General features: G+C 45.9%; 2 long non-coding RNA genes across 2 annotated transcripts; one reads left to right on the top strand and one right to left on the bottom strand.

Annotated features, from left to right (window-relative positions):
• Positions 1-16,791: 16,791 nt before the first annotated feature.
• LOC135980756 (uncharacterized) lies at positions 16,792-24,310 on the bottom strand. The gene is made up of 3 exons (XR_010597656.1): positions 23,237-24,310; positions 18,161-18,809; positions 16,792-17,794 (listed from the first exon to the last, which is right to left on the bottom strand). It is a non-coding gene; the product is annotated as an uncharacterized LOC135980756 (long non-coding RNA).
• Positions 24,311-38,525: 14,215 nt separating this feature from the next.
• LOC135980755 (uncharacterized) lies at positions 38,526-53,798 on the top strand. The gene is made up of 3 exons (XR_010597655.1): positions 38,526-40,282; positions 51,208-51,856; positions 52,223-53,798. It is a non-coding gene; the product is annotated as an uncharacterized LOC135980755 (long non-coding RNA).
• The last annotated feature ends 68,098 nt before the right edge of the window (positions 53,799-121,896 follow it).

Below are 121,896 nucleotides of genomic sequence, written 5' to 3'. Positions count from 1 at the left end.
TTTAATCACAATTAATTACACTGTTAAACAATAGAATACCAATTTACATTTATTAAATATTTTTTGATGTTTTTCTACATTTTCAAATATATCGATTTCAATTACAACACAATACAAAGTGTACAGTGCTCATTTTATATGATTTTTATTACAAATATTTGCACTGTAAAAATTATAAAAGAAATAGTATTTTTCAATTCACCTCATACAAATACTGTATGCAATCTCTTTATCATGAAAGTGCAACTTACAAATGTAGGGGTTTTTTTGTTACATAACTGCACTCAAAACCAAAACAATGTAAAACATTAGAGCCTACAAATCCACTCAATCTACTTTTTGTTCAGCCAATCACTAAGAGAAACAAGTTTGTTTACATTTATGGGAGATACTGCTGCCTTCTTTTTGTTTACAATATCACCTGAAAGTGAGAACAGGCATTCGCATGGTACTTTTGTAACTGGCGTCGCAAGGTATTTATGTGCCAAATATGCTAAATATTCGTATGCCCTTTCATGCTTCAGCCACCATTCCAGAGGACATGCATCCATGCTGATGATGCTCATTAAAAAAATAATGCAATTAATTGCAATTAATTTTTTTAACCTCTTGACAGACTTAATATTTACCTAAGGGGGGAGGTAGAGAAATGATGACAATCTACAAATATTTTAAGGAGGAAGAGGAAAGTGAGTATAACTGGTACTTTACAGAAATAAAATTGCCTGTCACCGAAAGTGCAGGGATGTTGTACATTATTGATTCATAATTTCATTTTTCTAGTATGCATTTCCCTTTAGGCTGGTTGATTGTAGGTGTCCTTTACAGTATCTGAAACCCTTAACTGATAACCATAATTATCAATTGGAGTGAAGTGTCTTGCATAATCAATGAGTCAAATTTGCCCTTATGCAGAGAGCTAGCATAAGGCCTCTGCATCATTTAAGTCCTAAAAGCAGGGCTTAAATGGTGTGTAGTCCTTGTGTTGGCTTCTGCATAGTGGTGAATTTCATCCTATATAATTACCTATTGTTGCACAGACACCTTAATGGCCTAGCTGCCAGAGTGTGTCAGTGTTTCCATTGAATAATATCTTGGAATTAAGTACCCATTCCTTATAAGCTACTAAGTACAGGGGGGAAAAATCAAAATGTCAATCAATTTTGACTTTTCCATTAAAAATGTCCAAAAGGTTACCAATTCTTACTATATTTCCCTAGTTCAGGAGCTCTTCTGAAATACACTCTGGAAAGTTAGTAAACTGATGGGGGGGGAGAGGGAGGGAGGAGAGAGACAATTTGAAAATTAACATTTTGGTATAGGTTACCAGAAGGTCATTTAAGTGATTTTTCAGATATTATATTAAGTTATTCCATGAGGCAGTTATGTATGCGGTCTCTAACCTAGAAAAATTAATGAATTTTAGCCACGAAAATCATCCAAGTCCAGTGAGTGCCAACATTTATAGCCACATACAACCAAAAGGTGAAATCCTGTCAGCTAACTTCCCTATAACTGTACCACTATCCTCAAAGATTCCCTGCGCATCCCCCCTTCCCCCCCGAAGTTTACTGCCTAATGTGGGATCAGGGCTCTCACATGCTTCAGGGCATACTTTGAGCTGTGTTTGACCACTTGGGGCTGGGAATTCTTTTTTCCTTCACTGTCAATGGCCCATGAGCCAGTGATTATTTTTGGTTTTGCCATTTTTGTCACATCTAGCAAATGTGCCTAGCAGTTAGCTCAAAGGGTGTTCTAATGTATATTGATTTGATGTTTATACTATTAAAGGCTCTACTCAGGAGTCAAGTAATTGTCTCAACTTTGCAGGCGTCCTTAGTGGTAACTGGGCACAGTGTGTCTGTCTCTCAAACTCAAATACCTGTACATGGCTGAGAATAAATGGTGCACAGGATGGAGTGGTAAGATGGTGTGAAGAGCCTTTTGCATCAGGTGCAGATTGGAGGCACCACTTTTTTTTTTTAAAGGGTCTGGTTGGTGGAGTATATTTATGACCTGGGTAGAGTCTGTGTCTGTTCTTCAGGCCCGCAAAGACTACATTTTATATCGGTAACTCCACTGGACTAGTCCAACTGCTGAGTAATGGGTTGTTTTGTTTTGTTTTCTCATATTAATTCAATAATAAATGATGCTACCAACCACTGAACCTATAGGTAGTAACTTCCCTTGGGAGCCTTTAAATGGCCAAAACAATATTTATGTGTGCTAAGTGTACAAAACATTCATAAGAACAGCCATACTGGGTCAGACGAGTGGTCCATCTTGCCCTGTTTCAGACATTAGCTAGTGTTTGATGCTTCAAAGGGAATGAACATGACAGGGAAATTTTGAGTGATCCGTCCCCTGACATCCAGTCCCAGCTTCTGGCAATTGGAGATTTAGTGACACCCAGAGCACGGAGCTGCATTTCTGATAAATCTTGGCTAATAGCCAGTGATGAACCTGTCTTCAGTCAACTTATCTAATTCTGTTTTGAACCCAGTTATACTTTTGGCCTTCACAACATTCCCTGGAAACAAAGCTCCACAGGTTGATTGTGTGGTGTGGCTTTTTTAAAAACTTGCCGCCTATTAATTTAATCAGGTAACCCCAAGTTCTTGTGTTACGTGAAGGCATAAATAACACTTCCCTATTCACTTTCTCAATGCCATTCATAATTTTTTTAGACCTCTCTCATATCCTCCCTTAGTCATCTCTTTTCTAAACTAGACATTCCCAATCTTTTTAAATCTCTCCTTGTGTTGAAGCTGTTTGATACCCCTAATCATGTGTGTAGCCCTTCTCTGCATCTTTTGCAATTTGGATATATCTATTTTGAGATGGGGCTACTAGAACTGTAATCTGTATTCAAGGTGTGGGCATATCATAGATTTACATAGTAGCATTATGATATTTTCTGTTTTATAATCTATCCCTTTCCTAATGATTCCTAACATTCTGTTAGCTTTTTTGACTGCCACAGCACAGTGACTGGATGTTTTCAGAGAACTCTCCAAGATAACATCAACATCTTTTTTGAGTGGTAATAGCTAATTTAGAGCCCATCATTTTGTACGTTTGGTTGGGGTTATTTTTTCCAATGTGTATTACTTTCTTCATGCAGACATATTCTCTCAGTAACTTTGAGATACAAATTTAATTTTTTGGAGTTATCTGCTCCATGATGAAGTGTTGCATTATGGACCAATAATGCAAAGCTCACTTGAACCCCACTATAAGCCTAATGGATAGGGGGAAAGTAATAGACTCGATATATCTGGAGTACATTAAGGCTTTTGACACTGTCCAATCTGACATTCTCATAAGTAAACTAGAGAAATATAGTGTAGAGGAATTAATATAAAACTGGTTGAAAGACTATACTCAAAAAGTAGTTATCAATGGTTCACTGTCAAACTGGGAGGATGTATCAAGTGGGGTCTGTCCTGGGTCCAGTAGTATTCAATTTCCTTGATGACTTGGATGGTGGAATGGAGAGTATACTTATTTAATTTGTGAATGATACCAAGCTGGGTGGGGTGCTGACATTTTAGAGGAGAGGATTAGAATTCAAAACAATCTTGGAACATTTGAGAATTCATCTGAAATCAAAATGAAATTCAATAATATGCTAAGTGCTACACTATGGAAAGAAAAATCAAATGCACAAATATAAAATGAGGAATAACTGTCTAGGGAGTCATACTGCAGAACAGGATTTGGGGCTTGTAGTGGATCACAGATTGAATGTCTCCACTGTGTGAAGCTATCTTGGAAAAAAAGCAAATGTCATTCTGGGATGCATTAACAGGCGTGTCATATGTAAGATGCAGGAGGTAATTGTTCCACGTTGCTCAACACTGGAAAAGCTTCAGCTGGAGTGTTGTGTCCAGTTTTGAGCACCACACTTTTTAAAAGATGTGAACAAATTGAAGGGAATCAAGAGAAGAGCAACAAAAGTAAAAGGTGAAGAAAACATGACCCATGAAGAAAAGTTGAAAGAATTGGGCACATGTAGTCAAGAGAAGACTGATGGGGGACAGTACCAACGGTCTTCAAATATGTAAAAGATTGTTACAAAAAGGATGGTGATCAACTGTTTTTCATGTCTAACAAAAGGTAGATCAAAATTGGCATGGCTTGCAGCAAGGGAGATTTAGGTTGGATATTAGAAAAATTTTCTAACTGTAAAGATACAGTGAAACAGATCATCTGAGGAGGTTGTGGAATCCCTGTCATTAGAGGTTTTAAAGAGCAGGTTAGACAAACACCTGTCAGGGATGGTCTAGGTCAGGGGTAGGCAACCTATGGCACGCGTGTCGAAGGCATCACGCAAGCTGATTTTCAGTGGCACTCAAACTGCCCGGGTCCTGGCTACCAGTCTGGGGGACTCTGCATGTTAATTTAATTTTAAATGAAGCTTCTTAAACATTTTAAAAAACGTATTTACTTAACATACAACAATAGTTTAGTTATATATTATAGACTTATAGAAAGAGACCATCTAAAAAGGTTAAAATGTATTACTGGCACGCAAAACCTTAAATTAGAGTGAATAAATGAAGACTCTGCACACCACTTCTGAAAGGCTGCCGACCCCAGGTCTAGGTATATTTGGTCCTGCCTCAGCATGGGGGAATGGACTAGGTGTTCTCTTAAGGTCCCTTCCAGACCTACATTTCTATTTTTTCACTCTACATTGCTTTCATTTCTGTCCTTTCAACCACTCGCCCCCCTCCATTGTATTTAAACAGAGATCCCAAAGTATGCTCCATATGAAGAGACAGTAACCATCCCAGAGATAGTGTTAACAATTCCAACAATTAAATGCATTGAATATATTGACTATTTTTAACTTTAGTTATTTGATACAAATACAAATAACTAGAAGTTTCACAAAAAACTTTCAAGTCATTTTCTTTCAAGTGTCACTACAAATATTTACTACAAATAAAAGCCCATGCCTATAGTCCATATGTTTTTCATCCATTAATCTAAAATCTGCAGTACTGACAGACCTCATTAATGAAGTCCGATAATAACTGAGTAGAATCATTGGCTATGTCATAGGTGACACTTAAAGTGTATTTCCATAAGTGACACTTAATGTGTATGTGATGATGTTGTCCAGGTGAGATAGTGTAAAATCAAATGATACTTAGAGCTATTAGATGGTGAAAATGGTTGCCTTCCCACTTCCCTCAAGATTTTAAAAATATGCTTTTTTTCTTATTGGAAAAAGAAAAGGTCATGAGAAATAAGGCTGTAACATGGGACAATGATCTCAGCTGTGGTATTTTTTAAACTGGATCATTTTTTATTAGCATTATTGTACCTAGTACAGAAAGTTACTCTTTGTCTGAAAAGAATTTCCTCTGTAAACTGTTTCAAGTGTGTCTGATCACAGCTCTTAGTAATTTCAGAAAATATGGTCCAAGCAGTAGGTGGTGCTGCTGTTTGTCTAGTCCCAATTTGTAGAGCAGTACTGTAATTACACACAACATCAGATAACACAAGTACCTTTCTCCATACTATTCAGCCTCCACTTTAATGATTCCATTAGTTACCATCAAAGAGCTCCTTCTTTTTATAACTGGCAGAAATGCAAATGTTGTTGAAATTAAAATACTACATATGGTAAGTGAATTAATTCAGGAAAAAAAGGAGACAGGCAACAATTATTAATTCATAAATGCAGACCAGACCTTTGTCATCTGGTACAAACTTTGTTTTAAAAATTTTCCTGGCACTCTTGCACTCTTTTATACAAAATGTAACAATCTGTTGTGAAATTTGCAACAGCTGGAATGGGGGGGTACATTTTTTCTTAAAATTGAAGCTGAAGAGCTAACCAACAACTACTGAGGATGATTGTCAGACAAAATGAGCAGATGTGTTCTCCCCTTCATTGCAGCCTTTCTCCCCCCTCCCCCCAAAGCCCTACTTTTAGCAGTAAAGTAATATGTATTGTTTGATTCTAAAATTATATCATCTGTAAACAGAAAAGACTCAGGAGATCAGTGCTGTCACCAGACCAGCTTTTTAAAATCACCCCAATTCAAGCTGTGACACCTGAAGTCCAGAGCAATATGCTAAATTGGTTCTGCTGTCAAGTGTTGAGTCTCTTATTACTTGAAATTCCTATTGGGGATGGTGGAAAAGGCAGAAAAAAAATCTGTTGTTACAACGTGGTTTGTTGGCAGTGTACATCTGAGGTGGAGATGCCAGCATCTATGAGCTCTATGAGGTAGTACAGTAGATATGGCTAGGATTAATGCAATCAGTCCACTGAGTTTAGATGATACTTTGTGACAGATGTGAATTAGAATTTCTAGGTTATGAAATTGCGAAATAATGCAGCCAACTAAACTAAACCAGGGGTGGGCAAACTTTTTGGGCCGAGGGCCACATCTGGATGGGGAAATTGTATGCAGGGCCAGGGCAGGGGGTTGGGGTGCAGGAGGGAGTGTGGGGTGTGGGAGAGGGTGTGTTGTGCAGGAAGGTGCTCAGGGCAAGGGATTGGGGCAGCGGAGGGGTGCGGGGTTGAGAGGGCTCAGGGAAGGGGGTTGGGGTGCAGGTGGGTTGCAGAGTGCAGGAGCAGGCTCAGGGCAGGAGTGCAGGAGGGGTGAGGACTGCAGGAGGGTGGTCAAGGCAGGCGTGCAGGAGGGGTGTGGGGTGTGGCAGGGGGCTCAGGGCAGGGGGTTGGGGTGCAAAGGGTTGCAGGGTGCAGCAGGGAGCTCAGGGTAGGGGGTTGGGATGCAGGAGTGGTGCGAGGTATGGCAGGGGGCTCAGGGCAAGGAGTTGGGGTGCAGGCAGGGTGCGAGGTGCAGTCAGGGGACTTAGGGCAGGGAATTGGGGGGTGGGGGGCAGGAGGGGTTCAGGCTCTGGCCCAGCGCCACTTACCTAAAGCGGCTCCGGGGTAGCAGCGGCATGCACTGGGGCCAGGGCAGGCTCCCTGCATGCCTGCCCTGGCCCGGGCCCCGCACCGCTCCAGGAAGCGCTGCAGCCCCTGGGGGAGGGCAGGGGGGCAGAGGGCTCCACGTGCGCTGCCCTTGCTGCGCCTCCAGGTACCTCCCCCGAAGCTCCCATTGGCTGCAATTCCCCGTTCCCAGCCAATGGGAGCTGTGGGGGACGGTGCCTGGAGGCAAGGGCAATGTATGGAGCCCTCTGCCCTCCCACCTGGGGGCCACAGGGACGTGGTGTGGGCCGCTTCTGAGAGAGGCGCGGGGCCCACGGTGCCATGGGGAGCAATCCCATGGGCGGGATCCAAAGCCCTCTGGGGCTGGATCTGGCCTGCGGGCCATAGTTTGCCCACCCCTGAACTAGGGTTACCATACGTCCGGATTTCCCCGGACATGTCCGGCTTTTTGGTCCCCAAATCCCCGTCCGGGGGGAATTGCCAAAAAGCCGGACATGTCCGGGGAAATAGGGAGGCTAGGATCTCCGAATCTGTGTGTGTTGGTCGCCCGCTGTGACATCATCTCGGTGCGACACTCGCTCCTGCCCAGGGCATGCTGGGGGCTGTAGTCCGGCCGGGCCTCACGCTCCAGGGAGAGCCAGGAGAGGGGAGCGGCCGAGAACTACAACTCCCAGCGGCCCCTGCGACGCGACCAACCTGCCCCGTGAGGCAGCAAGCCGTCGGAGGAGGGGGGGCGCGAGCCCCTGTCCTTTGGGTTGGGGGTGTCTCTGGGCACCGCTTGGCAGCCATCGCAGGGCTTGGGGGCGCCCTCCGGGGGTTGTGGACGCCAGCGCGTTGCGGGGAGCCGGCACTGTCCGGATTTGGATCCCCCTGGGGCTGGAGCTGCGCCCCCGGCCCCGGGCACCAGTCACGTAGGGTTACCGATACGTCCGGTTTTTCCGCAATCAAACCCCCGTCCGGGGGGAATTGCCAAAAAGCCGAACATGTCCGGGAAAAATACCGGACGGGCACTTCCTCTCCCTCTGCTCTGCTCCTCCCCTGACTCAGACTTCGGCTCTGTTTAAGAGCCAAGCGCCCGAGCCAGCGCTACTGGCTTCGGGCAGCACCCGTGTCTCCGGACCCCGAGCCACAGGCCGGGCACTTCCCTTCCCGGGCTCCAGCTGCTCTGCTCCGGCGGCGCAGGGTCTGGAGGCAAGGGGGCTGCCCGAAGCCGGTAGCGCTGGCTCGGGCAGCTTGGCTCTTAAACAGAGCCAAAGAGTCAGGGGAGGAGCAGAGCAGCTGGAGCCCAGGAGGGAAAGTGCCCGGCCGGGGACGCAGGGTCCGGAGGCAAGGGGGCTGCCCGAAGCCCGTAGCGCTGGCTCGGGCAGCTTGGCTCTTAAACAGAGACAAAGAGTCAGGGGAGGAGCAGAGCAGCTGGAGCCCAGGAGGGAAAGTGCCCGGCCGGGGACGCAGGGTCCGGAGGCATAGGGGCTGCCCAAAGCCCGAGCGCTACCGGCTTCACGGGTTTGCCGGGCAGCCTCCAGAGCCTGCGCCCCCGGCTGGGCTCTTCCCCTCCCGGGCTCCAGCTGTGCTGGGGAAGCGCTGGCCGGGGGCGCAGGGTCTGGCGGCTGCCCGGCAAACCGTGAAGCTGGTAGTGCTTGGGCAGCCTTTTTCGTGTGGCTGGGAGGGAGGAGGGGGAGTTAGGGCGGGGACTTTGGGGGAATGGGCGGAGTAGGGGTGGACTTGGGGCGGGGCCAGGGCCCGTGGAGTGTCCTCTTTTTTTTATTTTTTTAAATATGGTAACCCTAGGAGAAAGGAACCATGGAACAGCAACGTAACGTCACAGTCCCATTCCCCACCTGTCCTGTGGGGTCTTCTGGCCTTTAGAGCTACTGGTCAGGGCCACCCCCAGTCTGCAGGGGGCCACCGGGTCTGCTGGCCTCCTCGCAGCCTCTGCTGAGGCTACAGGAGAGAGGCCTCTTCAGTTTGCAGAAAGAAAGAAATCTCTGAGGTGAGCACACAGCAGATGTCTGTTTTCCCAGGGCCAGATGCTGCCACCTTGTCACTGGAAGGGCCCGTGTGACCTCTGACCACAGATGAGGGAGGACGCCCAGCTTGGCTAGACAGATTCCTTCGTGCCATGGCTGGGGACAGAAGCCTGCAGCCAAAGCTCACACTGCAGGAAACAACCCGCAGAGGCCTTTCATCTCCCCAGGGTCAGACGTCACCACTAGGAGAATGTGAGCGCCGGAGCACTGGGGGAGCTGGCCTGAGATGGCATCCCAGGGCACAACCACCTGTGTCAAGTCCATTCTGATTCCACGCTCAGCAAAGATGCAGGGAGCTGTGCGGTCAGGAGAGGCGCTGGTCAGAATTTGCCAGTGGAACCGTTTTTCCATCAGAAATTGCCAGCTTGTCAAAATCCAAACGTTTCGTGGGAACACGTCGATTTGGACAAACCTTCAGACAGAAAGCAGGCAGGTTTAGCACGGAAAGCTGCTTAGCTCCCTGCCAGCTCGCCCGCCTGCCCACCTGCTTGACAGGCTGATGGGGGGCCGGGCTTCCAGGCTGCTGAGAGAAGCCCTGGCTCCCAAGATCCCAGGGTCCCCGAAACCCTCTCCTCGCGGGGGTAATGTTCTGGTTACTGCACAGCTCTAGGAGGAGGGGAGGTATCCGATGCCCCACAAGCCACCAATCCTCCCTGCCAAGGTCCCAGTAACTACGACAGCCTGTGAGAACATCCTAACCTTTAGGGCACTTTCCCTGCCAGGTGAAAGGGTGCGAGCTGGACACCTCCCTGCCACCAGAGTCCAGCACTGCCGAGAAAGCCAAGTGTGGACTAAACTAAGCCCCTGGTTAACCCTTTCCCAGAGGAATCCAGAAGCCACTGATAATTGCAGGCTACATGGTGACCTCTCTCTCAGGTCACTCCCCCATCCTGGAATAGGGGTCGGTGAGTCCTGGACGAACGCCGTTCAGCTGGGAACATGCTCCCCCTTCTCGTGCCGAGGACTGCGTGAGATGGGTGTAGTGGGCACTCCCGATAAAGGGGACAGTGTGACAGCTGCCTTTCAAATAGGCCCCAGGCATGGGGGGGCCACAGCACCCAATTCCTCTGTCCCCCCAACTTTCTTCACTGCTTTAACGTACAATCACAACCTGCTCCGCTGACACCTCTGACTCCTGAAAGTCCTAACGCTCCAGGGGAGCAGGCCATGCCCTGCCCTGCCCTGGCTGCCCCGGGTGTTACCTCGGAGGGAATCGTTCCAGATTCCAATGGGTGGCAGGTCCAGGGCAGAGCCTTATCTGGGGGGAGGCTGTACCAGACCCGCCCGACCCAGGCAGGCTCCCAGGTACTCTCTGACCGGGGCTGATAAGGCTCCTTAGCAGTTTCTTTCCAAACAAATTCCAGTTCAAGACACCTCAGAGCTCCACAGCAGGGCAACATCCCCAGAGCGCAGCAGGGCGGGGGTTAGGGGGAGCAGTCGGTAGCAGCCCCTCGTACGGCAGGAGCGAGAAGTGCCAGCCTCTCTGCACAGAGCAGCAGCGTTCAGCCTGGGCCAGACGTGCTGGGGTGATGGGTAAGAGCGGGCTCGGAGAGCCAGAGGGTCTGTGGGGCAGCGCTGGGCCCTTCTGCTCCGCACTAGGGCCGGGTGGGCGTGTTCAGCTGGGATTGGAACCCACCAGCACTTGTGGGTGCGAATGTGGGGCTGGAACGCAACGTGGGGCACTCCCACCTCGCCCGGGGGCGACTAGGGGGAAGGGCAGAGAGACACCTGGGCTGAGACCCCAGCTCCAGGGAGACAGTCACTCCTGCCCAGCTGGGTTAAATTGCCCAGCTGTGTGACAGCCCCCCCATCCCCGAGGGGTTCCCCCCCCCAACCCGGGTATGTCACAGCAGGGTAATGTGCGTATTGAACGGCAGGGGTTGCCAGAGACTGGCTGGGAGAGGCCTTTGGGGATGGAGGAAGCAGCACTAAGGTACATGCCAACCTCCCTACAGAGGAGGGGCCGTGCCCCGCAGGTGTGGGGCAAGGAACTGGGACACTGCGCGGTGGGTCATTGTCTGGCCCAGGCCCTTCCTAGCCGGAGGCCGAGGCCGAGGCATTTCCTTCAGGTCACCTTCCGCTGCAGCTTGGCCACGGGCCCCCATAGCCACTAGCCCAGCCAGGGATCCCAAGTGGGGATTGTCACGGCTGGCTCCTCCCTGCCGCCAGCAGCTCTTCACTGCCAGGGAATTCCTGAAATCCTGTGTGCCCTCCCCCACCCACCTCCTGGGGCTGTGAGTCCCCCCCCGGACAGCCCCCCCCCCGAGCTCTGAGTGCCCCTGGCCAGTCCCTCCCCTCAGCCCCCCCCCCCACTTCATGGGGCTCTGAGTGCCCTCAGCCTGTCCCCCTCCCAGACCCCGGGGCTGAGTGACCTTGGCCAACCCCCGTCCCTTCAGGAGGAACTCCCAGTACCCACCCAGCCGCCACACCTCAGGGTTCCCCTCCCTGCGGCTCTGTGGCCATACCCCCACCAGGGCCGGCTTTAGGCCAATTCAACCAATTCCCCTGAATCGGGCCCCGGGCCCAAGCCCCAGTACGGTGTACCGGCAAGAGCCGGTGCGCTGTACCAGGGTGGCCCGGCTTCCCCAGGGGGCAATTTAAAGGACCTAGGGCTCCCAGCAGGGGCCGGAGCCCCAGGCTCTTTAAATTGCTACCAGACCCCCACTGCTGGAGCCCTGGGGTAGGGCTGCGGGGCTCTGGGGGCTATTTAAAAAGTCCGGGGCTCCCGCTGCCTCTACCGCCCTGGTCCTTTAAATAGCCACTGGAGCCCCGCTGCTTCCCCAGGGCTCCCGCGGCTATTTAAAGGGCCGGGTCGGTAGAAGCAGGGGAGCCCTGGGCCCTTTAAATAGCCCCCAGAGCCCTGGGATAGCGGGGGACTCAGGGGCTATTTAAAGCTGCCTCTGCTGCACCCCGTCCCCGCACCAGCCCTGCACCCCCTGCCCTGCCCACAGCCAGCCCCGTCTCCAGCCAGCCCTGCACCCCCTGCCCACAGCCAGCCTCTGCCGCACCCCCTGCCCTGTCTCCAGGCAACCCCTGCCGCAACCCCCCTGCGGCCCTGCCCAAAGCCAGCCAGCCCCACACACCCCTGTTTCCAGCCAGCCCCGCACCCCTTGCCCTGCGCCTGCAGCCAGACCCTACCTCCAGTGAGCCCCTGCCCTGCCTCCAGCCAGCCCCATGTCCACTGGTGCCCTGCAGTTCCCAGGGCAGTGACCCTGCACACCTGCTTCAATGAGGAGGGCAGGGAGCAGCTGGGACCCACACATGTGCACACCACTAGCGTGACCAGACAGCAAGTGTGAAAAATCGGGACAGGTGGTGGGGGATAATAGGATCCTATAAGAAAAAGACCCAAAAATCGGGACTGTCCCTATAAAATCAGGACATCTGGTCAACCTAGCACACCCCCAGGGAGTGGCGGGGACCCACACATGTGAAACGGAGCTCATTAATAACTGATCAACAGCATATATGATGCAATGTACTTAATGTATAATTTTATTATTTATACAGTTATGGAAAGTAAATAATACATGGAAGAAATGAAAGGCTTTTTTTTACATTATTTTTTTTGTCATCCCTGCCGGGGCCCCGCCAAAAATGTTTGAATTGGGCCCCGCCCTTCCTAAAGCCGGCCCTGCTGGAGAGAACAGGAGGATTCAGTCAGCAGGGGCTGCCGATCCGTCCCATTCACCAGGGCTGCCATCCTGCGGCTTCAGCATTAGTGGCTGGGGTGACTTGGGGAAAGGTCTCAACCTCCCCACATCCCACTTCACTGCTGCCAGAATCCCTCTTTCCCCCCCCCCGCTACAGTCCCCTCCCTACCCAACCTGGGTGGGGCTGGAGAAGAGGGGTCTGAGAACTTGAGCTGTGGATTGGAGGTGGAACAGCTGTCAGGGGCACTGAGGGGGAGGTGGCAGGAGCTCCCCGTACAAGGAGGGGGGTTGCCAGTGGAGGTCACTAGGAAGGACAAGACTCCATCCTGGGGATCAGGAGGGGGAATCCATCCCTCAGAGGTGGGCAGGGGCTGGGTGGAAATGCTGCTGGTTCCAGGGGCCGTTAATCCCCCCTGATTCCTCCGAGGCGTCTGAGTCTCAGACAGGTTCTCGTTCCCTTGCAGCAGGAGGACGTCACGGCCAATGTGATGCGCCAGCTCCGTATCATGCGGCACTTGTGCCAGGTGCCCGAGGCACTGCAGGGCCTGTGCCTCTGCAGCCACCAGCAACTCCCGCTCCCTGCTGCAGGTACTGCTCTGGCTCTCTGTAAATGGGGAGCTAGTGGAAGGGGAAATGGAGCCCCCCGGCACTCACAGAAAGCTGATTATAGAATGAGCCCGAACTGAGAGGCACCATATCCGCCCCCGTAAAGAGCCAGACTTCAGTGGTGATACAGCCCAGCTGGGGTAGCAACAGGATTAAGAACGAGGTAGGAAGTTCAGAGCAGCAAGGAAAGCCTGGAGGGGAACTTGAGAAGAGAGGTTGGAAAAGTGCAGCAAAGAGAAAGGTGCAGACCTAGCTGTTGGGTCCAGGGCCCTGAGCTGCTATCAATGTCAGGGTGGGACTGGGTTCCCCTACCGGCCCCAGAGGAGGCGGCGTACACGCACCTGGAGAGGGTTCCCAAGCCCAGCAAGGGGGCTACAGGCAGAGCAAATGCCCCAGCGATGGCAGAAGGACTTCTGTCTGTGGAAAGACCTCTTTGGACTTTTAGTGTGAGGCAAGCTGGGCTCCAGAAGGGTGGACTAAAGGTGGTGACCTGGCCGGAGTTACCAGGCAGAGAAACTGCCGTGGTGCTGGAGCGACCATGGATGGGGGACGCTAGCCCAGCGAGAGGGCTGTGATGCCATGCCTGGCTGCCGGGGGGCACCTAACGATGAGTAGATTCATTTATGATTGGCATCGTTGGCAGGATTGAGTTCCCCCTGTGATCCGTGAGGGAAGTCTCTCCAGCGGAGCACACTCCCTCTCAAAGCAGGGGGACTGGACATGATTGGTTGTAATTGCCAGCTGTGGGAGGGAGTGTGCAGCAGTGGTTAGTTAAGGGGCCTGGAAATAAGGACTGCTGGGTCTATTGGAGAGTGTCACTAGGAGCAGTGCATAAGATGAGGTGTCCTATCATGTTTACTCAGATCAGATTAGGACATAATAGAATGGCTGAAATAGTTTATTTTATTTGTATTGTATTATTTTGCAATTGTTAAGATCAGCATCTACTTAGCTCAGACTGAAGCATCTTATCTAATTTTTGAGATCTAAGTGTCTCCTCTTTGAGTGCGACGAGACTATTTAACACATTGTGACAAAGAATTTTCATTGCCACTTGTTATGATTTCAAGAAACAAACTGGTTTAGTTTGAATAGGATTTTCGGTCAGAAACGGTTTCAATGAAATTTCCCCACCATCTCGATTCCTGGGCTCTATCTCTGCCTTTCGGGGGGGGGGGGGGGGGGTTGCTGTCTGTTAGAACTGGAGTCTGATTTGGATAGGGATCGAGACCTCTTCAATGTTTTTAATGAAGTAAATACTAATGGGAATTGTGTGATCATGGGAGATTTTAACTTCCCAGATATAGACTGGAGGACAAGTGCTAGTAATATAATAGGGCTCAGATTTTCCTAGATGTGATAGCTGATGGATTCCTTCACCAAGTAGTTGCTGAACCAACAAGAGGGGATGCCATTTTAGATTTGGTTTTGGTGAGTAGTGAGGATCTCTTAGAAGAAATGGTTGTAGGGGACAGCCTTCATTTGAGCGATCGTGAGCTAATTCAGTTTAAACTAAATGGAAGGGTAAACAAAAATAGATCTGTGACTAGGGTTTTTTTTTTCAAAAGGGCTAACTTTAAAAAATTAAGGAAATTAGTTAGGGAAGTGGATTGGACTGAAGGACTTGTGGAACAGATGGATCAGACTGAACAAGTTCCAAACCTCTCGGAGGCTCTTACCTTCTAAACAGGGACGTCAGTTTTCTAGTAAAATCAGGAAAAAGAAAGGAGAAAACTCAAAAGAGGTTCCTCCTGGCGCTCACGTACGTGACCCCTAATACTCTCTCAGTCCTCAAAGAGAGACCTCGAGAAGGAGACTTGCTGAAGGAAAGCTACAGGGGACTCAGAGGTTTCCCTGGTCCTGAGCCCCTGTCCTGCCTGGCTGATGTCAGCATCTCTCTGTGAGGTCACCACCTTTGACCAATAGGCGGAGGTCCTGCAAAAGGCCTTTGTGATGTCACTGTCACACCCACCCATCCCCTGCAGTGCTAATGTCCTGCCACAGGCCAGACCCTTTGGAGGTTTGAGCTACTCTCTGTGGATCACCCCACTCAATGAGTGTTCATTCTAGGAAGCAAGCCGGCTAGACAGTAAAACAGCAGAGGCTGCTCCCAATGCTACACTCGGTTTCTCAGAAATGAGTAGAATTTATGGGCAGAAGAGACAGTTAGAGCACCTAATCTGATCCCCTACATATCACAGGCCTTTCTGCACCATATGGGGCAGGCAGAGCTCTGCCTGGGCGCAGGGGGAATGGGATGGGGGTAGATCAAGGAAAGAGGGGAGGGGAATGGGTGTGAGGGAAAGAGCTCCTGTCCCAGATGAAGGAATTTGGGGGCAGAGGAAAGGACCCTGCTCCACAGAGAGGGGAGAGGGTTTCTGTGAGTGCCAGGGGGCTCCATTTCCCCTTCCACTAGCTCCCCATTTACAGAGAGCCAGAGCAGTACCTGCAGCAGAGAGCGGGAGTTGCTGGTGTCCTGGGAGGCACAGGCCCTGCAGCTCCTCGGGCACCTGGCGCAAGTGCCGCATGATACGGAGCTGGCGCATCACATTGGCCGTGACGTCCTCCTGCTGCAAGGGAATGAGAACCTGTCTGAGACTCAGACGCCTCCGAGGAATCAGGGGGGATTAACGGCCCCTGGAACCAGCAGCATTTCCACCCAGCCTCTGCCCACCTCTGAGGGATGGATTTCCCCTCCTGACCCCCAGGATGGAGTCTTGTTGTCCTTCCTAGTGACCTCCAGTGGCAACCCCCTTCCTTGTACGGGGAGCTCCTGCCACTTCCCCCTCAGTGCCCCTGACAGCTGTTCCACCTCCAATCCACAGCTCAAGTTCTCAGACCCCTCTCCTCCAGCCCCATGCAGGTTGGGTAGGGAGGGGACTGTAGCGGGGGGGGGGCAGGAGGGATTCTGGCAGCAGTGAAGTGGGATGTGGGGAGGTTGAGACCTTTCCCCAAGTCACCCCAGCCACTAATGCTGAAGCCGCAGGATGGCAGCCCTGGTGAATGGGACGGATCGGCAGCCCCTGCTGACTAGGGTTACCATACGTCCGTTTTTTCCCGGACATGTCCTGCTTTTCGGCAATCAAACCCCCGTCCGGGGGGAATTGCCGAAAAGCCAAACATGTCCGGGAAAATGCTGGCCGGGTACTTCCTCTCCCGCGGCTGCTCTGCTCCGCTCCTCCCCTCTCAGACTTTAAGAGCCGAGCTGCCCGAGCCAGCGCTACTTGCTTCGGGCAGCACCCCCCCTTCCTCCAGACCCCGAGCCGCCGGCCAGGCACTTCCCTTCCTGGGCTCCAGCTGAGCTGCTCCGCTCCTCCCCTCTCAGACTTTAAGAGCCGAGCTGCACGAGCCAGCGCTACCGGGTGGGCGCTTCCCCTCCCGTGCTCCAGCTGCGCTGGGGAAGTGCCGGCCGGGGGCGCAGGGTCTGGGGGCTGCACGGCAAACCGTGAAGCCAGTAGAGCTGTGGCAGCCCTCTCCCCATGGCTGGGAGTGGGAGGGAGGAGGGGGCGGAGTTAGGGCGGGGAAGGAGCGGAGTTGGGGCGGGGCTAGGGGTGGGAAAATGGGCGGGGCCACGGCCCGTGGAGGGTCCTCTTTTTTTATTTATTAGACATGGTAACCCTACTGCTGACTGAATCCTCCTGTTCTCTCCAGAACGGGTCCAGCCTTGCCAGCAGCAGGGCAAGCGTCCCCTGCCCATGTGCCTCAGCCCTGCCTGGTCAGACGCCATCACCCGTCAGTCCTTGGCCTCCCAGGCTGCCAGTGATGGGAGCAACTCTGGGTGGTGGCTCGGGTGACACAGACACCAGACCACTAGGAATTGGGTGCGGCCCTGTGGGACAGGAGAGTCTCGCAGAGGGCACTTGGGGGACTCTCCTGCCCTTCCCAAGAGCGATAGCACCCTGTCCTAAGAACATAAGTCTGGGATGAGGCAAAGCTTGTCATTAATTAGCCTGGCTAAAGAGCTGGCTGGAGCTGCTCCGGGGACAAGCTGGCTCGCTCCTGCTCATGGAGGTGAATTCATCTCCCTTCCCAGGAGCACCTGCTCTCCCTTTCATTCCCCACCAGGCTTCTTGTGCCAGGCCAGCGAATGGCCACAGGATGGGAATGAGGCCTGGGCCGCGCCCCAATCTCCTGAGTCTAATGCAGCTGCTCACCTTGTCCCCCATCAGCTGCTGGGTTTCCCCCAGGAGGGAGTAGGTGACAGGGAGAGAGAGACACACACACACATTTGTCCTTCTGGTTGCAGGGCTTGTGTCCTTCCAATCCCATTGGTGGCTGCACAGTGGGCAGAGTCCTCGCTGCGTGCCCGGCCCAACAGAATTGCAGGGCGTGGTGTGGAACACAGAAAGAGATAGAGAGACTCATCCTCCAGCCGGGGTCAATCTGAGAGAAATTGGCTGGGGTCCCAGTCTCACTCTTCTAGCGGGTGCCATTTCCCAGCTGGGTTCCTTACTCCTCTGGTGCAGCAGCAGCTGGTAGAGCCGGTAAACCCCCTCCCTGGCCTGCCGGCTGATGTCCTTGGCTGGGTCACTGACGGACAGAGCTAGCTGTGCCATGTGGTGACCCATCCTGGGGAATTCCGCTGAGTTCTAATGGATGGGAGAGGGAGAGGGGACTCCATCAGCATTTTCCTGTCAGCTCCCAGTCCCCCCCGGGCCAGGACTCTCCTTCCCCTCAGCCCCTCTGCAGGGCCCTCCATGAGGACTTGCTTCCCCAGCTGCTCCAGGATGACAGGGAGGCATGAACCTGGAGCACAGTCCCCTTAAAAGCCCAGAGTCACCACTTAACTAGGACAAGAAGAACTTGACTCAAGCCAGGCTCACTCTCTGCTCTGACTCTGCCTCCCCAAGAGGAACACTCCTAACCCACAGCCCCTGCAGCAGCAGATCCTACAGCCCGTCGGAGCCAGATCACCTACGCCTGGAGTCAGGAAGCTGGGGTCAGAGGTCACTTACGTCAAACTCAGGGAGGGTGATGGTGAATCTGAGCAGGGCAGTGCTGCTCTTAACGGCCCTGGCTCTCTCTCGCGGCACCGTGGACACGATCTAGTAGTTAATGTGCTGTGGGGAAAGGAGGCATTGCACTGACTGCCCTGACCAAGGATGCCCACTTGGGGCCCGGCTAGGAGGACAGACTGGAAAATGGATCTAAGAGTGAAGGTAAAATTGTCCCCACCTCTCTCATCGGGCTCACCTCCAAGATGTACTGGAGCCTGTCGGTGTCTGGGGACTCTGCCAGCAGGTTCCCCAGCATGGCATCCAGGAGGTCTGGCAAGACCCTAGGCAGATCCTGAAAGCAAGGGAGAGCCATGGGTCAGAGTTAGGGAAAGTGGGGCTACACCTGCCACAGGATGGGAAGTGGGGTCTCTGGGAAACACTGGTGAGACCCCCAAACACATATCCTGGCCTCTCTCATTCACATCCCACTGCAGGCAATTAGCAAGGACTCATGGCAGGATGACAGCTGGCTCTTCAATCCATGACTTTAGCATGATCTACCTGCACTTGGGTGGTGTCCTTCTCCATGCCCAGGGTGAAGACGGCGTGCAGGGCAGCTCGGAGGAGGTGGGTCTCCAGCTCTGGCTCCACGGCAGGTGTCATAGTGCTGGCAAGAGAGAGGAGCCGGTATTAGACTGTGCAGTGCGGGGATGGGACTGGCACCAACACGCAGGTGAAACTGCAGGGAAATAGGCACAGGCTGGCGAGAATGGAAACTGAGGCACCGAGCCAGGGAATGACAAGGCCAAGGTTTCTCAGACAGACAGTGGCAGGGCAGGAATAGCCCCTGTTCCCTGGACCCTGCTGCCCCTCCTGTATCTGATCCTGGGAGTGAGCCTCTCCCCAAAGCCGTTGCAATGTTACTGGAGTGAAAAGAACAGCCCAGCCAGGAGAGAGTGACCCTTCCCCGCACCTCTGCCAGAGGAGCCACCCTTGGGCGGTGACCTGGGAGTGGGAGGGGCAGTGACTCCCAGCCCTGCGCCTGAGTTTCCTATTGACCTGTGGGACTTTGGGTAAGTTGCTCCCCGCTCTAGGCTCTGTCCCCAGCAGTCAAATGGGGATTTCATACTTTCCCACTATTGGAAAGTGCTGGGAGAATCCCCCAGCAAAAGCTGCTCTGACAGTGCTAAGCAGCATCTGACCATTAGAGGTCGGAGCGCACTGCCCAGGAGAAGGAGTGTTTGGTTCTGGGCTGTTGGAGTACGGGCTTGCAACCATCTGTGCACACATATTATACTAATTGCATCTAGACCACATCTCCCTAGTTTGTTTGTGAGAATGTCCTTATTAACACCAAGATGGATCACATCTACTGTTTACTTCACTAGGCCCGTAACCCTGCCAAAGAAGGAGCTAGGATTGGTTTGGAATGATTTGTTCTTGACAAGTCCATGCTCACTAGTCCTAAGAACCAAATTGTCCTGTAGGTGCTGACAAACTGATTGTTTAATAAGGGGTTCCAGTATCTTTCCAGGTATGTTAATGGATGGGAAGACGTTCTTTTTCAGGGATCTCTGACGAGAACTGGGGCACAGCACTTAGTTTGTTGAGGCCATAAAATGGAGACAGGCACCTCTTCTCTTCTCCCAGCACCCCAGATACCTAAAAGGGTGGGACTCACATCCCTCAATGGGCTTAAAAAAGACAATGGTTACAATGTGGCCCCAACCATTTCTGGTTTCTGCAGACTAGATGTTTTAGCAAAGTTTAGAATTCCTTGGTGCTCAACACCGTGAAACTCCCCTTTCTCCTTCACAAAGGGCTTTAACGCCCCTTATCTCACCCAGGCTCTCGACTGCCCAAAGTTGGAGAATTGTCCCTGTTCCCACTGCAGAGCACCCCCCACGACACACACACAGAGTCCTCCTGGTGGTGGGAGGGGAACAGAGGAAAGGACAGAAGACTTAAGAGATGAAGAGAAAGGAGGAAGGGATGGAGGAAAAGGTAAAACAAAAAGAACAAACCCTAATGTCCCCAGTGATTCTAAGGGACAAAATCCCAGGTGAGGAATAAAATTCGACCACCTTAAGCTAGTGTTTTCCATGCTTAGAATTCAGCTGGCGCCAGATGCATCAGACTGAACAGGTTCCAAACCTCTCGGAGGCTCTTACCTTCTAAACAGGGACGTCTGTTTTCTAGTAAAATCAGGAAAAAGAAAAGAGAAAACTCAAAAGAGGTTCCTCCTGGCGCTCATGTACATGAACCTAAATACTCTCTCAGTCCTCAAAGAGAGACCTCGAGAAGGAGACTTGCTGAAGCAAAGCTACAGGGGACTCTGAGGTTTCCCTGGCCCTGCGCCCCTGTCCTGCCTGGCTGATGTCAGCATCTCTCTGTGAGATCACCACCTCCCCAGCACATTTTGACCAATAGGCGGAGGTCCTGCAAAAGGCCTTTGTGATGTCACTGCCACACCCACTCCTCCCCTGCAGTGTTAATGTCCTGCCACAGGGCAGACACTTTGGAGGTTTGAGCTACACAAAGAGGAGATACTTAGATCTCAAAAATTAGATAAGATGTTTCAGTCTGAGCTAAGTAGGTGCTGCTTTTAACAATTGCAACATAATAAAATACAAATAAAATAGACTATTTCAGCCATTCTATTATGTCCTAATCTGATCTGAGTAAACAGGATAGGACACCTCATCTTATGCACTGCTCCTAGTGACACTCTCCAATAGATCCCCATTCTCCACCTGCCGGGAGGTAAATAGGGCGGATTGTTATCCCTACTTGAAAGAGGGAGAAGCTGAGGCTGAGAAAGGAGAATTGACTTGTCTTAGGTCACACAGCCAGTCCGTGGCAGAGTTGGGAATAGGACCCAAGAGCCCTGATTTTCAAACTAACCATCGGATCTTGAATTTCAGACATTGAATGACCTGAATAAAGTGCTCTCAAGTGAGTTCCAGACCAGCAAGAGTTCATAGTAATTATTCAGCAAGTATTTTAGGAGAACTGGAATGTTAGAGAAAATAATGAACTGCAGAGACGCAGCAAAATTTGTCGAACATATGACTGGTTATGACTATTTACTTGGTCTTAAAAGAAAACAACAGGGACCTGAGTCTCCTCCCTGTCAATAACCCCCTGCTCAGCCAATCAGGGTAGAGACCGAGGGGCGGGAGGATGAGGGTTCTCACCAGAGAGCCCAAAGGATGGCCCAGGTCACCGCTGAGGATCACTGTCTGAGCACTATTTCAGCCCCACATTTTTCGGTGGACCTCCCACAATGGGAGTTGTAGAGCAACCCCCATGACACACACACACCCCTCCTGGTGGTGGGAGGGGAACAGGGAAAGGACAAAAGAAGTAAGAGATGAAAAGAAAGGAGGGAGGGATAGAGGAAAAGGTAAAAGAAAAAGGACAAACCTTAATGTCCCCAGAGATTCTAAGGGACAAAATCCCAGGTGGGGAATAAAATTTGGCCACCTTAAGCTAGTGTTTTCCATGCCTAAAATTCAGCTGGAGCCAGATGCAGCAGACTGAACAGGTTCCAAACCTCTCGGAGGCTCTTACCTTCTAAACAGGGACGTCAGATTTCTAATGAAATCAGGAAAAAGAAAGGAGAAAACTCAAAAGAGGTTCCTCCTGGTGCTCACATACACGAACCCAAATACTCTCTCAGACCTCAAAGAGAGATCTCGAGAGGAGACTTGCTGAAGCAAAGCCACAGGGGTCTCTGAGGTTTCCTTGGCCCTGCGCCCCTGTCCTGCCTGGCTGATGTCAGCATCCCTCTGTGAGGTCACCACCTCCCCTGCACCTTTGGCCAATAGGCCGAGGTCCTGCAAAAGGCCTTTGTGATGTCACTGCCACACCCACCCCTCCCCTGCAGTGTTAATGTCCTGCCACAGGGCAGACACTTTGGAGGTTTGAGCTACTCTCTGGGGATCACCCCGCTCAATGAGTGTTCATTCTAGGAAGCAAGCCGGCTAGACAGTAAAACATCACAAGCTGCTCCCAATGCTACACTCGGTTTCTCAGAAATGAGTAGACTTTATGGCCAGAAGAGACAGTTAGAGCATCTAATCTGACCCCCTGCATATCACAGGCCTCCTGTCTATCACAATAGCTACTTTTGGGGCAAACACATTCCGGAAAGGCATCTAGTCTTTATTAATGACATCAAGAGATGGAGAATCCACCACTTTCCTTGGTAGCTTCTTCCTGTGTTCAATCATCCTCGCTGTTGAATATTTGTGCCTTATTTGTCATAGGAATTTGTCTCTTTTCACCTTCCAGCCATTGGGTCTTGTTCTGCCTTTCTCTGCTAGACTAGAGAGCCCTTTAATCCCCAGTATTTTCTCTCCATTAAGGCACATCAACACTTCAATGAAGTCCCCTTCAATCTTCTTTTGATAAGCTAAACAGGTTGAGCTCTTTCAATAGCTCACTAGAAGGCATTTTTCTCCAGCCCTCAGAACATTTGGTGGCTCTTTGCTGCCCCAGCTCCAATTTCTAGGACCATCTTTTTCAAAGGAGGACACCAACACTGGAGGCAGTATTCCAATAGCAGTCTCACTGCTGCTGTGTCACCTCCCTATCCTACTCACGGCTCTGCTCCTTCGTCTAATGATGGCTTTAGCCCTGTTCACCACAGCATCACACTGGGAGCTCATGTTGAGTGGCTTCTCCACTCTGGCCCCTAAATCCTTTTCAGAGTCACTGCTTTCCTGGATACACGTCCCCATTCTGGAGGTGTGGCCGGCGTGCCTTGTTGCCACGCATAGGACCTTGCATTGGGCTCTGCTCAAACTTGTTTTCTTTGAATGGGTCCAGCTGGCCGAATGAGCCAGATCGCTCTGTATCACTGCCCTCTCCCCATCAGGAATTACCACTCTGCTTGTATTTTGTCACCCCCCAATCTTATCCGCAGTGATTGTATGTTTTCTCCCAATTCATTGATAACAATTATTTTAAAAAATTAGTCCTTGAGAGCTTCTTCAGACCCTTAGTACCCAGGACCTGCTCCCCACATCACAGTGAGAAATGCTGTCCAGCCCTGCTGGTACATAGGGGATAAGCACAGAACAAACGTACCTTTAGGAGCTGTGTTGTCCATAGGCTCTGAACAACATGTGGGGGTCAGCAGATTACAAACGCACGACAGACCTGTAGTGTAGACAGGTCCCAACTGTGTCTCGGTTTCCCACCATGTAAAATGGGGAGAACAAACAAAACCTTGATTAGCTCCATTTGATAGCTGGGGAAACCGAGGCACCCAGCGGTGCAGAGACTCGCTCATGGTCCCAAAGCCAGGAATAGAAAACAGTAGATCTGATAGCCAGGCCTGGGACCTAACCCTGGTTTTCCTGGCCTTGCTGCTCTAAGTTTAGTCACAGCCTCCATGTCTTTTCCCCCGTGTCCCTTAACCCCACGTCACTGCAGAAGAGAGATTTTCTGGTAGCCAGCTGGCTCTCCTGCATGTGGATGTCGTTCCAAAAGACATGCTCTGGCTCAGTCCCATGCTATGGTTGGCTGAAGGAACCACTTGGTCACATTCTAGGCCCTGAGTTATACAGGAGGGGCGACTAGATGCACATAATGGTCCTTTCTGACCTGAACCTCTATCAATCGCTACATTTTCTGCTGCTAGGAAGAGAACTCTGGACCTATTTTCTCTCATTCACTTTTAGTCGGAATAATTTCAATCCAGGCCAAAGGATTTCCTCTTCCATTGTGTCTTCAGCACCTTTGCGAGCAACCAGTTACTGTTACCCACAGGTTTCCAGTTTCAACCTGTCCCAGGGTGAGATGGCCAGGAAAGGGGTTGGAGCTCAACTGCACCTGGCCCAGGTGATGCAGCTCCCTAGGGTGAAGGGAATAAGTGTGGGGGTCACGTGACAAGACGCAGCCTGTGATTAGGACCCAGGCCTGCTGAGAGATAGAAGGGCAGCCTGTGCTCAGCCAGGAGAGAGACCCCAAGGGAAGCAGGCATGGGAGGGGCTTGGAGAGTCCTTTAAAGGTCAGGGACAAGCTGGGAAGGGGCCAGGTTGAGCACTAAGGACCAGGCCCTAGGAGGGAAAGACAGGGCAGTTTAGGAGATGGGGCAGATAGTCCAGTTGGTTTCGGCTCCCAGGACCAGACACCCAGAGGTGAAGGTGATTGTCGGGGCTTCTGTCCTTCTTCCCCAGTGTAGATTTGATAGTGGAGAAGACTGATGCCGTTAGGGGGAAGTGAGTTACCCCAAGGTCACCCAGTGAGTTTATATCACGAATGCATACTCGGAAGGATCCAATAGAAACATGGATTTTCCAGTCTCTTCTTTCTAGGAGTCCCCAGGGCTAAGGTAAAACCCCTGCTGCCCCTCCCCATTCTGCTCACCTCCAAGATGTGCTGGAGTTTGTCTGTGCTGGGGGGTGCTGTCAGCAGGATCGAGAGCTCGTCATCCATGTTCTCGGCGCAGGCCTTGCTCAGAGCCTGCCAGCGGAGGGAGACCAGGGGTCAGGAGCCTGCATTAGCACCCGTGTGCCATTGATCAGGAGCTGGCTGAGGTAAGTGCCGCCTGGCTGGAGCTCGCACCCAGAAACCCTGCCCCAGGTTGGAACCCCCTCCCACACCCAAATTCCCTCCCAGACCTCACACCCGGCACCCCAACCCCCTGCCCCAGGTCGGAATCCCCTCCTGTACCCTAATCCCTCCCAGACCCCACACCCCCACCCGTAGGGTTACCATACGTCCGGATTTTCCCGGACATGTCCGGCTTTTGGGGGCTCAAATCCCCGTCCGGGGGGAAATCCCCAAAAGCCGGGCATGTCCGGGAAAATCGGGAGGTCAGCCGGCCCGCGGGGAGCCGGTCAGCCGGGCCCGCAGGGAGCCGGGTCGGCCGGGCCCGCGGGGAGCCGGGCCGGCGGGGAGCCGGGTCGGCCGGGCCCGCGGGGAGCCGGGTCGGCCGGGCCCGCGGGGAGCCGGGCCGGCGGGGAGCCGGGTCCGCCAGGCCCGCGGGGAGCCGGGTCCGCCGGGCCCGCGGGGAGCCGGTCAGCTGGGCCGGCGGGGAGCCGGGCCGGCGGGGGGCCGGGAGCCGGGGGGGTGCGCCGGGCCGCCGGGGGCCGGCAGTGCTGGGCGGGCCGGGGGTGGTCGGCCGGGGCCGGCACCCCAGGGCCCGAGCTGACCCAGGCTGGAAACGCCGGGGGGCCAGCCTGGGCCGCGCCTCCTCCCCCCACACCCCCCCTTACCTGCTTCAGGCTTCCCGCGAATCAAATATTCGCAGGAAGCAGGGGAGGGGACGGAGACTTTGGGGAGGGGGCGGGGTTGGGCGGGGCTGGGGGCGGGGCTGGGGGCGGGGCCGTGGAGTGTCCTCCATTTGGAGGCACAAAATATGGTAACCCTAGTGTCATCTCATTGTCTGGGGTGCAATGAATGGGTTGTTAACTGATTGGAACTTGCTGAAACCAACTCATAGCACTAGAGAATTATAAAAAGATCATGGGAAATCCCCAATGACCAGAACATTTGAACCTAACAACAAAGACCAGTAAGAGGTGACAGAGAGGTCAGTTAACTGAGCAGCTAGCTGGCCATAGCCCACTCATCCCGGTGACAACTTGTTTTAAAGATCTGAGCTGTCAATCAGAACTCTGAAGTAATGGTTGATACTGGGCCAGTGTGAGTGAGGTAATTGCTTCACATTTATTTCTCTATGCTATCATAAGGTCTTCCAATGCTGTGTTCCAGCTGACTAATAATCCCTGCTCTCTTCTGAAAACATTGCCTGTTGTAACTGCAAATACTTGCTGAGGTGCACTGGTCCCTGAAGAGGGAAAAAGTCTCTGACTAGGCATCTATCTCAGTGGATGGCCTGGAAAAGCTCATCATGTGAAGCAGGAGTGCTGAAGCACAGGGGCTGTCACAGAGGCAGTGAGGCTGCTTCTACCCTGAAGGAAGAGTGGGATCCTACGGGGTCTGCCACACTTAAAGGGGCTCCTCCAAGAGACTGTTTAAAAGCTGGAGCGTAGCACAGATCCTGTGGCTCCAAGACAGAGCCCCACCTGGGTTCTGTTATGCCTTTAAAGGCATGCAGCTGTCCCCGCCAAATCATAGTCAAATTCAAATTTCTTGAGAGAAGAAAAACAAAAAGCAAAGGAACACATTTGAAATTTCTTCTGCTATAGATCTGATGGGCAGAATAGAGGTAAGGATATTATAAAAGTTAAAAACCGGTATAGTAGTCATTTTGTCTTATGTTTTAGAGTTCAGATTTTCAGTTTATAGATCTCTGTGAGCCTTTGCAATGTTATAGCTTTTCTCTTACCACTGTAGCCTCTCAGTCAGTAACTGGTCTCTCTCAGGTGCAGTCACAACATTACAGGGAGTACAAATCTGCTCCCCTCATGAGGCATGAGAAGCCAACAGTTTGTGGAGAGCAGGGAGTATCTTAATGTAAACACTTCTCCTAGTTAAATCTAGGGCATAAAGCAGAAGGAATATTGGAGGGATCATTGTCCAGTGACATTTGGTCTTGTGTGCTTATCACATCAAAGGAAGCCTCCATTTTAAAATGCCAGCAGATACCAGTGAGGGAGCAGTAGCAGCAACAGCTCTGACCAAAGGATATGGGGATTATCTATCGATATGCCCACCTACATATCAACTAATTTGGCTGTCACCATTATATGTACTGTCTGAAGGATGGTGCCTTAGGCAAATGTCTAGTCAGTCTCTCCCTTTGGCTTTCAAATGGCACTTTTTGACAGAGCAGAGCATGGAAGCTGGGGCTAAGTTATAAAATGTTCACTAAATATCTCCACAGGCACGTGACATATAGCTGTCCTACTCTGATTCATTCTAGTTTTGAAAAGAACAAAATAGCTCTCTAATGATCAGTTTTATTTTAATGATTTTTAAAATCTTGCCTTACTTTCACAAGCCTGGTGAGATTTCTTGCCATATATCCTACTACATTATTAGGTTTTTCTATTGGGGTTAGAGTCAACCTCTTGGTCAAAGGAGATAAAACTGAAATATATATTCTAATCATTACTGTATTCCATGCAAAAAGAAATAAATGAAAATAACTAATTCAATGGTAAGGATGAGAAATTAAATTCTAACAGTGCAATTCAGAAGTGACGTTCTCAGCCTCCAAATGCACTTTATATCATGTCATAGTCATATGCACAGTACACAGTTTAACGTATGGTAGTGTGCCATGTTTTATCACTACTGACTTTCTCATCTGACCGTAATTATTTAAAAAAAGTTACTCTTTGTTTTGTTAATTTTTGTGCTATTCATCTTCACCTAATTTGAAATAAAGCATTGTGCACTTGGAAAAAATACAATAAATGTGTATTTTGTACCGCATTTTACTAGCAGCTCTTCATTTATATAACCTTTAGGCTGTGTTGAACTTGTTCTTCAATAGATACTCTTGTTTCATTATGTTCAGTTGTTTGAAAAAATAAAGAAACTGTGATATGAAAATTACTAATAGGAACAAATGACTTGTGTGATGAAAGTAAGGACTATTTACCAGATGGAGACAGCTTTTAGCTTACGGGCACCTCTCAGCAAAAGTAGTTCAGTGTCCCCAATGATCTAAGTCACTAAATTTTTAGATCACTGAAAAAGAAAGACAGAATAATTCTACAGTGCATGCCACAAAAATGTTCAGTGTGAATACTCAACCCTTCTTAACCAGATATTTTCCAAAAATGAAGTATTGCTTAGATTTTATTGAGATTTGCGAAATACTAAGTTTCATGTTTCAGTCTACAGCTATTGTTAACTGTGTTGGGAAACTCTGTTCAGAACATCAGGGGAAATGATGTAATTTGTGTGAATACATACACACAATCTATTTGTTCAAACTTGAGGTCAATGGGACTACTCACACTCAAGTGTTTGCAGGATCTGGTCTTAAGTGTTTGGAAGGTGTAATTTTCATTTTGTTGCAGTTCATTAGTAGAATAATTTTGGCTTAAATTATTTTAGACAGTGGAGGCATAGAAAAGTTGATGAGGGATAAAAATGTAGCTTGGTAAGTAATAATAATTAGCACTTCCATCAAATTTTTCATCCATAAATCTTCACTTTTTACAGTGCTTGATAGGAATTAATGGCTTTTCAGGGAGGGGAACTGCAGCAAACAAAGGTATAGTCTTGACTTGACTTCTTAACTCATGCCTCAGTGGTCTGATTCAGACATGCAAGGTCTGGGACTGGGACTGTCTATCTGCAGAAGCATAAAAGAAATATACCCTCTCACTCTTTGCCCACCCGTGCAAGGCCAGCCACCAACTAGCCCTAAATTTTCATTTGATGTAAAAGCTTGCTTTATCTGGCTATCTATGGCTCAATCCAAGCTAGTCATCCAAGGGATGTTCCAGACCCATATAACAAGCTGAACAGGCATCTGGTTTCAAAGTAACGCTAGTTAAGAATATGTAACAAAATTACATTACAGAAAATTAAAATACATTACAATAAATTACAGTACTATACCTACCAAATGTGTAATCAGCATATTAATGTTTAGCTATCTGCATTAATTTGCAATTTAGGAACAGCACAAAGGCCTCTTCATCGCTTAAACTGAAAGAGAAACAATGTGGTACTGATTTCATAATGTCTCCAGCAAAAAATGCATAGTACTTCATGTTCTGGGAAGAGTCTTCTGGCTTCTCGCTTCAGACCCCTGGAAAATCACCAACAGTTTGTTAGAATTTTATCCAAAGGCATTTGTCTTTTCGGTGATTGATGTCTCTGAAAATAAACCCAGTACCTCAAAGCTGCTTCATACCTGACTTGATTAAATATAGAGAAGATGAAGGTTAGGCTGCTCAAAGAGGACAATTGACATAAATAGTATCCTGGTTCTAGAATTTGGACTTCAGGAGTGGGTTCATTCCTTATAAGGAGAAATGAATGGATAGCCAATTGCAGGAGATTCTTTCTTAGACTTTATTAATAATGTGTTCATACTTGCTTTTCAACTTAAATAAAACAGAGAAGGCTGAAAGCCACAGCAAAGCTCATAACACAGGTAACTCCGCTTTCAGAGTTTCAGCTAAACACAGTTCTTGGTTTCCAAGTCAAATGGCTTTTCTTCCTGCTCTGTGAGCCCTGTAAGCTAGAACTACGAATGGTGGAAGATGCAAGTCACTTCAGCCTGAGTGTCACACCAAAACCAGTTGCAGACTAAGAGTTAACTCTGAATTTCCTGACTTATGTCAGTTTGTTAACCTTTTTGTAAAGTAGTTTCTATAGTGATATAATGCTAAATGGTGGATACAGAATTTAAATCCATTCTGTTTTGCTTTCTAGTTCGCTTTTGGTCTTCAGAGCTGATGTGGTGAAATATTTTCCACTCTAATTCGCAGAAGTTTAGGCAGGCAAAGATCAATTGGACAGAACAGTCAAATATAGCCTGAGATAGAAATACACAAATGTGCAGACAAAGCCATTTATCCCCAGAGTGTTAAAGTACCACAATCCTGTCCAATGAGCCAAGTGAGACAAAATTGTTCCGTGCTCTGAACTTAGACTAAGGACTTGGATACAAAGTCATTAATAATTTATGGACCATTTTTTACATCACAAATTGAGCCTGCTTTCTTGATCTTGTGCAGCTTGTAACTAACAGGTGAGAATGATTTCCACTTGGATTAACCTGTATTGATTGCAAATCTTAAAGCTCAACTCTACTCAGTAGCAGCAGCAACAAAAATCTATTCCGTCAAGGTAATGCTCCATTTTATATAAAATACAAATGAGTATAAGCTCTGGATAATGAACATAGCTTTTTAAAGCACATGCCTTTATAATGTCCAGTTTAAAAACCAGATAATCTTTCCCTACACCTCAAGTAGCTAGAAAGAACACAAGGCCATGTTCAGAAGGAGTTTTTTTTTTTTTTGCATGATTAAAATGAGTGTCTAGTACCATGAAATATAGTTCCTGCAAATATGGTCACTTTTAGAGTATCATTATACTGGTGTGTTTCACTTGTGGTTTCCATAGTTAGCATTTTTTGGCATAAGTAATGGCTCGGGAATTAGGTTAGTATCAAATATGAAAAATGAGTGCTTTCCAGTAACTTAGAGGCAGCCAAATATCACAGCATTAAGCCTTATTCAGACAGCATGCACTTACAGCAAAATCCTGCCAAAACTAGTCATGCATCATTTCCAGCACTTAAAAATGTCTATAAATGGTAAATAATACTGGAAATATTGCAACATTTTCAAGTGTGTTTGCAAGAAGAGAAATATTTCTAGTCTGAATTTCCCCTGTGAGGCTGTACAGACTCCTGAACTGTGAAATTTGTTGCTCTTCCAATAATTCTGTGGTCTCCCCAAGGTTCTCCAGCACTGACAAGTGCTGTCACAGTTTGAGAGTAGGTTGTGGTGAGAAGTGAGGGCACAAACTTTCAGATTAGGACTTTCCAGGCTTATCATCAGAATCATGAATTGAGTCCTTGACCCAGCTGTTGCTCTCCTTATTTGCTGCTACATTTAGCTTGCACTCAGATGTTCTTGACCCCTTGTTTCTTCCCCAGTACAACATGCTATAAGGCATGTGTGTCTACCAGGAAAAAACACAAGTATCAAGAATGCCTGAGTGCAGGCTCCAGGGGACAGGCAGGAGCAAGGTACAATAAGATGAGTTTACAAATAACTGCTTTAAAAGTAGAAGAGAAGATCCAAAAGTTAAGTTGGGAGGATGTGGGAGAGAAGGACTTAGTCTTCTCTGTGGCAAATATCCACAGCCCATCAGAGAGCTGAGTAGGGCAGCAAGGTAGGAGGAAAAGGGAAGAATTCAGCAAGTAAGAAAACAGAAATAAATAGAAGGGATCAGATCTTCAGCTGGTGTAAAGTGTCTTAGCTCTATTGATTTGAATGGGGCGATGACAATGTATACCAGCTCAGGATCTGTCCGATAGCAGGAATAAATTCAAATAAAAAGTAAACATTTGGGGGCTTAGCCTAACATTCTGAAATTCACTATTTTCCAACTTTTAAACTGTAGAGCTTTATCAAGACAAAGAAAAATACTAATCTTTGCAGGTGTGTTAAAAGGCTTTCAAAGGGAAAAAGGGGGCAAAATATAGGCACAGTCCTGTATATATAGCCACGTGAACTGCCACATAATTATCCTTCTCTGTGCATCTGCTGCATAACTAATGTAGAAATTAAACTTTCACTAATATTTCATTTGGAAAGGACAGAATAAAAAGGAAGACGAGAGTGGTGTGCCTGAACATGAGCATATGCATTCTGAAATTATGATTTTAAGGATAGTATTTGAAATATAAAGTTAATTGAATGCACAGTGAGCCTACTACTTCAGGTCTTCTTTAGATTAATATATGCCTCAATTTCCTTACTCTCTCTGTCAGCAAGATTTGCAGTAGTCACCTGTTCTAAAAATCTGTCTGACAGCTTAAAATCTCAGCAAATGTAGATTTTATAGTTGTAGGATATCAAGTTAAGTGGAAAATAGTATCGTAGGGATTATTCCTCCTTCACCAAAGACTTGCTTTGTCAGTACAAAATCTCCTTCTCTTGGCAGATAATTTGTTATCAGAACAGTCCCACTCTTTTCACCTCTGCCTCTCATAGGGATTCAGGGCTCGTATGAGGCGTACCGCAAAAGCTGATAGAGCAGTCATGCTTCTTCAGGATTTTCCAGAAAGCTGCAGATTAGATTTTTTTCCCCAGTTTTTCAAACCCTCAGATTTGTTTTTAAACAAGCTTTTAGAAACTGCTGATATTTCAGAGACCTTCTTTTCTGCCATCTACTGCTTCACTTTTTCTCAGTCCTCTTAACTAAATAAAGATTCCTCCTACCTTTCTCTTAATGAGGATGAACTCCCTTGAATGTTACAATTCTTAGCTAATCATTACCAGTATTTCTCAGTACCAAGATTCCAGTTCGAAGAGGGAGGGTAGTCACAAGATTCTGAGCACAAATGTGGCTGGGAGGCCTCTGTAAAGCCCCTGAAACTTTCTCCTCTTAAACTTTTTAGTTCTGGCACTATCAAGTGTAATAACAAATACACTATACTTATACATGCACACCTATTACAGTATCTCCAACACATAGTTACTACAAATGCCTGGTCTACACGATGTGCTAATACGCACCAGTTGGGGTGTAAATTCTAGTATGCACCAGCATCTCTCTCACTAACAGGCCTGTGTGGACCTAGCAGGCCCTCCTGGTGGGCACTAAAAGTTCCCTAGGCCATTTGAAATGGAACTGATGTATGTATTTTCTATTAGTTTTGTGCTTTGGAAATTAAAGAGGAAGAAGGGTAAAAGGATGGCCAGGTGAGGAAGAAAAGAAAAGAAAATTATGGTGATTGCGCATGCAAATAGTGATTTGCAGGTTGCACCAGACTAGAAAGTTGTGAACAGTAAGTACAAGACTTTAAATATTTTTTTAGCAGCATAGCAATACAATGAAATTCATTTTGGTGAAAGTGGTGATGACTGGCTGAGGGGAAAAAGCAGAAGGAAGACCCCAAGAAGGAAATGGTCATGCAAACCATATAGAATCTTAGGGACCCATGGAAAGTGGAAAAATCCAAATATTAGGGATAATGTGGGTTGGAAAGCAAACTAGCGTAATTAACTGGAAATTCAGATTGGATATGTGTAAAGAAATATTGGAAGCCTCTCCACCCAAGGAGATGAATGACTTGTTGCTATTTGCCAACATGCTCCTCATAAGCCACATAAAAAGTCTGTTATTTATATTTTATGGAAGAAAAAAAAAGAAAAAAGATATGAAAAAGATTTTTTGGAGGAAATAAGGGGGAAAAGTGGGAAAGGGAAAATAGAATAGGGACAGGATAGTTTTGTGAGGGAAGACAGAGCAATAATGGGAAAAATCAGAGGTGTTTTGGGAAAGAAAAGGGGTGGAGTGATAGGTATTTTTTAACAATGTCTTGAATTATAAAATGGGGAGAAAGAAAGGGAGTGGGGAGAAGAAAATAGTACCATATATAGAAGAGGTGATAACCACAGAACGCCACTACCTGGAAGCAAACCTATTGCTTCAAATTCGTGATTTTCCTATGGCTCATTTAATAGTCTCTCCCTGGTGAATGGATGATCTGGGGTATTGCCCCATGACCAAACCTCCAAGTCTTTTCCCATCAAAAAATCAATGAAGAGGCCAATGGAGAAAAAAGTTTCCACTCAATCCTTTGCTGTGTACCAGCTTTATCCCTGGGCTCAGCAGTCTTCTCAGGCCCCTCTATGAGCTCTTGACAGTTCCTTTCCAGACTTGATCAGGAGTTACTATACCACCTCTCTTGGTGGTACTGTAAGGATGTAGTGTTGCCCTGATTCTCTGTCCATCCTAAATAACAGCCTGAAGTTCCCTAATAACTGAAGCAGCCATCCATTTCACTCTTCAGTCTTACTTCACTTGTCCCGTACTTTCTACATTGGGCCTGTTATCCTGAAAAATGGATTTTGTGGCACTGCTATAATAACCTGGCAGAACAAGGAACAATGGTCTCAAGTTGCAGTGGGGGAGGTCCAGGTTGGATATTAGGAAACACTATTTCACTAGGAGGGTGGTGAAGCACTGGAATGCGTTACCTAGGGAGGTGGTGGAGTCTCCTTCCTTGGAGGTTTTTAAGGCCCGGCTTGACAAACCCCTGATTGGGATGACTTAGTTGGGAATTGGTCCTGCTTTGAGCAGGGGGTTGGACTAGATGACCTCTTGAGGTCCCTTCCAACCCTGATATTCTATGATTCTATGAACCTGCCTATTGTCTCCTTACTCTGTTCTTTCTGAGGTAAAAGTTCCTGGGGTTTTTAAGGAAACACTAAAGGACACAGATATAACCTTCCAATAAAGTAATTGACATAGGCAGTATTCTCTCTAGAACAAAGTATCTTTTTATTTAAGTGACTAATAATCCCTACTACAATATGATTTAGAAATCTTAAACAAAGCAGAAAATCCCTGAGACACAAATCCCTTATTGCAAGTTAAAGAGCTTTCATACTACAATAGCATGTAGTTCAAATGATTCTAAGGGAACCAATTTGTTGCAAGTGGCCAGTTTGATGACAACAGATCTTAAATTTGCTTTTAGAGTTTACATAAGTAAAGTACAGTTAACACACACGCACACATATTCCAAGAATACACATATTAAATACTATGTTAAACAATGCTACACTAAAAATTATATCAAAAACGTCAAGCTTATTCTATAAATCAATTGTAAGCAACTTGCAGCTCATCAGGGTAATCTCATTGCAGGCCGTGAGACATTTTGCTGACGTTGACCATCCACAGGCACTGCCCCCCACAGCTCCCAGTGGTTGTGGTTCTCTGTTCCTGGCCAATGGGAGCTGTGGGAAGTGGCGCCTGCACGTCCCTGCGGCCCCTTTGCCTGCAGGCGCCGCTTCCCACAGCTCCCATTGGCCAGGAACAGAGAACCACAACCACTGGGAGCTGCGGGGGGCAGTGCCTGTGGATGGTCAACGTCAGCAAAATGTCTTACGGCCAGCAATCAGATTACCCTGATGAGCCTGCAGCCTAGGGATTTACCAAGCTGGAGCTCCCCAGCTCCTCTTGCCTTTCCCCAGCACTACTCTATCTCACGTGTCCTTCTCTCTCTATGGACAGAGAGAGAGAGTGCAACCCCGCTCCTCCCTGAGCCCGTATAACAGGGCCAAGTGTGGCCTGATTGGGGCGTGGCCCCAGCTGTGGCTGCTTCCCTAATCAGTCTAGCCTTTCTCGCAGGAGTCAGGTAACTGCCCCACTACAGACATGTTTTGCACATGCTCAGCATCAACCGTGATCTCAGAGCTATGATTGGCATCTCTGACCTTTAAAACAAGTTGTGTCTGGTCTGAGTGGGCTCTGACCATTTAGCTGCTCAGCTAACTGACCTTTCTGTTACTACTTACTGCATATGCTCAGTAGCTACCAATCTTGCACATGCTCACTGTTATTTACCTCAGAGCTGTGATTTTGCTGATCCTTTTCGCCAGGGCACCATTTTAGAAATCCTAGGATTTCACTGAACATGCTCAGGGTCCATCGCAGGGTGAAATGATTTTTCAGAATAGAGATCAGAAATACAAAGTAGAGACCTGAGAATTTTCTCTAGTAATAGCCATTTTAACCCTTCACCCTGGCCCCTTCAGTCAATGATCCAACAAGCCTGGACCAAATTTGTTTCCTTGGCTCCCACAGGGAGTCATGCTGGCTATTCAGGTGCCTCCCCAGCAAGCCACTTGTAGGCCTGGCTTGACATGGGTAACTGGACATGGGTGAGGCCTTTGGGGAGACAGGATTAGGGAGGAAAATGAATCAGCAGCCTGGAAACAGAATGTCTGTGCTAGCGAAGATAAGGGGGAACACCCAGGGAACCATTTATAATGGACAAAAGAAGAATGGATAAGATAGTTGGAAATGTAAAGATGAGGTAAAGAATAAGTTGTGCATAGACAGAGCATGCTGTACAGGAATTGGTTTCTACAAAGTAACCAAGCCAATTCCAAAAAGTGTAATGCAGTGTATAGTAAATGCAATATATGTGTAAATGTATCTTAAAAAAAAATTGTTATTTAACTTTGAATGTGTACTATGTCCTATACCCACACCCTACGCTTGAGTCTAATCAGTTCAGCATAGCCTTGCTGTATGCCAAATAAAGGAACCGAAGTAACAAGTCTGGTGACAAACTGAGTTCTTGGATAACTGCCAACATAGTGGGTGCCATGGCTCGGATCTGCTCATCTGAAGCAGCTAACATACATACCCACTCACGGTAAGAATTACATGCTAGCATTAAGGGAAATGGCATTGAAAGGATTTAATAATTTAAATACGAAGTTAGTACCATGCTGAAGAAGTGGGTTAAATCTAAAGGTGGACCCTATGGACTCCCCAGAGAACTATTAGCGGGAGCCTGGAACCGGATAAAAAGGAACACCAGAGGTGGCATTAAATAAATCCATTTTAAAAAATGCTTGGCAAAGCAAGGCAAAAATCTGTTAAATGCCACTAAAAAATAGGACCCATTTGGCAGCTATAAAAGAAAAAATTGTATCTAGGTTTTTGGGTTTTTTTTTTTTAACCTAAGGCAAAAAAAAAGCCCAAATCAAAGCAGCAGTTTTACAAGGATTATTTCTAGTGGCTAAAACCTTACAAACAAAATGTGCCAAAATTTTGTTTACAAATAAACACTAAAAGTATAAAAATCAAGTTTAAAAACAAACAAACAAAAACCACCTCTAAATAAAAAAAATCCTAAAAGGTAAAGAAAAAAAATGTTTGTTACTATTTGCAGAAATCCATAGTAAAAACCAGCCGTCCTTCAAGTACTGTATTTAGTAAATACCTCTTTGCAGGCAAAGTATACAAAGTTTATTTAAAGAAAAAAAAAGAGCTTAAACTTGCCAAAAGTCGACTAAAAATGTTATTCTAAACAATAAAATAGAAAAGTAACAGTCCCAAATTTAATAGCTTGTCATGTCTTTAAAATGTCTTATTAAACAATTATAAACTAAAATAAGTATTTTTTTCTTTTTTTAAAAAAAAGATGTGCAGTTAAAAGAAGCTTTTCCACAAATTAACACTGTAGAGCTCAGAGAGAATTAAATAGTCATGGGTAGCTAAAGTAATAAGGTGTTTTTTTTAAATGTCAGTGTTGAGGGAAAAAATGCTTGGTTTAATAACAAAAACCAATTATAGCAGTATAACTTGATGCAGTCATGCCTGCTAAGGAAAGGTCAGGTGGTGACAACTATCACCACAATGCTTCCTCTTCCCACCCCCACAAAAAAGACTTTATGGCCATTCTAAAAAAAAACAAAAACAAAAACACATTGGCCCTTCCCAATAAACGTGTCTGTAAATAATGGATTGTGCTGGCTGCAGCAAGTTAAACAAACAAACAAACAAACTCTAATTTAAATTGTTTATAAACAATTTAATTAAAATCACCAAAAGAAATAAGGATTTCTATATGACTTAATTGCTTCCAAATGTACTAGTACAAATGTAACTTAGGCACAAACAAATAAATAAATAAATTCTAGTGCTCAGTTAAAAATAAATAAATAAAACAGCTAAAACCATCTGTCAAAGTTAAGTGTAACTGTAAACTTACAAAAGTCTCAAGTAGCTAACCCTCCCACCCCAAGCAGAAATGGAATACAACAAAAAACTTTGCTATAATCCAGCAATTATTAAAGCCCAGGCCAAAAAAAAAAAAAAAATTGTAAAAAAACTTATTCAAAGCATAAATATAAAAATAAAAATTGCAGCTTAAAAATGTAGGCAACTTAGATGTGTCATCTGCTCATAACTTGCAATTTACAAAAAATCAGGAGTAAAACCATTTCAAAATTCAAAGGCTAAAATAAACCAAGCAAATTTAAAATATGTATTTAGTCTCTCATAATAAACTGCTTACAACATAGCAATGAACTGCTGTCCCTCCAGTTCCCCCCACCAGCTTCCCTTCAGCAGCTAGACCTCTATCATTAGGCATATAGCGCTGCTTCTCCTTATACAGTAGTTCTCCTTCATACTGACAGGCTGAACATATATTTTCCCCAGAAAGCCCTGGTTCTCAGTCACATGCCCTGGGAGGAAAATCAGGCACAAGGAAGACAGAGCCCAAACTCTCTTAAAAGGGTCAGCTCACCCTGTCACAAAGGGAATTGAGGCTAAGAATTGGGGTTCAGGGTTAGGCCTTAGGGTTGCTCCAGAGCTCAGAAATTTCTTTCCAAATGAACCAACAGTTTAGTTCAGGGTAGGGTTACCATATTTTGTGCCTCCAAATGGAGGACACTCCACGGCCCCGCCCCCAGCCCCGCCCCCAGCCCCGCCCAACCCCGCCCCCTCCCCAAAGTCTCCGTCCCCTCCCCTGCTTCCCGCGAATATTTGATTCGCAGGAAGCCTGAAGCAGGTAAGGGGGGGTGTGGGGGGAGGAGGCGCGGCCCAGGCTGGCCCCCCGGCGTTTCCAGCCTGGGTCAGCTCGGGCCCTGGGGTGCCGGCCCCGGCCGACCACCCCCGGCCCGCCCAGCACTGCCGGCCCCCGGCGGCCCGGCGCACCCCCCCGGCTCCCGGCCCCCCGCGGGCCCGGCTCCCCGCCGGCCCAGCTGACCGGCTCCCCGCGGGCCCGGCTGACCCGGCTCCCCGCGGGCCTGGCGGACCCGGCTCCCCGCCGGCCCGGCTCCCCGCGGGCCCGGCTCCCCGCGGGCCCGGCCGACCCAGCTCCCCGCGGGCCCGGCCGACCCGGCTCCCCGCCGGCCCGGCTCCCCGCGGGCCCGGCCGACCCGGCTCCCTGCGGGCCCGGCCGACCCGGCTCCCCGCCGGCCCGGCTCCCCGCCGGCCCGGCTGACCGGCTCCCCGCGGGCCGGCTGACCTCCCGATTTTCCCGGACATGCCCGGCTTTTGGGGATTTCCCCCCGGACGGGGATTTGAGCCCCCAAAAGCCGGACATGTCCGGGAAAATCCGGACGTATGGTAACCCTACGGGTGGGGGTGTGGGGTCTGGGAGGGATTAGGGTACAGGAGGGGATTCCGACCTGGGGCAGGGGGTTGGGGTGCCGGGTGTGAGGTCTGGGAGGGAATTTGGGTGTGGGAGGGGGTTCCAACCTGGGGCAGGGTTTCTGGGTGCGAGCTCCAGCCAGGCGGCACTTACCTCAGCCAGCTCCTGATCAATGGCACACGGGTGCTAATGCAGGCTCCTGACCCCTGGTCTCCCTCCGCTGGCAGGCTCTGAGCAAGGCCTGCGCCGAGAACATGGATGACGAGCTCTCGATCCTGCTGACAGCACCCCCCAGCACAGACAAACTCCAGCACATCTTGGAGGTGAGCAGAATGGGGAGGGGCAGCAGGGGTTTTACCTTAGCCCTGGGGACTCCTAGAAAGAAGAGACTGGAAAATCCATGTTTCTATTGGATCCTTCCGAGTATGCATTCGTGATATAAACTCACTGGGTGACCTTGGGGTAACTCACTTCCCCCTTACGGCATCAGTCTTCTCCACTATCAAATCTACACTGGGGAAGAAGGACAGAAGCCCCGACAATCACCTTCACCTCTGGGTGTCTGGTCCTGGGAGCCGAAACCAACTGGACTATCTGCCCCATCTCCTAAACTGCCCTGTCTTTCCCTCCTAGGGCCTGGTCCTTAGTGCTCAACCTGGCCCCTTCCCAGCTTGTCCCTGACCTTTAAAGGACTCTCCAAGCCCCTCCCATGCCTGCTTCCCTTGGGGTCTCTCTCCTGGCTGAGCACAGGCTGCCCTTCTATCTCTCAGCAGGCCTGGGTCCTAATCACAGGCTGCGTCTTGTCACGTGACCCCCACACTTATTCCCTTCACCCTAGGGAGCTGCATCACCTGGGCCAGGTGCAGTTGAGCTCCAACCCCTTTCCTGGCCATCTCACCCTGGGACAGGTTGAAACTGGAAACCTGTGGGTAACAGTAACTGGTTGCTCGCAAAGGTGCTGAAGACACAATGGAAGAGGAAATCCTTTGGCCTGGATTGAAATTATTCCGACTAAAAGTGAATGAGAGAAAATAGGTCCAGAGTTCTCTTCCTAGCAGCAGAAAATGTAGCGATTGATAGAGGTTCAGGTCAGAAAGGACCATTATGTGCATCTAGTCGCCCCTCCTGTATAACTCAGGGCCTAGAATGTGACCAAGTGGTTCCTTCAGCCAACCATAGCATGGGACTGAGCCAGAGCATGTCTTTTGGAACGACATCCACATGCAGGAGAGCCAGCTGGCTACCAGAAAATCTCTCTTCTGCAGTGACGTGGGGTTAAGGGACACGGGGGAAAAGACATGGAGGCTGTGACTAAACTTAGAGCAGCAAGGCCAGGAAAACCAGGGTTAGGTCCCAGGCCTGGCTATCAGATCTACTGTTTTCTATTCCTGGCTTTGGGACCATGAGCGAGTCTCTGCACCGCTGGGTGCCTCGGTTTCCCCAGCTATCAAATGGAGCTAATCAAGGTTTTGTTTGTTCTCCCCATTTTACATGGTGGGAAACCGAGACACAGTTGGGACCTGTCTACACTACAGGTCTGTCGTGCGTTTGTAATCTGCTGACCCCCACATGTTGTTCAGAGCCTATGGACAACACAGCTCCTAAAGGTACGTTTGTTCTGTGCTTATCCCCTATGTACCAGCAGGGCTGGACAGCATTTCTCACTGTGATGTGGGGAGCAGGTCCTGGGTACTAAGGGTCTGAAGAAGCTCTCAAGGACTAATTTTTTAAAATAATTGTTATCAATGAATTGGGAGAAAACATACAATCACTGCGGATAAGATTGGGGGGTGACAAAATACAAGCAGAGTGGTAATTCCTGATGGGGAGAGGGCAGTGATACAGAGCGATCTGGCTCATTCGGCCAGCTGGACCCATTCAAAGAAAACAAGTTTGAGCAGAGCCCAATGCAAGGTCCTATGCGTGGCAACAAGGCACGCCGGCCACACCTCCAGAATGGGGACGTGTATCCAGGAAAGCAGTGACTCTGAAAAGGATTTAGGGGCCAGAGTGGAGAAGCCACTCAACATGAGCTCCCAGTGTGATGCTGTGGTGAACAGGGCTAAAGCCATCATTAGACGAAGGAGCAGAGCCGTGAGTAGGATAGGGAGGTGACACAGCAGCAGTGAGACTGCTATTGGAATACTGCCTCCAGTGTTGGTGTCCTCCTTTGAAAAAGATGGTCCTAGAAATTGGAGCTGGGGCAGCAAAGAGCCACCAAATGTTCTGAGGGCTGGAGAAAAATGCCTTCTAGTGAGCTATTGAAAGAGCTCAACCTGTTTAGCTTATCAAAAGAAGATTGAAGGGGACTTCATTGAAGTGTTGATGTGCCTTAATGGAGAGAAAATACTGGGGATTAAAGGGCTCTCTAGTCTAGCAGAGAAAGGCAGAACAAGACCCAATGGCTGGAAGGTGAAAAGAGACAAATTCCTATGACAAATAAGGCACAAATATTCAACAGCGAGGATGATTGAACACAGGAAGAAGCTACCAAGGAAAGTGGTGGATTCTCCATCTCTTGATGTCATTAATAAAGACTAGATGCCTTTCCGGAATGTGTTTGCCCCAAAAGTAGCTATTGTGATAGACAGGAGGCCTGTGATATGCAGGGGGTCAGATTAGATGCTCTAACTGTCTCTTCTGGCCATAAAGTCTACTCATTTCTGAGAAACCGAGTGTAGCATTGGGAGCAGCTTGTGATGTTTTACTGTCTAGCCGGCTTGCTTCCTAGAATGAACACTCATTGAGCGGGGTGATCCCCAGAGAGTAGCTCAAACCTCCAAAGTGTCTGCCCTGTGGCAGGACATTAACACTGCAGGGGAGGGGTGGGTGTGGCAGTGACATCACAAAGGCCTTTTGCAGGACCTCGGCCTATTGGCCAAAGGTGCAGGGGAGGTGGTGACCTCACAGAGGGATGCTGACATCAGCCAGGCAGGACAGGGGCGCAGGGCCAAGGAAACCTCAGAGACCCCTGTGGCTTTGCTTCAGCAAGTCTCCTCTCGAGATCTCTCTTTGAGGTCTGAGAGAGTATTTGGGTTCGTGTATGTGAGCACCAGGAGGAACCTCTTTTGAGTTTTCTCCTTTCTTTTTCCTGATTTCATTAGAAATCTGACGTCCCTGTTTAGAAGGTAAGAGCCTCCGAGAGGTTTGGAACCTGTTCAGTCTGCTGCATCTGGCTCCAGCTGAATTTTAGGCATGGAAAACACTAGCTTAAGGTGGCCAAATTTTATTCCCCACCTGGGATTTTGTCCCTTAGAATCTCTGGGGACATTAAGGTTTGTCCTTTTTCTTTTACCTTTTCCTCTATCCCTCCCTCCTTTCTTTTCATCTCTTACTTCTTTTGTCCTTTCCCTGTTCCCCTCCCACCACCAGGAGGGGTGTGTGTGTGTCATGGGGGTTGCTCTACAACTCCCATTGTGGGAGGTCCACCGAAAAATGTGGGGCTGAAATAGTGCTCAGACAGTGATCCTCAGCGGTGACCTGGGCCATCCTTTGGGCTCTCTGGTGAGAACCCTCATCCTCCCGCCCCTCGGTCTCTACCCTGATTGGCTGAGCAGGGGGTTATTGACAGGGAGGAGACTCAGGTCCCTGTTGTTTTCTTTTAAGACCAAGTAAATAGTCATAACCAGTCATATGTTCGACAAATTTTGCTGCGTCTCTGCAGTTCATTATTTTCTCTAACATTCCAGTTCTCCTAAAATACTTGCTGAATAATTACTATGAACTCTTGCTGGTCTGGAACTCACTTGAGAGCACTTTATTCAGGTCATTCAATGTCTGAAATTCAAGATCCGATGGTTAGTTTGAAAATCAGGGCTCTTGGGTCCTATTCCCAACTCTGCCACGGACTGGCTGTGTGACCTAAGACAAGTCAATTCTCCTTTCTCAGCCTCAGCTTCTCCCTCTTTCAAGTAGGGATAACAATCCGCCCTATTTACCTCCCGGCAGGTGGAGAATGGGGATCTATTGGAGAGTGTCACTAGGAGCAGTGCATAAGATGAGGTGTCCTATCCTGTTTACTCAGATCAGATTAGGACATAATAGAATGGCTGAAATAGTCTATTTTATTTGTATTTTATTATGTTGCAATTGTTAAAAGCAGCACCTACTTAGCTCAGACTGAAACATCTTATCTAATTTTTGAGATCTAAGTATCTCCTCTTTGTGTAGCTCAAACCTCCAAAGTGTCTGCCCTGTGGCAGGACATTAACACTGCAGGGGAGGAGTGGGTGTGGCAGTGACATCACAAAGGCCTTTTGCAGGACCTCCGCCTATTGGTCAAAGGTGCTGGGGAGGTGGTGATCTCACAGAGAGATGCTGACATCAGCCAGGCAGGACAGGGGCGCAGGGCCAGGGAAACCTCAGAGTCCCCTGTAGCTTTGCTTCAGCAAGTCTCCTTCTCGAGGTCTCTCTTTGAGGACTGAGAGAGTATTTAGGTTCATGTACATGAGCGCCAGGAGGAACCTCTTTTGAGTTTTCTCTTTTCTTTTTCCTGATTTTACTAGAAAACAGACGTCCCTGTTTAGAAGGTAAGAGCCTCCGAGAGGTTTGGAACCTGTTCAGTCTGATGCATCTGGCGCCAGCTGAATTCTAAGCATGGAAAACACTAGCTTAAGGTGGTCGAATTTTATTCCTCACCTGGGATTTTGTCCCTTAGAATCACTGGGGACATTAGGGTTTGTTCTTTTTGTTTTACCTTTTCCTCCATCCCTTCCTCCTTTCTCTTCATCTCTTAAGTCTTCTGTCCTTTCCTCTGTTCCCCTCCCACCACCAGGAGGACTCTGTGTGTGTGTCGTGGGGGGTGCTCTGCAGTGGGAACAGGGACAATTCTCCAACTTTGGGCAGTCGAGAGCCTGGGTGAGATAAGGGGCGTTAAAGCCCTTTGTGAAGGAGAAAGGGGAGTTTCACGGTGTTGAGCACCAAGGAATTCTAAACTTTGCTAAAACATCTAGTCTGCAGAAACCAGAAATGGTTGGGGCCACATTGTAACCATTGTCTTTTTTAAGCCCATTGAGGGATGTGAGTCCCACCCTTTTAGGTATCTGGGGTGCTGGGAGAAGAGAAGAGGTGCCTGTCTCCATTTTATGGCCTCAACAAACTAAGTGCTGTGCCCCAGTTCTCGTCAGAGATCCCTGAAAAAGAACGTCTTCCCATCCATTAACATACCTGGAAAGATACTGGAACCCCTTATTAAACAATCAGTTTGTCAGCACCTACAGGACAATTTGGTTCTTAGGACTAGTGAGCATGGACTTGTCAAGAACAAATCATTCCAAACCAATCCTAGCTCCTTCTTTGGCAGGGTTACGGGCCTAGTGAAGTAAACAGTAGATGTGATCCATCTTGGTGTTAATAAGGACATTCTCACAAACAAACTAGGGAGATGTGGTCTAGATGCAATTAGTATAATATGTGTGCACAGATGGTTGCAAGCCCGTACTCCAACAGCCCAGAACCAAACACTCCTTCTCCTGGGCAGTGCGCTCCGACCTCTAATGGTCAGATGCTGCTTAGCACTGTCAGAGCAGCTTTTGCTGGGGGATTCTCCCAGCACTTTCCAATAGTGGGAAAGTATGAAATCCCCATTTGACTGCTGGGGACAGAGCCTAGAGCGGGGAGCAACTTACCCAAAGTCCCACAGGTGTGACGTTATTGACATAAACTGGGACCATATAGATCATTGTTGCAACCAAAGTCCTGTAGTGGCACCCAAATCTTGTATAAAGGGGGTCAAATGGGGTGTCTAGGACAAGGTTATGGTTTACTGGTTATGATTATGCTGTCTATATGTATGTATCAGTTTTGTAGTCGAAGTTATGAATATTGGCTCTATACTGTCTGTATGGCAAATTTATGCTATGCTTCTGGGTGACATCCCAGACAAGCTGAGATTAGCTCTGCCTAGTCTGCTTGATGGCCCATTAAGGACCATCAGCTATACAATGGACCCATTGAGAGAAGGCAGATACGCCTTGTAACTCAGCAAAGTATGCAGGGACTGGCCCATGTGACTCCAGACTCCATGTTGCTGTAATTTAAGAACAAGGAGGTGTTCTTACACCTGGAAAAGACTATATAAGGCTGATGCCTGATCTCCATCTTGTCTTCAATCCTGCTTCATACCTCTGGAGGAACTTTGCTACAAGCTGAAGCTTTGAACAAAGGACTGAGGACCCATCCCAGCGGGGGATGTATCCCAGAGACTTGATTTGAACCTGCAGTTTATTCCATCCCTGCTGCAAGCCTGAACCAAGAACTTTGCCATTACTGTATGTAATTGATTCCATTTAACCAATTCTAACTCTCATCTCTATCCTTTTCCTTTTATGAATAAACCTTTAGATTTTAGATTCTAAAGGATTGGCAACAGCGTGATTTGTGGGTAAGATCTGATTTGTATATTGACCTGGGTCTGGGGCTTGGTCCTTTGGGATCAGGAGAACCTTTTTCTTTTACTGGGGTATTGGTTTTCATAACCATTTGTCCCCATAACGAGTGGCACTGGTGGTAATACTGGGAAACTGGAGTGTCTAAGGAGATTGCTTGTGAGACTTGCGGTTAGCCAGTGGGGTGAGACCGAAGTCCTCTTAGTCTGGCTGGTTTGGTTTGCCTTAGAGGTGGAAAGAACCCCAGCCTTGGGCTGTAACTGCCCTATTTGAGCAATTTGTCCTGAGTTGGCACTCTCAGTTGGGTTCCGCCAGAACCGCTTGGTCACAGTGGCGTAGTCGGCAGGATCCACAGAACCAGGTCAATTAAGCTTTGGGTCAGAACCCCACGTTATCCAAATTTGAATTTTGGGATTGAGAGTTTTGTTGGTTAAAGAGCTGCTGCAATGGCTGAGCAAAGAGCATATGAGGGACTTGGCAAAAAAGCCCTGGAAAATTTGTGTTCAGAAAAGAGGATAAGCTTTAGAAAGAAAGCTACAAAAGAAGAACTGAGAAATCTGTTAATAGCCAGTGATCAGGGGGCAAGAGCACAGCCCTTACCTGAGGCTGCAGAAGAGGCAGAAAAAATTAGAATGCAAAGGGTGACAAGTCAACTGCAATTTGAGCATGAACAGAAGCTAGCAGATCTTCGATTGCTGGAGAAGCAAAAAGTAGCAGAGTTAGAAAGAGAGAGAGAGAAAGAGGCTGCTGAGAGAGAGAAAGAGGCTGCTCAGAGAGAGAAAGAGGCTGCTGAGAGAGAGAAAGAAGCAGATCAAAGAAAGAAGGAGGCTGATGAGAGAGAAGAGAGAGCTCGTAAGGGACGTCTGGAGCTGCTCGCTGCTGAGCAGGAGACTCACAGGATGGAACAGGAGACTCACAAGATGGAACAGGAGACGGCCAGACTTCAGCTCCAAGTAATGGAAGAGCGGAGAAAGTCATCCCCACCTGGTACTCCACTTCCCCCCCACCATGAGAAAAACTGGGAAAGGATGTGTCCCATTTACAACGATACTGAGGATATAGAGGAGTTTTTGTCTACCTTTGAACGCCTCTGCAATCTGTACCAGATCCCTGAGGGTCAGCGAATGCCTGTCCTGCTAACCAGACTGACTGGAAAAGCCAGGGAGGTGTTTAATGACTTGGGGGAACAAGAAGCATTAAATTATGAGCGGTTTAAGGATTCTGTGTTAAGGCGGTTCAAGGTTACTCCTGAATCTTACAGAGTTAAGTTTAGAGAGTTTAAAATGCCTAAGGATTGTACTTTTGTAGAATGTGCTCATAAGCTGATGGGTTTTGTTAAAAAGTGGGTTATGGGAGCCAAGGTTCATGGGAGTTTTGAAAAACTGCTGGATTTAATAACTTTGGAACAGTTCTTAGACATTGTGCCTGACAATGTGAGAGCAGCTGTGTGTGACAGGGACCCTGAGTCAGTCCTACGGGCAGCAGAGATTGCGGATGCCCATACCCAAAACAGGGCTCGAGAAGGGTGTAAAACCCCGGGGAAAACTGATCACCATTCTCCCCAGTTCAAGAGGAGGGAAGGATTTAAAAATAAACCTGACTCTTCTAAAGGAGTTCAAGGGGGCCCGGAGGGTAGGAACTCACATCCCCAGCAGGTTACATGCTATCGCTGTGGTATGCTGGGCCACATGAGACCAGACTGCCCGACACTGAAGGGCAGCCCAAAACCAGCAACCCCAAATGCCACGGCCAATGCTAACCCTGTTGTTGTAAACTCACAGGCAAGCCACACAGAGCCCAGCATTGGTGCCCTGTGTGCAAATGCTGTTTCTGTTGTCTCTGAAGGATTTGACCTTAAAACTCACATTAAAGCTAAATATGGGGGAAATAATGCAGAGTTTATTAGCAGTGCAGAAGTGAATGGAGTGAGGTGTATGGCATGGAGGGACACCGCAGCAGATATTACTCTGGTTAAAGCAAGTCTTGTCAGGAAGGAAGATTATTTGCCAGGTGAAGATGTAACTGTTGTAGCCTTATCTAAGTATTTTGTCAGGGTGCCTTTGGCTAAAATCCACCTGAAATGGAAGGGATTGGAGGGCACCATGGTTGTGGGAGTAAAAGACATAATCCCTAAGGATATTATGATTGGAAATGATATTAAAGCTATGGTCAGTCAAGTTAATACAAACCAGGCACAAGAGAGGATTGATCCTAAGGTTGTGCCTATGGAGGGTTTCTCCAAAAGTTTGTCTTTGGAAAGTAGCTGTTTGGCTGTGAATGAAGTTTCTGAATGTCTATCTAATGTCTCAGGAGTAAATCTGGAATTAGATCAAGCGAAGGGAGAGGAGAACAAGGAGATTTTGGATGAGCCTAGGCAGTCTTGTGAGCTGATGGCTTTATCTAGTCAGCAGTTTGGGAAGGCAAGGAGAGTGGAAGATGAGTGTCCCTATACCTTATCTGTTTCCGGTGCGAAGAATAGTGACAGTGAAGGAAACGTGCCTGTGTCTGTCAGGGGTATTGACTTGCCTATGGAGGAAGCTACCCCAGTCTCCAAGCAGTTGTCTGTGAACAGCCCGGTGTGCTGGGACAAGGGAAATGAAATCCCAAACAGTATGTCTAGTAAAGGAAAATGCGTCTCCAACTCTTTTTTGTCTGTGGAGCAGACAGAAGGAGCCTTTCGGCCTGTGATGGTTGAGAGTAATTTAGTTGTCTCAGAGTTGGTTCTGGATTCAACTAAAGCCCAGGAAGGGAATGGTCCTAAGTTTGCATCTGCTGGGGAGAATGGCCCCATAACTAGGTTGCATCCAGTTAGTGGCTTAGCAAAATCCCAGAGACCAAACAATTCTGGTGCTTGTATTTTGCCTGTTGCTCATGTGTGGTTGGAGAAGGGTGTAACAACTCTGTCTGATCAGGGTGATGCCCTAGCCAGGGCCCAAGGAGAGCAGAAAGGTAATTTGGTTGTGTTACCTACCGACAGTTTAACAACTTGTAGCAAAAAGGAAAAAATTCCTAAGCTTGTGTGTGGCAAAGAGAAGGGAAGTATTTCTAACCTTTTATCTAGGAAGTCTATGGGTTCGCCTGAAAGGGGATTGTGTAGAGATCTGCCTGATGGGCCAAAGGTGATCCTGAATGTAAGTAAGACCCAGACAGAGTCTGTTGTTGCTCAGGAAAGTGTGCCTTTAGAGCAAGCCCTAGGTGAAGAGGGTAAGGGCAGAATTTCTGTGAGGGGTGAATTGCTGCTTAGAAAAGCTCCTGGAGAAAGGAATCCTCATGGTACTCGGTGCAAGCAGTTCCCTGCAATTGAAGGGTGTGAGAGTGATTTAATCAAGGAAGTTTCAGTTCCTAGCAGCCAAAAATTGTCTGTTGTGAAGGGATCCACTAACTTTCCTTGTAAAAGATCCAGTGTGGGTAGCTTTGAGAAGGTCTCAGAGGAAGTAAAAGTTGTTAAGGAATTGAGGCATCCCTATAACCAAGTGGCTGTGTGGGGCCAACTTGTTGGGGAGACAATGGTGTTGGAACAGGAATGTCTCCTTTCTGATTCTTTAAATGAGCAGTTTGTGCTTCAGGGTTTGAGGACAGATTTGGTTACTGATGTGTCAGAGCAGAGCAGTTTTATGGCTAAATGCTTGAGGATGCGGGGGAGAGGAAGCAAACTCTCACCCGCAGACTCTTTGGATTTGTGTGGTATCTCTTTAAGACAGAGTCCAGCCTTGGAGATGATAGCAGTTACGAATATGAAAACTGGTGGACTGGCTCTGGTCTGGGGTAGTGCAAATTACTTGCCTGGCGGGGAAAGGAAGGACTTGCTAATAGCTGTTAGCAAAGAGGGCCCACCCCATCAGCCAGTGAATTCTGTTAAGCAAGAGAAATCAGGGTTTGATCCTGCAGGACAAGGAGGAAAGAGAAAACTGAATTTTGCAAAGGGAAGCCACAGGTTAACCCTAAAATGCCCAAACTCCAATGGTATTGAGCCAAAGGGGTGGCATGACAAACATGACTGTAGATGGACACTTGCAATGAACTTGTTGTTATTGCTAGATTTTGTAATTAATGTGTTGCTATTGCCACAAACTGTAAAAATATACAATGTACCTAATCTTTTGGAGAATCCCTTGAACATGTTAAAAGGAATACATAAGAACACACGTTCTGTTACAAGGCCTTGTTACACTGGTGTTTCACAGTTCATGCATATAAACAATATGGGAACTTTTCACAGGGGAAAGGACAGTCCAGACCTAATGTGCTGTATGAAAAGGAAGACTGAGGCACACTACCATATTGCTTTCATGGCTAAATGCCAAGATTCCTGGACTATGAAGAACATTAATATCTGCATTTATTCGATGTTAATTGGGTTCCAAACATTGGCCCGAGCTTGTATGGATAAAGTAGCGGTTTTCTTTAGCTCTTGGCAAGATCACATGGCACATACAGGAACCATGCTGCCAGAGCAGATCCAATCCACTATTGTTCTAACTAAGTGTTACCTTGAGTTTGTAAAGAGGTTCAATCATGTGGTTGAACATGATTTTGATAAACCATTTCTGTTATACACTGGTACGGCTTCTAACCCAACACTAGCTGTAGTGAGACAGAACCCAGGATGGGGAGCTCTTGGGATGCAGTCAGTGATGTTTGTGTCATCCCTTCCTGCATCAATTTTGCGTTGGGGGTGTGACGTTATTGACATAAACTGGGACCATATAGATCATTGTTGCAACCAAAGTCCTGTAGTGGCACCCAAATCTTGTATAAAGGGGGTCAAATGGGGTGTCTAGGACAAGGTTATGGTTTACTGGTTATGATTATGCTGTCTATATGTATGTATCAGTTTTGTAGTCGAAGTTATGAATATTGGCTCTATACTGTCTGTATGGCAAATTTATGCTATGCTTCTGGGTGACATCCCAGACAAGCTGAGATTAGCTCTGCCTAGTCTGCTTGATGGCCCATTAAGGACCATCAGCTATACAATGGACCCATTGAGAGAAGGCAGATACGCCTTGTAACTCAGCAAAGTATGCAGGGACTGGCCCATGTGACTCCAGACTCCATGTTGCTGTAATTTAAGAACAAGGAGGTGTTCTTACACCTGGAAAAGACTATATAAGGCTGATGCCTGATCTCCATCTTGTCTTCAATCCTGCTTCATACCTCTGGAGGAACTTTGCTACAAGCTGAAGCTTTGAACAAAGGACTGAGGACCCATCCCAGCGGGGGATGTATCCCAGAGACTTGATTTGAACCTGCAGTTTATTCCATCCCTGCTGCAAGCCTGAACCAAGAACTTTGCCATTACTGTATGTAATTGATTCCATTTAACCAATTCTAACTCTCATCTCTATCCTTTTCCTTTTATGAATAAACCTTTAGATTTTAGATTCTAAAGGATTGGCAACAGCGTGATTTGTGGGTAAGATCTGATTTGTATATTGACCTGGGTCTGGGGCTTGGTCCTTTGGGATCAGGAGAACCTTTTTCTTTTACTGGGGTATTGGTTTTCATAACCATTTGTCCCCATAACGAGTGGCACTGGTGGTAATACTGGGAAACTGGAGTGTCTAAGGAGATTGCTTGTGAGACTTGCGGTTAGCCAGTGGGGTGAGACCGAAGTCCTCTTAGTCTGGCTGGTTTGGTTTGCCTTAGAGGTGGAAAGAACCCCAGCCTTGGGCTGTAACTGCCCTATTTGAGCAATTTGTCCTGAGTTGGCACTCTCAGTTGGGTTCCGCCAGAACCGCTTGGTCACAACAGGTCAATAGGAAACTCAGGCGCAGGGCTGGGAGTCACTGCCCCTCCCACTCCCAGGTCACCGCCCAAGGGTGGCTCCTCTGGCAGAGGTGCGGGGAAGGGTCACTCTCTCCTGGCTGGGCTGTTCTTTTCACTCCAGTAACATTGCAACGGCTTTGGGGAGAGGCTCACTCCCAGGATCAGATACAGGAGGGGCAGCAGGGTCCAGGGAACAGGGGCTATTCCTGCCCTGCCACTGTCTGTCTGAGAAACCTTGGCCTTGTCATTCCCTGGCTCGGTGCCTCAGTTTCCATTCTCGCCAGCCTGTGCCTATTTCCCTGCAGTTTCACCTGCGTGTTGGTGCCAGTCCCATCCCCGCACTGCACAGTCTAATACCGGCTCCTCTCTCTTGCCAGCACTATGACACCTGCCGTGGAGCCAGAGCTGGAGACCCACCTCCTCCGAGCTGCCCTGCACGCCGTCTTCACCCTGGGCATGGAGAAGGACACCACCCAAGTGCAGGTAGATCATGCTAAAGTCATGGATTGAAGAGCCAGCTGTCATCCTGCCATGAGTCCTTGCTAATTGCCTGCAGTGGGATGTGAATGAGAGAGGCCAGGATATGTGTTTGGGGGTCTCACCAGTGTTTCCCAGAGACCCCACTTCCCATCCTGTGGCAGGTGTAGCCCCACTTTCCCTAACTCTGACCCATGGCTCTCCCTTGCTTTCAGGATCTGCCTAGGGTCTTGCCAGACCTCCTGGATGCCATGCTGGGGAACCTGCTGGCAGAGTCCCCAGACACCGACAGGCTCCAGTACATCTTGGAGGTGAGCCCGATGAGAGAGGTGGGGACAATTTTACCTTCACTCTTAGATCCATTTTCCAGTCTGTCCTCCTAGCCGGGCCCCAAGTGGGCATCCTTGGTCAGGGCAGTCAGTGCAATGCCTCCTTTCCCCACAGCACATTAACTACTAGATCGTGTCCACGGTGCCGCGAGAGAGAGCCAGGGCCGTTAAGAGCAGCACTGCCCTGCTCAGATTCACCATCACCCTCCCTGAGTTTGACGTAAGTGACCTCTGACCCCAGCTTCCTGACTCCAGGCGTAGGTGATCTGGCTCCGACGGGCTGTAGGATCTGCTGCTGCAGGGGCTGTGGGTTAGGAGTGTTCCTCTTGGGGAGGCAGAGTCAGAGCAGAGAGTGAGCCTGGCTTGAGTCAAGTTCTTCTTGTCCTAGTTAAGTGGTGACTCTGGGCTTTTAAGGGGACTGTGCTCCAGGTTCATGCCTCCCTGTCATCCTGGAGCAGCTGGGGAAGCAAGTCCTCATGGAGGGCCCTGCAGAGGGGCTGAGGGGAAGGAGAGTCCTGGCCCGGGGGGGACTGGGAGCTGACAGGAAAATGCTGATGGAGTCCCCTCTCCCTCTCCCATCCATTAGAACTCAGCGGAATTCCCCAGGATGGGTCACCACATGGCACAGCTAGCTCTGTCCGTCAGTGACCCAGCCAAGGACATCAGCCGGCAGGCCAGGGAGGGGGTTTACCGGCTCTACCAGCTGCTGCTGCACCAGAGGAGTAAGGAACCCAGCTGGGAAATGGCACCCGCTAGAAGAGTGAGACTGGGACCCCAGCCAATTTCTCTCAGATTGACCCCGGCTGGAGGATGAGTCTCTCTATCTCTTTCTGTGTTCCACACCACGCCCTGCAATTCTGTTGGGCCGGGCACGCAGCGAGGACTCTGCCCACTGTGCAGCCACCAATGGGATTGGAAGGACACAAGCCCTGCAACCAGAAGGACAAATGTGTGTGTGTGTCTCTCTCTCCCTGTCACCTACTCCCTCCTGGGGGAAACCCAGCAGCTGATGGGGGACAAGGTGAGCAGCTGCATTAGACTCAGGAGATTGGGGCGCGGCCCAGGCCTCATTCCCATCCTGTGGCCATTCGCTGGCCTGGCACAAGAAGCCTGGTGGGGAATGAAAGGGAGAGCAGGTGCTCCTGGGAAGGGAGATGAATTCACCTCCATGAGCAGGAGCGAGCCAGCTTGTCCCCGGAGCAGCTCCAGCCAGCTCTTTAGCCAGGCTAATTAATGACAAGCTTTGCCTCATCCCAGACTTATGTTCTTAGGACAGGGTGCTATCGCTCTTGGGAAGGGCAGGAGAGTCCCCCAAGTGCCCTCTGCGAGACTCTCCTGTCCCACAGGGCCGCACCCAATTCCTAGTGGTCTGGTGTCTGTGTCACCCGAGCCACCACCCAGAGTTGCTCCCATCACTGGCAGCCTGGGAGGCCAAGGACTGACGGGTGATGGCGTCTGACCAGGCAGGGCTGAGGCACATGGGCAGGGGACGCTTGCCCTGCTGCTGGCAAGGCTGGACCCGTTCTGGAGAGAACAGGAGGATTCAGTCAGCAGTAGGGTTACCATGTCTAATAAATAAAAAAAGAGGACCCTCCACGGGCCCTGGCCCCGCCCATTTTCCCACCCCTAGCCCCGCCCCAACTCCGCTCCTTCCCCGCCCTAACTCCGCCCCCTCCTCCCTCCCACTCCCAGCCATGGGGAGAGGGCTGCCACAGCGCTACCGGCTTCACGGTTTGCCGTGCAGCCCCCAGACCCTGCGCCCCCCGGCCGGCCCTTCCCCAGCGCAGCTGGAGCACGGGAGGGGAAGCGCCCACCCGGTAGCGCTGGCTCGTGCAGCTCGGCTCTTAAAGTCTGAGAGGGGAGGAGCGGAGCAGCTCAGCTGGAGCCCGGGAAGGGAAGTGCCTGGCCGGCGGCTCGGGGTCTGGAGGAAGGGGGGGTGCTGCCCGAAGCAAGTAGCGCTGGCTCGGGCAGCTCGGCTCTTAAAGTCTGAGAGGGGAGGAGCGGAGCAGAGCAGCCGCGGGAGAGGAAGTACCCGGCCAGCATTTTCCCGGACATGTTTGGCTTTTCGGCAATTCCCCCCGGACGGGGGTTTGATTGCCGAAAAGCAGGACATGTCCGGGAAAAAACGGACGTATGGTAACCCTAGTCAGCAGGGGCTGCCGATCCGTCCCATTCACCAGGGCTGCCATCCTGCGGCTTCAGCATTAGTGGCTGGGGTGACTTGGGGAAAGGTCTCAACCTCCCCACATCCCACTTCACTGCTGCCAGAATCCCTCCTGCCCCCCCCCCCCCGCTACAGTCCCCTCCCTACCCAACCTGCATGGGGCTGGAGGAGAGGGGTCTGAGAACTTGAGCTGTGGATTGGAGGTGGAACAGCTGTCAGGGGCACTGAGGGGGAAGTGGCAGGAGCTCCCCGTACAAGGAAGGGGGTTGCCACTGGAGGTCACTAGGAAGGACAACAAGACTCCATCCTGGGGGTCAGGAGGGGAAATCCATCCCTCAGAGGTGGGCAGAGGCTGGGTGGAAATGCTGCTGGTTCCAGGGGCCGTTAATCCCCCCTGATTCCTCGGAGGCGTCTGAGTCTCAGACAGGTTCTCATTCCCTTGCAGCAGGAGGACGTCACGGCCAATGTGATGCGCCAGCTCCGTATCATGCGGCACTTGCGCCAGGTGCCCGAGGAGCTGCAGGGCCTGTGCCTCCCAGGACACCAGCAACTCCCGCTCTCTGCTGCAGGTACTGCTCTGGCTCTCTGTAAATGGGGAGCTAGTGGAAGGGGAAATGGAGCCCCCTGGCACTCACAGAAACCCTCTCCCCTCTCTGTGGAGCAGGGTCCTTTCCTCTGCCCCCAAATTCCTTCATCTGGGACAGGAGCTCTTTCCCTCACACCCATTCCCCTCCCCTCTTTCCTTGATCTACCCCCATCCCATTCCCCCTGCGCCCAGGCAGAGCTCTGCCTGCCCCATATGGTGCAGAAAGGCCTGTGATATGTAGGGGATCAGATTAGGTGCTCTAACTGTCTCTTCTGCCCATAAATTCTACTCATTTCTGAGAAACCGAGTGTAGCATTGGGAGCAGCCTCTGCTGTTTTACTGTCTAGCCGGCTTGCTTCCTAGAATGAACACTCATTGAGTGGGGTGATCCACAGAGAGTAGCTCAAACCTCCAAAGGGTCTGGCCTGTGGCAGGACATTAGCACTGCAGGGGATGGGTGGGTGTGACAGTGACATCACAAAGGCCTTTTGCAGGACCTCCGCCTATTGGTCAAAGGTGGTGACCTCACAGAGAGATGCTGACATCAGCCAGGCAGGACAGGGGCTCAGGACCAGGGAAACCTCTGAGTCCCCTGTAGCTTTCCTTCAGCAAGTCTCCTTCTCGAGGTCTCTCTTTGAGGACTGAGAGAGTATTAGGGGTCACGTACGTGAGCGCCAGGAGGAACCTCTTTTGAGTTTTCTCCTTTCTTTTTCCTGATTTTACTAGAAAACTGACGTCCCTGTTTAGAAGGTAAGAGCCTCCGAGAGGTTTGGAACTTGTTCAGTCTGATCCATCTGTTCCACAAGTCCTTCAGTCCAATCCACTTCCCTAACTAATTTCCTTAATTTTTTAAAGTTAGCCCTTTTGAAAAAAAAAACCCTAGTCACAGATCTATTTTTGTTTACCCTTCCATTTAGTTTAAACTGAATTAGCTCACGATCGCTCAAATGAAGGCTGTCCCCTACAACCATTTCTTCTAAGAGATCCTCACTACTCACCAAAACCAAATCTAAAATGGCATCCCCTCTTGTTGGTTCAGCAACTACTTGGTGAAGGAATCCATCAGCTATCACATCTAGGAAAATCTGAGCCCTATTATATTACTAGCACTTGTCCTCCAGTCTATATCTGGGAAGTTAAAATCTCCCATGATCACACAATTCCCATTAGTATTTACTTCATTAAAAACATTGAAGAGGTCTCGATCCCTATCCAAATCAGACTCCAGTTCTAACAGACAGCAACCCCCCCCCCCCCCCCCCGAAAGGCAGAGATAGAGCCCAGGAATCGAGATGGTGGGGAAATTTCATTGAAACCGTTTCTGACCGAAAATCCTATTCAAACTAAACCAGTTTGTTTCTTGAAATCATAACAAGTGGCAATGAAAATTCTTTGTCACAATGTGTTAAATAGTCTCGTCGCACTCAAAGAGGAGACACTTAGATCTCAAAAATTAGATAAGATGCTTCAGTCTGAGCTAAGTAGATGCTGATCTTAACAATTGCAAAATAATACAATACAAATAAAATAAACTATTTCAGCCATTCTATTATGTCCTAATCTGATCTGAGTAAACATGATAGGACACCTCATCTTATGCACTGCTCCTAGTGACACTCTCCAATAGACCCAGCAGTCCTTATTTCCAGGCCCCTTAACTAACCACTGCTGCACACTCCCTCCCACAGCTGGCAATTACAACCAATCATGTCCAGTCCCCCTGCTTTGAGAGGGAGTGTGCTCCGCTGGAGAGACTTCCCTCACGGATCACAGGGGGAACTCAATCCTGCCAACGATGCCAATCATAAATGAATCTACTCATCGTTAGGTGCCCCCCGGCAGCCAGGCATGGCATCACAGCCCTCTCGCTGGGCTAGCGTCCCCCATCCATGGTCGCTCCAGCACCACGGCAGTTTCTCTGCCTGGTAACTCCGGCCAGGTCACCACCTTTAGTCCACCCTTCTGGAGCCCAGCTTGCCTCACACTAAAAGTCCAAAGAGGTCTTTCCACAGACAGAAGTCCTTCTGCCATCGCTGGGGCATTTGCTCTGCCTGTAGCCCCCTTGCTGGGCTTGGGAACCCTCTCCAGGTGCGTGTACGCCGCCTCCTCTGGGGCCGGTAGGGGAACCCAGTCCCACCCTGACATTGATAGCAGCTCAGGGCCCTGGACCCAACAGCTAGGTCTGCACCTTTCTCTTTGCTGCACTTTTCCAACCTCTCTTCTCAAGTTCCCCTCCAGGCTTTCCTTGCTGCTCTGAACTTCCTACCTCGTTCTTAATCCTGTTGCTACCCCAGCTGGGCTGTATCACCACTGAAGTCTGGCTCTTTACGGGGGCGGATATGGTGCCTCTCAGTTCGGGCTCATTCTATAATCAGCTTTCTGTGAGTGCCGGGGGGCTCCATTTCCCCTTCCACTAGCTCCCCATTTACAGAGAGCCAGAGCAGTACCTGCAGCAGGGAGCGGGAGTTGCTGGTGGCCGCAGAGGCACAGGCCCTGCAGTGCCTCGGGCACCTGGCACAAGTGCCGCATGATACGGAGCTGGCGCATCACATTGGCCGTGACGTCCTCCTGCTGCAAGGGAACGAGAACCTGTCTGAGACTCAGACGCCTCGGAGGAATCAGGGGGGATTAACGGCCCCTGGAACCAGCAGCATTTCCACCCAGCCCCTGCCCACCTCTGAGGGATGGATTCCCCCTCCTGATCCCCAGGATGGAGTCTTGTCCTTCCTAGTGACCTCCACTGGCAACCCCCCTCCTTGTACGGGGAGCTCCTGCCACCTCCCCCTCAGTGCCCCTGACAGCTGTTCCACCTCCAATCCACAGCTCAAGTTCTCAGACCCCTCTTCTCCAGCCCCACCCAGGTTGGGTAGGGAGGGGACTGTAGCAGGGGGGGGGGAAGGAGGGATTCTGGCAGCAGTGAAGTGGGATGTGGGGAGGTTGAGACCTTTCCCCAAGTCACCCCAGCCACTAATGCTGAAGCCGCAGGATGGCAGCCCTGGTGAATGGGACGGATCGGCAGCCCCTGCTGACTGAATCCTCCTGTTCTCTCCAGCAGGGCCGGCTTTAGGAAGGGCGGGGCCCAATTCAAACATTTTTGGCGGGGCCCCGGCAGGGATGACAAAAAAAATAATGTAAAAAAAAGCCTTTCATTTCTTCCATGTATTATTTACTTTCCATAACTGTATAAATAATAAAATTATACATTAAGTACATTGCATCATATATGCTGTTGATCAGTTATTAATGAGCTCCGTTTCACATGTGTGGGTCCCCGCCACTCCCTGGGGGTGTGCTAGGTTGACCAGATGTCCTGATTTTATAGGGACAGTCCCGATTTTTGGGTCTTTTTCTTATAGGATCCTATTATCCCCCACCACCTGTCCCGATTTTTCACACTTGCTGTCTGGTCACGCTAGTGGTGTGCACATGTGTGGGTCCCAGCTGCTCCCTGCCCTCCTCATTGAAGCAGGTGTGCAGGGTCACTGCCCTGGGAACTGCAGGGCACCAGTGGACATGGGGCTGGCTGGAGGCAGGGCAGGGGCTCACTGGAGGTAGGGTCTGGCTGCAGGCGCAGGGCAAGGGGTGCAGGGCTGGCTGGAAACAGGGGTGTGTGGGGCTGGCTGGCTTTGGGCAGGGCCGCAGGGGGGTTGCGGCAGGGGTTGCCTGGAGACAGGGCAGGGGGTGCGGCAGAGGCTGGCTGTGGGCAGGGGGTGCAGGGCTGGCTGGAGACGGGGCTGGCTGTGGGCAGGGCAGGGGGTGCAGGGCTGGTGCGGGGACGGGGTGCAGCAGAGGCAGCTTTAAATAGCCCCTGAGTCCCCCGCTATCCCAGGGCTCTGGGGGCTATTTAAAGGGCCCAGGGCTCCCCTGCTTCTACCGACCCGGCCCTTTAAATAGCCGCGGGAGCCCTGGGGAAGCAGCGGGGCTCCAGTGGCTATTTAAAGGACCAGGGCGGTAGAGGCAGCGGGAGCCCCGGACTTTTTAAATAGCCCCCAGAGCCCCGCAGCCCTACCCCAGGGCTCCAGCAGTGGGGGTCTGGTAGCAATTTAAAGAGCCTGGGGCTCCGGCCCCTGCTGGGAGCCCTAGGTCCTTTAAATTGCCCCCTGGGGAAGCCGGGCCACCCTGGTACAGCGCACCGGCTCTTGCCGGTACACCGTACTGGGGCTTGGGCCCGGGGCCCGATTCAGGGGAATTGGTTGAATTGGCCTAAAGCCGGCCCTGGTGGGGGTATGGCCACAGAGCCGCAGGGAGGGGAACCCTGAGGTGTGGCGGCTGGGTGGGTACTGGGAGTTCCTCCTGAAGGGACGGGGGTTGGCCAAGGTCACTCAGCCCCGGGGTCTGGGAGGGGGACAGGCTGAGGGCACTCAGAGCCCCATGAAGTGGGGGGGGGGGCTGAGGGGAGGGACTGGCCAGGGGCACTCAGAGTTCGGGGGGGGGCTGTCCGGGGGGGGGACTCACAGCCCCAGGAGGTGGGTGGGGGAGGGCACACAGGATTTCAGGAATTCCCTGGCAGTGAAGAGCTGCTGGCGGCAGGGAGGAGCCAGCCGTGACAATCCCCACTTGGGATCCCTGGCTGGGCTAGTGGCTATGGGGGCCCGTGGCCAAGCTGCAGCGGAAGGTGACCTGAAGGAAATGCCTCGGCCTCGGCCTCCGGCTAGGAAGGGCCTGGGCCAGACAATGACCCACCGCGCAGTGTCCCAGTTCCTTGCCCCACACCTGCGGGGCACGGCCCCTCCTCTGTAGGGAGGTTGGCATGTACCTTAGTGCTGCTTCCTCCATCCCCAAAGGCCTCTCCCAGCCAGTCTCTGGCAACCCCTGCCGTTCAATACGCACATTACCCTGCTGTGACATACCCGGGTTGGGGGGGGGAACCCCTCGGGGATGGGGGGGCTGTCACACAGCTGGGCAATTTAACCCAGCTGGGCAGGAGTGACTGTCTCCCTGGAGCTGGGGTCTCAGCCCAGGTGTCTCTCTGCCCTTCCCCCTAGTCGCCCCCGGGCGAGGTGGGAGTGCCCCACGTTGCGTTCCAGCCCCACATTCGCACCCACAAGTGCTGGTGGGTTCCAATCCCAGCTGAACACGCCCACCCGGCCCTAGTGCGGAGCAGAAGGGCCCAGCGCTGCCCCACAGACCCTCTGGCTCTCCGAGCCCGCTCTTACCCATCACCCCAGCACGTCTGGCCCAGGCTGAACGCTGCTGCTCTGTGCAGAGAGGCTGGCACTTCTCGCTCCTGCCGTACGAGGGGCTGCTACCGACTGCTCCCCCTAACCCCCGCCCTGCTGCGCTCTGGGGATGTTGCCCTGCTGTGGAGCTCTGAGGTGTCTTGAACTGGAATTTGTTTGGAAAGAAACTGCTAAGGAGCCTTATCAGCCCCGGTCAGAGAGTACCTGGGAGCCTGCCTGGGTCGGGCGGGTCTGGTACAGCCTCCCCCCAGATAAGGCTCTGCCCTGGACCTGCCACCCATTGGAATCTGGAACGATTCCCTCCGAGGTAACACCCGGGGCAGCCAGGGCAGGGCAGGGCATGGCCTGCTCCCCTGGAGCGTTAGGACTTTCAGGAGTCAGAGGTGTCAGCGGAGCAGGTTGTGATTGTACGTTAAAGCAGTGAAGAAAGTTGGGGGGACAGAGGAATTGGGTGCTGTGGCCCCCCCATGCCTGGGGCCTATTTGAAAGGCAGCTGTCACACTGTCCCCTTTATCGGGAGTGCCCACTACACCCATCTCACGCAGTCCTCGGCACGAGAAGGGGGAGCATGTTCCCAGCTGAACGGCGTTCGTCCAGGACTCACCGACCCCTATTCCAGGATGGGGGAGTGACCTGAGAGAGAGGTCACCATGTAGCCTGCAATTATCAGTGGCTTCTGGATTCCTCTGGGAAAGGGTTAACCAGGGGCTTAGTTTAGTCCACACTTGGCTTTCTCGGCAGTGCTGGACTCTGGTGGCAGGGAGGTGTCCAGCTCGCACCCTTTCACCTGGCAGGGAAAGTGCCCTAAAGGTTAGGATGTTCTCACAGGCTGTCGTAGTTACTGGGACCTTGGCAGGGAGGATTGGTGGCTTGTGGGGCATCGGATACCTCCCCTCCTCCTAGAGCTGTGCAGTAACCAGAACATTACCCCCGCGAGGAGAGGGTTTCGGGGACCCTGGGATCTTGGGAGCCAGGGCTTCTCTCAGCAGCCTGGAAGCCCGGCCCCCCATCAGCCTGTCAAGCAGGTGGGCAGGCGGGCGAGCTGGCAGGGAGCTAAGCAGCTTTCCGTGCTAAACCTGCCTGCTTTCTGTCTGAAGGTTTGTCCAAATCGACGTGTTCCCACGAAACGTTTGGATTTTGACAAGCTGGCAATTTCTGATGGAAAAACGGTTCCACTGGCAAATTCTGACCAGCGCCTCTCCTGACCGCACAGCTCCCTGCATCTTTGCTGAGCGTGGAATCAGAATGGACTTGACACAGGTGGTTGTGCCCTGGGATGCCATCTCAGGCCAGCTCCCCCAGTGCTCCGGCGCTCACATTCTCCTAGTGGTGACGTCTGACCCTGGGGAGATGAAAGGCCTCTGCGGGTTGTTTCCTGCAGTGTGAGCTTTGGCTGCAGGCTTCTGTCCCCAGCCATGGCACGAAGGAATCTGTCTAGCCAAGCTGGGCGTCCTCCCTCATCTGTGGTCAGAGGTCACACGGGCCCTTCCAGTGACAAGGTGGCAGCATCTGGCCCTGGGAAAACAGACATCTGCTGTGTGCTCACCTCAGAGATTTCTTTCTTTCTGCAAACTGAAGAGGCCTCTCTCCTGTAGCCTCAGCAGAGGCTGCGAGGAGGCCAGCAGACCCGGTGGCCCCCTGCAGACTGGGGGTGGCCCTGACCAGTAGCTCTAAAGGCCAGAAGACCCCACAGGACAGGTGGGGAATGGTTCCTTTCTCCTAGGGTTACCATATTTAAAAAAATAAAAAAAAGAGGACACTCCACGGGCCCTGGCCCCGCCCCAAGTCCACCCCTACTCCGCCCATTCCCCCAAAGTCCCCACCCTAACTCCCCCTCCTCCCTCCCAGCCACACGAAAAAGGCTGCCCAAGCACTACCAGCTTCACGGTTTGCCGGGCAGCCGCCAGACCCTGCGCCCCCGGCCAGCGCTTCCCCAGCACAGCTGGAGCCCGGGAGGGGAAGAGCCCAGCCGGGGGCGCAGGGTCTGGAGGCTGCCCGGCAAACCCGTGAAGCCGGTAGCGCTCGGGCTTTGGGCAGCCCCTATGCCTCCGGACCCTGCGTCCCCGGCCGGGCACTTTCCCTCCTGGGCTCCAGCTGCTCTGCTCCTCCCCTGACTCTTTGTCTCTGTTTAAGAGCCAAGCTGCCCGAGCCAGCGCTACGGGCTTCGGGCAGCCCCCTTGCCTCCGGACCCTGCGTCCCCGGCCGGGCACTTTCCCTCCTGGGCTCCAGCTGCTCTGCTCCTCCCCTGACTCTTTGGCTCTGTTTAAGAGCCAAGCTGCCCGAGCCAGCGCTACCGGCTTCGGGCAGCCCCCTTGCCTCCAGACCCTGCGCCGCCGGAGCAGAGCAGCTGGAGCCCGGGAAGGGAAGTGCCCGGCCTGTGGCTCGGGGTCCGGAGACACGGGTGCTGCCCGAAGCCAGTAGCGCTGGCTCGGGCGCTTGGCTCTTAAACAGAGCCGAAGTCTGAGTCAGGGGAGGAGCAGAGCAGAGGGAGAGGAAGTGCCCGTCCGGTATTTTTCCCGGACATGTTCGGCTTTTTGGCAATTCCCCCCGGACGGGGGTTTGATTGCGGAAAAACCGGACGTATCGGTAACCCTACGTGACTGGTGCCCGGGGCCGGGGGCGCAGCTCCAGCCCCAGGGGGATCCAAATCCGGACAGTGCCGGCTCCCCGCAACGCGCTGGCGTCCACAACCCCCGGAGGGCGCCCCCCAGCCCTGCGATGGCTGCCAAGCGGTGCCCAGAGACACCCCCAACCCAAAGGACAGGGGCTCGCGCCCCCCCTCCTCCGACGGCTTGCTGCCTCACGGGGCAGGTTGGTCGCGTCGCAGGGGCCGCTGGGAGTTGTAGTTCTCGGCCGCTCCCCTCTCCCGGCTCTCCCTGGAGCGTGAGGCCCGGCCGGACTACAGCCCCCAGCATGCCCTGGGCAGGAGCGAGTGTCGCACCGAGATGATGTCACAGCGGGCGACCAACACACACAGATTCGGAGATCCTAGCCTCCCTATTTCCCCGGACATGTCCGGCTTTTTGGCAATTCCCCCCGGACGGGGATTTGGGGACCAAAAAGCCGGACATGTCCGGGGAAATCCGGACGTATGGTAACCCTAGATGACACACCACATGTCTCCTGTTTTCCTACAAGAGCAGACTTAACCCTTTTGCCTCCACTGAGCAGGAATGGAAAGTACAGATAAAAATTGAGGCACACATAGCAGCTGTCAAAAATTACAAAAAAAATCCTACTTCAGAGATTCACATGCCTCGTAGCCTGCAGGACTATAAAAAGAGGCTCAGACAGCACTGCAGTATTTTCCTAAAGTAGTGCCATAGATGGCAGATGGAGCTCCACACTGGTATAAAGTGTGACCTCCAACCATAGAGTTGTCTAGGTAAGGTGGCCCAGTGTTACAACAGATATCAAAAATACACAGCCTGACTGGGTCAGTTCTTTATTCCCTTCATGGGGAAGTTGCAAGTTTGCAGGGACTCTCCTATATGTCTAATGGAGTGACAAATTAATAAAAATGTGTATGTTCTTCATATAAGAGGGAAGATAAAGTCCAGGACTGCAAGTGTACATTACCCAATCTCATCTTTAACAAGTCATCTCTTTTCATGTGAATATTACAATATATGTTTAAAAAGAGGGATGTTTGTAAGGATGACTTTGTTTAACAGAAGTATGGAAGAGCGTGTTGATGTTGGCCCAACGTTACATAGGACTTCCCTCTCTGACTGAATGTATCCCTGGACGGAAGAAGCAAGAAGAAACCAAGTTAGGTTTTTTTATTTATAATGTTGAAAAGCTTGAAGAAGGCCCCCCAAGCCTTTTTAATTTTAATCCAAGCCAGCATTCTTTACATGGGTGTGGCAATGAGACACTACTTCTCTTGCACTATTACATAATGCTCCACAACACTCCATTTCAAAGACTGCTGCCTGGATCAAAGTGAAATGTTCATAGTATGTTATGAGTTAATATGTGGATATAGCTGTTATACTCAGAGAGCCACTGTTCTATTTTATTCTCCATTAGTCTGTAAGTATTTATTCAAGACTTTCTTCTTTTGTTTTTCTGGATATTTCTTGACTTCTGAATGCTTTCAGTAGATTTTCTTTATACACTGAGACACCGGCACCGACTTTGTGATTTGCCGGGGGTGCTTGACCCTTGCTCCACCCCTTCCTCCAAGCCCCAACCCCTGTTCCTCCTCTTCCTGTCCCATTCTGTCCCTCCCCCAAGTGCACCCTGCCCCTGTTCCTCCCCAAACGTCTCCTGCACCCTACTGAACAGCTGATCCGCAGTGGGTGGGAGGTGCTGGGGGAGGAGGTGGAGGAGCTGATTGGCGGGGCTGCTGGTGGTGCTGAGCACCCACTATTTTTTTCGAGTCAGCGCCTATGCATTGAGACTTCATTGTAATGTCATCTCTATTGTTCTCTTCTGGATATTTCACTGGGCAGCTGTGTGTGCTGTCATTTCTTGCTCATGGACTGTGTCTGAATTTTGTTGTCACACTGGTGCATTAGTTATAAGCATTGTTTTCAGTTTAGTGGAACTTACAGTTTTTTTAGATGATTTATTTTCTCTGATATAATCCAGACCCAATTTCCTTGATTTCTTCCATGTGTTCATTGAAGATTGTTCAGTGATCTTCCCATCTGTGGTAAAGTTTTGTGATCTTTTTACTTAAGGTCCTGTATGCCTCATTGTGCTCATATCATATTCCTGTTATTCTCTGCATTCATCTACTTTATGTTCTCCAGTTTTTAGCTATGATAGGAATTGTGCATGGCTTATTTTTACTACAAAGTCTTACCTATTACCATCTTTATAGATGTATTCTGTGTCATCACACATCACCACATTCAGACTTTGCTCATATGTTTTATATGCCAAAGTTTAGACACTTGTTTGTCTTTAAAAAAATTAAACTCTGTCTCTTACAAGGCATTGCCAAATGAATGTTTACTATTTTTTAAACACTTTCCCACATTATTTCTCAGTCATATCATTTTTCACATTGAAAAGAGATGAGCTCTTTAGTAGGTAATCTTCAATTTTTTGGTCAGAATGAAGTCAGCTTCATTCTTAAAATTTCTTTTTAGATGATAAATCTGAGGAACTGTCTCAGATTGTGGTGTCAGTAGAGAAGGTTTTGGGACAAATTGATAAATTAAACAGTAATCACTAGGACCAGATAGTATTCACCCAAGAGTTCTGAAGAAACTCAAGTATGAAATTGCAGAACTGTGATATGTAACCTACCTCTTAAATTAGCTGCTCTAGCAGATGACTGGAGGATAGATTTTTAAATAGGCTCCAGAGGTGATCCTGGCAATTACAGGCTGGAAACCTAACTTCAGTACCAGGAAAATTTGTTGAAATTATAGTAAAGAACAGAATTATGAGGCACATATATGAACACAATACGCTGGGAAAGAGTTAACATAGCTTTTGTAGAGGGAAATCATGCCTCAAGATGCTATAGGAATTCTTTGAGGGGTTCAACAAGCATGTGGCAAGGGTGATCTGGTTGATATAGTGCACTTGGATTTTCAGAAAGCCTTTGACAAGGTCCTACACTAAAGGCTCATAAGCAAAATAAGCTGTCATGGAATAAGGAAAAAGGTCCTCTCGTGGATCAGAAACTAGTAAAAAGATAGGAAACAAATGGCAGGAATAAATGATCAGTTTTCACCATGGAAAGAGGTAAATAGAGGGGTCCCCCAATAATCAATAGAGAGGACCAGTGCTGTTCAACCTATTCATAAATTATCTGGAAAAAGGGGGTAAGCAGGGAGATGGCAAAGTTTGCAGAAACTACAACATTACTTATGATAGTTAAGTTCAAAGCTGACTGCAAAGAGTTACAAAAGGGATCTCACAAAACCAGGTGACTGGGAAACAAAATGGCAGATGAAATTCAATGTTGATAAGTGCAAAGTAATTCACATTGGAAAAAATCCCAGCTATACATAGAAAAGAATTGGTCTCAATTAGCTGTTACCACTCTAAAAAGAGATCCTGGAGTCATTGTGGATAGTTCTCTGAAAACATCTCCTCATCGTTTGAGTGCAGTCAAATCAGCTAACAGAATATTGGGATCCATTAGGAAAGTGATACATGGGACAAAAAATCATAATGCCACTATATAAATCCCTGGTATGCCCACAGGTTGAATATTATATGCAGTTCTGTTTGCCCCATCTAAAGAAAAAAAGGTATTAGAATTAAAAAAGGTACATGGAAGGGTCAAAAAACTTATTAGGGTTATGGAACAGCTTCCACAAAGGGGATTAAAAAAACTGGGGCTGTCCAATTTAGAAAAGAGATAACTAAGGGGAAATATGATGGAGGTCTTCAGGGGTCGGCAACCTTTCAGAAGTGGTGTGCCGAGTCTTCATTTATTCACTCTAATTTAAGGTTTCGCGTGCCAGTAATACATTTTAACGTTTTTAGAAGGTCTCTTTCTATAAGTCTATAATATATAACTAAACTCTTGTTCAATGTAAAGTAAATAAGGTTTTTAAAATGTTTAAGAAGCTTCATTTAAAATTAAATTAAAATGCAGAGCCCCCCGGACCGGTGGCCAGGACCCGGGCAGTGTGAGTGCCACTGAAAATCAGCTCAGCAGCTTTTTCCTAACTGTCTTGATCTGGACTAAACCAGCACCACAGCCTACTAAGATCTCTGGCCAGCAAAAATACTTCTTGATTTAGCTTTCTATATTTACTTACCAAATGATGGAAAATTTTAAAAAACAATACCCACTTTTACTAAAACATCCCACTTAAGTATTGAATAGGGAAATTTCACTAGCAAACACCAGACCAGGGGTCAGCAACCTCTGGCACGCGGCTCGCCAGGGTAAGCACCCTGGCGGGCCGGGCCAGTTTGTATACCTGCCGCGTCAGCAGGTTCGGTTGATCACAGCTCCCACTGGCTGCGGTTCGCTGCTCCAGGCCAATGGGGGCTGTGGGAAGTGGCGCGGGCCGAGGGATATGCTGGCCACGGCTTCCTGCGGCCCCCATTGTACTGGAGTGGTGAACCGTGGCCAGTGGGAGCCGTAACCAAATTCTTCGATAAGATTGCTGAACATTCCTAGGCTATTTCTAATGTTAAAAATATTCTCCAGGAAAAAAATGTGAATCTAATGTTACCATTTGTCCATAAATTTGAAGTCAATGCAAGTTGGCCTTTTGATGAAAAAAAGCTCAACAATCTAATGCTTTTATACTCCAGTATGCCAAGGGATACATGGGTTTAAAACATAGTCACTGCTTCCTGGCCTGTTGTTATCTATTAGATGAATAAAACCTTGAGAAAACAATGCTTCCTCTTAGTCACTGATAAGATGCACCAGTCTCTGCAATGCTGATTTAGCATGCCAGATGCAGCAGAAGAGGCTACAGGCTTTGCACTGTGGAGAGAATCAGGACAGCAGTGACAGCTACAGTGGGATGTTGCAAAAGCCTAAAACAAATCATGAAAAGTATTCAAGGGACTGAGACATGAGAAAAGAAGGAAGGAGGAAAAGGAACTAAAGGTAGGAGGTGAGAAGAGTGACCAGAACTTTAAGGTATGTGCTTATGTAACTTTCCCCTCCCTTGAACCAGGGGTCAGCAATGTGTCTGTACACGGACACAAGTGTCCATGGTAAAAATGTTGAGGTCCATGGGTTGTACTCCCCTTGGGCGGCTCCCTGCAAGCAGCTCCCAGTCCCTGCTGTTGCTGGTGGAGGCACGGCCAGGCAGCTCTGCATGCTGCCTCCGTAACCCCCTCCCCGAGCGCTGACTCCCCAACTCCCAGCCCATTGGCCTGGAACTGCCTGCAGACGGAGGTAGAGTGCCTGCAGAGCTGCCTGGCCGCACCTTTGCCAGCAACAGCAGGGATGGGGAGCTGCTTGCAGGGAGCCGCCCGAGCTGAGTTTAGCCTGAGGATTGTGCAGCTTTAGTCACGCATTTCTCCATAGGGTCCTGTGGCACCTTTAAGACTAACAGAAGTATTGGGAGCATAAGCTTTCGTGGGTAAGAACCTCACTTCTTCAGATGCAAGTAATGGAAATCTCCAGAGACAGGTATAAATCAGTATGGAGATTGAACTAACCTCGTTATCTCCATACTGATTTATACCTGCCTCTGGAGATTTCCATTACTTGCATCTGAAGAAGTGAGGTTCTTACCCACGAAAGCTCATGCTCCCAATACTTCTGTTAGTCTTAAAGGTGCCACAGGACCCTCTGTTGCTTTTTACAGATTCAGACTAACACGGTTACCCCTCTGATACTTGACATTTCTCCATGAAGCTCAGTTGGATAGTGGGGTTTGGATGGAATTAATGCTAAATATGCATTTAAAAAAATGCTTTAATTGGTTTTTAAACCAGAAAATAAGTTCAAATGTCATTGCATTATTAAAATAAGGAAACGGAATCGCATCACCTGTAAAGACTCTGGTATGTCTAAGGGCTTGTCTATACTTACGCGCTGGTTCGGCGGCAGGCAATCTAACTTCTGGGTTTGATTTATCGTGTCTTGTCTGGACGCGATAAATCGAACCCAGAAGTGCTCCCCGTCGACTCCAGTAATCCTGCTCGGTGTGAGGAGTACGCGGAGTCGACGGGGGAGCCTGCCTGCTGCGTCTGGACCGCGGTAAGTTAGAACTAAGGTACGTCGACTTCAGCAACGTTATTCACATAGCTGAAGTTGCGTACCTTAGTTCGAATTGGGGGGTTAGTGTAGACCAGGCCTAAGTCTGCTGCTGGCAGATGCTATAGCACGAAGAATTGTCTTCAGCACTTAGAGCCTGACCCAAAGCCTCTTGAAGTTTATGGAAGGTTATCCATTGATTTTAGTGGACTTTGGATCAGGTCGTAAGTGAACTCAATAGAAGCCAGTTTCTGCTTGGTTGTAAATAATAATTCAATAACCCAAGGGCAACTTTAGACTACACACATTAAACTTTATTTTAGTTAACATTCAACGGTGAAATTCTTCTCCTTGTCCACCCTTAAAACCCAAGTGAAAATTGGTTTGCAATTTCTGACGCAGGGCTCCAAAGCTTCACCAGTTGTGTTAACTTTCACTGGTTTCATGATTCCCACCAAAAAACTCAGGAATGCAGATTTTCATTAGAAAAAACTTTGGGCCCAATCCCGCCAACATTTACACATGAGTAATTTTACTCATTTGTGTAGTTCCATTTAATTCAGCGTGAGTAAAATTATTTGCAGGCTGCTTTCTAGGATTATTATTATTTATTATTTGTATTATTGTATGGCTAGGGTGCCTCACACCAGGTCTCCATTAAGCCTTGATTCTTTTCTAATACATCACACCATTTCATCTGCAATCAGAACCTTTTTTCTAGGTGAGCTTTCAGAAGACTGCACTGTACAAACAGGGTAGCTTCCTTTGAACTCAGAGTCCTTTGCTATTCGCAATTTTAGATAAACCGCTAACATCATTTGAACACAGAATATTAAATCTCAAAAGCTAACAATTTTATTTTTCTAGGTGTCCCCTTCCTCTGCTACAAAGTATATATATTTCTAACAAACAATTCATCACTACTGTGTCATTGCAGGAAGAAAGTCAAGTAACTAGGCAATTAATCCAGTAATAAAATAATTTCTGTAACAAATTATACATTGTACACATCCAAGCTTTTGCTATGCCTTGAAACAGATCTTGAAGTCACAGGCTAGAGAAGAGTAATTGCTTATTTGAAATAATAATACTTTGTACTCTCACAGCACCTTTCAGCCAAAAATCTCAATAATTTATTATTAATTATTTTTATTATTATTAGCTAGCTAGCTAGGTTACTGGTTTTTTTTTTTCCAATGTGGAAAATTATGTGTGCGATTTTACAGGTTAAATGACTGAATGACATAACCCCCCTGCCAATGTCCATCACTAAGTCTCGTAATTTTGTCAAGTGTCCACTGGACAACATGGTGGTGCTGACCTCTGCCCTTGACATCATGGGTTTATTCTCCAATCACACCTGTGTAAATTATGAGTAAATCTATCAAAGTCAACAGTGTTTAATCAGTGTAACTGGTGTAAGGAGAGGATAATCAGGCTATTAGTTACTACAGAGAATTCTTTCCCAGGTGTCCCATATTTGGGGTCAGTAAGGAATTTTTCTCCAGGTCAGACTGGCAGAGGTCCTAGGAGTTTTTCGCCTTCCTTTGCAGCATGGAGCATGGTGTTACTTGCAGGTATAAACTAGTGTAAATGGTGGGTTCTCTGTAACTTGAAGTTTAAAATTATGATTTGAGGACTTCAGTAACTCAGCCAGAGGTTAGGGGTCTATTACAGGAATGGATGGGTGAGGTTCTGTGGCCTGCAATGTGCAAGAGACTAGACTAGATGCTCATGATGGTTCCTTCTGACCTTAAAGTCTATGCAATAGTATTTTAGTGTCAAGGTATACTAGTAGACTAGTACTGGCTACCTACTTGATCACTCAGAGCTGGATGGATACTGGGAGGTGGGGAATCACCATTCTTACTTTATAATAAACTGGCTTTGGACATAAACATTCCCATTTGGGACCAATTTCACACCAGTATAACTCTACTGACTTCAGATTTATTGTAAAATCAAGCCTCTTGGATTTTCTATCCACAAACATTAATCCAATGAACATTCACAGACACTATATTTTAAATTCATATGCTTGGGAGTGCTTGCATAGACAACTAATGGGAAAAAAGAAAAAATACCATGGGACTCATTAGACTAATCACAACTAATTAACCAGTTAGAATAGCTGTCTTTTAATACATGTAGAGAAAGGCTCATGACCATTCCCATAGAGCTAAAAACATTTTTTTTATCCCCCAAATAATTGAATGGTTTTGAATAACAAATAAATTTAAGGTAATCATGATCTGATCATAGATATTCTGCACTGAGAAAAAGTGTTGGATCAGTATTCACTCAGCTTTAATATCCCTCAGATAATGATATATCTTTACACAGCTGGATACTATATTCTGGATTCGTCCCAGTAAAACCTTCTTCTGAAAGCTGCTTCTTATGGGACAATCTGAGGCACATAGCCACTGGCTGATTAGGAAGCAGTGCAGAGCTATCCTGCCCAATGAGGAGCTCAGGGAGGAACTGTACTTGCAGACTGGCTTGGAAGACAAGTCTCTGTATCTCCTCCACCCTCTTTGGGGCACAGTAGATCAATGGGTTGTACTGAGGGAACAGTCCCTGCACTCTCTGATGTGCAGGGACTTTGACTGTGTCAGGCCCTTCCATAGGTGGCACAAGGATAGAAAAGGTACCTTTTGTATCACTCTTTATCCTGTCCTCCCCACCCCCCACCATACACTTGCCACAATCTGGCCATATTTCAATTAGGTCCCAGCACACATCAAAAAGCATTTCTGCTTGTGTGATTCCGAGGGTTTAGTGTAGTGGGGGATGTGGCACTACAACAAATGCCACCGATCATCATCTATCAGCACCAATCATAGGTTGAAAGGCAGCTAGTTACTTCATTCCATTTCCCTCCATGCTTCCTTCCTCAGCAAACAACTAATCTGTGAACAATTTCTTTCCACAAATCTTCATTGACGTAATTTTAGCTTTGTGATTAGGGATGGACCAGTGGATTTGGATAAAATAATAACTGAAACAATGTTATTGTAGCAGCTAAACAGCTGTTTCAGGCCAAGATCCTGGGTTAGGGGGTGGAGCGGGTCTACTGATCCCTCTGAAATCGTCTGTGAAAAGCTCATTTATCAGGGCCTTTCAGAGGGACCCAGCATTTGATCCTAAGATGTGTTTGTGTGAACTGAAATAAAATAATGACAATTTAAAGTCAGTGGGCCAGATCCTTGGTGGTGTAAATCGGAGTAGCCCCAATGAATAGGGGTATTTCAATTTATAACAGCTGAAGTTCTGGCTCAACATTGTTAATTATTCCACCACTGGTCAGCTGAGAAGAAGCACCCAGCTAATTTGGGATTGTGGCCAGACATTTGGGATTGTAGATGAATCTTGAGTACAATACCACCACATTTTCCCCCACAATCTGAACCTCTTCAGACCTATTGAGTTAAGGGTGGGACACAAATTGTCATTAATTCATGCCCATTGTGCCCTTTTCTCTGCACTGTGTTGTGAGATCCACGTAGAATACATCAGCTGTTTTCTTTCTTTCAGTTTTCTGGTTTATGTGGGTTTGTATCATGAATCTGATGTGATTCAAATATTGTAATATACAATTAACAGAATTCTTGGAAACATTGCTTGTCCTCATTCGATGAAATGCCCCTTTCCAGGCTGCACTGTGAGAGCCCTAGTATGTTTGGAAACACAAAGAATCAGTTTGTTCCTGCAGGGGGCATTGTACTACAATAAAAAAGAGCCGTCAAAGCAGACAAGGACTCTCATTTTTACCAATTTGTGACATAAAAGTTTATGGCATTAGTCCATCAAGCCTGGCCTCTTATTTCTTTTATTTTCACAACGTGGCAATGGATTTATAGAAAAAGCCTCTAATAAACTTTTTCTCCACTGTTCTTGATGCTGTAGTTAAACAGAAATAAGATTTAAACTTCTCACTACTGAAGAACAGTTTTCAGTACTCCTGCTTTTACTGATATTGATAATGAGGACTGTGTTTAAAACACAAGAAGGAGGAGGGGAAGGGGACGTAAAACAATTAATGACAAGATCGCATTAGTATAACTTAGCAATCGCACCATAAATAAATTATTTGACAAATTTTGCTTTCCTTCGGTGAATCACTCTACTCTTTCTGTAAGTGTGTATGTATATGTGTTCGTTTATTCAGTGAGTGTTAATCAGCTCTACTAAACAATAAGGTTAGTTAAGGTGTTGTTCCTGATGTAATTTTATTTTAATATGCACTTAGAAAAGTGCTGATAGAAAACATATTATTACATATACAATTGGACAAAGACTTTTAACTTACCCTTCCTTTTCACTAAGGTCTTGTCTATACTAGAATTTTACAGATTCATAATGCCTGGTGGGTGCAGCTCACTTGATGGAAGTTGTAGTGTTGATAAGGGTCAGACTCAGACAGCTTACCACTGGTGGAGATACACCCATTGGGAACCACAGGTCCAAAAGTCCTAATGTAGACAAGGCCTGATTATGTATATAAAGTAAATACAGCTATTAGCTGGTTTGCTAGGGCAGTGGTTCTCAACCAGGGGTACACGTATGCCTGGGGGTACACAGAGATCTTTCAGTGGGTACATCAACTCATCTAGATATTTGCCTAGTTTTACAACAGGCTACATAAAAAGTACTAGCAAAGTCAGTACAAACTAAAATTGCATACAGACAACAACTTATTTATACTGCTCTATATACTGTACACTGAAATGTAGGTACAATATTTATATTCCAACTGATGTATTTTATAATTATATGGTAAAATGAGAAAGTAAGCTATTTTTCAGTAGTAGTATGTTGTGACACTTTTGTATTATTATGTCTGATTTTGTAAGCAAGTAGTTTTTAAGTGAGGTGGAACTTGGAGTATGCAAGCTAAATCAGACTCCTGAAAAGGGTACAGTAGTCTGGAAAGGTTGAGAGCCACTGTGATAGAAATTTCACTTAGTCATCAGCACTAAGGAAACCAGTTGCTTGGGTACCAGTCCATGGAGATTCTTTTTCCTTCAGGTAAAAGGCTTGAGGAGTTAGTGAGAGCAGGTGCAGCTGCTGGAAGAAGGAACAGACCTGAATTCTGAGAGCTGCTAATGCTAAGTGAAGGAAGCACTCCAGAAACCACTCTGGGGGAAAGTACTATCTCTTCTCCACATGCAAGCCCAGTAGCTTGCAGTCCTCTTCAGTCCCTGCTTGCTTTTGGGTTGCCAACCCTCCTGGATTGGCCAGGAGTCTACCAGAATTGTCATTCCATCTCCCGGTGACTATTGAAAGCAATCTGGGAGATTAATAGGCTGCTAAAAGTCTGGTCAATGGTGCAGCAGGGCTAAAGCTGGCTCCCTACCTGCCCTGGCTCCACACGGCTCCCAGAAGCGGCCGGCATGTCCAGCTCCTAGGTGCAGGGGCAGCCAGGTGGTTTCCGTGCACTACCTCTGCCCCAAAACACCGACTCCACAGCTCCATTGGCTGGGAACTGCAGCCAATGGGAGCTGTCGGGACGGTGCCTGCTTTACTGATCTTCAGTCCCTCAAATATCCATGTTGTTTCCCCTCCGACACACAATCAGCAGTCAGACCCTGGCAGATGCCCTTGTGTCCCTCAAGCTAGGCTTTGGTTCCTCTCATCCAATGCATGTTATTCTCTTATAGGAAGAATGGGTTCCTGATTAAGTTTTATCCTTCCAGAAAGGAGAAATCTGTATACTATCAGTGTTATTGTTGATTTATCAAAATGGTTTATCAGTTTTTAGGAGAGCCCGTTTAGACATCATAAGGTGTGCCAACATAGACCTAAGAGACATGCCAATTTAGCATGTCTGTAAGAGGACTAGTTAGTTGTGATTTACAATATCAAAAGATAAAAGTTCCCAAATGGAGTCATATTTATTCTAACTCATTTGAAAAATTCCCTGGTTCTAGTTACACCAGGGAAAACAGAAGCCAGTACAGCTTGCTGACCAAATATTCATGGATTAGAAGCTTCATTCAAAATAGATAATTTTTGTTTCCTGATTTTGAGTTCATCCACAAAGTCCCTATAAACTGTATTGATCTGTTGATTACTTTTTTTCAAATCTGAAGATAGGATTTTGACAGTGTGTTTCTGCAACACTGCATTTTGTGATGATTTCTAGATAACGGACCCAATCGGCAGAGAACCTTTCACTGTGGAGTTGTCTAGCTTTTCCATGTGTTCTTCATGCAAGAGTCCCTGTAGCTAGCTTTCTCAGGATTGCATGGAAGTCTGTCAGAAACTGTGGGACCAAATGACTCCATATTTTGTATGGCCAGTGGGGTTGGATAAGAAGCTTCTTTTCTGGTCAGTGCTTCAGTACCTCTGATAGCACCTGCTGGAAAAGAGAAAACGTATGCAAAAATTAAGAGTAATCATAGTAGATAGTGAATCCATCTGGCTGGATGGTGAATCCATCACTAACCACTGGATAGTGAATCTATAGTGGATAATTAATCCATCACTATCCACTGCTACCTTCACTGAAACTACTGTGGGTTAAAAATCAGTTTTATTATTCTGAAGTATCTAGCTTCAGATAATCCACTGCGCAAAATATATAGGGATTAATTTAGGAAGGCTTCTTCCAATAGGCCTTTGTCCCTTTTTAAGTCACAGACATTATCTGTCTGTGAAATGCACTGAATGGTTATACAACTTCCTAAACTAACATAACTTCCATTTTTTTTTACAGTCACAGTGTAGAGCCTTTCTTACTTGTTTTCTCCCCAGTTTGGACAGGTAATACACTTCTGTACTGTTACCTAACACCACTCTTATGAGGGTGCCCTGATAACCTGTTGAACACCTTCTAAAACAAAAGCAGCTGCAATATATTTATACTTAACAGAGCAGCTGACAAGTTTCATAAAGCACTTATATTACAATGCTCAAAATAGGCTCCTGTGACTGTTTTTGAGGCATCTATCTAGCATTTCTGGGGTGAGAAAGTCTAGGAAGGAGTACGAGTCTGTTGGCATTAGGTCCCCTCCACAAGAGTTCCAGCCAGAAAATAACAGGGAAATTCTTGCTTCCCAGTTGGTTAAAGATTTTTTCCATATAACAGACATCTCTGGATGTTGCTGGAATACTGATTAACCCTTGGATGGGCCAAGATACCCATGTAGCCTTGCTAAATTCCTTTGTATGACAGAAAGAAGAGTCATCACCTCTTGACATACATTTGTTATAGTTTCTCTCTTGGGCCAGGAAATGTCACAGGTCAGAGCTGTGGCATTTAGGTTGAATCACAGAAAGGCTAAATTGAAGGTTTGTTTTGGAATGGATTTTCCACATTTACCAAAAAATCTGAGGCCCTTAACAGATGTTTTGTGGCTGAGATATGCAGGTATATGAACAATTTGGATGACGCTTCATTCAAGATGTTGTTTAAGAAGATTAGCATTTTGTTTTTATTTCCAGAGGCCTTGAGACATGAATGAAAGGTCACATAATTATATAAATGCCTTTAGGACAATGTAGAGGCCAAAACCCATAGCCCTCCAATTTTTGTATAATTTGAGGCATGGTAATGCTGAAAAAGTTGCTCTTACATCTATTATTATCTACAGTCACTTTTAAGTTCACACAGAAGACCTGGACCCTCAGAAGAAAGTTACTGTGTTTGACGTGTAGAACTTTAGGGTTAATGATCTTAGAATTGGGAGCTGAAAATACAGATCTTAACCACCTTTGTGGAATGTTTCCCTTTTGCACCAGTTCTGAGGCCTGCAACTAACCTTTCCTTGAGAGTAGAGGGTTTTTCAGTCTAGCGGACAAAAGCATAACAAGATCCAGTAGCAGAAAGTTAAAAGGAGAAAAATTCAAACTGAAAGTAAGGTGCAAATTGTTAACAGTGAGGGTAATTAACCATTGGAACAATTTACCATAGAATGTGGTAGATTCTCCATCATTTGGAGTGTTTAAACAGAACTAGCAATTTATCTGAAATGACAAGTTAATGAGCTCCATAAAGGAATTAATGAAAGAGGTTCTATGGCCTGTGTTTTGCAAGAGGTCAGACTAGATAATCCTAATAGTCCTGTCTGGCTTTAAAATATATGGTCACTTTCTCTAGAGCCAAAGAATCATCCCTGCCTCCGTTTATTTGTGAAAGAGGGATCCCCTGAACCAGATTGGCAATTCAGTTCAGCTTTACCCTAACTTGAGCACTGTGATGGATTTTATTGCCGGATGGTCCTGTTGAAGAAGCCTGTGTGTCTACAGAGAACTTTATCCACCACAGCCATCTGAAGTATCCAATCTGCCTTGGTCATAGTAATACTGCAATCGGTTTGATATATCATTAGGACAGACAATCTTGCACATGTTGTAAAAAATAATAATCCTCCCTGGACTGGGGATATCATTTTTATCTCTTTTCTTCTAGAAGTCTAAGCAACCCATCCACCTCAGAAGGGACCCCATTTACCTTCCACCATCTATTTGCCAGTGTGCACCCAATTTCACGTGGCTTCTCTGCCATTCAGTTTCTTTTTACAATGCTTTGGCTTCTAAAGGTGGGGGCAGAAACCTGAAGACTTCACTCACTAAACTCCCCTTCATACTGCACAGGAGTACAGTGTTCCAATTGAAGGGGAAAAAAATCTTCCTCTAAGGGGCATTTTGAACATTCAAATCACTGTACTGAAAGTTTTCCTCCTGTATCTGGTGGCATGAGAGATTAAAGCACTCACTCTTCGATCAGTTTCATGATGCAGGACATAGATTCTGGTACCAGAAGTGGGAATTACCTGAGACATGACAGGGAGAGGGTCAGGCAAAATAGCCCTCTAGCCCATGGTATTTAAAATTGACTTGCTTTCCTCAGGCCTTTAAACTAGGTGAAGAAATGGACAGTCCAGGAAGCAGACAGTCCCCTATGTTTGTGGATATGTGGTCTTGTGTTGGAGTGTGCACCCTACACATGCCCTGAATAGATTAATGTGGGTCTGGGCCAACTATGTTTTCTGACTGCATCTGGATCAAGAACCAAGCTTAAATGATCATGAAGCCCAGCTGGGTAGAGCAGGCTGGTTACAATATAGAGAGGAAGTTTGCAGCAGAAGAGGGGCTGCAAAACTAAAAACTCAATTTCATGATGGAACGAGGTGTGCAAAATAATAGCTAAAGAAAGGAACAAAGTGAAAGAAATAAGTAAGTGAAAAATACAATGCATAATGAAGGTCTAATGAAGTATAAAAGTAGTAAGGCAATAGCACAAATAATTATTTAAAAAAAAATCAAAGAAAGAGAGTTGGAGAAAGTATTGCAGGAGGCTAAATAAAGATACAAAAACAGCCACATTGAAAGAATTTATGGAATTTAGAATAAGAGTTGTTACATCTCAGGTCTCATTGGGACTGACAAAATAGTTAGAATTTCTGATAACAACAAAGCAGAAACTTTCTGAGGGGTGAGTAATGATGAAAACCAAAGTGTAGGTTTTCACCAGACTCAAAGATAATTAATTGAAGAGAAGTAAGAACTATGTGGTTGGGGAAAACATGAAGATACTATACAAAATGAAAGGTTTTATAAGTGAGAATGTGAGAAAGTTATTGATACAGGCAAAAATATGTCCCTGGGTAAAGATAATATATGCAATATAACGTTTAAATATCTTCCTGAAAGCAGTTTGAGGGTTCTCTTGGAATTGGTCTGTTTGGGGGACCATGTGCTGACCATGTGGGTGCTGAGCCTAGCAGCCTGCTAGGCAAGGCTGAGAGCTTTTTAAGGAGGCTTTGATCCCTAAGCACTTTAGCACTTATCAACCCTTAACTAGGGGGTGGGGCTACTCAGGAAGATCAGGGCTTTAAAAAGCCCACTCCTAAGCAGCCAGAGGAGCTAGCGAAAAGGGGAGTTTTGGCTTATTGTACCCAATGCATCATGTATGATTACCTGCCCTATGGGCAGCTGGCGTATGTGTGCATTCGGTGCAAGGAGCTCCTGGCCCTCAAAGACCGTGTATGGACTTTGGAGACCAGGGTGGCTGAGCTGGAGAAGCTAAGTAAGACAGAGAGGTACACAGATGAGACTTTCCGAGACACAGTAGGATGGTCCCACCCCTGGTCTGACAGTCTCTGTGCTGTTGAGGAGGATGAAAGTCTCAGGGAAGGAAAACATCCAAAAGGAGCAGAGGGAAACGATCCCATAGTTGGGATCCTCCTTGCAGATGGTGTTGTGGTATCCTCTTGCACTGAGGATACTTTTCTGGGAGAGGAAACTCCGGTTATTAGGAAGAGACAGGTATTAGTAATGGGTGATTCGATCATTAGAAACATAGATAGCTGAGTTTGTGATGACCGGGAGAACCACATGGTGACATGCCTGCCTGGTGCGAAGGTTGCAGATGTCTCGAGACATCTAGATAGACTTATGCGTAGTGCTAGGAAGGAGCCGGTGGTCATGGTACACGTAGATACCAATGACATAGGGAAGGATAGGAGAGAGGTCCTGGAGGCCAAATTTAGGCTGCTAGGTAAGAGATTGAAGTCCAGGACCACAGGGCCGGTGCAAGGATATTTTGTGCCCTAGGCAAAACTTCCACCTTGCGCCTCCCCCCCCCACTCTCCCCAGAGCATGTATGTAGCAGGCTATATCCATAGATTTCAAAAGCTTTACAGGAAAGTTTCATTATACTCGTGTTACAGATGGGGAAACTGAGGCACAGAGCCACCCTGACTTGCCCGAGATGACACAGTAAGTCAGTGGCAGAGCTGGGCACAGAACCCAGGTTCTACTCATTCCCAGGTCTGTACCCTTTCCACTGAATCCTGCTGCCTGCTTCCCTCCTGGGTACAGTGTTGGGAAGAGGGAGGTGAGCTGTTACTTTTCCCTTGGTCTCTGCACTGCAGCAATGGAGCTGTTGCCGGGTTATTTGATGAGAAGGCCCTGGCTCTCTCCTTTGCCCCACAGCATTTATAACCAAATTAATCTGAAGACAGGTGTGCTCTGTCCTTCAGGCCTGACCCAAAGGCCAATGGAAGTTTTGGATCCGTGTCTTGATCACTCGGCAAAGCCGCATATGTCCTAACCTCTCCCCACACGTCAGCCCCTCTCTTCCCCCACCACCCTCGGCCTGTCGGGCTCCCCAGTGCACTGGCACCTGCCCCTGCCCCCACAACCTGACACCACGTGGATGGCAGCACCCGGCTGGGCCCCAGGCTGATCCACAGTGGCCCCTCTCCGGCCATCTGCGCGCTGGCACCCCGAGGTGGGGACCCCCCCACACACACACATGCGGCCCCGGCCCATGGGCGGCTGCAGCCAGGCACCGGGGGATGTGAGCAGCTGGGCCCCACGCCCCGCTCACCGGCCGCTCTGGGCTCCCCTCCGTAGGCCACAGGCAGAGCTCACCCGGCTTGGGCTCGGGCTCAGGCTTGCGGCCCCGAAGGTGCTGGCAGCAACATGGTGCCATGGCCTGCGGGTTGGGCTGGGAGCCTGCACGTGACAGACTCCGACACGCCCCACCCCCGGGGCAGACTGAACCACCGCGATCTCTAGCAGGGAATGCACGGCTGCACTTCCCGTCCCCCTCGGCTGGAGAGATGGTATCGCCTGCAGAGCCCTGCGTTCAGCTGGTTGCTGCTCTTTGGGCACCGCTTTTTGGCACCCCCAAATCTTGGTGCCCGAGGCGGCCGCCTAGTTCACCTAGTGGTTACACCGACCCTGCAGGACCTCTATGGCAGCAGTCTCTGAAATGCTTCCAGTTCCATGTGCAGGGCCAGTTAAACAGGCAGAACTGCATGGTCTCAATATATGGATGAGATGATGATGTAGGGAGGAGGGGTTTAGATTTATTAGGAACTGGGGAAACTTTTGGGAAAGAGGGAGGAAGGATGGGCTTCAGCTAAACCAAAATGGAACCAGATTGTTTGCACTTAAAATTAAAAAGGTCGTAGAGCAGTTTTTAAACTAAGGGCTGGGGGAAAGCTGACAGGTGCGGAGGAGCACGTGGTTCAGACATCCCTTAGGGAAGGATCTATAAATGGAGATTCCCTATGACCTAATAAGGACAAGAGGATGGAAGATGATAAAATGCAGGTAGGATCTGATGAGAAACAGTTAAATGAAAAAAAATCTCTTTCAATTATATCATGTAATGACAGACAGCTAAAAAGTGAAAAGTTTTTAAAGTGTTTATATACCAATGCTAGAGGTCTAAATAATAAGATGGGTGAACTAGAGTGCCTCACATTAAATTAAATATAATAGGTGTGATGGGTTTGATCCCCATTCTGGGATTTCACCTGATGTCCTGGGATTTCACTGAGCCCACCTGCTTCACTAGCCTGGGATCCCTCTCCCTGTTTTGCTGAATCAGACTCTCTGGCCTCTGGCAGCACACACACACACACAGATAGAGCCACACCCACCTGCAGACACAGACTGAAGTCAGCTCTGTGTGAGAGGATTCACCCAGCACTCACGTGCACACCCTCTTTGGGGAATAAATCCAAAATAAGACTGTCTTGCGCTGTATAGAAAGATCTGCACAGCACAAGCTCATAAAAATTTACCTTCTCCCTCAAAGCGAACAGAGATATGCACAACTTCTTGCCCCGCCCAGTTAGAAATTACACAAACCTGGGTTTAATAATAAACAAAACAAAACATGCATACTAAGCTTAAGATCTTAAAGAGACCGGTTTCAAGAAGTAATTTCTCACCCTAAATGTTATTTTAGGCAAGTTGCAGAGTTTCTGTACCTTAGAGTTCCAGTTATTTCTTGTTACAGACTGGACTCCTGCCTTTCCCCTCAGGTTAGTTCCTTTGTCCCTTCAGGTACTTTCAGCAGTCTTTCTTCTTGGGTAGGTAATGGAGGAGAGTCCAGATTAACCACCTCCTCGGACTCAAAAGAGATTTACCTAAGGCAGGAAACCTTTGTTTGATCCCCACTATCCAAGGTAGTATTTTGTATTAGGTGATCTTATCACCTGACTTAGTCATGTCACAGCTCCGTCTCAGGACACCTCTCAGGATGGAAAGAGATTAGTATCTTCACAGTCTTTTTGTTTCTTCCAAGGCTGTGATGGCTGGTTGTCTGGTGTGTGTCTCCCAAATACACTCAAAGTTGTAATTGTTACATAGTCAATATTCCTAACTTTAGATACAGAAATGATACATGCATACAAATTGGATAATCACACTCAGTAAATCATAACCTTTCCAATGATATCTTACATGAGCCATCTTGCGTAAAGTATATTTTAGTTATGCCATATTCATATCATAACCATATTTCTATGAAAAATATGGGGTGTAAGTCACGATAGGCATCACAGAAACTCGGTGGAATGAGGATAATCAATGGGACATGGTTGTAAAAGGGTACAAAATATATCAGGACAGAACAGGTTGCGCTGGGAGTGGCATTATATGTGAAAGAAAGCAAAAAATCAAATGAAGTAAAAATCTTAAATGAACCAAATTGTACCATAGAATCTCTATGGATAGTAATTCCATGCTCAAATAATAAGAATATAGCAGTAGGGATCTATTACTGACCACCTGACCAGGATGGCGATAGTGACTGTGAAATGTTCAGGGAGATTAGAGAGGCTATTAAAATTAAAAAAAAAATCAATACTAATGGGAGATTTCAACTATCCCCATATTGACTGGGTATATGTCACCTCAGGACGGGATTCAGAGATAAAATTTCTTGACACCTTAAAGGACTGCTTCTTGGAGCAGCTAGTCCTGGAACCCCCAAGAGGAGAGGCATTTAGCTCTTAAGTGGAGCACAGAATCAGGTCCAAGAGGTGAATATAGCTGGACCGCTTGGTAATAGTGACCACAATATAATTAAATTTAACATCCCTGAAGTGAGGAAAACACCACAGAGGCCCAACACTGTAGCATTTAATTTCAGAAAGAGGGACTACACAAAAATGAGGAGGTTAGTTAAACAGAAATTAAAAGGTACAGCACTGAAAGTAAAGTCCCCGCAAGCTGCATTGAAACTTTTTAAAGACACCATAATAGAGGCCGCCCCACTACAGGAAGGTCAAAAAAGAATTTGCAGAATAGCTAGCCAAAGATTCAAAAAGTAATAGCAATTTTTTTTTTAGGTACATCTGAAGCAGGAAGCCTGCTAAACAACCACTGGGGTCAATGGACGATCGAGATGCTAAAGGATTACTCAAGGATGATAAGGCCACTGCGAAGAAACTAAATGAATTTTTGCATCAGTCTTCACAGTTGAGGATGTGAGGTAGATTCCAAAACCTAAACCATTTTTTTCAGTTGACAAATCTGAGGAACTGTCCCAGATTGAGGTGTTCTTAGAGGAGGTTTTGGAACAAATTGATAAACTAAACAGTAATAAGTCACCAGGACCAGATGGTATTCACCCAAGAGTTCTGAAGGAACTCAAATGTAAAATTGCAGGACTACTAACTATAGTTTGTAACCTATAATGTAAATCAGCTTCTGTACTAAATGACTGGAGGATAGCTAATGTGATGCCAATTTTTAAAAAGGGCTCCAGAGGAGATCTCAGCAATTATAGGCCAGTAAGATTTACTTCAGTACTGGGCAAACTGATTGAAACTATAGTAAAACACAAAATTGTCAGACCACATTGATGAACATAACTTGTTGGGGAAGAGTTAACATGTTTTTTTGTAAAGGGAAATCATGCCTCAACAATCTACTAGAATTTTTTGAGGGGATCAACAAGCATGTGGACAAGAGGGATCCAGTGGATATAGGTTTCAGAGCGGTAGCCGTGTTAGTCTGTATCAGCAAAAAGAACGAGGAGTACTTGTGGCACCTTAAAGGCTAACAAATTTATTTGAGCATAAGCTTTTGTGGGCTAATTTAATGGTGTCCAGTTTGCAAATTAATTCCAATTCTGCAGTTTCTCGTTGGAGCCTGTTTTTGAAGATTTTTTGTTGGAGTATTGTGACTTTGAGGTCTGTAACTGAGTGACCAGGGAGCTTGAAGTGTTCTCCGACTGGTTTTTGAATGTTATAATTCTTGACATCTGATTTGTGTCCATTTATTCTTTTGCATAGAGACTGCCCGGTTTGGCCAATGTATATGGCAGAGGGGCATTGCTGGCACATGATGGCATATATCACATTGGTAGGTGTGCAGGTGAATGAGCCTCTGATAGTGTGGCTGATGTGATTAGGTCCTATGATGGTTTTCAGAAAGCGTTTGACAAGGTCCCTCACCAGAGGCTCTTAAGTAAAGTAAGCTGTCATGGGATAACAGGGAATGTCCTCTTATGGATTGGTAACTGGTTAACAGATAGGAAACAAAGGGTAGGAATAAATGATCAGTTTTAAGAATGGAGATAGGTAAATAGTGGTGTCCCCCAGGGGTCTGTATTGGGCCTAGTCCTATTAAACATATTCATAAATGAGCTGGAAAAAGGGGTAAACAGTAAGGTGGCAAAATTTGCAGATGATACAAAACTACTCAAAAGAGTTAAATCCCAGGCAGCCTCCTGAATCGCAGGATCTCACAAAACTGGGTGACTGTGCAACAAAATGGCAGATGAAATTCAATGTTGATAAATGCAAAGTAATGCACATTGGAAAACAGAATCACAACTATACATATAAAATGATGGAGGTCTAAATTAGCTCTTACCATTCAAGAAAGAGATCTTGGAGTCATTGTGGGTAGTTCTCTGAAAACATCCATTCAATGTGCAGCGGCAGTCAAGAAAGCTAACAGAATGTTGGGAATCATTAAGAAAGTGATAGGTAATAAGATAGAAAATATCATATTGCCTCTATATAAATCCATGTTACGCCCACATCGTGAATACTGCTTCCAGATGTGGTCACCCCGTCTCAAAAAAGAGATATTGAAATTGGAAAACATTTAGAAAAGGGCAACAAAATGATTAGGGATATGGAATGGTTTCTTCATGAGAAGAGATTAGTAAGACTGGGACTTTTCAGCTTGGAAAAGAGGCGACTAAGGTGGGATATGATAGAGGTCTATACAGTCATTACTGGTGTATAGAAAGTAAATAAGAAGTGTTATTTACTCCTTCTCCTAACATAATAACTAGCGGTCATCAAATGAAATTAATAGGCAGCAGGTTCAAAACAAACAAAAGGAAGTATTTCTTCACAAAATGTACAGTCAACCTGTGGAACTCCTTGCCAGAGGATGTTGTGAAGGCCAAGACTATAACAGAGTTTAAAAAAGAACTAGATAAGTTCATGGAGGATAGGTCCATCAATGGCTACTAGGCAGGATGGGCAGGGATGGTGTCCCTAGCCTCTGTTTGCCAGAAGCTGGGAATGGGCGACAGGGAATGGATGACTTGATGATTACCTGTTCTGTTCATTCCCTCTGGGGGACCTTGCATTAGCCGCTGTCAGAAGCAGGATACTGGGCTAGATGGACTTTTGGTCTGACCCAGTATGGCCATTCTTATGTTCTTATGTACAATATTATACGGGAACAAAGAATGGTATTGCTATGGTGGAAACATGCAGTACTAATTCCAATACAAGAACCAGGCAAACTATCCACAAAAATGCCCTCTTGGTCGGTCTGGATACAATTATGGAGAAAATGGTGAGTGAATGATTGGTTGTCTATTTGGAAAATAGTGGCATTACAGATAAGGTGCAGGGTGGTTTTAGGGGAGGAAGAGGCACCATCAACCATATTGTTAAACTGGAAACTGAAATACAAAAAAGTATGAGAAACAAAGATTTCATGATAGCTGTCTTTCTAGATATTGAAAAAACATATGCTATAGAGAGAAGGCTTATTACACAAAGTAGGCACAATAGAGATAAGGGGAACAATATATGGATGAATTATAGAATTTTTGAGTAAATGGACCACGCAGGTCAGAAAGTTGGGAGAGTTATGTCCAATATATAATATTCAAAATGCTACATGGCAGGAAAGTGTTGTAAGCCTGATATTATTTAGTACTCTATTATGACAAATGATCATCCAAAACAAATAAGTGCTGGAGTAGGTGCTTCTCTATGTGCAAATGATTGTGCTCTATGGGTTAGGAGCAGGAACACTGAGGTGGCTATAAAGAGAATCAACAAAGCACTATGAGAGACTTCTGACTAGGGAAATACATGGGATTTCAAGTTCTGAGTTGCTAACAGGGCCGGCTCCAGGGTTTTGGCCGCCCCAAGCAGCCAAAAAAAAAAAAAGCCGCGATCATGATCGCGATCTGCGGCGGCAATTTGGCGGAAGGTCCTTCGCTCCAAGCGGGAGTGAGGGACCGTCCACCGAATTGCCACCGAATAGCTGGACCTGCTGCCCCTCTCCGGAATGGCCGCCCCAAGCACCTGCTTGCCAAGCTGGTGCCTGGAGCCGGCCCTGGTTGCTAAAACCAAAGTACTGATCTTCACAAAAAGGAAAGCTACAAAGGAATGTAAACCCTCTCTATGGAGAACAAATAGATATAGTTACAAGATTTAAATTCCTAGAGGTAACATTTGATACTAAATTACTTTGGAAAGATCATACAGACTATGTTAAAGATAAATGCCAAGGAAGGATCAACCTGCTTAAAAGTATGTCTGGGCAAATGGTCGGGGGAGAGGGGGCAGATGAATAAAAAAAACACTGCTGATATTATACAGAGCCTTAATCAGACCAGTTATCAAATATGGCTTCCAAGCTTTTGGGTCAGCATCAAAATCAAAACTTAAAAAAATTGATTTAATACAAGTACAGGCACTTGCAAGTTGCATGTAGTGCATTTATTACAACACTCATATGTTTGCCACAGATAGCTGCTAGTGAAATGACAGTGACTCTATGAACAAAAATACTGTACCTAACTTTCTGGGCACATTTAATGTGAATTGCAATGATGAAAGTACCAAATAGATTTATGGTGATTGTTGGGAATTCAGTAGGCAGAATAAAGCATATAGTGTTAGAACTCCACATGCCATTTGAGTTAAAATGTGGATGTAGGAGTTGAAAGACAAGGAAAAGCTAAACAAAGTTAAAACTTTTAGTCATGAGAAAATTAGTTATGGAAGGAAAGCTACGTGTTCAAATATAGCTTTAGATTTATTTTATAAGCTTAAGGGTAAAAAGCAGACAATTGCTATAAAAAAAAAGTACCAGTATATAGATGAAAAGTGGAGTTGTTTTTGTCAAATATATACAGAACAGTCCAAAAAAGAAAAAAAAAATCAGAGATAGAAATGGTATATTGCATACCAAAGTTAGGAATTAGTGAATTTAAAAAATATCTGATTTTGTAGCAGTCATGACAGCTGAACTAATAGCAATAATGCTAGCATTAAATGGGATCTGGGATGTATGCCTAGAAGCGGCTGTCATTTCTTTGGACTCAATATGAGGTCTTATGGGTGTTTCTGTGTGTAAAAGCAATTTAATCAATGAAATTATATTTCTCATAACAGAGTTAGTACAGATGGGGATGTATGTAGCATTAGCTTGAATCTCAATGCATACCAGGGTAACAGGGAACTAAATGGAGGACAAAGCAACTAAAACCACTGTAAGAAATGGAAGGATTGACACAGAAATACCCTTGAGTAAATAGGAATTCAAAAGCCTAGTAGAGAACAATTTTTTAAAAGGAATGACAAAAAATTTGGATCCATAAAAAATGAGGAAGAAGAGTTTTTTGAATTGTGACCTATAGTCGAGGATAACAACATACTTCAGGGCCCTGGTAGGAAAAATGATGTGATTTTGTTTAGAATACTAACTAGCCATTGTTGTTTAATTGAAAATCTTTTTAGAATCAGTAAATACAAAGATGGATTACGTGCATACTGTAAGGTAGAAGAAACAATTGATCCCCTTTTGTGGGTATGAAAGGGCTTTGATAAAGAAAGGGAAATGCTTTTTGATTGAATTTAAGATGACAAACATTATATTATGTTCTTTAGTAAAAATATCTGGGAAATGAGGTGGTATTAGAAGGCGTTGTTACGTTACCTGAAAGACATAGGACAGAATGAGAGAATTAGGTATTTAAGAATTATAGGTGCTGTCAGCTATAGATTATCCAGTCAAGTCTACTTCACCATGAAAAAAACAGAGGGTCTGTGGAAAGAGAATCTGCAGTCACTCCCTAGGAATAGTGAGGAGGAAGCCCAAGAGGAAGAATAGAGATCCTAGTCTGATTAGAGAAGACTGGCAAGCACCTGGAAAGTCACTAAGTGGCCACTTGTGTAGAGCAGATCCTGAACAAAGGGCAGGATTTGGACTGCCAGCAGGAGAGAACCCTGGGAGACGTTCTGTGGAGGAACAGAGCAAAGGGAACGTAAGAGGAAAGAGCAGCAAGGATTGGGATTGCACAGACCTTGGCTGCTGGTTATAGGGACTCTCAGCTGGAACCTGGTATAAATAATAATATAAGGAGATATCCTATCTCCTAGAACTGGAAGGGACCCTGAAAGGTCATCAAGTCCAGCCCCCTGCTTTCACTAGCAGAATCAAGTACTGATTTTGCCCCAGATCCCTAAGCGGCCCCCCTCAAGGATTGAATTTACAACCCTGAGTTTAGCAGGCCAATGCTCAAACCACTGAGCTATCCCTCCTCCATGAGTGGGAGAGCTGGATTCCCCTACTAGCTACTAGCAAGGTAGCATGAGTGGCCCCACCAATCAGCTCCTCCCCATCTCCCCCAGTGCCTCCTGCCCGCCAGTGATCAGCTGTTCAGCTGGAAGAGGTGGGGTGAGGGTTGGACCTTGGGGGAAGGGGTGGAGTGGAGGCGGGGCCTGGGGAGGAGCGGAGATCAAGCACTCCCGGGGACACCAGAAAGTCAGAGCCTCTCTTTGGAACACCCTAAGGCAAGGATGTGAGAGAAGGGACCCAAGACCCTTTTGTAAGGACATTAGACCCTTTATGTTGGGCTTTTTGTTACCCCAGTAGGGGTGGGCTTAATCGTGACCTGGTTGAGTTACAGGAAAAGAGACCCACTTCAGCAACTGAACAAGCATTGGCAGAGGTGCCAAATTGAAAGACAGCAGCGCTGTCACACCTGGCCACAAGGAGGATTTCCTTCATTGAGTAAACCCCTTCACAGGTTTTGTCAGATGCTGTGGGTCTCACACTCAGGCCTGCCGAGTGAGAGCTTTACCCCTTGCACCACCACACCAAAAAATCAAATAAGGGAACCCCATCACCAGAGGCTGCATCCACTGACTAAGCTGGGTCAGGTGACTAGCAGCAGACTGCTGATTGGAAATCACTGGACATAAAGAAAGGACATCAGAAAGGACATCTGTACGAAATATGTACAGAATTCTACAATGACCTCTATTCCTCAAATGTCAATGTCCAGCGTACACCATCAAGGCAACAGGTTACTGAAGAAGTTCCGGATGTTATGTGGGAAGAATCTGAATATGCAGTTCATATCATGAAGAGAGGGAAGAGTCCGGGATTGGATGATGTTTGGCCGGAATATCTCAAAGCAGGGGAAAATACTCTCTTCAAAGCGTTAGTGCAACAGTTCACCATCTATATCAATAGCAAGCATGTTCCAGCTTAATCCTTGATGTGACTCCCAACTCCGACCCTGGCACAGACCTTTGGCATGGCTCCGGCCTCTGGATTGATCCTTGGTATGACTTTTGACTCTGACTCTGGCTTTGACCTTTGGCATGACTTCCACCCCCTGGCTTCACCCCCTGGCTCTGACTGCTAGATCAGACTGCCCTGCCAGGTCTCCTATCATGGGCAGGAACAGATGGCTAGTTCCTCGGAAGGAGTTTGGTCAGTTAACCAAGCGGCTGTGAAACTAGCAGGCTGGGACAGAATCAGGTGTGAACGTAAAAAAGTTCTTTAAGAAAATTCTTCAAGAAAATTTGAAAGTGACAAAGCCACTGTGGGTATTGACTGGGAGGCCACATTGCAGGGGAGCAGACACTCCTTCATAAAGTCACATGAGCAACAATTGAACAATCTGTGACTGTAAAGTTAGTACTTATATAATACAGGGGATTTCAGACTTCAATGCGAGACAGGTAGCCCTTACTTGATGCCCTCTTAAAAGTGTAAGTGGTTACTTATTAGGAAAAAAAATGTTTCACTATTTCATTAAGTATATAGTCTCTTATTGGCCTTTACATTTTGCTCCAGAAGCAAAAATAACTTATGACTGTTTTCTCAATTGGTAAGGGACATCCATAAAAAAATGCAGAATTATAAACTTGGATTTGTGGTTATGGACTATGATTAGGGTTTCCAGAAAGATAGGATTCTCAACAGTTGCAGAATTGCATGTCTCAAAATTCAAATATTAATTGTCAGCAAGACAGGCTTCAGACAGAGTTAAAGTTTACTGATGACTGGAGACAGACATTTTGGCAGTCTCAGCCACCAGTCTGCATTTCCTGAGCATAAAAATTCAAAATAATGGAATTAATCATATTTTACTGGCAATAGAAATGAAAATGATCCTTTTTTTTGATGATGCAAATTTTTGTATTCTACAGAAGCTTTCATGTAAAGAAATTAGTTTGGATGAGTGGCCTTCCTCAAGGTACCAGCACCAATCCAGATGTGGTCTCCTCATCTCAAAAAAGATATACTGGCATTAGAAAAGGTTCAGAGAAGGACAACTAAAATGATTAGGGGTTTGGAACGGGTCCCATATGAGGAGAGATTAAAGAGGCTAGGAATTTTCAGCTTGGAAAAGAGGAGATTAAGGGGGGATATGATAGAGGTATATAAAATTATGAGTGGTGTGGAGAAAGTGAATAAGGAAAAGTTATTTACTTGTTCCCATAATATAAGAACTAGGGTCCACCAAATGAAATTAATGGGCAGCAGGTTTAAAACAGATAAAAGGAAGTTCTTCTTCACACAGCGCACAGTCAACCTGTTGAACTCCTTGCCTGAGGAGGTTGTGAAGGCTAGGACTATAACAGGGTTTAAAAGAGAACTAGATAAATTCATGGAGGTTAAGTCCATTAATGGCTATTAGCCATGATGGGTAAGGAATGGTGTCCCTAGCCTCTGTTTGTCAGAGGGTGGAGATGAATGGCAGGAGAGAGATCACTTGATCATTACCTGTTAGGTTCACTCCCTCTGGGGCACCTGGCATTGGCCATTGTCGGTAGACAGGATACTGGGCTGGATGGACCTTTAGTCTGACCCAGTATGGCCATTCTTATGTTCTTATGCCATCTTACACTTAAACAGCTATATCTTTTTAACACTTCTATCCATGCAACCATCCTGATTTTAGTGCAGTGGTGGGCAACCTGTGGCCCACGGGCCACATGCCGCCCATCAGGGTAATCTGATTGTGGGCTGTGAGACATTTTGCTGACGTTGACAGTTTCACAGTTCTCAGTGGCCGCAGTTCACTGTTCCTGGCCACTGGGAGCTGTGGGAAGTGGCGGCCAGCATGTCCCTGTGGCCTGCAATCAGACTACCCTGATGGGCCGCATGAGACCCGTGGGTTGCAGGTTGCCCACTACTGTTTTAGTGGAATGCATGTTTGTAAATAAAGGCTACATCTAGCCTACGGGTCAGATAATATTTAATGTGAGTCCTATCAGTCAGGGGATGCTGAGGCTTCTCTGGAAGATTTCATCTCTCCTATTTATAGTCTTGGTCTTCCTGCTACCCAGAGAAGATGGGACAGCATGCTAAGACTGCCACATTTTATATCACACTATAAAACTACAAGCAAACCCAAATTTTAATACGCACAGGATCTAATTTTTCACTCTTTTTGCTAAACATGTATTACAAAGAAAAAAAAATAGTCCTGGCTTGTGTGAAGCATGGGGGTGAATCAAACTTTCTTTCACTGAGGCCATGTCTACATTACTGGCTAAATTGGCACTACTGGCTAAATTACGATCAATGCAGCGGTGTTAATTTAGTGGGTCTAATGAAGACACACTAAGTCAATGGGAGAGTGTCCCCTGTCGACATAGCATGGTGCAGATACTGCTGTAAGTTGATCTAAGTTACGTCGATTTCAGTTACGTAATTTACGTAACTGAACTAGCATAACTTAGATCGACTTACAGCATTAGTGTAGACCAGCCCTGAGTCAAATCCTAATCTTCCCCCAACATGGGCTGAAGTCCAGAAAGTGGGCCTTGGTTTGGTTGAACTTTAAGTTAGCAGAGCATGGTTGGAATCCTCATGAGAAGCTCCCTGTGGTCACCCACATCCTTCCCCTGAAAGCATAGTCTGAAACTCCATTCCCAACTGACATATCTGGCAGCGACATTGTACTGTGCTGGAATTTCCTCTTGATGTCCCTGAAGGGAATTAGTGTGTTTTTATCTGACTGACAGCTGGGCACACAGCAAGCAGGCTCTTCCCATCAAGTGCTAGAGCTGTCTGACAGCTCCAAAATAGATTTGGTAGCTTGCAATGGAGGTCATTAGCTTCAAGAACCCACGCACATGTCCTGCCTGCAAGGAATAATGGAAAGTCAGCAGCAGAGCTCCCCACAAATACTCCTTCCCACAAGCATTGATTGCGAGATGCTCCGACTGAGCATATCTATGTTCAGGCTATTCTCTCACCATCTGCAGGCAGCATCACTTAAGTGCTGCAGTAGCCTCTGTGACCACTACACAGGAAAAAGAAAAGGTCCATGATCCACAGCAAGTCAGTGGCAAGAGTGAACACCTCATCTGCATGAACTCCCTGTCTCTTCTTGGCCTTTGCAGTTCTCACAGAAATAAGGCTGACTGTCTTAAAGATTGGTTAGGACATCATGGAGCTCCTTCATGAAATAGGGGGTCTGCACAGTCCTAAGGATTTAGGCTGTTATTGGAATTACACACCTGCATGCAAGGGCTTTTCAAGCAAATGTATTGGTTTGTTGTGAATTATCTTGTCGAGGATTATTTTGCTTATCTTAGAGCTCTGTTACCTGGGAATGGACGACACAAACAGTTGACAAGTAAGCAAATGACAATGTTCCAAATGATATATTAGTTATAAATAAATTATAATCCACTAGGTATATATATATATGTTTTCAACCCTCAAAGCAAAAGATTACTGAACTGATGTACTATTTCAGAGTAGCTATGTGATCCTAAATACTGTTGCACTTTCCCTGAAATCTGAAAATTTGAAGGACTTTCTATCTCCACTGTCTGGAAATTGGGGACTAAGCACCAGGGAGGGTTTGCTTAAAGAAGTATTAGGTCCTCTAAAAGGAAAGTGACATTACTCCTCGGGTTTAAGGGAAATTAATAATATGCCAAGAAACCTGAACTTCCCCTTTGATGACAGCTTCACTGATGCTGAGAAAAGTAGCAGTTGAGGGTGGTCATAATCAAGAAGAGAAAACCATCCATGAAGACCCTTGAAGATTAACGTAGAGAGCTTGAATTTGATACAGTATTTTGTGGAGAACTTTTAGAGTGAGCAGAGAAGCAGGGTGATGTGGTCTTGGTGGCTGGTGTTGCTGATGAGGCAGGCTGCTTCAATCTAAACTAGCTGAATCTTCCCTAACGTTGACGTGTTCATACCTAAGTATTTGCCAGAATCCAACCTGGAGGTCATAAAGGAATGGATCACTCTGGCGAGTCTATCTTTCGTAACAGAGAGTACAGACTTCTGGCTATTCATAGATGGCATAAACCATTCTTGTCGGTGTCTTAATAAGGACTGGAGAATCTATACAGATTTGGGTGTTCAGTTTAGAACTCCTAAAATGTTTGAATGCTTATCCAAACTTCTCTGAACCATTGAATTTTATCTTCACCCTCACTCTTTCCTCCCTGACTTCTCCTTTCTTCCAATAGCCCTGCCAGATCTGTCTCCTTTCCTAATATTCCTTCTCTCTCTCACCTCCTTGCCATTTGAAAAATGTAATGTAACTATGTTGGGAATCTCACACAAGTCTTCAGTAGCTCTGCAAGAGTCTGCTCACTGCTAATTTATTCTCTTATTTGAGGTAAGGGTTCCTGCAGCCAGAAGCTCAAATTGCATTCTAATCTGGGATGTGAGCGCGGTCATAGAAATTGTACCATGACACGAAGATTAAGGATATTTATTAAAATTTGAAAAGAAAAATGTTGAGTTTATTTTAGTGAAAAGGATGAGATTTGGGCTTGGACAAATTGGTTTTAATTCTGAGACAATTTTCAATATCTGTTTATAAGTTATATGAAGCAAATGTGTATTTCTCCTCTTAAATTTGGGATTTTTCTCCTAATTCTTCCTTTACAAAATTTCAACAACCCCATGAGTGAGAATAGTCAGACTGGTTAAATACACTAATAATGCAGATCCAGGGAGTCAAATAATTAAGGTCCCTGTGGTCAGCAAAATATTCCCCTTGGTTCACTTTCAATTTTCTTACCTTAAGATATCTATAGCCTCTTATGGTTCTAAGAAGTTGTGAGAAAATGTCAGTTTTCACTTTTACAAAATGTGGCAAAACTGAGAATGTTCCTGGAACTATCATTCAAAATTCTCTCTCATTTCCAAAAAATGAGTAAATTACCTTACCATTTCAACCCTTTATAATGGACTACTTAAGGAGAAATTAATCAAAACCTTTTATCTTTGTCCTGTTCATTGGTTGGTTTTGTGGTGCTATGCTGTCATTTGAACTTATCTTTGTTGAAATCAGCAGACTTCCACTAAATGAAAAGTTATGTGGTTTTGGCTTTTAAAAAAACACTACAAAAGAAAAATATTACTGGTTTTCCTTATATGTACAAATACTTTCCACTTGAATTCTAATTAATTTAGTTAAGGGCTCCTTTACTGTTCTTCACAGTTTCTGTTCCACCATCAGAAATCCTCATCTCTTTTAATAAAAAGGATTCTTGGCTCTTTGACACCATTCTCATTATTTTCAGTGAGATTTTCTTTTTGAAGAAAGTTCCCATTTGTCTGTTTCTTTCCAGTTTCTAATGGCATCCAAGTTAGTGGTGCACCCAGACACTTCAGAAGAACTTAGCTTTGATATTTCGCCTCCAAAAAGTCTTCTTTGTTTGCTATTTATTTGTCTATATTCCCATTACCATAATATCTGGGCTCACATTGTCCCAGAAATTAAAGACAGAAATCTCCTCTTTTCTGGTTTAGACAACTTCAACTCCTTTTTTTCAGAATATTTGAGTTAGCTGTTAACTCTTGCTGATCACCCATTGTCAGAGCTATGTCAGTAAATGAATGGATTCAAATCCCCAGAGCAGAAAAAAACCTTCTGTTCCACAAGATTTTTGTTTTCTTATTAAGTTGTAAAAAGTTTGTGCATATGCTGTGGAACTTTTATTGCACGTGCATCATGAAATGTATGCTACATGTATGTGCTCTGGAAGTCATGTTATGTATTTTTTGAAAACTAGGTTGCCCATTTTATGGAAAAGTTGTTTTGTGATCATATTCTAGAATTAGTCATACGTGCATGTTATTATTCTGTTTTATTTTTCAAATTTGTGGCACTTCTGGGTCATCATGATTTGCTGAAAGTTTGCTGAAATCCTGACACTGCTGAAGAGAGTACATGAGAAGCTACATGAGGTTAGCTGATTCCTAGGTAGAGTGCTGCTTGTGGGACTCTAGAGCTTTCTGAATTCTCATGACCTGGTGACCTCTGGCCACTCATGCACCACAACTGCCCTTGGGAATTCAGTCATATATACAGTACAAGTGCTCTAGAGCTAGCTTGGTAATTCTGAATTCTCATGACCCACTGAACCTTTGTCATTCATGTACCATGACCACCCCTGGGAACTTGATAGATTGCTATCCTCACACAATATTGGGTCCAGAGGATCTCTCTTAGTGCTCTTTAGCATTATAATACACTCATTGTTCAGGTATATGCCATTTGCCGTTCAAAACAGAATTCTGCAGAATTTATCCTATACAGTATGTTGATTATATAAGAACTTCTTGGATAAGGTAAAGAGATTTTTCAGATCCGATCACATGGCTAATAGATGATGAAACACTAAAATAGCATTGGCCAAAGAATTAGGACAATCTCATGGAAATACTAAAGACAAAAGACATGTAATTCCCAAAAGATATGTGATTTGAAAATAGAAGGAAAAAGGTGCTGGTCCAGGCCTGAATTAACAATCCAAATAAACAATGGCAGCAGAAGGTGAATTTTTATTTGGCCATGGTGAAAAATTTTGTTTATATCTGGGAAAGAGCAATACCGACACAACCACCACCCAGACCAATTCTCACTATTGAAGCAGATAATAAGAAATATGATTAGATGGCCTATTAGCATGACAAAAACCATGAGAAAAGGGAAGGGTTTGTTTCAGTTCTACACTGAGTTTATTGATGATAAATATTAGGATTGAGGCAAGTGGCAGTGTTACACTTTCAGTAATCTTTTGTATATAAGTATTAATGCCTTGGGAGACTTTATATTTAAGAAATAACAATCCCTATTTTCACACAAGTCCTGTGAAGGAGTACATTTCCACTGGCTGTATTGAAACCATTTTAAGATCTATACTTTTAAGCAACTATTTATACTGACTGCAAATTGTTTTAGGTTCAGTTCAACCTTCTCCATTTCACTGCTTATTTTCACTTCTGTAGTAGTAACTATTGACCACAAAGTCTTCACAGTGAAACTCTAGTAAGACAAAGGGGCCTTGTTTTGGATCATTGACCCTGAGATGTAGGCCTGAGCCTAATTATTTTCCAACCCTTGCTCCTTGATTGTAGAAACAGTGTTTGATATTACCAATAGTTATATTTATTTAATCTAGTTATTGTGGAATGTGTAAATTTAAACTGCCCTTAATGTCCCAAGTGGCTATCTCCCTTATCCAATCTAACATAATTAGGGATAGGTATATTTTCATGTTGCATGATAATCGTTCCACTCTGTTTTGGCAGTTGAACTTTGAGGGAATTTTGAAAGAAAATTCCTTGTATTATAAAGGGTAGCAAAACTAAAAAAAAGGTTGCACTCTTCGGTGATGTGGGTCAGCTGACTCATGCTTGTGGGGCTCTAAAATTGCATTTTAGATGTTCAGATTTGACTGGAGCCCAGGCTTTGACACCATCCCCCTTGTGGGTTCTGAGAATCCAGGCTCCAGTCCGAGCCCGAATATCTACACTGCAGTTTTATAGCCCGAGTCCTGCAAGCCTGAGTCAGCTGTCCTTGGCCAGCCACGGCTGTGCCATGGGTCTTTTATTGCACTGTGGACATATCCTCAGTGTAGTCTGAAAAAGATCCCCCAATTAAGAGAGACCTTCTTTTTTTGGAATATTGACAAGATTATTGTTTATGCATTGCCTGTCACTGATGGAAAGAATTCTGAACTTCTGAAAGAAGGTGAAAAATATTTTATGGAACATTCTCATGGTAGAAAAACAAGTCATACAAACTTTTTAAACTTGTTATTCTACCGTAAGTGTTTTCCATAGAATATTTTTCATCCAGTTTCAAAGGCTCAGTGTTCTTTCTGATAGTGACAGCAATGTATACATAGTAATCTCATCAACAGTGCAAGAAACGAGGTCTCAGTTGATTTCAGGAGCCTGAAGAAGATGATAAACACAAATATGTGAAATTGGAATACCAGAAAATTAAGGAAATTCATCCTAATTTAGGGCCTAATGCTGCTATTGTTACTTTTCAGACCTTAGGGTGCTCAAAAAAATTCTGGGTATTTGAAGTCAATGGGTGTTTGCCATTGACTGCTATTGGGAGCAGGAATGGACCCTAATAATGTTGCCAGAAATAATTTATTAATATTATATTACAGTAGTATTTTATATTTTCCTGTCTCCTTTTGTCACACAACATACCATTAAATAGTGTACAATTTACCCATGAAACTCTAGGTTCATACAACATCTCACTAAACACAACTATTTATTAACTGCATTGTTTTGTAAAACAGATTTTTTTGTGTCTATAAAGTATCTTGTACAGTACTTCACAGACCTTTGTGCAACATTTGGGAAGGTGGAAAATATATACTGTTGTCTAGTTCCATCCAATTTTGAATATCTTTTTTGAAATGTCATTGACCACAAGGAACATTAATTTTGGCACTTCCTAACATGTGAGTGCTTGAGTTTGGAACCTTAATAATGTTCTTTTAATGTAGGTGTGTGTGTAATTATACATATGTGGACCAGATCCACAGCTGATGAAAATTGGCATACCCCCATTAACTTCAGTGGAGCTATGACTATTTACACCAATTGAGGATGAAACTAAGGCAATGTCTACATTTCAAAAGAAATTGTGTTCTTAACTCAGGTTAGCAAAGCTTTTGATACGGTCTCCCACAGTATTCTTGCCGCCAAGTTAAAGAAGTATGGGCTGGATGAATGGACTGTAAGGTGGATAGAAAGCTGGCTAGATCGTCGGGCTCAACGGGTAGTGATCAATGGCTCCATGTCTAGTTGGCAGCCGGTTTCAAGCGGAGTGCCCCAAGGGTCGGTCCTGGGGCCGGTTTTGTTTAATATCTTTATTAATGATCTGGAGGATGGTGTGGACTGCACTCTCAGCAAGTTTGCAGATGACACTAAACTAGGAGGCGTGGTAGATACACTAGAGGATAGGGATCAGATACAGAGGGACCTAGACAAATTAGAGGATTGGGCCGAAAAAAACCTGATGAGGTTCAACAAGGACAAGTGCAGAGTACTGCACTTAGGACGGAAGAATCCCATGCACTGCTACAGACTAGGGACCGAATGGCTAGGTAGCAGTTCTGCAGAAAAGGACCTAGGGGTCACAGTGGACGAGAAGCTGGATATGAGTCAACAGTGTGCTCTTGTTGCCAAGAAGGCTAACGGCATTTTGGGCTGTATAAGTAGGGGCATTGCCAGCAGATCGAGGAACGTGATCGTTCCCCTTTATTCGACATTGGTGAGGCCTCATCTGGAATACTGTGTCCAGTTTTGGGCCCCATACTACAAGAAGGATGTGGAAAAATTGGAAAGAGTCCAGCGGAGGGCAACAAAAATGATTAGGGGTCTGGAGCACATGACTTATGAGGAGAGGCTGAGGGAACTGGGATTGTTTAGTCTCCAGAAGAGAAGAATGAGGGGGGATTTGATAGCAGCCTTCAACTACCTGAAGGGGGGTTCCAAAGAGGATGGAGCTCGGCTGTTCTCAGTGGTGGCAGATGACAGAACAAGGAGCAATGGTCTCAAGTTGCAGTGGGGGAGGTCCAGGTTGGATATCAGGAAAAACTATTTCACTAGGAGGGGGGTGAAACACTGGAATGCGTTACCTAGGGAGGTGGTGGAGTCTCCTTCCTTGGAGGTTTTTAAGGCCCGGCTTGACAAAGCCCTGGCTGGGATGATTTAGCTGGGAATTGGTCCTGCTTTGAGCAGGGGGTTGGACTAGATGACCTCTTGAGGTCCCTTCCAACTCTGATATTCTATGATTCTATGATTCTATGATTCTAGCTATCCCACATTAGTTCACTTCGGTTAAAATAGCAGTGAAAACATGGTATCTTGGCTTTTAACTTGGGTTAGCAGCTCAAGTTAAAGCTTATATGGGAGCCGGAAGTCGAACCTGAGTTGCTAACCACAGTTAAAAGCTGAGTTGCCATGTCTTCACTACTATTTTAACCCAAGTTAGTTAATGCAGGGTTAAAATAGAGTGTACTGGAAGAAGGAATCCTAGAGGAAGAGGAAGGCAAAAACTCCAGTTACAAATTATATATATATATATATATATATATATATATATATATTGCTGATAAGGCTAAACTTGGCTATGTCCTGGAAAGGCATATATATAATCAAAATCAATATCAACCATCTTGATATATGGTGTGGCAGTTCAGTTTTGTTTACCTGTTTTATCTTGTTAATACCTGCCAGAACCCAAGTATTTTGAACCATTTGTCATTCTTTTTTGCAATCAATAGAATTTTTTTTTTAAATGTGGTGCTGTTGCCCTAAGTTATGACCCCATTGGAGTGGGGTCATAGATCTATGTCCACGTGACACTCCCCATCAGTACCCCAAGCCAGGAAAGTGAATGATCTAACCAGTGGACCAAATTTGGTGATGAATCTTGGTCACGTGCCACATGAGGCATGTTGCACATACATTAAGAAGAAGAAGAAGAAGATTGCTGGAGGAAGAACTCCTCAGATGTTAGCTAAAATGCATATTAAATAAAGTTCAGTGTCTGTAATCTTCTTATTATACTTCCTGAACTAATATGATGAGAAATGTTTAACCCAATAAAATGCAAGTTCCTTAAGTAACTGCTTCAACAATGTGTTAACAATCCATAGCTGCCTAGTGGGAGAACTATATTAGCAATCAGACTTTGTGTCTCAGGCCTAATAAAGATTCAAAGAATAACCACATTATTGAAGTGATGAGATGTTTAGCCTTTAAAAGCTGATTTTATAGCCTTTTCCATCAGCTAATCTAAGGGAGTGTTTTTGGATTAGATTCTGGAGGGAGCTTTTTGCAAAAAGAGTTGTGATGGTTGGCAAAGGTTTTTTAAAAAATAAAAAAAGGTAATGGTAAGGTATATAAGAGAGAATTGAACACACAAGTGATTGTCTCAGAAATATGTGTAATATAGATTAATTTAGATATGTTGGGACTGTGTTTTAATTCAAGTAAGATGAAAGTATGAAATATATAAAGATTTGGAAATAGGTGGCAATCTTTTTTCAATTTTGACAGATTCTCTGCATTTATCAATAACTATTTGGCAGCTCTCACCATAAAACAAAATTGTTAGATGTTATGCCAGATAGTCTCTGGCTCCTTATATAGATTTCTGAACAAGATGTACGAATTATATTTCATATGCAACTTTTCAGAGTGAAGCCCAAAACATGCTACTCTATAGCTACAAATAGCTTTGATATCAGGTATTTTCACTAGCTTATGAAGCTACAGTAAAGATGATCTAGTTAAAGTTGTAGGACGTTTCTCTTCAAAGCCCTGGTTTAGTTGCCTATAACTTTTCCAAATCCTTGGCTTAAAATTTCTCATGGCGACGCTTAGCCCAGAGGGGAATATTATGCAATGTTTAAAGTAAATCAAAAAAAGCTGTTTGAGTTAGATAGTTTATAAAAAAAATGACTTTTTTCCCCCCAAAAATTGTTCTCCACTGTTGTCCACTGGTTTCTTGAACATAGATGGTTCTGAGAAAAATGCAAATAATCAGTTTAAACTCATTCAGACTCAAAGTTCTAACTGTTGCATGTTTCATGTGGCATGCATGTCTCATAGACATTCTAAGAGAGTGGTTCTCAGACAGGGGTGTGTGTACCCCAGGGGATATGCAGAGGTGTTCCAGGGGGTACATCAACTCATCTAGATATTTGCCTAGTTTTACAACAGGCTACATGAAAAGCACTAGCAAAGTCAGTACAAACTAAAATTTCATACAATGACTTGTTTATACTGCTTTATAAACTATAAACTGAAATGTAAGTACAGTATTTATATTCCAATTGATTTATTTTATAGTTATATCATAAAAATAAGAAAGTAAGCAATTTTTCAATAATAGTGTGCTGTGATACTTTTGTATTCATATATCTGATTTTGTAAGCAAGTAGTTTTTAAGTGAGGTGAAACTTGGGGGGTATGCAAGACAAATCAGACTCCTGAAAGGGGTTCAGTAGTCTGGAAAGGTTGAGAGCCAGTGTTCTAAGAAAAACAACAAGGAGTCCAGTGGCACCTTAAAGACTAACAGATATATTTGGGCATAAGCTTTCGTGGGTAAAAAACCACTTCTTCAGATGCATGGAGTGGGGAAAACAATGAAGTGGTTTTTTACCCATGAAAGCTTATGCCCAAATAAATTTGTTAGTCTTTAAGGTGCCACTGGACTCCTTGTTGTTTTTGTGGATACAGACTAACATGGCTACCCCCTGATACTAGTGTTCTAAGAGACACATCCAGAGGGTTCTAGAAATGGGTACTGGAAATGCTGAAAGTCATATTGGCATACATTACAATAGAACCTCACAATTACGAACACTTCGGGAATGGGGTTTTCAGTTGTCCAAAGAGAACATAGCAATTTTTCTTTCTAGGTGTTCTTGTTTGTTTTGTTTTGTGGTTTCCAAAACCTTATTGCTTACCATTTATCTTTCTCTGAAGCCTTTACAGATGGACTCATGGTACTAAGGGTACATTGTTTTTATAGGTGGAGGGATAAAAAGGTAGCTCTTATAAAATGTCTTAAAACTGTGAATAACATTTCTAAAATAGATTGTTATTCTGCTATGTATCTTTCTGATATGTAACTAATGTTGAGATGTGGTATGAATGCCACTGGTCTGATTCCAGATTCTAATTTTTTTATTACATGAAAAAAAACCAGGAATGGGTCCAAATGGACCACAAGTAAGAAAAACTTGGAAAATTACATATTATTTCTTCTTTTTTATTAAAATAATATTAGTTTTCATTATGTTTTATTGTATTTCAGTTTGTTCTTCTAATAAACTGCCTTCATTCATTCCTAAATAGTTATAAATAACAGGAGATTATCTGGTTGTCTGTCTGTTTGTGTTCCTCCCATAAAATTTAATTCCAGCAGTCATGCAATTTCTTCCAGAGTTCCCTCTGTCTGGAATATTTTAACTCCTAATTTTCTCTCCATCTCTGGCCTGAACGTCATTACAAGCACAGACCTAGAAGAACAGTGACAAATGTCAAGACCTCATTAGACAAGAATATTATTACAAGATTGAAAGCTAAATTCCAAAATATATGAAAGGTTTGGAATATAAGACAGCTGTCCAGTGACAGAGAACTCACTATGCTGTAGGGAAAAAAAGGAATTGTAGAGATTTTAGAACCTCAAGAAATGAATCTATCTATCTTCCTAAGAAAGTGGACAGGAGATGACGCAGGAGCTATGGATTTCTGCCAGCCTCCAACTGTCAGCTACTGTTCCAAGTAGAGTTTGGCAAAAATTCTATTTTGTTTTTAAGGGCTGAGGCTGGTGTGAATCAAAAGTATCATTCATATTCATTTTTTTCTCTCCCCCAAGGACTAAAGGCCTGATCCTAAACTTATTGGAATCAATGGGAGTCTTTCATTAACATTACATTTATCATTTTATAACAGGTGCTGCCAATAATGTTTTTATCACTTTAAAAACATCAGGCTTGACTAACTGGACCAAGCATCTCTCATTTTGTTGCAGACTAATATGTTTAAATATAATTTAACTTACCTAGTCCCTCATATGTATTTTAAGGAAAACTGTATTTTGTTTAGCCCAGCAGCCTGAATTTGCACAAAAAATTCTTCTCACTGTGAAACTATGAATTGTAATTTTTTTAAAAAAGTTTTAATTACAGTTGGTATTTCTAAGCTACTTCTATCTTGCTAAAAAGTGACATAATTTGTGTCACCAGGAGCACTGGAGCAAAGTACCAGGAAGACTGTAAATCATTTTAAATCAATCAACCTGTTTTATTACTAGTTAACACAAAAACTATAACTTTACTGTGTCAAATATTAAACACCTATTTAGATGTGGAATATTAAGTTTATGCTTCTGATTGTTAAACTAATTAGCGAAGGAGATGGTCAAGAAAACAAGACATGACCGGAGTTACTTCTTTCCACCCCCCTCCAGTTTAGATCCCCCATGTTTTGGTTTATAATCCTAGGGATATAAGAGGAATTCAGTCCCAATAGTATCTTGTTTAGTTTGTTTAAAGAGATAACACTTTCCATTTTTGTCTCTTCACCACTCCCCCAGTTTAAAAAGTTATTCTTTTATAAAATTCAAATAACCTTCTGAGAATATAACATGTATATTGCATACAATGTCAAATATTTAAAATACACAAGTCATTATTTTCAATAAAGTAAGTTATCAGTTTCTAGAGAACAAGTTTTGGTGTCACCCATGCAACCCTGTACACTTCAGAGAAGTAAGAAATGTTAAGTAAGAGTAACTGACAACAGGATATGTCCCCAGAGGTCAAGCAGAAATTCCTCTTATGTTTGGAAGTATAAATCCTTTCAAATGTATCTGTCATGAGAAAGGAGCCTATGCACTGAGAATCAAGTAACTGCAGCAAGTCAATCCAGCTTTGTAAATAAAGAAATAAAATTCTAAGCTTTCTAATATTTTTGTTCATTTGTAAAAACTGATTTTCAGACCTGGCCTACATTATAGCAGGTGTAGTTTTGCTCCCACAATTCATTGTGGCTCTGATTTGTGATAACATGTAAGCACGGGAGATTGGCCTGTGAGCACAAATACCATCACTGACACTGCAAATATGTCTAACTGCACCCATACTTCACTGCAGCAAGAAAACTATATGTGATTTCTATAGAGGCCAAAACTGTCCCTGGAAAGCCTCCCTGGAGTACCTTTTACATTAGGATGACTGTATGCAGCGACCACTGTCTCTGCAATTCATTATCAATTAGCATATGCAATATCCTAAAATGGCATAGTAAGATGGCCACTAGTTCATGAGTTATTGCCACATATATGCTAGTGGTACAACAGTACCCTTAAAATTATGCATTATCAATTAGCATATGCAAATTATAATTATGTAAAAAAACCAGCTTGGTTACTGAGGGAGATCTAGTTGCCACTATTACAATACAAGATATTAGAAGCACACACGTGTACACAGAACTACTACAAATACAGGATAACAGTGCAACACATTTAGGGTACATTTGTACACCACATACTATTTTTGATATAGAAAAATGTTTTTATGCTATTTTTTCCGAATTGTGTACATGTGACAATGTCCTAGCATAGTTGGAGGGCCACTAGTTCATGAGTTATCATAACATATATGCTCACTGGGTATATTACCCCATGAATATGGATGCAGGTTAAAAATTAGCCTTTCTTGTTTGTTTCTTTAGGTGTGAGATATATATATACAGTGGGAGGAATTATGTATGCCTTTCCCTCAGAACATATAAATAAAAGTAAGTAATCAGACCCAGGGAAAATATTCTCAGTGCCATGCAGCAAACCTATAAGGTTGATTCTGCATTGTTTTATCATATTAGCAGGCTATTCACATCCATGTAAAATAGATGCAAACCAGCCTACTTTGTTAAGGCATGTTTTCCCCTGAAGTTATGGATAGATGTGCCTTTGCTTTTGTAAAATCTAAGAGTGAGATCCTCAACCCCCTCAAACTTTGGCCCCTTTACAACAGGTAATAGGGTGGGAGCAGTGTAGAGGGGCTCCATAAACCCCATATACAGGTGGGAGGGGGCTCCTTGAGTGCCTGAACTTTGGAAGACAACTGTAAAGCTGTCCTCCAACGACCCACTTGCAAGCCTTAGAGCAGGGGGTAGCCAAATTTACTGACCTACTGAGCCAAATACGACAATCTTCAGAAGTTGGAGAGCCGGGGCAAACATGCCGGGGGTTGGGGCTTCAGCCCTTCATGAGGTGCCTGCCAGGGCTTGGGTTTCAGCCCCACTCCTGCTGAAGCCCCAAGCCCTGGCAGGCAGGGTCAGATTTACACCTTACAAGCCCCTAAGCCCAGCATCTTCAGCTAGGGTTGCCAGGTGTTTGGTTTTTGAGCCCGAGTGAAAAGAGACCCTGGCGGCTGTGGTCAGCACTGCTGACTGGGCTGGTAAAAGTCTGGTCGGCAGCACAGCAGGGCTAAGGCAGGCTCCCTGACTGTCCTGGCTCCATGCGGCTCTCAGAAGTGGCTGGCATGGGGTGGCCTAGGCATAGGGGTAGCCATGGGGGCTCCGCACACTGCCCCCACTGTGAGTGCTGGCTCTGTAGCTCCCATTGGCTGAGAACTGCGACCAATGGGAGCTGTGGGGGTGGCACTTCCAGGCACAGGCAGCACGCGGAGCCACCTGGCCGTGCCTCCATCTAGGAGCCAGACATGCCAGCTGCTTCCTGGGAGCTGCCTGGAGTAAGCGCCACACAGAGTCCACACTCCTCACTCCCTCCCTTGCCCCAACCCTCTGCCCCAGCCCTGAGCCCCATCCCACACTCAAATTCCCTCCCAGAGACCAAACCCCTCCCACACACCAGCCTCCTGCCCCAGCCTTGAACCCGCGACCACACCCTAACTCCCTCCCAGAATCTGCAACACTTTCCGCACCCCAACCCCCTGCTCCAGCCCTGAGCCCCCTCCTGCCCCCACATTTCTCATCCCCAGCCCCACCCCAGAGCCTGCACCCTCAGCCCAGAACCCATACCCCTTCCCACTCTCTGAACCCCTCGTCTCTAGCCCAGAGCCCCCTCCTGCACTGCAAACTCCTCATCCCTAGCCCCACCCCCTTCCATGCCCCAACACTTGCCCAAGCCCTAAGTCCCGTCCCGCACCCAAATTCCTTCCCAGAGCCCGCAGTCCCTTTCGCACTCCAACCCTCTGTCCCAGCCCTGAGCTCCTTCCTGCACCTCAAACTCCTCATCCCTGGCTCCACCCCAGAGCCTGCACCCCCAGCCAGAGCCCTCACCTCCTCCCACACTCCAACCTCCTGCCCCAGCCCGGTGAAAGTGAGTGAGGGTGGTGGAGAGTGAGCGATGGAGGGAGGGAGGATGGAGTGAGTGGGGGGGCAGGGCTTCGGAGAAGGGGCAGGGCAGGGCATGTGGCAAGGGTGTTCGGTTTTCTGCAATCAGAAAGTTGGCAACCCTATCTTCAGTGCCTCTCCCTCCCCAGCCTACAGCTGACCTTCGGGGTCAATGCAAAAAATGAAACTTTTACCCCACTTTTAACTTTTAGGTGCCCCTAGAACACTGGTGCCCCTGGGCACATGCCTACTCTGCCTAATTGGAAATCTGGCCCTGCTGGCAGGCCTGCTCCATAGGACTGAAGCCCCAAGACCCCCCACCTCGCTGGTCAGAAGCCCCTAGCCCACCACCCTGCTGAAACACAGAGGTCTTGAACTCCCCTCCAGTCTGGTAGGTTGGAAATGGGAGATGGAGAGCCGCATGCAGCTTGCAAGCCATGGTTTGGCTACCCCTGCCCTAGAGTATGAATATGTCATGTGCAGGACTAGCAATGGGAGAAGTGTGTTGGAGGCAGGCACACAGCATGTAGCGTTGTGGAGATTCTGGGCAGCATTGTGGCCAATGGGATAGCCTAGTGAAGCCTCCAAAGCTGTCTAAGTTATGTCAGGGTCAGCTCCAGATACCAAAAAAGCCTATGATTGGGAGGGCACCAAAATGGCTTAAACACACTTTAGTCCCCCCACCACCACATGGGTTGTGATTTCTGTGCTATGCCTCCTAGAAATGCAGCCTAGAATCTCATGCTAATTATTTGGCGTGTGTGTGGGAGGGGTGTTATTTTTGGAAAACTTCTGGTATGCTATCCATCCATGATGCTTAAGTTCCCCATTGCTGGTTATGGCTGTATGGCTGCCTGGACATAGGCAGCCAACTTTCAATGCTTTTATCAGACCTGAAGAATTTGTTCAGACTTCCTTGTTTTTGGAGGGGAGGGGGCAGATTCCCTCTGAGAAAGATGATAGTCCCTCTGATGGCAGTCAGTGAGGGCTCAGTTTCAGCAATACAAGACAAGGAGGTTGTCTGTTCCACTCTTTCAACAAAACTGATGAGAGGAAGAATTAGGGGGAAGGCTTCATCCATATTCTACTCATCCTGCTAGTAGCAGGAATTAGAACCCAGATTCTAGTCTTCTGCACAGACAATGGAAAATATAGTATTTTGACTATTCTTGAACTATGTTTTACAAACCTGTGGTGAGTTAGGTAAAGAGGCTTTTATAATTTTTTGTAATAAAAATAGATGGTGATTTTAGAGTTGGGAGGGGCAGCTGCTGCATTTTATTTTTATTTTTTCTCTGCGTTGGAGTCACAGTTTTGAAGCTCATCTCTTTAGCTCATGGATCCTTTTCTCTCTTTGTGATTCTAGGCTGTTCTAATGAAATCGATGGAATGAGAATACTTTGCAAGTATATGTAGCAACAGTTCTCTGGAGTGCTATATAAAAGCTAAGCATAATTATTTCTGAATAACTCCTGTGCTGAACCCATGGTGAGGTTTCTTGTTCATATTTTTCCTCCCCATTGGGGAAATTGTATCTGAGAGATTTAGGAGCCAATCAGTTATACCATTAAACCAGTTTTCTTTGAGTAAAACATGTTTTGCACTGTTGCTGTTAACTTAAATAAATCATACCCACAATTGACTGTAAAATGTAGGAAAGGCTTATAACATAGTTCCTAGAGAACAGTTGTGGTGGTGCCTGCAATTGCACAACAGTCAGAGATGTTCGAAGTATCATGGACATGTACAAAAGTAGCACAACAGTAGTGAGAAGCAGCTGCAGCTTCGGTGAGTCCTTCAGTACAGTGTATGTTTACATCAAGAATCAGTCTTACACCCATACCTATTAGTAACTGTAATGGGTACGTTGATGTAGGAGATTAGGGGCGAGACTCCATGGAGCAAGCTTTTTGCCAGTGACGTTATATTGTGCTGTGAAGATAAATACAAACTGGAAAGGGACCCAGAACTATGGAGGGCTGCATTAGAAGAAAATGGCTTACAAATCAGCAGATAAAAGATGGAATACGTGTGATGCTTTATCAAGAGGGACAACGAGAAGCCAATACAACTAAATTGTATAGGAATAAAGTCATGCAACAATTTTAATACCTTGGTTCAGCCATGTTGAGCCATGAAGGGGATTTGGATGTTAGAAGCCACATGAAGAGCACTTGGTGTAAATGGAGGGAGTTGATGGGAATTCTCTGCAATAAGCATATGTCAAGCAAACTAAAGAGCAAAGTGCATAAGATTATGATAAGGCCAGGCATGCCATATGGTTCAGAATGCTGGCCAGTGAGGAAGAGAAAAGAATTACTATGTCACACTTGCTCGGATGGATGTTGGGTAAGGTGAGAGCTGATATGCTGTGTAATAAAACAGTCTGAGCCATTGTGGAAAAGCTGAGAGAATATTGACTGAGATGGCTGGGTCACGTGCACTTGACAAGAATGCTTGGAAATGAAGAACAAAAGATACCAACCTCAATTGATGGTGTAAGGCAAAGATGAAGAAGTTGACTGTAAAATATGTATTTGTTTCCAAGGTATAAATTTCAGGCAGAAGGCTACCATTCAGAAAAAGGCTTCAAAGTAAAATAGTAGCTTTTTGGAATATATAGAAAGTGAGATAAATTTGAAAACTGTTCAAGCCATGAGTGTTTCTGTGAACAAAAGAGCATCTTGGTTTCTTTTATGAAAAGCATTGTGTGTCTGAGATGTCAGATGGAATTCTTATGAGTGTAGCTAAATGAGGCAAAACTGATGACAGTTGCATTCTAGTTTCTCTTTCAGCTTTAGGGATCAGTATAGAATACTGCCAACTGCCTATTGAGCCTGGTTCACTTGGTGTCCTCTGGCACCATCCAGGCTATAGTTTTGTCAAAAAGTTCACCTGGACTGAGGGAGATGTGGCACAAGCCACCTTGAGACCTATAAAGCAATGTGCAGGTTAGGGAAGAGAAGGATTCAGGAGATGCACTTCTCCTAGGCAGGTTTCAGAGTGTTAGTCTGTATCCACAAAAAGAACAGGAGTACTTGTGGCACCTTAGAGACTAACACATTTATTAGAGCATAAGCTTTCGTGGACTATAGCCCACGAAATGCATCCGAAGAAGTGGGCTGTAGTCCACGAAAGCTTATGCTCTAATAAATTTGTTAATCTCTAAGGTGCCACAAGTACTCCTGTTCTTTCTCCTAGGCAGTCTCTGTCAAATGGAATTAAAAGCTCTCCTGCCCTGTCAGAAGGTGGTGATAACACCACCAATCAATCTCCTGCCAAAATGTGACTCCATTCTCATGCACAGTGACAGATGCAAGAGGGCTGAAAAATTTGATCTGTTACTTTGATATCTTTATTGAAATAGAAAGTCTTGGATGGGCATCTCAACTAAGGCTGTGTGAATAATGGATTTTTCAGTTGGCTGGCAATTCCAAAAAAATTTTTGGTGTCAAATTATTCAATTTTGAGCATTTATTGATGATTAATATTTTTAAATATAATGTTAGGATATTTTGAAATGAAAAGTAATTTAAAACCAAAAAATTGAAACATTTTGTTTCAAAAATGTCTAAATGTAACTTTTCCCCCCAGTGTTTTTTGTTGTTATTGTTTGTTTTACCAAAAAAATTCAGTAAAACCAACGTGAATTCATGGCATATATTGATGTAGCCAAATATGCTTTTTTAATAAAAGAACAAAAGGACAAAAATATTTGCCTTGCTCTAATTTCAATCAAGTATGTTATTCTTCACCCATATAGGTATGAATATTTATGGGATTCCAACCCTAATCTGACCCATTTCTTTGTGAGGATCTATAGGAAGGTACTTGGTACGCCTCTGTAGAGTGATTTATAATCTATATTCCTCCAGATTAGTTTTGTTTCTTTGTTTTTAATGTGATGTTGTGCCAGGTTGTTTAGATGTATTCACAAGTGTATGTACTGTGTATATGTCATATTTGAATTATTTTTTGGGGACTTGCTGCTGCACCAATGAAGTGAAATGGACTTGCATGGGACCAGGAATTGTTCCTTAACCCTGGAGTCACCAAATGGCATTTTTGTTATGAATTTCTTGTAGGCAGTTCTTAATGTTAGCATACAGATTTTTCTTGTTATATTTTTTGAAGGAACAGAATGCAGCTTGCTGCAAATATACTATAAAATATGTGATCCCCAGACTTCATATTGGCCAGTTTCAATTGATTATTCAAATTTGTATCTTCTCAGTTACTATCATATCTATTATCAGTTCCTCTCTGTCAGCTCTTTCCTTCACTGAACAGCAGCTCAGTGCTTGAATTTTAGAATTCAGCCAGTTCCTGCTGCAGAAAAGCAGCATCAGGGAAGATTCCTGTTAGCTTTAAAGACAATCCTGGTGATCAAACACAAAAGTCTGAAGTGATGATACCTGTGATTTGTACCATCCATGACTTATCAGCATTGCTAATTATCCTATTTGAGAACGTTACACTGAACTCTACAGTGAATTGGTGTATGTTTACACTTTTCTCCATATTTTGTTTTCCTTGCCACCCTGCTCCATTTGCCATGGGAGTTCAGACCTCTTGTGCTCTGCTATAAATATTTGACCCCTCATTCCCTCATTTGTCTGTTTTCTCCTGCTGAGCTTTTTCCTTTTCTCATAAAAGTCAGTTGGGTAGATGTGAGGCCATTGACTGATAGCCTGTCATGGGCTGCTACCCTGCCGAGCTGTGCAGCACTGCCCCTCAGCAGGTAACATCCTGGCAGAGCAGCCAGCATGACAGGTTCAGTGCAAAGAGAGATTTCCTCATTGTTACTATAAATGAACAGTGGGCTTTTATTGCCAGCTCTTATCAGGGAGGGGATCAGTAAACACGGCTAAATTCCCTGGCACCTGGCCTGGTTGGCATTAATGGTTCAATTTGGAGTCTTCTCATTCACTAGCCTTCAAACATTTTTTTCTCCAGATGACAAAAGGATAACATTTCCAAGCTTTGAAGGACTCAAAAGATCTTTCATCCCCTCTGTGTATTCACCTCTGTTACACTCCCAAGATTTTTGACCTTTTTAAAAGCAAGACCAGTGAAAATAATAGGTCAAATAGCCTAAAGGCCTCCTTTAATATATTTTCTTTATCCTGCTTTGGCTAATGAAACATTCCTAAAATTCCCTTTCCACACCATTTTCCTCACATGCTATGAGAACAATCTGAAGAAGAATGACTGTGAAGGTTCAAGTGGTTTGTTATTTGCCTGAGATTCCAAGAAGTCATCTCAGGATCACAGTCAGTTCCAAATAACTTGATTACATAGAACATATTTTGGAAGGGTTTATCAGTATTATTATTGCAAACAACACACAGTACATTAGTGAAGACATCTCTCTGAAAAACAGTTTACGTATTGTTTAACCCAGTACACGCTATTAAAAAGGCAAGTTTAAAAAGGACACTGGAGTCCTATACTGATGTGATATATTTACCAGTAGAACCTTATGAATTAGCTGTTTAAATGGCCAACACCCAGTTAGTACTAACGTGGTCCTCTCTAATTCATAACATTGCAGAATGATAAACGGAGATGAAGGGCCTGATCCTACAATCCTTACAAAGCTGCCCTTCTACAAGTAGTTCCCTTCATTTCATTGAAGACAAGTGCTGATATGTACCAATCTATTTTTACATAGCTTGGGGAAATAATTAAGATTAGAACTCTATGAGATTAAATATGCATGGCAAACACTGAATCTGACTGAAATGAGCCTTGGTTTGATGTTCTCTTTTTTTCATGAACTTGGGGGAAGGAAGTCGGAATGGTGATGAAGTTGATGAATTTCCTCCTCCTTTCACCTCACTCATGGTGAACCAATGCTTTAAGGCAGTACAGAGAATTTCCTTTCTAGATGCTTGGCTGGCTGGTTCTTGCTCGCATTCTCAGGGTCATACTGATTGCCAGATTTGGTCAGGAAGGAATTTTCTCCCAGGCCAGATTGGATGGGATCTTGGGGAGTTTTGCACCTTCCTTTGTGCCATGGAGTGTGGATAGCCTAGTAGGATCATCTAGGCATATTTCATCTAATCAATTCCTTCCCGTTGTAGGGGCTTTGAGCATTGGTGGCACCTCCATCTCTTCTGCGGCACACAGCCTCCTGAGGACTGAAATGCTTTAGTCTAACTCAAGTTATTGGGCTCAATATAGGAGTATGATGGTGAAATTTAAAAGCTTGTGATATACAGAAGTCAGACTAGGTGATCTAATGGTCCTTTCTGGCCTTAAACTCTATAAAACCAATTTACCTCTCTTCTCTACTTTTCCTCAGGAAGATGTCTCTGAGGGGAGAGGTGAGGTTTGGCAGCCAGCACCCTTCTGCTCTCTTCCAATACCTTGTGATAGATTATATGATCTGAAAAGCAACATCAAAGGAAAATACAGGAATTATATGGAGAAGAGGAAAACTTCAAGATCTTGGCTGTACAAGTGACATTGTTCTGTTTGGACACAGACAATGATGCTGTGAAAAAGACCACTACCAATGTCATATGTGAAGTTGCCAAAAAGAAAACAAAAGTCATAATTGCTGAAAGGGGAGTCAGCAATAATGGTGCACATGTGATAGATAGTGAAGAATACAGCATGGCTAACATGTCTGTATATCTTGGAAACACAATTAGTGCTGGTGGCCCGGCTCTATAATGTAGTGGAAGCAAGAATTGGAAAGAAAGTCTTTTTGAGACTGGCAAATATCTGAAGAAAAAGAAAAAGGAGATTCACAGAAGAACCAAGATAAAGTAATACAATATCATTGTGATACCCACATTGTCATCTGCTCCTGAAACAAGCGGGGAGGGATAGCTCAGTGGTTTGAGCATTGGCCTGCTAAACCTAGGGTTGTGAGTTCAATCCTTGAGGAGGCCATTTGGGGATCTGAGGCAAAATCAGTACTTGGTCCTGCTAGTGAAGGCAGGGGGCTGGACTTGATGACCTTTCAAGGTCCCTTCCAGTTCTAAGAGATGGGATATTTCCATTAATTATAAGGCAAATGCTAGAAACTGACACCAGGAAACTTAATGCATACCATCAGAGATGTTTGTGAGAATACTTGGTGTCTACTGGTGGGATAAAAGGAACCAACAGTGATGTGTTAGAAAGGACTGGCCAACAGACTGTAAAGACAATAATTCAAGAAAGAAGGCTGAAGTGGTTTGGACATATATAGATGTATAGGTGCTGACTCTATGGATGTTTCAGGGCTGGAGCACCCATAGGGAAAATGGTGGGTGCTGAGCACCCACTGGCAGCCCCTCTATCAGAACCTTCCCCCTCCCGCCAGTGCTTCCTGCCCACCACTGAGCTCTGCCGATCAGCACCTCCACCATCCTCCCCACGCCTCCTACCCACTGCAATCAGTTGTTTTGAGGTGTGCAGGAGGCTCTGGGGGAAAGGTGGGAAGAGCAAGGACATGGCGCGCTCAGGGGAGGGGGAGGAATGGGTCAGGAAGAGGCGGGGCAGGGGCAGAGCAGGGGTGGGAAGAGGTGGGTGGGGATGGAGCCTTGGGGGAAGGATGGAGTGGGGGCAGGGCCTGGGGCAGAGTCGGGGGTTGGGCATACCCCAGCACATTAGAAAGTCGGCGCCTGTGTATAGATGTCAAAAAACCATACTGCTAGATAAGCCCTTGCTTGGATACCATCTATTGGAAGATGGAAAAGAGGAGGGCAACAGGTTACATATCAGAAAACCATTGAGGAAGGTACTGCCGTCATGAAAACTAACTATAATGGAGCAAGAAATGTGGCAGACGGAGGTGGAAAGACAGGGCTGCCTCATGTGTTGCCAGACACAACAATATCTAATAATAAAAAAATAAAATGCCTTCTGGGTGGTTTTCTTCCCAGAGCTTGAGTAGAGGGAATACTGCTGGTTGCTCCCTTGTATTTATTCTTCAGGAAGCTAAACTTCCCTGCCATATCACAGTGATCTTCTAAGGAGCCAGGATACTTCAGGGCTCTGATATGGTTTCATGGCCTCTGGCCCATGACTGTGGAACCCAGTTCTAGAAGACACCAGAATAGCCCCAAACGTCATTGATATTGGAATGTACATCTTTGGCCCAGTTTAATCCCATAGTAATCACATAATCTTGAAAATTTTATTATTAGTAGTAGAAAAAAACAACTCTGCTGGGGCTCAGCTAAGAACGGAGATATCAGGTGCTTCTTCTAAAATTTGACAGGCGCTCAGTGATGAACATGGCATAAAAATGAAGACAGATGGGGCCTGTCAAAACACACACAGGACAGTAAGAAAGGGTATATCTCAATCTCCTGCTACCATATGCTGATGTTAGGTGTGGTGGAGGGTAATCATAATACTTCCTGATCTCCCACAAGAGCAGTGACTTTGTCATTAAGGCAGAAGAAAACCACAGGTATGATGGATGATACCCAGGAAGCAGGAGAAGTATACCAGGAAACTAAATGCAGATTAAGATTTATTGGGGCATTGAACACAGAGAACATTTAGGGCCACCAGCATTTGGGACTGGGGCGCCAGATTCGTGGGGGCCAGGGAGGCCTTGCTCTGTCCTCTTTTAAAAGTGGGAGGGTCATGCCTGTCCACTTTTTTAAAATGGGCATAGTAGCCTCAGGCAGGCGTGGAACAGTGGCAGCATAGGTGTAATTTGGGAGGGGCAGAGGGTTGTTGCCTCCCCCAAATGGCAAGCCTCAGGCAAGAGGCGAGAGGAGAAGTAGTGCCTGCATGTGGTTGCTGCCTCAGGCACAAATCCCAGGAGTCAGGAAGGGAAGCCCATCACTGGGAGCACGAGGGACTCAGCGGGGGCAGCCTGGCAGCAGTGGAACCCGTCAGGGACAGCCTGGCAGTGGGAGCCAGGTGCAAGCACTGAGTGAGCTTGGATGGAGTGTGGTGGCCACTGAGGCTGGACCAGTAGCAGCAGGAGCTGCACGGACAAGTCCTCCCTGCCAGGTTCCTTGCTGCACGTGACCTACCTGGGCCTCCCTGCTGCCTCCCAGGCTGGTGCAGAGCCTCCTCTCCCTGCAGAGCATGTCTGCAGGCCCTAGAAAGAGGGCAGGAGGCTGGACCAGAGCTCCTCACCACTGGGTCCCACCCACAGAGGCACACTCCAGGGGGCAGGGCCAAGCACTGCTCTCGGGCACCCAGGCCTCCACCCAGGCACATGGAAGGTCTGGGGCTCCCCCCAGTAGCCTGGGCAGCTCTTACCACTGCCCAGCTTCAGCTTCTGACCTGGCCAGGAGGCGGGGCTTTGCAGGAAAGAGGAGGAGCAGGGGTGAGGCCACAGTTCTTGTGCTGGTGGTCCCCCCCCCTTCTACCCAGGTTCCGGCGCTCCTGCTAGCCCCCCCAAATTGGCCAGGGCCCATGGGCCTGTGCTTTAATCCACCACTGCAGGAACCCTTGAAGACACTAATAGTAATTAGGGAGATCCTGGAGTTGAAGTAAAATTTTCCATTGGTGTACTGAATTTATCAAATTTGAACTTTACAAATGAACACGGAGTGATTAGTTCACACTCAGTTTCTTTCCTCCTGAACTGCTGGAATATAAGCATAGACTGAACCTTACAGGATTAATACAACTCTGGTTAAAATAGACAGGACGGGGACTAGAAAGCAACAACAACAACAACAACAAAAAGAAAGAAAAGAAAAGAAAAGAAAAAGAAAGACCCCTAGCTAAATAAATAATTCAAGTGTTATTTGAATAGAACAAAGAAAATCTAGAATCTTGAATATTCTGAAATGAACGAGGCAGGTAAATCAGCATTGCAGATACAGCCAATGAATAAAATACCTCCATAGCTTATTTGTATGCAGTGTTATTGTAGCCGGGTTGGTCCCAGGATAATAGAGAGACAAGGCAGATGAGATAATATCTTTTATTGGACCAACTTCTGTTGGTGAGAGAGACAAGCTTTCGAGCTTACACAGAGCTCTTCTTCAGGTCTGGGAAATATACTCAGCATGTCACAATTAAATACAAGATGGAATGGATTGTTTATCATAAGTAGTTAAGACATATTTCAAGGGACCATTCAAGAAAGGTGGCCACTCAACACGTCTCCTGTCATAAGGGACAAAGGAGATGGGGAAAAATGCTGGGATGGGGTGATTGGGTTATACATTATTGTAATAACCATAGATCCAGTGTCTTTATTAAGTCCATGATTTTTAGTGACTGGCAAAATGATGAATATAAGCTCCCAGACTCATCTTTTGAAGGCATTGTGAAGATTTCCTTTGAGGATGAGGAGTGATAGGTCAGATATAGGGTGATCCCTTTGTGAAAAGTATTCCCCCACAGGTGATGTGGTGTTTTTGTCTTTTATCATTTTTCTGTGTGAGTTCACTCTAGAGTGTAGTGATTGTCTGGTTTCACCCACATAGTTGTTGCTGGAGCATTTGGCGCACTTGATGAAGAACACCACATGTTGTGATAGGCATATGTAGGACCCAGGGATCTTGTCACCTACCATCCTACACTGGGTGGTACAACCCATATGGGGTATCATTAAACAATTACAAAAGATAATTGATGGTGACTACATCCTGAAAGAAATCTTCCCTGAACCTCTCTTCCAGCCTACAAACAACCCTCCCAACCTCTCCAAGCTCATCATCAGAAGCAAGCTCCACACAGACCAGGACGCACCAACTCAAAATAGAACCAGACCCTGCCTATAGATGTATCTTCACTGCTATGATGATCCATACCCCTCACAACACACATTTCAAGACCCTTGGGAACTCACAAAAAACCCCAAATTTGAGTTTTCACGTGAGTATTCCCACTGGAAGTGTTACATGCTCATCCAGTCATGGAAGAGAAATAATACCATGTGAGTTATCTGACAACCACAACAAAACAACCCAGTTCAAATACTTAAGCCAAACTTTTTTTGATATTTTTAAAAAAATTCTAGATAACAAGTGAAAGATAAAAATAGGCTTCATTTGTTGGCTTAATTGGCTTAATTCTAATAAATATAAACATAAAATAATGCTCAGTTCAAAATGTTGTAATTCACATTGTTTTAACCCACTCAGAAATCATGAGCTAGAGGCAAAAGATAAAAGGAATTAAATGGACCTGGAAAGCAGATAATCATCACCTGGTTGGTCTTCACTTTACTATTAGATTACTCTCAGCATTAAACAGAGGCACTTGACCTTGGAGAGTCATGTGTGCATGAGTTTTAATTTGATTTGGAGAAGTTTTTGATGTCAGTAGGTTTATTTTTTCTAGCTTTATTTGGTCTGCATATTTGCTCCACAAATATACATTTTAATAGTTTTGAAAGCTCATGATTACCTCCATCCAGGCAAAATCCAATTAGCCAGAAGAATATATTGACTGTATTTACAACAGTGAATAGAAATATTCTCACCAACAGTGAAAATTACGATTGGTCTTCTTCAGTTAATGAAAAACAAAGCATTTTTCAGACTTGCTTTACATTTTGACCAAAAACCACAAAACAGAAGAGGGTAATTTTACTGTTTCAGTGCTAAAAATTTCAGAATTCCACCTGGGACAAAGTCACGATTCTGTTCAGGAGAAAGAGTTACACTCAGTATCTTTTCTCTGAACAGCTGTGTTTGCTGGCAGAAATGGATTTCATGCTGGATGAAATTTACAAATATATCAGTTATTACATGTAATTACTCAAGAGAGCTAAAATTAGTATTTTAGTACAACTTCTCAGTCTAATATCTTACATGCTGATAATGGAACATCTGATGATTGCCTCACAAAAATGATAATTTCTTTATGGAGTCAGTGTTGTTGTAGCCCTGTCAGTCCCAGGATTTTAGAGAGACAAGGTGGGTGAGGTAATATATGAAGAAGAGCTCTGTGTAAGCTCAAAAGCTTGTCTCTCTCACTAACAGAAGTTGGTCCAATAAAGATATTACCTCACCCACCTTGTCTCTCTAAATTCCTTTTTGGACACTCTGGAATGACCACAGTTTAAATAAATAAATAAACAACCCCCAAAGGATCTGAAGACCTGGCACTGAGACAAGGGCTCCTGTTTGGGGTGAACCAGCAGATTTCACTCTGGCACTGTTGATCTGAATGCTGGGCACAGACAGAAAGGTTTGGCTGCTGGCTGTGGTTAAGGAGCACACAGAACAACTTGGAGGGTGTAAGTGAGTGCATAAAGGTGGCTTTAAACCACACTGATCCTGTGACTGAGCACCAGGCAATCCCAGTGTAAACTGAAGCAGCCTTCTGGTATTAATTAGAGATGCCTGAGGGCTACTTCACCTTGTGCTGTCAGTGACCTTAAGGGGCCATTAAGGCAACAAGGGATCATTGGGATACAAGGAAGCCACAGCATACCCCTTTTTCTCTAGTTACACCCTGCATTAGGCGGGTGTAGGGTAGTGGCACAGACTCTTTCACAACACATGGTTACTCCCAGAGGAGCCCCCACACCGGGATGACACCTCCACGGCTGACTATGCCAGGTCCCTTGGCAATGTGGGAGCAGCATGAAGTGGCTGGAACTCAGTTGAGAAATTGTACTTATTTATTTATTTTAGTTTGGGTCACTGTTGGCCCCAAATTCGTAATACTTTTTAAAGGATTCACCTAATCATTTAGATGTTCAATCAAGTGTTATGTTTTATTTCTACAAGTGTAAACAGGGAGTACATATATTACAAAATAGATATCCATCACAATCTATGGGCTAGCTGCGCTGTGGGTGCTTTATTAATTATTAGTCATCTTTTAATTGTTGTTATTTTACAGGTCCAAGAGTGTGTTAGTTTTTTGCTGCCCTTTACAGAAACAATCAGCAGAGCCAGGTTCAAAGGAGCAGCAGAGGCAGATGGCATATTGACTGTTACATATATAAAGTACTTCTCCTAAGTCTCATTTTTCAGCCGCAACCAAAATAGATTTGGTCTTTCCCTTTCAGGCAAATAGGTCATTTTCTAAATGAGTTTGCTGTAATACAGGGGGAGATGATTGGGTCTCCCAAGGGACATTAGGAGTTTTCACATTCATAAAGGACTGAGAAGCCAGAAGGATTTTGTTCTTGTCAAAATAGTGTGTTTGTGTGTTTTTGTACATGGAGGGTCCTTTTGCCACAAAGAAATCTGTATTAATTCCTAAACAAAATAATATGTACCATGTGCCCAGATTCTCTCTTCTGCTTGTCACATTTCCAGTTAACCTTGTTAGCCAGGTTAGCTGCAAAACACTGGTTTAATGTAACACAGGCAGTGACCCTGTAAGATGACCTATGCAGATCAGATGAAGAATATCAATTTCTAGAGTGATAGATGGGGAGGGTAATAATAATAATAATAATGAAACAAACTGGAATTCTTTACAGATTGCAGCTCTTGTAGCAAAGCTGTTGCCTCTCTAAGTAGCAGGAGCAGATTTTAACCACAGGTGAAAGTGCAAGTGCCCACATATTGGAAAAAAAAAGTTTATTGAAAGGGCAAACACTGAAGCTATCACAAATAGCTAGGATTACTTGTTTAAATGGCATTTAAAGTCAGTAGGTAGCTGAGTTTATGCAGACAAACACTGGCTGGAAATGAATATTGGCTTTTGTAAATATAATGGTACAATGGAACCAAGGGCCATAAAGAAGATCAGGAAGATAATGGAAGCAGTTTTCTAATTTTAACTAGCTATTGTAAAAATGTATAATATATTGTCACCATTTGGGATCAATTACATTACAACTCACCTTTTAAGAAATAAGTTTGATAGAAAGTTGAATGCACTTTGCCGAGATGCATGTTAGAAGATGAGCTGAGAGGTATGCAGAACCTGAACTTCTCAGAAGAAATTTGGGTAGACTCAGCCAGAATTCCTGAGTGGGGCTCCCTGCAGTGTACACCAGCATGTCTGCTGTAGCATCCACAACAAGAGGGGAGCATAATAATGGCCAGTTCTGTAAAGGTTCCTCCCACCCGCTTTCTAGTGCTCAGAGGGAGCAGCAATTCTCTCTGTTGGGAATCTGGTCAATCATTGTACAGGGAGGTGAGAGGGTAGCTTCTTTCATCCTTCCTCCCCTGTCATGTTTCACTCATGAAGGGGTTGGTCAGAATTTTGTCCCATAGTAACCTTCATTCGGCTCACTAGAGCTGAGTGAAAATATTTTAATTTTTTGCTGAAAATATTTTGCAGACATAATTTCTCCTTTTCAGCAACTTTATAGGTCATTGAAACTTTCCAAAAATTCTAAATTTAAATGAAAACATTTGATTAGTTTTTGTGTGGAAAAATGTTTTGCATTTTTCAACCAGCTCTAAAGTCCACCATTATTATTCCAATGAACAATATCATGAAGGAGGAGACATGCTAAGCAATTGAGGAGCTATTTTAACAATAAGTATGCCATTGACAAGCAAGGTAGGTGTGGTGATATCTTTTACTGGACCAACTTCTGTTGGTGGAAGGTACAAGCTTTCAAACTACACAGAGTTCTTCATCAGTTCTGGGGAAGGAAGGAGAGTATCTGAGTTAAATACAAGTTGGGATAGATTGTTAAACAGAACAGGTAACACATGTTGGAAGCAGTCACTTGAAATAAAGAGGGCAATTGGGGGTTAGTTTGTTATGTATAAAGGTTTTGAAGTGTGTATTACAAATTGTTGTAATGGGCCATAAAACCAGTATCCCTCATGTCTAGCAGAGTAATGAATTTAAGTTCCCAGGCTTGCCTGTTGAAGGTATTGTGCAGGTTGCCTTTGAGGACAAGTGTTGAAAGATCAGATATGGAGTGATCACTTTGTGAGAAGTGTTCACCCATGAGTGATATGGGTTTTTTGTCTTTTATCTTTTTTCTGTGTGAGCGTAGTGATTGTCTGGTTTCACCCACAGAGTTGTTATTGGGGATTTGATGAACTGCATAAGGCACACCACATGTTTTGATAAACGTATAGGACCCAGGAATCATGAAAGGTGTGTTCTGCAAGGTATTGATCATCATATCATTGGAGATATGTCTACGGGGTTTGCATCTGTTACAGTGGCATGGTCTGGGGCCACTTTGAGTTGGCGTGTCCTGGTCTGTGAGAAGTTCCCTTTTAAAGATGGGCTTGGTGAGGTTGGGGGGTTGTTTGAAGGTTCAGGATCTGGTCCCTATCAAATAGTCACTTGTAGAGTTCCATTGTTGAAGCTCATCACCATGGTGTCCAGAAAGTTATTGCAGGTGTACTACGGAGAGTTTGATGTGTGGTGGTTGTTGAAGTTGTGGTGGAAATCTGTGAGGGAGTTTAGGTCTTCCATTCCAAGCATGAACATATCATTGATGTTTTTCAGGCATATCATTGGTTTTGTGGTACATTTTCCCAGAAATTCTTCCTCAAGGTGACCCATGACGAGGTTGGCATACAAGGCCACATGCATAACACATTATTGCCACATTACTATTATTATTTATTATTTGTTTCACAGGACCCAATGGTGTACAAGGCTCATTACAAGTATAATTAGGCAGTTCAACACCCTGAAGAGTTTAGAGTCTAATTAGTAAACAAACAAACAAACAAAACAGACAGGGGATGGCATAAAGTAATATAAATGTAGAAGCTGGTGACTGAGGTGATATTGGGTTCATAGGGTTTTGGGGGGGGGGAGATTTAACGTGTTTTTTTCTCCACCTCCACATTCTGTTGATTCTACCCTTTGTTCTCCCTCCACTCCCTGTTTCCAACATTCTCCCCTCCTCTCGCTGGTATAAAATGTCAAATAAACCTTAGCTACATTCAATCCCTGCCCATTAGTTAACTTCCTACTAAATTAATCCCCATTAAAGGAGATATGTGAGTGGAATGTAAGGAACAATTTGACTCAATGCATTAATGTTAGGTGAATAAACTACAAGTACAATAAAAGAACCCCCCAAAACAAAAAATTATGGATGGTTTGACATCAGCATGTAGAACAAGAGACAACAGAATCAGATTATTAATGAATACTTAGCTGTTTGGTATTAATATAGGATGACAGCACAGGTAATTGGCCTACTTTAAATCCCTTTCTAAATGTTAATGAAGTCAATGTGTTTTTAGTGAGCTTAATGTAGAGGATTTGCTAAACAAGTATAAATATCCCCCTTGAGTAACAAATTTGAGTGACTCATCTGTGGAATGACAATGCTAATTTGCTTCATCTGCAAAAAGGGAGAAAATAGCTAGTACTCTGCTGGGACAAAGGCTATTAAAAGGCCAGAAATATTTGTACCGTGAGA

This window comes from Chrysemys picta, chromosome 1 (assembly GCF_011386835.1).
Source record: "Chrysemys picta bellii isolate R12L10 chromosome 1, ASM1138683v2, whole genome shotgun sequence".
Lineage (NCBI taxonomy): Eukaryota > Metazoa > Chordata > Testudines > Emydidae > Chrysemys > Chrysemys picta.
The sequence above is the reverse complement of the archived record's forward strand: the minus strand, read 5'-3'. Positions and strand labels throughout refer to the sequence as shown.